This window comes from Carassius gibelio, chromosome A17, assembly GCF_023724105.1.
Source record: "Carassius gibelio isolate Cgi1373 ecotype wild population from Czech Republic chromosome A17, carGib1.2-hapl.c, whole genome shotgun sequence".
Lineage (NCBI taxonomy): Eukaryota > Metazoa > Chordata > Actinopteri > Cypriniformes > Cyprinidae > Carassius > Carassius gibelio.
Genome location: NC_068387.1, coordinates 14,793,969 through 14,905,830, shown reverse-complemented (window position 1 = coordinate 14,905,830; position 111,862 = coordinate 14,793,969). Strand labels below are relative to the sequence as shown.

The window sequence follows — 111,862 nt, the reverse complement described above, 5'->3', positions numbered from 1 at the left end:
GAGACCAATAATTTATTTTGAATATACATGTTTGCTATAATATAATTAAAGATGTATTCATATATAAATATCAGAATTTACTTCTACAATAACTCTATATTTATGAAGCTTGAAAATACTGATTATCTAAACTATAAATGGATTAACAAATATTATGAGAAAACTAAAAATATATTAATTTATGTTGTAAAGACAGACAAAAGTCTTATAGGTTTGGAATGACTTGAGGGCAAGTAAATGATTTTTTGTGTGAAGTTTACCTCTAAGAGCGCAGACCAAGAATAATGACTCCCCAAATCAGACAACTCCAAAGTTGGTTTGATTTCTGCAATAAAAAACACAGACATCAATGGTCTTAATGAAATGAGCACGTAATCACACTGTTGTTGCATCAAAATGTGAAGTAAACTGGCAGGAGACAACAGAAAAATTTATTTTCTAAAAATAACTTACATAAAATCTCAAGGGAATGATGATCTCCCATGTCTCTAGCTTTTAACATCTACAAAAACAAAAAACAAACATTATTTTACTCTTAGTAAAAAAACAACAACTGATAACATGAAATTATGAAGTTTACTTGCCTTAAACGATCTTTCCCTCTCTTCAGAAGAAGCTGAGAAAACCACCTCCTCACACAAGCAGACTTCTGTGTCCTTAACTCCAGTTAGTTTGAGTTCTGCAAAGAGGGACATCAATGGTTTCAATAAAATATTAACATATAAATACATACATATATAAAATCACACTGTTTTTGCATCAAAATGTGAAGTTAACAGGCAGGACACAACAGAAACATTAATTTTCTAAAAAAAAAAAAAAAAAAAAGTAATAATAATTTAACTTACATCAGTCTCAAAAGAATGAAGTTATCTTGTCTCTGGATTTCAACATCTAAAAAAAACACACACATTATTTTAGTCTTAGTAAAAATAAAGATAACTTGATGTTATTCTGAAGTTTACTCTCCTTAACCCGTCTGTCCCTCTCTTCAGAAGAACACCTCCTCCTCATCCTCACACAGGTCTGTGACTCCTCACACAAACAGCTTCTGTGTCTTTAACTCTCAGCGCGAGGACAATGAAGACAGGAGCTGGACAAGTCTGAAATATTACATGTAAAACATACTTTTAACAGTTACCACTTCAACAGCCTCAAAATAATTATGCTACTCTTTACTACACAATGCCGTTTCCTTTAGGAGACAAACATACATTCAGTTTAACCGCGAAAAAAAAAGACAAATTCACATGAGCGTAACCGTGACCATAACCGTCTGTTAACGCCTCAAAGAGAACAGATAATGTAAAATCTTATGTAAATATGACAAAATACATTCACAGACGTTATATTAAAAGTACATCCTCCGTTCAGTAACGTTACATGAGGCAGTTAAGACCTCCGTGTCCGAGGCGAAAACCGCGTCCGTTTTTTTATATAACGTTAGGTATAACGTTAAGCTCCTTTGTTTCCGCCTTTCATAAAACCTTCCGCCTTTCATACAACCGGGTAAACAATAAAAGATAACTTTACATTTTGAATATTTAACGTTACTTACCATAGTCTTTCACTCGCTTCTCGCTTCTATCACGCTGAGAAAATGGCGGCTGCTCGCACTGGAGAGACGTACGATTTTGACGTGACGTGCGTGCTCTCCTTCACGTCCGCGTCCTCAACCCACCCCCGCTGGGTTAAAAAAGATAGTTATTTTCAACCCAAACTTGGGTTAAAACATCCCAAAGTCCTATCAAACGGCCTCAACCCAGCAGTTGGGTTGAAAAAACAACCCAGCGTTTTTTAGAGTGTATATATATATATATATATATATATATATATAATGGTTTTTACATCTATTTCTGCATTTGAATTATATTGCTATTGACTTTTCTATAACCTAATACTTTTAATAAACATAAAAACAAGACAATACAATAAAAAAGTCTATAAGAATACATACTGTATAAGACAAAGATCTTGTGCATTAAATATATACCTAAACATTTCAATATAATGGTGTAAACTCTGTTTATGTATTTTATGTATGTATAGGCTTTGTATTCATATGAAAACATACTGAAAAAATGCACTGATGGAAGAAAAGAGAAGCAAAAACAATAGACTGTCAGTCAAACAGAGAAAGATGCCCTCTCTTTTTCTCTCTAACATTCTCACTTTCCTTCATAGACAGGTGTTATCACCTAAGACCCCCAACTCTGCCACTCAGAAACAAAGTCATTCATCACCACAGCAACAGCTCCTGTCATTGCATGGGAAGCGAGGGTCTGCCAGGGCAGATGGAAGAGAGGCAGCTCAACTGGTCTTCCAGCATCAGGTGGTCTGGGAATGAGACAACATCTTCCTTTGACACCAAGAAGTTTATAAAAGATTTTTTTTTTTTTTATAATAATACAAAATCTTTTTGACACACAGACAGTAATGACAGGTGGGTCTGTGACCGGAGCTCCCAGTTGGACACTCCAGAAAGAAATGTCCAAAGCCTCCTCAAAAATAATTTTCAAATCTTAGCTTTTCTGTGCAAAACCAAAGGTCCACAACATGGACATCCTGGAGATGAAGGGTCGGAGCTAGATGTGCTTCCCGAGAAAGATCCGACTGTGTGTCACTGGTGTTGACTGGAATGGAAATATTTCATCACAGGTCAATGCCATCTTTCCTATAAAGCAACTGACCTGAAGGGAAAATGTAAATTCCTTCAGAGTTTCCTTTGGCTTACTGGAGACACTTAAAGAGAGAACACTCATCAAACTGTGTTCAGTCAGAGAGAATACGTCCCACATCTTAACGGCACACTGATGAAACAAAAGAGCGCATTCAGTAAATGTCTGATTGCACTAAAAGGCCAGAAAGAGAGACAAGACATCCTTTGTTCAATCCTGTCAGCCATCAAATTACCCAATCCATCGCTTAACTAAATATATATAGAGGAGGATATTTATAATACTTTTTACTGCAGTTGATATTTCTAAGGGAAAGCTAAAAAGTGTTGAAAGTGTCTGTATTGGCACATACCTTAAAGTCTTGGCTACAAAAAGCTCATTGTTTTATATTTTTTCCCCTCTTTATTGGCTGTTATTTGTGAATAGAAAAAAAACACATTTTGAAAGGGATTAGTCTTCTAAATTATGGTTAGGCTACAGTCATAATTATAGGACATCTGTGATTTCATGTATGGACAAGATCAGGAATCGGGATCATGTGGTTGCATCAAGAAACATGAGATTTATAATGAATCATAATTACAAAATATAAATATAATTAGGAGTGAATTAAGGCCAATTCCCTGTAGTTTGTCATCAGACTCTGTCAGACTTGTTTCCTTGAAGGTCAAGCTAAACAAGGAGACGCATAGTGAAAAAAAAAGAAAAAGTAAACCACATCCTGTCTAGATGATATTAAATTTCTTAGAATGCAGAGTTTGTGAAAAACAGATATGTTTGATTTGGACGTGATTAAAAGTACAAACTCCTCTGAAACGTTTTCTATGAATATGCCTAAGTGATCATTAAAAACTTTTTGTAATTTATTTTTATTTTTTCAGTGTTTTTTAGAAGCTTAAAACCTTAAACATGCTTAACATGACTTAGTAAAAGAATGTTATATTTGTAGCCTTTTTATGTGTAGATCAAACCACATCAATAAAACACAGCTCTTCTGACTCATCTCGGGTTTACACATCAACAAAGCGCTAATTAGCAGACGACAATCACATCAGTCCTGTTGTCACCAGCTTAAATGACACTGGTAAACATTAGGGACCAGATTATATGGTTTAAACAAACACCACTTCTGTTATTATGATGACTTATGTTTATAATAATTACATGCTCCCAAAAGCTACAACAAATATCACTTTGCTAACAGGACTATCCCCTGAGGCAATTCTTGAGGATTATGGGTATATATACATACATATATATATATATATATATATATATATATATATATATATATATATATATATATATATATATATATATATATATATATATATACACACACACACACACACACACACACACACACACACACACACACACACACACACACAAACCCGATTCCAAAAAAGTTAGGACACTGTACAAATTGTGAATAAAAACAGAATGCAATGATGTGGAAGTTTAAATTTCAATATTTCCAACGTCTGGGGACTGAGGAGATAAGGTTGCTCAAGTTTAGGAATAGGAATGCAGTCCCATTCTTGTCTAATACAGGCTTCTAGTTGCTCAACTGTCTTAGGTCTTCTTTGTCCCATCTTCCTCTTTATGATGCGCTAAATGTTTTTTAGTACCCGGATTTCAGTACCCGGATCCTTCTTCTACGCAGCTATGATGTTGTAATTGATGCAGTATGTTGTCGGTCATTGTCATGTTGGAAAATGCAAGGTCTTCCCTGAAAGAGACGACGTCTGGATGGGAGCATATGTTGTTCTAGAACTTGGATATAACTTTCAGCATTGATGGTGCCTTTCCAGATGTGTGAGCTGCCCATGCCACACGCACTCATGCAACCCCATACCATCAGAGATGCAGGCTTCTGAACTGAGCGCTGATAACAACTTGGGCTGTTCCTTATATGTGCATTTAACTTTTCCGCCCTCTTATTGCTACCTGTCACAACTTTTTTGTAATGTGTAGCATGAAATCCAAAATGAGACAATATTTGGCATGACATTTCAAAATGTCTCACTTTCAACATTTGATATTTTATCTATATTCTATTGTGAATAAAATATAAGTTTATGAGTTTTATAAATTATTCCATTCCATTTCTTTACTCACAATTTGTACAGTGTCCCAACTTTTTTTGAATCTGGTTTGTAAATATATAAATTTAAGTATCTAAAATTTATAGAATAAATATAAATATGTATTCAAAATTTCAAAATATAGCAGAAAAGCTTTAAATATCAGTCAAGTAAAAATAAATATTGAGACGAATCAAGATTCAAGGCATCTTCAAGGTTTGTGATCCTAGGGCAACCCAGCTATTTTTTGTACATTTCTGTTGCATTGTCCTGCTACTCTTAGGAAAAGACAGTTTTGACAGAAAGAGACACATAATGGGTAAAAGGAAAATACGGATGTGGCTTAATTGGGGTAATTTAGGTGAGTGTGTGAGAGGATGTGTGTTGTCTGCTTCTCTCCTTTCTGGGCAGCCTCTTTTGATCGAACGGGCTGCTATTGATGCAGAAAGGGACCAAGTAACACTTGACTTCAGCCCCCTTTGAAGAAGAGATGGAGAGAGAGAGAAAAAAAGAATAATGGTCAAAAGAAAAAGGTGGAACCCAATTGCCCTCGCTCAGCACAGAAGTGCATGCTGGGAAAATATAAAGATTGAAATTTTCCCATTCCCTCTGTTTTCTGATTGTTTCTTTTAAATGCGAGGCTGTTTAAAACTACAGAAGATATTTCTTGCTTATCCAATTTAGGTGATGTATCCAATGACGTGATTTAGGCAATGTATCCAATGAACATTTATTAATAAGTTCAATAAATGAACATTTATTAATAATTAGAATAAATAATAATTAAATAATAAAACATTTTTAAATGCTTATTAATAAATGTTCACCTTTTGATTGTTGTTGATGGCTTTTGTAATTATGTGTTTGATTTGTGATTTATTGCCTATTTTGGGTTCATTTTAAGCCAGCCATAAAGTAATTTGTAAATAATAGTTTAGATGACTATTTTAACTCCACTGAACAGTTTGTAAGCTGTTTTGGATGTTTGGTCAGTTTTGTCGCAAAATACATCAAAACAGCTGTCCAATCCGGTTGTGACCAAATCCTTATGCCTTTTATTTATTTTTTTATGAGAAATCAGTCTAATGACCCATTCACTAAGTGGAATACCCCAGAGTGGGTATATATCAAAAAGATTGAAATGATCTGCTAACAAGCTGATATTAACTGTCTTGTGATGGCATGTTCTCTCGTGGCACAGTGCTCAATTCAAATATTTTATCCCTCAAGATTTGAAATGGTAATGTAGTGAATTATAGCCGTAATTTTGCTGAAATGTCAAATTTCAGCAGTTCTGTGTAGAGCTCAAATACTATGCAAAATTTTTGCTATTTTATAATGGAACAGTTTGGGTCATTAGCTGAATAATGAAGGCCTAATGGATGGATTTTTCTTTTCTTCTCCATCGAATGTGGGGGCAGCTACCACCTCCCTGCCTCTCTACTATTTCTCATCCTTGATTCTCTGTATTTTCCATCCTTTTCTTGTCTTGTTTTCTTGTTTTTCTCTTTGTGCTATAAAGTATGTGCTATAAAGGGAATTAATCTGCAAAATTAATGTCTCATAAAAGTGTCCTGCAGCACGCTTTGCCTGCAGCTGAAGCCATTTTGACAGACTGAGTCAATTCTGAATAAAATGGTTCATGGAATCACTGTAAGGCAGACAAGATCACAGGGGTAATAGAATAGCATTGTTTTTGTTTCAAGGTTAATATCATGCATAATTAAAATTCCAATTATCTGGCCGGAGGGTTATTTTGAGTCTCATGAATATCAAACCATACAGACAGCATACAGTGTTTGTACATTTAAAGAAAGAGCCCACATTTGGTTTAGTCTTTATTAAAATGGTCAAGGTGTTCTGAACTTAACTATAGCTCTGAGAAAAAGGCAGAGCACAGGTGTGGAATGTTTCATGTTGTGTGTTGGTTCTTAGACAGGTAACTGTAGTGAACTGACCTTTGCATTCAGTCTTTTAAGTTTATGAACTGATCAAACATGTGAGGACTAAATACAAACGGTTGTAATTTAGTCTGATTTTAATGCTGTCTCTGTCTGTCTCAGCCTCCCAGCTCCATCTGGATACTTTTAAATTTTTACGTTAGAGCTGGGTTTCAATACAGATTTCTTCTGTCACAAGCACTTGATTTGATTGCATTCTGAATTTGCATATGATTTGTAAGCAAAATAAAGATTTTCCTCACATATAGCAATTTTACAGGTCAGTGTTTCAGAAACAGTAACTCACCTGTTTGAACTGTTCAAAGCTCGTAAGGGACATTCATTTCAGGGCTTGGTCACACTGTATGTCTTTGACTCACTAAAATAATTGTCCTGTTCAAGTCATCTGTTTCTGGATTCGGGCTACAGCATTTGAGCTGTATGTGCTTTGATTCACTAACAAGAATTGTTCAATAAGAGTGATTTGTTTGGGATTTAAACTTCCCTATAACAAACATGAGTCAAACAAGTCAAACAAGCTAGTTGAGTTTCCGAGTAAGTTTAGGGCTGAAAAAACCTGTGTGCACCTGAAAGTCTGAGAGTCTCTGCTCACGATTAAGAGACTGATATGAAAAAGATCATGAATTTAATTACACAAGGAAGAAAATCACTCCTGCTTCCATGAATGTTTGAGAAGGCAGATGAATGAAAATATATGACTATCAATGCAAGTGAATCCATTTATTTTATTCACAATTTTGCTTTACAAAGAGTTAAATTAATTATTTTCAAGATATAATTACTTATATTTACTGCATTAAGGATCTAATATATAATTATATAATATATATTATATATATATAAAAATAAATGTTTTAATTAATTTAGCTGACTGTAAGATGCAAAATTTCTTTGAGATTTTACAAGAACAGCGCTGCTTAAACGGGGAATGAAACATTGATACAGGGAAACTTCTTAGTGCATTACATTACATTACGCAGCAACTGGTAATTGCTGTAAAGTTTCACAGTGGGATCTTAATAATCGATACGGATCCTTTAAATGTCTCACATTTATGGTGAACTCTTTATGGTGAAATGGTTTCCAGATGTGCAAGAGAGAGACAGATGGGAGAGAGACAGAAAGAGATGCAGGGAGTAATTGGGAACCACTTAAACACAGTAGAAGCTGATGATGAAAGCAAATCAAGACTGATAAGCCCATGCTTGGTACTCTGAGCACACAATAGAATCCTGATTGATACAGAGAGAAGGAGCGAGAAGCGAATGAAAAGATGGAAAGAACCAGAAAAAGAGTGTGTGACAAAAGAAAGCAGTGTGTTTAGGAGAGAGGGGGCACGTGAAGTGGCAGAGTGAAGCTGTAATTAAGTGAGCAGTTCCTGCAGCAGGAAAATGCTAATTCCTCTCTCACTGCTGCTGATTAGTCATCTAAAGCAGCTCCTGAAGAGAAGACATTTGTCTATATCTGCTTTAATGTGAAAGTGTGGGAGGAAAATTGTATGCGTGCGTACAGGTGTTTGTAAAAATAGTATTGCTCATTATAAAAAGTAATTATGTTTATGTATCTTAAATTGTAAGGAAAGTAAGAGTAAATGTATTGTTTTGCTTTGTCTCATCATAATTTTATTGAGATTTTTTGCTACACACAAATGCATCATATTATTTAATGCACAATGGGTGTATTAACATTAGATTTACAAACTTGAAAATTTTGTCTTTAACTAAAATCTAAAACTATGTACATTTTTATGCATGACACTCTCTAGAACAGTTGTTCTCAATCAGTATGGGGGTCGGGTGGCTTGAATACTGTGTAGGACAATGGGGGGGGGGGGGGGGGGGGGGTATTCGAGCCAAAAAGGTTGAGAAGCACTGGTTTAGAATAACAACCCCTCATCTTCAACTCTTACAGTGTGTGTGCATCTGAAGCTGCCATTAATTGCCATTTGCTATTTATTTTACTTCCTTAATGTAACACATTTTTTTAGTTAGATTTTGATTGCAAAGGCAATTTTCTGTTTGGAATAACACGCACCACTGAATCATTCGAATAGAACCAGGGAAAAACATTATGAAGGTAAATTGGGTCTATTTTGATTGCATGATTTTTTAACTCTTATTTTCCTGACATGAGGAAGAGAGAGGTCGTCAGTTGTGTTTGTCTGTAAAGAAATTAGACTACTTAATTGCTGAATATCCTTAAATAAAGGGGGTGATTTGGTTTGGCAGTGATTTTCAATGAAGAACACATTTTTAGTTAATATAAATTCACTATTTGACTCCTCCAGTATCATACACTATAATGTGTATTTGAATACTTTTGCATCATATGCTTTTATATAATTCTAAAGGCACATATGATATTATCTCAGTGCCATTTATTTTGTAGAAGACAGTGTTTACCTGATATTTTATATTCCTCTTTGGTGAATCTCTCTGTTGGCCTGGCAACCTATTTACATGGTGGCAGGGGTCTACCCTCCTCTCTGGTACCATCTGGCTCAGAACAGAGATAGAGCTGGCGTAACCCTGTTGACCCATGTGAACACACACGCATGAGAACACACATACACGTGTACACAAGTGTGTACACTGATCCACCCACACCAACCAGCAGGTAGGAACAGTGCTGGGCCATCTGCTTTTCCCTCCATCTAGCAAATCTCCAAAGATCCTTTCCTCTCTATCGCTCTACCTCCCTCTCATTCCATTTTAATTCTATTTTTTCATACTTGTTACACCAACAAATTCCCAGAGCTGCACTTATGAAATCTAAATTAGATGTATTTTAGTGTTTAGTGTATAAATCCATGTTTCCCACAGGTTCATGTACTGTATGCCACGTTGTACAACTGAAAATTTGATCATGATTGAGTTTGACCACTTTTTTGACCACATTTGTCAACACTTAATGAAAAAGCTAATAGGAACAGTATGTTATATAGATAAAGCATCTCCAGTTGAAGGAGATTTTACAAAGCATCCACAAAGATTTCCTGTTATGCATCCATTGGCAATTTAGCAAAAATTACTATAATAAGGTGGAAAATATGACAGTAGAACCCAAACATACCTTCATATAAAGTGTTTCCTCTTGTTATTGACATTTTAGTTCATGCATTCATCCATTGACCTATAAAATCTGAGGGCGGACATTATCGATGAAATTATCAATCAAAATGTCAGAAGTTTAATTGAGCTTTTGGATTGATCAACAAGAATTATAAATGACAGTGTAATGAGAAGTTAGTATCATGTTGAATAAAATAACCACTCAATGTGTTATTAAAATTGTTTAAATGATTTTGTGCATTTTATTTGTAAATATTATTGTTTATATTTCAAGTTTTAATTTATTGGCTTTTTTGTCTTTAATTTTTTGGACATCATGAGAACATACGTTATTCAAAAGACATATAAAATGAAATATATCATTTGAAATAAATTGAAATAACTTGAAATAAATGTACACTTGTAGTGTACTTCAAATGTAAATGTTTATTTCAAAAATCTGTCCTTTACAGATTCTATAAATATATTATAATATTAAAAAAAGGCCACTTAAGTGAACCTAAAGTTTACTTTCAATGTTTTTTTTTTTAAATACACTTTTTAAAATGTGTACTCCACCATCCAAGCACAGATATCCAAACTAGTTCTAGCTCCACTGTCCATAGCTCCTTAACCTTTTAATAACTAAGTTAAGCCTATGTTCTACACCTCCCTCCAGCAATGCAGTGCTTCTTTTCTTTCACTAGCTCTCCATCCATTCAGTTCTTCTGTCTGTGGCTTGAGCAATGCAGCTGAGGCCTGTACTTCAGTGGATTCTCCTAATTGAGTTTTTAAGTAATTATAGAGGAGCTAATGCATTTTAAACGCCTTTAAATAAGGAATGATGATTATTTACGCTTACTTTACATACGCTGGCAGCAAGAGCAGTTCAGATGCCTATGTATGTTAGCGGGTCTACTTGCTTAAGGATCAGCGGATTTGATTAATCTTTCTTATCAAGTAGGTTAGATAGTGTAAAGTTTCAAATCAGAATGAGGTGAGAAAAAGATGGTAAACTTTCTGTTGCCCTTTGTAAACAGCAGCGATCAGAAGGAAGACCCTCTGAGGAACAGCATGGGACACTTAAGAAAACTACAAAACTGTAAAAGGGAACAGCCTAGAGAAATGAAAGAGGATATTTGACATCATTCCAACTAAAACAAGCATTTGGAACCATTGAGTAATGTACAAATCTTGGACAAAGACTGCAAGCACCTCTTTAGTGTTATACCTCTGGAAATAGAAAACAGAACCCTTGAATCTCTAGATCCCCTGAACTCCATCCTAAAAGCTTCAATATCAAGCCTTTCACATTCAGAGGAATATTTCTTTCCTTACACCTTTTCCTTTTCCTTTTTTTTTCTTTTCTAAATTAAAGGAGTTTGTTCAGTGTTTCTTTACTTGCATAACTCTCCATGAACAAATACTTAGAAATCCTCCCAAAATCATTATTTTTACATTGACTTTCTACTGAAAAAATACTTTATTTTACTCCAAATGAACTGCTTTCTTAGAGGCCTAGTGTCCTGTGGTGCACAGCACTCAGCCGAATAGTTTTAAAAGGATTATATAGTATTAGAGACAGAAACTGGTTCAGATGGAATACACTTTCATTGAAAGTCAGCATGTTTTCTATCAGGCATTGTCAGCCTCTGCATGCTTACTGTCAGACAGCATTATCAAACATCTTTGTCCTCTGGTTCTTCTGTTTAGCTAATTTTGTGATGTAGATCTGGTTTATGACCTTTTAATCTTCAATACTGCCTTCTTTGTTTTATTAAACAGTTTGCACGTGCTCCTGTGTCAGTGTGTGCATCTTTATTCTTGTTAAGGTGATTCAGTGAGCTGCTAAGGGATCTCTGAGCCCTCGGATCCCTCTACAAAGCTTTTCAATTAGCCCTTAATTGCCTAATTACCTCTGGGCATCAATGAGCAATGGAGAGAAAGAGAAAATAGGGGAAGAGGAAAGATGAGTTATCTAAAAGAAAGTTCAGTTTTTAAGTAGAGAGGTCAAGATTTGCCTGGTTAGCATGGTCCCTGCTGGGAAAATGTTGTAACAGCATTTGAATGCAACATCATTCCTCTATTAACTGCCATTAAAATGCAGCAGTGCATTATTATTAGTAGTAATTGTAGTAGTGTTGATATTGCAAAATGAATAACAAATTATATTATAATGTATAGATTTGAAAAGCATTTTTCTTAACTTCCATTAAAGGTTAGCTGTGCATTCTGATCATTTATTATTATTATTATTATTATTATTATTATTATTATTATTATTATTATTATTATTATTATTATTATTATATTCTTTCTTACATCAGACAGATAAATAACATATTATATTATTATAGCAACTATACCGTCCAGGTGCAAAATAAATTCAAAAGTAGATGTTTATTTATTTATTTAATTTTTAATTTTTTAAGCAATATAGGAGCCCAGCAACACATTTTGGGATGAATGCTAATGCTATTTGTTTTCTCCAAATAGTGTAGACCACATTGGTTTTAGTTCCTTGAAAATACTTAATTTTCAAGAGTTCATTAGTTGACATTAGGTGGCAGCCACACAATAAATGCAGAGCTTTAAACTGAATCCATTTCCACCTCTCTCTCTTTCTCAGAGCCCTCTCATGATCCCCCAGTCTTTATCTTTCCCTCTTTCTCTCTGGAGGGCTCTGAGGGAAGCAGTGAAGCGCCACAACGAGCTCCTGTCTGTCACAATCACACATGTTTCCCATTAATGTGACAAACACAGTTGACATTCAATTTCCCCAATGCGCGCCAGCTTCCCACAAAATGGATGATGAGACTGCAAAACCCCCGTTCATGATAAACAGAGGCGCTCCTCTGCCTCAGGGGAGGAATCCACACAAGCAGTGCCATCAAACACATGAATGGCATCTCATCTCATACTAAGTGAACGACCAAGGCAGGTGCAAGGGGGGGGAAATGAATGGAGACATGCAGTGGCAATTGTTATTTGCGGGGAACGGACGTGTCTAGTGCCAGAGACAGAAAACGACAACGACACAGACAATACAGCATCCAGGGCTCTGACAGGCCGTTTAACTGTGCCATCATGACCTCTTGTTACGCCTGTAACAAACAATAGTCCTCAAACTCACTGAACGAATGTCGACTGTGTCAGAAGAACTACCAGTGGAACTCTTTTGGCATTCTGGGATGCCACCGTCAATCTGCACAGCCTCTCGTGTGTCGTCATGACCTCATGTCCCACACAGCTTCAGCGAAACCATGTGGCCTGACAGAAAGAGAGGCAGACCCGTGTGATTTACTGCCTGCTGCTGCCACTTAGTGGTGGATTCATCACAGTGGTTGTCATTTCATGATGAATGATCAATGACAGCAGAAATGCAGCACAGCTATGATTATTCATTAGAATGGCAGCTGGAAAAAGACAACAACAGGTCTTATGAGCGAACTGCTGAGCTGCGCACAAACTGAATGTGTGGAATACGATTACTATGTTATCTCTCCCAGTGGGAAATCAAACATTTACTTTGAACAGTAAAACTTGGGGTTTTCATTATTCTCTCTCTCTCTCTCGTTCTTTGGCGCACCCCAACACAACACAGCCATCTCCCAACCGTGCAGATTTTTGTATTAGCATCAGATCAATGGTCTTTAGTTTTCTCTATTCTACAAGTGAAACCGTAGTAAATCTGAGTTAAATTAAATTTGCTAATTGGTTTCCGAGGGACAAAGGAAACTAAACTAAATTGATTGCTGTATTAAGTCTTTTTATGTAAATGCACTTTCTGTTCAACTGTTTGGAGGGGGTTATAAAGCAAATTAATTTCCCTTGCTTTCTTTCCACGCTTTCCTTTTCCTTGCCTGTCTCGTTTCATATTTTCACTGCTCTCTGCTCGTTCTTCTCTCCACCTGCAGGAGGACGAGTTTCTTTAGATTTGACGGAGCTCAGTCTTGTGCTCAAGCTCACTGATGAACACAGACCTGGAGGCAGCAGCTGAGTAAAAGAGGAGGGGCTTCAGGTTATGTTTGCTGCTGAATGACCTACAGCATGTGAGTGCTTTAATTGGCTACTACAGTAGTGTACTGGCGATTAATGCGCTATTAAACTTATTTAATATGTTTTATTATTAATGTATTTTAATGTATTTTACTGGCTTGTTCAAAATAATTAAAAGTTTCATAATAACAATGATAATAATATATTTGTTATCCATACACATGTAAGTTTCATTCAGTGTTAATAATATTTATAAAAATAGAAACATTGCAGTTAGGGTCTTTTTGTTTTTAGAAATAATATTTAAATTCAGCAAGAACAACATTTTATTAAAAGTGACATTATAGTAATGTATTACTGTTTGAGTAAAAAATATTTAGATTCAACATAAAATATTAAAAAAATATTTTTGAAAGAAGTGTATACTTTACAATAATCCATAAAATCAAGTCAGGTAAGTCAACTGTCGGTGCATTTAGTTGTAATATAAATATATATTTTTTCATTTATATTAGAAATTATTATATATTATATTAGGCCTATATATATATATATATATATATATATATATATATATATATATGTATATATATATATATATATATATATATATATATATATATGTATATATATATATATATATATATGTATATATATATATATATATATATATATATGTATATATATATATATATATATCCAAGTGTGACAATTTATCAGAAAAAAAAGAAAGATAAAATGCTAAATCACTCATTTAATCATGTTGCGTATTTTGGAAACAGACATAACAGGCAATAACACTGATCCACTCTTTTGTCTACAAAGGTGCAGCATATGCTCTATGAGAAGAAATTAAGAAAAAAATATATAATAATTTGGGTTAGGGCTCCCTCTGCTGTTGGGAAGAGACTTTTAAAACCATGATACACAATTTAAGTAATTTTATTATTATTATTATTATTATTATTATTATTATTATTATTATTATTATTATTATTATTATTATTATTATTATTATTAAGAATTCCATTGCATGGTAAATATCTGTTGGTTGTAAATATGTTTATATGACTTGCTGTAATGTCATGTTTCTAAAAACTGTTTTAAACTAAACTTAAAGACTTTCTAAACATTATGCTGTGTTTCACATATATATTTAGTGAACTTTTTAAATTTAATTTAATTTTTTATTTTACAAAATAATAAACATTGGCTAAACTTCTGATGTAACAGAACATTATTTATATTTATTTGTGTCATCCACCTGATTGTTTTCTGCTTAACTAAGCACAACCCACACACACAAAAAAACCACATATTCCTCAGAATCAGCATTAACTCTAGATTTAAACTGTGAAAAAAAGAAAAAAAAAAACATATATATATATATATATATATATATAATATATATATATATATATATATATATATATATATATATATATATATATATAAATATATATATATATATATATATATATATATAATATATATATATATATATATATATATATATATATATATATATATATATATATATATATATATATATATATATATATATAAACAACAATTACAAATTTCCAAAATAAAATGTGTTTTTCAGAGTAGATTTAAAAATGTCAAATGAAGGAGCAGACCTCACATGATAAGGGACAGCATTCCAAAGCTTGGGCCCAGCCACAGAAAAGGCCCAATCACCCTTTAATTTGTAGCAACTTCATGAGACATTTAAGCAAGTGATTTGAAGATCTAAGTGACCTAGCAGGACAGTATGGCACAATAAGATCACAAATATACCTTGGTGCACAGCCAGACAACGCCTTGTAAACAAACATAAGGATCTTAATATCAACACAAAACTTAATGGGAAGCCAGTGAAGGGATGCCAAAAAAGGAGAAATATGATCCCTCTTTCTAGACCCAGTCAAAAGTCTTGCAGCTGCATTTTGAACAATTTGTAATCAAGATAGTGAAGACTGAGGAATACAGTCACAATAAAGAGAGTTGCAATGATCTAATCATGATGTTACAAAAGCATGAATTGCAACTTCTAAGTCTTTGCTTGAAAGAACATTCTTCAACTTTGCAATAGATCTTAAATGGAAAAAGCTTCCTCTAATAACCGCACTAATTTGTTTATCAAAGTGTAGTGAAGAGTCAAATATCACTCTTAAGGTGAGGGGAGAACATACAAACCATAATTCATTCTGGCACTCTCTCACACACATACATTCTCCATGCACATAGATACATTTCTACTCTCACACACTTACATTCTCCTTTCACATTCATACATTTCTACTCTCACACACATACATTCTCCATTCACATCTACTCTCACACACATTCTCCTTTTACATACATTTCTCTCGGACCAGGAAATACATGTGCAAGACCTGCTCAGCTCTTCCTCACAATTTTACAGTTATGCTATTCAAAGTCATCCAGTTTTCTTTTCAAGTACATATTTTAAGTTTTAATTTTTAACATATCATTATGCAACCTACATGTTCTACAGGTCTGTGTACAAGTTCTAAGACACTGATTTTGATCATATTAACAGGGCTTAACGCTAAAGACATTTTCTACTGGTCCGGTTCAGCCAATGTTTTATTTCTTTTACTTGCCCAGGCAAAATTTTCACGGAATTGCCACAATCAATCAATCAATAAGACTTATTGTTTTCATTGTTGACTGTAACATTGTATTGTAATAAATAATAACCATTATGCATACATAGGTACAATTGTTCAAAGATCTGAAAACTTAAATAAACCATGCTTTTTCAGGTCTTTCATGTAGGCCAAACTATTAGGGATACACTTGATTTTATTTATTTTAAAATCAAATGAGCTGATTCCCATTCTTGTTGCCAATTTATTTAATTCTTTTTTTTTTTTTTACATTTATTAAATGTTTATTTTGCTCTGTTACTGGCCAAACTAACCTTCAGCAAACAAACAAAAAATATGTGCAACATGAAGCAAGTACACAAAAAACATCAGATTGGCTGAATATTGTATTATTACTATTTATTATTAATAGTTCTATTTCCTTAATTATATGTGTGTCTGCACTATGTTTGTACTTTCTGTACTGGAAGCTCCTGACGAAATTTCTTCTGTGTGTAAACACTTGGCAATAAAGCTCTTTCTGATTCTGATGAAAATGCTAATTCAATCTCTGACAGCAGGTGGCGCTTATAGAACACTAATATAGCACTGAGTTATTGCTGCACGTAGAGCTGCAATTGAAAAAAAAAAAATTAAATAAGTAAATGAAAATCTAAAAATAAATAAACCGCAATGAGTCTTGAGTTATTTAAATAATATAAAGATATCGCTGTCCCTAACTTGCAACCTCCAACTTCAAAAAAACGCTTATAATACGTCTATCTGGCAACACGACTGAGGATGAGCTCGTGTCCTCAACATAGACAGTAAAAGAAATGGACACAGCGACCCAATTGGAACTCAATTGAGACAAATGAAGCCCAGTTTTAGCGTTTTTTAGCACTTCCTGTTTCTGACACGCAGACTCAAAAAGAAGCTTGACAACGTCAGCAACCTGTCTGACAGATGTAAATCTTCCAGTAGCTGTGCGTGCAAACTGCCATCGTTAATCTTGCAGAGACGGCGAGCTTGAGCGGGGAGTTCTTTGGCGTGAGTGAGCAGAAGTATTCTGATGAATTATTTTGTATAGTATTCTTAAAATGTAACGCCAGTACGCCATATTAAGTTAATTGCCTGCGAGCTTCTCCTCCTGTCTGTACGGTAATTTCTCTACTGTGCGACAGAGAGTCGAGTGGTTATGACGCAATCGTTAGCCTGTTTTTACAAAAACTGTTTCTATGGGGCCATAATGTAACATAGAAGGTAATGGAGCCCTTTATACATTGTCGTGTATCTTTAGAAATGAATAATGGACAAATGGAGTCTTTAAACGCCTCAGATTTGAAAAGTTATTCGCTGTCAAAGTGGCCCCAAAATGAATGGAAGGTCAATGGGATGCTAACGCAAGTAAAGTTCTGCTACAAGATGGCGGCACCCGGCCGATCACAACTCGCTTAAAGGACGAGGCCATGTAACCTTTTCACAATAATAACATTTAGATATTTATAAAAACCCAGATAACTTGCTGAAATACTTCTGTGGCTTCCTCATCTACCTCAACCATGCTGATCAAGACGTGTACAGGTGAGCCTGATCACGCACAGTAAAAAAAATTGACACAGCGACCCCATTGGATTCAACTGAGACAAGTGAAGTCAATTAGAAGCATTTACTTCCTGGGAGTCGGGCGTAATGCGCAGACTCAAACTGAGCTTGATGACGTAGATGTCATGTGAGCGACCTGTAAATCTTCTAATCGCTGTGCAAAGAGAAATCTGAATCACCCACCGAATCTTCCAGAGAAGGCGAGCGTGAACAGGAGCAAATTTTGGTGCGTATTCTGATTAATCATCTCCCTTGACTTCATGCCTCCACGTCCCCCCGATATTCTCATAGACAGTAAAAGATTGCCTGCGAGCTTCTCCTGTTCATACGGTAATTTATCTACTGTGCGACAGAGAGTCGCTGCGGTTATGATGCAATCGTTAACCTATTTTTTTTACAAAAACTGCTTCTACGGGACCATAAGGTAAGATACAAAGTAAGGGAGCCTTTTATACATTTTCATGTTTCTTTAGAAATAATTAATGGACAAATGGAGTCTTTAAATGCCTCAGATGTAAAGTTATTCACTGTCAAAGTGACGCCAAAATGAATGGGAGTCATTGGAATGCTAACAGCAGGTTAAAACAAGGATTAAAACTTCGAGAAAAATATTTGGGTTAAAATCAATCACATTAATATAACAGCCTTAGCTTCCCAAATATTATAAATTAATAAACCTAAGCATGTTTGCTTAGAACGACTTTCTTCTCGAAGCAATTTTATGTTAAAGATCGAATGTATAATGAATATCTAATATAAATACAACTTTATTTCTGTTAAAATTACACTCTTTTCTGTCAAGATCACAAGGAAACAAAAAAGAAATGTAATTCAAGCAGAAATCATGCATTTCCTCTCAGTTTTCCCCTACTTTTTGTAGCATCCAAGCAAACTGAACATTAATGTGTTGTACTTCACTTAAACACCAACTAAACAGATAAACAGAATTTATCAAACATAAAATAGGCTTTATTATGCAGAAATCATTATGCACTATTACCACTTTTTGGGAAATATCTAAATAAAAGTAACAACCTGTTACAAATACATCTACTGTAATGCAAACTTTACATTTCGTATAAGGCGACGTAAAATGAAATGATGTATATATCAGGCGTCTTTTGAGGCGGCGTATATTGAGACAACGTATATATCAGGCGTCATCTAAGGCGACATAGCTAGTTCAGAATTACTTCGTACACTTACTATTTTTGATACATTTCTTACGTACGCCGTCGTCACGTCGCCGCCTATGATTGGTTCCAACAGTGATGTTGCCGTGATGTCGCCGCAGGTCTGTCGTCTGCCCTCCCATTCAATCCCATTCAAAAATGGACACGGACTGACGGCAACGGAAGGGTCGACTGCTCCTTCTCCTGCTAAGCCTTAGATCTGTCAGAATCCACACTTCATACTGCACCATCCCCCCCCCCCCCCCCCCCCGATCACACCTAACCTCCCTTCCGTTTCAACTAAGCGCCTTCCGTTTCTACTTCACTGCTTCTGTTTCAACAAAACGCCTTCCGTTTCCACTATACTCTCTCTCACACATACATACATACTCTCTCTCGCACATACATACATTTTTTTCTTACATACATACATTCTATATATGTATGTGTGTATAAGTATGTGAAGGAGAGTGTATGTGTGTGTATGTGTCTGAGAGTAGAAATATATGTATGTGTAAGGAGAATGTATGTGTGCCTGAAAGCAAAAATATATGCAATATGAAAGGAGAATGTATGTGTGTGTAAGAGTAGAAATGTTTGCATGTGTAAGAAGAATGAAAGTGTGAAAGAAAGAATATATGTATGTGAAAGGAGACTGTAAGTGTGAGAAAGCAAAAATATATAGGAGAATGTAAGTGTGTGAGAGTGCCAGAATGAATTAAGTCTTGCACGGCCCCTCATACCAAGGTTTTTTATTTGTTTGCATACATTTGTTGAGAGAGGACCTAACTGTGCTTTCGGAGCATGAGAGCAATATATGTATTATAGCAAGATATATATATATATATATTGGTCACTCGGGGGAGTCAAAATAATGTTTATAGAATCATTTATTGTGACATTTTCATTAACTAGGGATTTGAGGAAAAAATCCAACAGTTTAAGCATTAAATGAGAAAGTCCCTCAGAGGTTAAGAATTATCATTAAATCTATTGTTGTACTGAATTATAGTACATGCTTCCTGATAAACATTTTTGACAAAGCACTTCTAACAGCACATTTTATATTTGGCAAACACTGGCAAACAAGAACATTGTTTCCCCCATTTTAATCTACAAAGCCAGTATTGAAAGATAAACTGAATTATGTTTAATGTATCTCTCCAGAAATGGAAATGGTGAGTTGGGGCATAATAGGGAATAAATATTCATAAATAACCATTGACAGACTCCATCTACAGGAAATACATAATTTCTCCATCTTTAAAAGTAGCCTCACTGAAATGGCAAACTAAAAATGAAATGTATGACAGAGTTTGTAAATAAACACATTTTCACATTTTTAATTCATGTCCTGCAGCTGTTTTGTCTGTATGCCGTTATTTACCCATTAGCATTCCTGTAAAAATTGCCTAAAAAGGCATACCCACAAACCAAACCTCTGAATCATTGAGTAATAGAACTTTGAACACACTGGGGGGAAAAAAGTCTCTGTCTACATTTTATTTTTTTTTATTTTTTTACCACAATCATGAATCACAAGACACGTGACATACAGTGACATATAATAAAAGTAGGTTAACTTTGATTTTATAGATAGTGGGAAAACACTGACACATTTTATTTTTCTCTCTTCACAGAGTAAAAAAAAAAAAAAAACACTCTGGATTTACATGAGTAAATCGTCATTTTGAGGTGAGCTGTACCATTAAAATTTTATGTAAATCATGTAATTTTGTTAATAGTACAGTAAATAACATATTTAGTACTAAATAATATAATTGTGTCATTGGAAACGTAATTGAGTAAAAGTTCAGGTATGTTGTTTTAATAGTACTTGAATTATAATGAATAAATCTGGCTACATAAGACTAACCCTAATCATTATTTGAATCAGTCATCATGTTAATATGAACCTGAATCCTAGCATGCATGATCTAAAGTTGCTTATTACTGCATACCTGTAAAACAGAATACCTATTTATATAATAAATATAATACCAATTTATATAATATCATAAATGTCTTTAAAGAAAAATACATACAGCTGAATGAACAGAAAAATAAATACAGTTCAATTTTTTTTATTATTATTATTGTTTTGCAATTTCAGTGCTGATTTAGCTTTACATGACATACAAAGCCTTATTTCTTGAGCAAATATCAATGATCATTTGAAATATATACATTGTTTTATATTCAAATGTAAACAGAGTTACTGTACTCGAATAGTATGTGCAGTTGACAGAATGTGAGTTTTTCCATCACAACTTCTTTTCATTAAAACATTAAAGGGATGAATTGGTCAACTTTCACTTTCACTAAATAGACAAAAACCCAAGTCCCTAACTTCCTGCATAACATCCCCTTTATGTTTCACAGAAGAAATTCAAACAGGTTTGCAACAACATGAGGGTGAGTAAATGAGAACATTCATAGCTTTAACAATATAGGAGCGTACATAACACCGTCTTGAAAACTTCCTACTTAATGCTAAAGTTTATTACTGAGAAAGACTCATTAGAAGCAGCTAACATACAAGCATCGTGCTATTTTAAAATGTATTAATGACACAATGAAATTAAAGGGAAAAACATCACTGAATAATTGTATAAAGAACCACCATAAAACACACTCACAGCTCATATAGACACCTTTTTAAATAATAAAAAATGGCAAGATATTACTGTGTATTTAGACATGTATTTTCTTAAAAGTGGGGTTTTACAAAGCATCAAATGTAAATCATATATATATTAAACAGTTTTTAACTAACAAATAAATAATATCACAACACTGTAAAATGTCATGGATAAAATTATCTTGAGCAGAAAGAAAAAAAGGGAGGAAAAAAAAAGACCAGAGCAGTTTAAGTAAACAATTCTAGGGCAGGTGTGCAGTATAAGTTCCCCATTCTGGAATACAAACCATTACAAAAAAATGCATAGGTTTCCTATGTGGCATAAGAATTAACTCAAAGGAATGCTCCTCATAGAGCTACTTCAAAACAAGCAAGGTAGCACAATAAATATTTGTTGTGATAGTAACATGAGACAGAAATCAGCTGACACCTTTTTATGAAGTGCAATTTATATCACAGATAATCCAGATTAAGACAAGGAAATAGGTATAAAGACAGGAAATAGGTATTAAGACAGGAAATAGGTAGCTTCTTTCATCTGCATTATGTCTAAATGAAAGAAATATAGAAAGAAAGAAAGAAAGAAAGAAAGAAAGAAAGAAAGAAAGAAAGAAAGAAAGTCTTCTGTTCTTATCACATCTTGCTTCATTCATTTGTCAGCCTTATTCTAGAGTAGATTGTCTCCAGATATGACATCATGTATTCATTATTCTAACACCACATCTTACCGAGAATAGAACACCACATCTTTACAGAAATAGGTTTGCGTAACCTATATAGATATTCCACCTACACAAGTGCAAACATTTAAAGGCATAGTTCACCCAAAATTAAACATTTAATTATCACTATAAAATCTTCTGTGTTCCACTGAAGAAGAAGAAAATGATGGATGTTTAGAATGACATGAGGGTGAATAAATGATGACAGAACAGTTCCTTTCTTTGGTGAATTATTTCTTTAAGAGAAAATATGATAATGCATTAATCAAATATGAGGCCGATAAAGCTTAATATTTCAGTATATGAAGCATTTCTTGCTGAATAATTTGAAGAGTTTAAAATTGTGACGTCTGCAAGGGGCAGCAATTGAAAATCATGTCAATCATTTGATAACATTTAAAGGGATAGTTCACCCAAAATGAAAGCTCTGTCATCATTTTTTAGGCATTTTTTAAATATATTTTAAAAGAAAGAGAAATTTCATACAGGTTTGGAATGACATGAGGTTGAGTAAATGATGACAGTATTGACATTTTTGGATGAACTAACCCTTTAAGAATCCAAACAGAACCTAATTTTGAATTGAAATTAAATTCCGCTAAAATCTGAAACTGTCTGTCTGAATAAGATCCTAATTAGAATAAGCAGACATCAACTATTTCTCAGCGTTTTTCTTTTTTTTTCTTGAAGTTCATAATTAATTCTCATGTCTGCTCTTCAGTGACACAGCCGTGCTCAATGTGTTGCGTGAGCAGTGTTTTTTATTCTTGACCTTTGTGAAATGATTCTGGATGTACTTGCGGAACTTTGTGGTGGCGAAGCAATACACCAGCGGGTCCAGAAGGCAGTTGAACCCCATAAGCACGAGGGTGATCTGGTGAGCATCGTTTAAGCTTTGCCGCGTTTCTTTACTCCAGTCTTCCTTCAGGTACAGCACCGACAACACCCAGGGACCCTGCACCACGTGATGGGGCAGGAAACACACCACAAAGACACCTATAACAGCACACAGCATCCTCAAAGCTCTCCGCTTGGTTCCACCGGGACGCTTTCCTGTGCTGGCTTGAGGCTGACTGATGGGTTGTGACAGAAGAGCTCGAGCAATCGAGATGTTGCAGATGATCACCATCAAGAAAACAAGAAAGAATAAGATAATAATGATGAAGTGTGTGACGGCCATTGCATATTTTGTTGAGTAATCCTCATTTTGATAACCCTCAAAACAGCGAGAAATGTTATTCTCCTTATTCTTCGGGATTCCATCGTCAGTGAGGGATTTAACTGATGCTGCAAGAGTAACGAACCAGATGAGCGCTGAGACGATTGCTCCACGTTTCCAGCAGTCAGAAGAAGCCGCCACCAGCGGCCTGGTAACAGCCCAGTAACGGTTAATGCTGATGACAGCAAGGAAGAGAATAGAGCAGTATGTATTGATGAAGAACAACGACCCTGTGATACGACAGAGGGCATCTGAGTTCTTCCAGTTGCCGTGATTCTTGTAGTAGTCAACCCAGAACGGTAGAGCGACCACAAACAGTAGGTCTGCAACGGTCAAGTTGGTCATGTAGATTCGAATCTCATTCATGGCTTTAGACTCTCGCAAACGGTGCAGCACATAAAGAGCGTAGCAGTTGGCCAGCAACCCAAAGATAAAGACCAGGCTGTAGAATATAGTAAACAGAATGTACCGAAACTCTGAGTCAACGAATTGGTTGAAAGTACTGCTGTTTCCAATGGTGGTAGGAGTCACCATCTTGCAAATCTGAGAACAAAACTGAAAAGACAATATACAATTAAATTTGGTTCCTTTCAATATACTTTAATGTAGGAATTAATATATTGGCCAAACTGGATATGAAGGTGGAGTTATTCCCATTTGTTTATAATACCGTATTTTCCGGACTATAAGTCGCACTTTTTTTTCATAGTTTGGCTGGTCCTGCGACTTATAGTCAGGTGCGACTTATTTATCAAAATTAATTTTACATGAACCGAGAGAAATGAACCAAGAGAAATGAACCAGTAGAAAACATTACCGTCTACAGCCGCGAGAGGGCACTCTATGCTTCTCACTGCTCCTGTAGTCTACACTGAAAACATAGAGCGCCCTCTCGCGGCTGTAGACGGTAATGTTTTCTCTTGGTTCTTGGTTCTAAATCAATGCGACTTATAGTCCAGTGCAACTTATATGTTTTTTTCCTCACCATGACATATTTTTGGACTGATGCGACTTATACTCAGGTGCGACTTATAGTCCGAAAAATATGGTAATTATAATTTATTAAACACACAATTTATTATTAGTTTTTATGGTTAGTGCTGTGTTAAAAGTGAAGTGTCAAATTGTTGAAACTGTTTTCAAAAAGTTTTCTCAAACAGCTAGACTTATACTGCTACTGGTTGGCCCAACGAACAGTCCTCTCCCAAACCCGGAATTGGCTGGACAATGTTTTGATGCTGTCACAAAACACATACATAGCTGTCAACATTGAACATTGAAAATAAGGGAGATTACCCGGAATCCATCCCCAAAATAAGGGATTTTTTTTTACACGATTCTTTAACCACAAACTAAAATAAAAAGCACTTATCATTAACAGTCTAAAGGGTTTATAACTACACAATATATATTAAAGAATGACAGACCAATTGATATGTTAAAAGTGATTTATTTATGAACAAGGTAATTTTAATAATAATTTAATATTAATAATAATTTCGTGCTGTGAAACGTTGTTTTTCCAGACAAAGATAAATTTTGCAGTAGGCATAATTTGGACCTACATGGCTGCTTGTCAGGTAGTGGAAGGTGTACTCCCATTTACTCAAATATCGGCATAATGTCCTCGGTTTTGGTTGGTGATTAATTCGTTGATTTTGGCATTCGGCGTACTCTTGAAGTTAACTTCCCGCTACTTTTTCCCTCTCCCTCCCACCCGCTGGCGCTGCTGCAACTGTCTTCTTCTTCGATGGTAGGCTAAGCTACTGTATACTGCCACCTGCCTTACTGGAGGTCTAGCAACCCAAGTGCAAGCCAATTCACAGACACAGATAGTTGCGTGTTCTGAGTTAACACAGAGTGTAAAAATACGGGATATTTTACGGGAAAATACTAAAACGGGAAGACAGCGGGAAAAGAGCTAAAATACGTGAGAAACCCGGAAAAAACGGGAGGGTTGACAGCTATGAACACATAACAATGCTGATTGACAATATTTCCATCACATGCACTGTAGAATACGTGTAAAAACCTTATGTATATACCTACTTGGGCTTCAGAGTTGTGTCTGCAGACTGCATTTTACTGCATTTTACGTCATTAGAAATAGCTAGAAATGTGGGAGGGCAGCATTGAGAGTGGTTACACAGATTTCTCACGATTACATGTTCTGGAAAGCATTTTTTTCTCATCATTGTACTTTTTTTTTCATCAACACATATTTATCTGCAATCTCTTGCAGAAAGCAGGAAATGAATACTGTATGTGATGGCTTTTTTTTTTTTTTAACAGACACCATTCTACATCAAAATGTTTTTCTTATCATTAGATTCACAGGACTTACAATGTTATATACTATCAAGTACTTTTCATTCAGCATTTTTTTAAATAGTAAAGTTATTCAGTTTATTATTCTTCAATATACAATGGAGAAATAATGGAGAAACTATCGATAAGAGACCTTAAAGTCTTGACCTCAAAACAGCTTGAGAACATCAGGAAACTTCACTGACCACGGACCCTTTGTGGCATGCAAAGGAGGCATGCTGCACTACATAGCACAATTGTCACGCAGTAGCCTATGTGTAAGCTGTCACAATGGAACCTGCCAGTAGACAGCGGCTTTTTAGCAACAGTAAAACATAAATAATGTATGTATTATACAATATGTCAAACAAAAGAACAGTGACGACATTATGTAGCAGACATTTAACCTGAATATATTCTTTTTAGTGCGGTTATTCGATGTACAAACCCATGTGACAATGTACAATAGCAATAAAAGCAATTCATAATTGTAACCATAACCACACACAATATAGCACTGCATATTTGCATTACATCGCAATGTTTGCCATACTCTTATAATAAATTGTACATTTGTACATTTAAGTTACATTTTATTTCTTGGCTTTTCCCGTATTACATGTGTCAATATTTCATCCTAACCAAACATCCTTAACGACATGTTTCGCAAGCTGAACAAACGACAATAAAATATCTACAGACTGTTGACTTTTACATGACAATGATGCTGCTGGTCTTGGTTCGTATCTGATCACAAGGTTTGTCTAAACAGAAGATAGCTATAAAGTTAACACGCGGGTTACTGCGCGCAACGCCAAACTGATCTGTCGAATAGTCTGTTGCACATGAAAAAACACACGTTTACATGTGCTTTCCATTGTTGCGTCACTCGCTTCCAGCATAGACACTGTGGGAATAGCTTTTAAATGAGCTCAAAACTACGTTTATGTTCCACCCTACCTTGTAATTCCGGTGAACGTGGTGCTCGAGTGCTGCGCTCTGATCGATTGCGTCTTCAGCGCTCAGCTTTTCACACATAAGTCACACCTCCTATTTATTATTTTTCCAGAGAACTTTGTCTTTGGATTCACTGATTAAAAATAAAGTTTTGCACTTATTTACAACCTCTTCATTAGATAGGTCATGGAAAACTGTTAAGGAAAGTTTGAACCAATATTAGGTCAATCTAGGGTCATTTAGTGACTTATTTTTTTTTAGGGATAACTCATTATGTAGAACTCTGACAGGAACCTTCAAAACCTTAAAAAACAAATACCAAAGCACATGCAGTGTGAGCCAGACAGTAGAGTCCTCTAAAATGGTAATTTGGCCCACAATCCTCGGCTTCTATTTATAGTCGTCTTATGTTTGCTTAATAAAATTCGAGAGAAATGGCCTGCTACTGTAGGAATTGAAATGACCTCGAAAAATGTGTGACCTAACTCCTAATTTGTTGCTTATTAATAGTTAGTTAGGTAGATTGTTAAGTTTAGGTGTAGGGTAGGATAAGGGATATAAAATATGAATTATACCAAAATTATACCAGAATATGGCATTAATATTTGCTTTGTAAGTGCTAATAAACAGCCAATCTGCTAGTAATACTGTATGTATGCTTATAATAGTGAGAACTGGTCCCTAAACTGAAGTGTTACCAAATTTATTTATGTTCTTAATTAAACATGCTAATCTACTAATTACTGATACACATTGTGTAAATGGAGTTTTTTTTATTTTTTTTACATAATATTATGCAACATTATGACAGGAAAATTGGTGATGCATTGTTCTTTTCACAATGCAGGAAACAATGACAATTATTATGTAATGGTACATTGACAGTTATACTTAAAGTAATTTACCTTTGTACTGTCCAAATTGTCTAGACATCGATACTTGAAGTTATTGCTGCTAAAATTGGATCTAAAGACAACTGAATCATATGGTGTCCTAACTTTGTCAAACATGGCTTTTCCAATTAAGCTTCATCTTTGTTAAATAAATAAAGACACGGTGTGATATGGCATGTATTATTTTTCATCTGAGGTATTATTTTCCAACACGTGTCACCCCCAAGTGTCATCCTGTTCCTGTGGAGAAGAGAGGAGATTGGGGGAGGGCGGGGAGTGGACCCTGACAGACCTGCCCATATCCTGGAGAGACTGACGGCATTCGCATTGGCAATCCCCGCCCGGTGTTACATGGTGAAGTTGAAGTCCTGGAGTTGAAGGAGTCATGTGATTCATGATTGTGGAGCTCCAGGACTGCACACTTGACAGCCAACGCCTCCCTTTCCAGTTGTATAGACATCGATACGCTGTAATTTTCATGTCCACAAAGCTATGTTTTTGAGGTTGTCTATCCTGATTTGTTTATTGCTGATTTGTCACATCTGTATGCCAGTATATTTCCAATCGTGTGATGTATTTTAAGTGCTTAGAAACCGTCGAGGCAATCTGTAGGAGTGTTCTCATGTCCTGTGATCAGGGGACCGTGAAACACATTTTAACACAGCTGAACCTACAGGCACGAGACCCACCCTTATTATTTCGAAATCAAGCATGGGCCTGGAAATGACTAAACAATTAGATATTCCCCGAATCACTGTTCGGTGGTTTCCTAATGGAGGATGGAGCACATCAGCATTAACCACAGCAAGAGATGACTGCAGATCTTGAGCTGGCTATGGTTTTCTCCTATGTGCTTTTGCCTCTTGGATCAAGAAACGATGGTGCTTAATTTCATTTGTGTGCTATCTGCTGATTGTTGACTTAGGCAAACTCTCATTTGAAACGCTGATGAGATCCTGTTATGAATATAAACAACCATTTTCTGAGTAGCCTATCTCTGAAGATTCTCTTAATTAGAAGCATTTCCAAAACAGTGAGAGTAATGATTCATTTGTCTTTTTATAGAGGCCCAAAGTTGAAATAAGTAAATAATCTCTAAATGAATATGTGCAATCTGCTGCTGACTCAAAAACAAGTTTTACTCATGTTCACAGTTATATGGGGTAGTCCAGTATGGCAAGAAAAGGCAAGCCTTGACACGTCATGCAGATTATCAAGTTGAACATTAAGTAATGGGTTCAGAAATTTCTGAAAAAACAAAAACTCAACTAAGTTTGTTTTCAATTAGAGTATAGTTTCAAACAGAGTTAGCTGATGGCAAAAACCTCCATAATGACTTGTATGAAGCGTCCTCTTTCAAATGAAGAGGATGAACATTGTGTGATAATTAGACCTCTAATGGGTCTTTAATGGCTGACACAGGGGACAGTGAAATTATTATCATCTATGTAATGCACCATTAGTGGTTGGATCAGTGGTTTCAGTTCTAAACATTATGCTTGAAATACAATTACTTCACCTTCTGATGGGCACACCCAGAAAAAAACAACAATTCTTATTAGTACATTTTTATAATTGTAAACTGTACTGTAATGCTGTATACTTATAATTGTAAACTGTACTGTAATGCTGTATACTTCCTGTAATGTTTCATATTATAGTAATCCACTTACATTATACAGTAAATATACTTTGAAAAGACATTCGCACACGACTGGTTTACTATACTATACTATACAACTAATTCTGTATGATTTATAAGCTTGTTTCCCCATGAGGATCTCAATATATACATACAGTCATGTGAAAACGAAAGGACACTCAATTTAATTCCATGGTTTTCTGTATAAGGACATAATAATAATAATAATAATAATAATAAAATATCTGGTCTTAGGCAAGTCTTAAATTTTCAATAATAAAACCTCAGATGATCTGCAACACATGACATATTGCACTGTGTCATTATTTATTTAACAAAAATAAAGCCAAGATGGAAAAGCCACGTGTGACAAAGTTAGAACACCTTTACTATTAACATAGGAATTAAGAGGATAAGTAACTGTCAGACACTGCTAATAAAATGCCTTTGATTATCCGATCATCAGCTAGTGTGAGCGCTTCCATAAAATCACAAGTTTTCGCAATGTGCTGGACTGGAGCCTTCAGGTGTGTGTTAACACAATGCCAAATAGGAAATACATCAGAGATTATCTTCGAGAAGCAATTGTTGCTGCTATCAATCTGGGAAGAGTAATATGGGCATTTCCGAAAAATTGTAAGTCCATCATTCCACAGTAAGTTTATTCACAAGTGGAAGACATTCAAAACAGACACCAATCCTCCCAGGAGTGGATGTCCCAGCAAATTCACCCTAACATCAGACTGTGTAACACTCAGACGAAATGGCAGACAACCCAAGAAGACTCAGGCCTCAGTAAACATGTTAAATTATAAAGTTCATAACAGTACAATTATGGGTCAAGTATGCTATGTTTGTAAGGGCTGCTAGTGAAAGCCTCTTCTCTTTCAAAAGAACATGGTGAAATAGCATTTGCAAAGTTGCATCTAAACAAAGCAATAGACTTCTGGAACAACACTCTAATCATGCACAGATGTAGTATGCATTCAAGTTTGGTTGATGTGGTTACGCAAACAATAGTTTAACTGTAAAATTTTGAAACATCTTGGCAATTACAGACATTTCTTGTTTTTGTTTTATAAGAGGCACTCAAGTTTTCTGTTCTTTTCTTTTTGTCTTACAGGTGATCAAAACTCACTTGGATCACCATTGATATCAGAGTCAAGGAATAAAAAGTATTCAAAACTTACACCTGATGGTAGGAGGAAAACATAGGGACCTGTCCTTTTTGATTTCATCTTAAGTTCCCAGAACCATTTAGAAAACACCACTAGACAAATGGCAAGGCAGAAAATGAAGAGATCCATGTGCGAAGCTTCAGACAGGAGAAACCTAAATTACTTAACAGGAGTCCTGCTGCTTCTGAACCAGTCACCTCAAAGTACAAAAGCAGAGAGGCATCTCCTCAGCAGAGGCGAAAAACTAAGCAGAGGAACAAAGACCTTTGTCACTCTACAGAAAGCTCCCCAAAGACTGTACGAAGGACTCTTAGTCCAGCACATAATGCATCTAAACAAACCAATAGACTTCTGGAACAACACTCTTTGAAAAGACAAAACCAAAGTGGAGGTGTTTGGCCATAATGCACAGTGTCATGTTTGGTGAAAACCCAAATAAGCATATCAGCACAAGCACCTCATATCAAAAGTCACAAGTGCTCTGTTGCCCACAACCTCAATAAACTGGAGCAACATTTTAAAGAAGAGTGGGCCAAAATTTCTTCAGAACAATGTGAGAGACTTATAAAGTCATACAGGAAAATGATTACTGATAATAAGTTATTGCTGCTAAAATTGGATCTACAGGCAACTGAATCATGTGGTGTCCTAACTTTGTCAAACATTGCTTTTCCATTTAGGCTTTATTTTTGTTAAATAAATAAAGACACTGTGTGATTTCTCATGTATTTTTTTTCATCTGAGGTTTTATTTTCCAATTTTTAAGACCTGCCAAGGAATAGATAATTTTTTTTTCTTTAGTACCTATGTTATGGGGTGAAGAAGCACACGACACGAGGATGCAGGTAAGATCCCCAAAGAGTAGATTTTTGTTGATGAGGTGTTGGGGAAAAAGGACTAATGTAAGGCGATTTGGTGCTCGGCTTATTGCTCTCTCTCTCTGTGCGCTGTGCTGTGTGTGTCCATGATCTCCCTTCGTGGTGGGGCTGGCGGTCACACACTGCTCTCTGCGGGAACAATAGAGGATATGGTTAGCAGAGTCTTTTGGAAGCATCTCTTACCTCTATGTTCGTCTTCCAGGCTTATAAAGCCGGTGCCTGATGGGACGCAGGTGTGGCCACTCTGCCTGTGAGGAGCAGGTGCAGGTGTGGCTGCTCAGTTTCCAGGGCGACGCTGATGAGGAGGTGGTAAATGAGGTAATACCGAAGCTCCAGGACTGCCCACTTGACTGCCAACGCCTCCCTTTTGACGGTCGAGCTGCCTTTGCCTCAGGGCTCCAAGGGATCTTCTCCGGCTGCCCCTTCCTGGTCAGGTCTGTCAGGGGAGAAGCTAAGGAGGAGAAGTTAGGGATAAGGCAGCGGTAGTAGCCCGCCAACCCCAAAAAGGCCCATACCTGAGTCTTGGAGGCGCCACCTGGCGCCTGGCCGGTAGAAGTCGGAATAGTCAAGATTACTTCGGTTGGCATGGGCTCACCTCGGGGGACAGGAACTGCCGGCCTGCTCACTGGTCACTGGGTACCTTCTGGCGTGCGTCGCTCTTGATTGGCGATAGCCCAACCTAGCCTAGGATCTCCTTCCTCAATTCTTCATAGGAAGCACTCCGCTCGGGGGTAAGTGCAAAGAACGCCTGTTGCGCCTCTCCCATCAAGAGCTGTGTATAAAGTACTAGAGACCCATACTTGAGTACAAGTACAAGTGCTCTATCAAAAAAGTGACTTGAGTAGAAGTTGAAGTGCTCTTTAAGCACCACACTTAAGTAGAAGTACTAAAGTATTCAACATTTTTTGTACTTAAGTATTGCAAGTAGTCTATTTTAAAATTTACTACTCAAGTACTGAAAGTAAAAGTAGAAGTATTGTGTTATGTAGCTATTAAAGAAAGTAGTCAAAACCCAGCAAACATTTGGACGTCTTTTGACCGTTGAAAAGACGTCCATCCGAGACGTCCCGTCATGGTTGAAAAATAGTTCCAAAATGAAAGTTGAACCGACGTCTTTGACGTCTTCTAGACGTGAACTGCACGTCTTTTCTGCACGTCCCTGGACGTGTAAATGTGTCTGTCTTCTGGACGTCTAAATGCGTCGATTTCTGGACGTCGTTGTCTTCTGGATTTTTAAATGCGTTGCTGCATAGTTTAAGTGTATGTATATATAAGCCTGCATATAAAATAATCTCACACCCACTGTGTAACATCGTGAAAGGCAATCAATTATGTCTTGAGGTTTAAAACATCTTGACAAAAGTTCAAGATCGGTCCAGTCAGACATGAAAGTCCATAAAACATCTTAATCACGTGTACATCAATAACAATAACACATTATTTGTGGACATATGCAAAAAAAGGAAGCATGTTCTGATTTAGCACATTTTATTGTTTTTGAACAGTTTACCATCTGTTAACCAAACTAAAATACTAATTACAAAATACTGAATTATTACATAAAGGGAGAATTCTTTCATTTACTCACCCTCATGTTTCAAACCTGTATACCTTTCTGTGTTCTGACCATATTGTTTTCATGTTTGCTTTACCTGGACAATGACAAATAAGAATCTTCAAGATGATGATAATATATTTAAAAATTTGTTTTTTAATGTTATCTTTGTATCCATTTTGGATTTCTGAAATAAGTTTACAGGCCTACCAAATATGATTTAATGAGGGGCGCATCACTGAATAAAAAGTGCTGAAATACTCAATCTTAAAGTCCATTATTATTGTTAAAAATTTCTATTTGCAGTGTTTGTTTATTAATGTTTTTAATATATAATATAAATCAATATTAATTGCATTTATTTTAAAATACTTTAATCATATAATTAAAGAATATTATTAATATTTGAACATGTGGCATAAACACCTTGCAGGAGCCATTGTTGTCATGTGACAAGAAAATCATAAAACATAAGACCCTCCTCATTAAATAAGTTTGAAATCATTGCTATTTATGAAATCAAAGTGGTGTAAACGATTTTAAACTGTATAGAACTGACATTAATTAAAATATTACATTTCTGAGAATGTTTTCTACTAGAATGTTAAAAGATGGTTTCTTTTTATCAATTCTTTATTAATCTTGTCATTGACTTACACATTTGTCTTATAAAAACAAAGATATTTGGAAGAATGTTTGTAACCAAGCAGATCTCACAATCCATTAACTGCCACTGTAGGAAAAATTATTATGATCGTAACATGAGGGTGAGAAATTTTTTTTCTATTTTCATTTTTGGATGAACTATCCCTTAAACAAACTACAGTTGTTTGGCTCATTTCTTTGTAACCTCCACCCCCATCTCTTCCTGGAGCGAGCTTCAGGTGTTCTGCCATTGCTACATCCCATTCAGAGTCTCCACCTCTTCACAGCATCTGAGGGAAGAGAATACATTTCTTTTTAAAATAAATAAAATAAAACATTTGAGATAAATGACATGCACTTATTTTCAAAATATCTTTGTCTACAGCTTAAAAAAAAAAAAAAAAAACAACCCACAACAACCTTGGACCAAGATGAATGAAACATTAGGAAAAAAAGGTAATCAAGCATTAGATTTTATTTGTAATGTACAAAAGGTGTTATGCTTTAATGTGATGCCCTTGAGAAACACTCACAGTGTAACTGTTAGAAAGTGAACAGGACATTTCTGATAAGACAGGAGAGCTGTGATGTCCCCTGATTAATAATTAAAGCGTACCAATAAAAAAAATACATCAATAGAAGTAACTTTAAGCCTTCTAACGTTAGCTAATTTAAGCCACACTCAGTGAATTTCAGTTGACAACGTGGGCATCATTTCTCTCGGTTCCTTCGTGCCAAACAAGTAAAACTCAAGCATGTTAATCAAATAATACAAAATGTACTTACCCCACAGTAGATTTTATGTAATTTATATAGACAAATCTCCCTCCAAGAGTCCTCTTCAAGTCCTCTCCTCTTCGTGGTGGTTGCCTGCTTGATGTACCGGAACTTCTGGAAGAAAGCGAGATCTCGCGAGATAATCTATCCTATTGCGGGATTTTGTAATATCACGAAATATATCAGTATGTTTTGTGTCTACATCTTCGCAGCACCGTTTTGGCAATTACATCCAACTCAGACCGAAATTGTGAACGGGTATATATCGGTTTTACATGTATATGCATAGATTCAATAAAAATAACAACAACAAATACATAAAACAGGTTGAAATTACTAAATTGCAGCATTGCTTTGCAATCACTTAACCACACTGGGCTTTTTGTGATTATAATTTTTTTAAACACGATAAAGTGAATATATTTACTTTGTATATAATTTTTTTTTTCCTGCTAGTCTTGCTTGGACATCTTTTCACAAACCATGACGAGACGTGTAAAAGACGTCAGTGGACGTCTATTCACAACCTCTTTAAAAAATTTTATCTAAAAGTCAAAGAAACAATTATACATGAAACCCCATAGAATTATAAGCGTGTACAAACATATCTGAATGCATTTTTAGGTAATGTTCTGTGTTACATATTTCTACCGATTTATGCCGTCCTACCACGACTATTTTTGGCCGGCCACACAAACGTCGCTGTCGGACCAATGTTTGCTGGGAAGTTTGAACATATTGTTTTTACTATTTCAAATGATTAACCTAAAGGACAAATCACAATTCCTTTCACTGTAACTTCTTGTAAACAAAAAACGGTTACTAGGGTTAGTTAGCCCAATTTGCAAAATGATGTCATTAATAACTTACCCTCGTGTTGTTTCAAACCCCTAAGACATCAGAGGGTCATTTAGAATTTTTTGAAGCATCGAAAATACATTTTGGTCCAAAAATAGCAAAAACTACGACTTTATTCAGCATTGTCTTGTCTTCCGTGTCTGTTGTAAGACAGTTAAAAACAAAGCAGTTTGTGATATCTGGTTCGCGAAGGAATCATTCGATGTAACCGGATCTTTTTGAAACAGTCCACCAAATCGAATTGAATGGTTTTAAACGGTTCGCGTCTCAAATACGCATTAATCCACAGATGAATTAAGCTGTTAACTTGTTTAATGTGTCTGACACTCCCTCGGAGTTAAAACAAACCAATATCCCGGAGTAATTCATGGACTCAAACAGTACTGACTGAACTGCTGTGAAGAGAGAACTGAAGATGAACACCGAGCCGAGCCAGATAATGACTCGTTCACGAGTCAAGAACCGTTTCTGTCAGACGCGTCCGATTCGTGAACCGAGGAGCTAATGATACTGCGCATGTGTGATTTAGCGTGAAGCAAACCGACACACAGAGCGTCTGAAACGAACTGATTCTTTTGGTGATTGATTCTGAACTGATTCTGTGTTAATGTTATGAGCCCAGGTGCAGTCAACGCCAATGACGCCATTGCATCGAGCGCAAAAGAATTGGTGAACTGTTTTCTTCAACTGGTTTATTGAATCGAACTGTCAGAAAGAACTAACGTTACTGCTCATCCGAGAACCGATGCAACCGGTTCTTGACTCGTTAAACTCAGCGAAAATATGTAACGTTACCGAAGTAAAAGTGGAAGTAGGAGAAAAAAATAATACTCTAGTAAAGTACAGATACTGACTTTTAGTACTTCCGTGAACAAAAATGGTTCTATACAAAACCACAGTAGTGAAGTAGTTCTACTTCGTTACTATACATCTCTGCACCTGGACACGGGGGTCATGCGGACTTTGCTGGGCAGCGGTGGTGCAGACCGCGGCGAGCTCGCGTTCGGTTTCCCCTTGTCGGAAGGCCATTTGCTCTGATTTGCTGCTGGCGGATGCTCACTTCGGTGAGGTGCTTCAGCAGTTCTTTTCCTCTTGGGGGAGGAGCGCCACCTGTGGAAACAGAGAGGGTACGTGAGCCAAAAGGAGAGAAAAAAAGTCCTGATTAATCCAGGAAGGGTGAAACTCAATGTGGAGTGGGTCGCTGTCGATGACTTCTTTACTGCAATTCCTGCATTCTGTAATGGGAGGAGCCAACGAACGGACACAGTGGGTGTGGCGTCAGGCCTTGGAGAGGCTTTTATTATAACAGAAAATAAAACAAAAGAGGGGATAAACGTAGCCAAAGGGGGAGAGTGTCCAAAACAAATAGGGATCTGGTTTCCTCATCGTGCTGCAGGGTTTGTGTGGGTCGGGCAGTGTTCATGGAGGAAGGGTCCAGGTAAGGGGTGGTGTCCGGCAGCCTCCCCTCTCTGGTCCGGGGCGTGAGGGGCAGCAGCTTCTTCTAGCAATCACATCCTTCTCATCGGCCGCGGTGCTTGCAGGGGATGGACGGCCTGGCATCCTGGCCCGTCGGCCATGTAAACGGGTGCGGTTCTTGTCCAGATCATGGGTCCAGTGGCTCACGTCTATGGTGGCGCAGGTTTCCCTCAACACACCCTTACTGGACCCATGAGGACACCAACGTGCATGCATGCGAAAGAGACCAGTCTCTCAAGGAGAGGCGCGTTAGGGTTTTAAACATCAGCGGTGATGAGGCTCTGTTTCCATCAGGTGTGCCCCATCACACGCCGCCAGCCCTGGCTCATCCAGCGCCCCCCCTCTCACACACCCACTCCTGTCAGGAGCCTGGTGAAGGTCAGCGATTTAGGATGGGATGCCGATGAAAATCAGGCAGGAGGCAACTGACTCGTCACACCTGGTACTGAAAAACATTAAATTCAATAGGGTGTTCAAACTTTTTTACATGACTGTGTGTGTATGTATATTGAATATATTGTAGCCATAGTTTACATCAGGAAATACTTGCAGAGTACACCGTTACATTAACAACATGAAACACTGACACTAGGAATGAAGGATTTTGATCACGTTACTGGCTTTGGAAGGTAATCCACTGTGTTGTGCTGTTTTTACATATTGTTTTGAGAAATGCACATACTGCTTCGCAGATGATAAGGATGATTTAAGAAAAGTACAAAGGGTGCGTTTCAAGGAAGTTCTGTCGTTATCAACTGAGGCTGCATCCGAAAACTTATGGCTGATTTATACTTCTGCGTCGAACCTACGCCATAGCCTATGCATAGATGCACATCCTAATTGTGACTTGCTGCCTCACTGCCATATATGAGACAATGACTTTGCAGGCAGCTTTTGCACAAAGGCACCTTATGAAACTGATTTCGGACATGCTTCTGTGGCAGCGTAACGGTTTATTGATCTACAACAAAATAGAATGAGTTTTAGTGATGACTAAACAAATATTTAATTACTATAATATTGATTTCTCGCTAGAAATAACATCAAATCTGCAAAATGTTAGTCAGATATATACATTTACACCAGAGGTGGACAGTAGTGAAGTATTTTTACTTTATTCAAGTAAACTTTGTAGTTTATTAGAGTGTTTTTCTTTGGAAAACTTTTAAAAATACTTAACTTTACTTCACTAAATTCCAAAGCTTAATGTCATACTTTTTAAGTAATAAGTATTTTTTTTTAAGTAATAAGTAATTCAGGCAAAATGAGACCCAACTAAGTATTGAGTTCTGTACATGCTCATACTTTTCATTTCAATACTTTTTAGTTGGCCAAGTTTTCTAAAAATCCTTTCTTTGTATTGGTCTTAAGTTATATTCTAATTTTCTGAGATACTGAATTTGAATAAACATTTGAAATGTATCAGTCTGTGTGTAATGAATGAATATAATGTACAAGTTTCATGAATTAGTGAAATAAATCAACTTTTTGATGATATTCTAATTATATGACCAGCATCTGTATTACTGTATTATGCTTTAAATGAAAGGTTTTAAAAAATAGAAATACTGTACTTCACTATTGTCAGCCTCTGATTTACATACAAACTGACCACCAAATGCAACTTTCAAACGCCATCTTTATTGTTTTGCTCAATTGTCACAGAATGGAACACACAGGATTGTGGGTTTTTAAAGGCAGCGAAGAATACATATATGCTGCATTCAGAATTCGATCAGAAGAAGGTACCTCCAGAGAGAGGAAGTAAAGCATAATTTGGATTCGGATGTGCCTTTATGCCATCCTGCCATGGAATGCTGACTCCGAAGGCAGCATTTTAGAGCTTTCGTACGCAGCCAGAGTTTAACGGAAATTGTGACCACTGAGCTGGCTGATAATGCTTTTGGGAAAGAGACTGAGAAAAACTATATGAAAAACACACACACACACACAAAAAAAACTATAATGCATTTGACAAAGGTAATTTGTTAAATGTTAGAATATTAAAGATAAATAGGTTTACTGAACTAAATAAATTATAATATATACATATTATATGCATAAAAGCACAATATATTTCCACAAATGTGAGTGAAACCATCAATCTTACATCAAACAAACTTGCTATCAATACACAAGTGTTTAAAAAAATACTTTTGGCATGTGGCTGACACCATCTGTTTTTATAAAATTTTCTAAAGCTATTTTAAATTTAGGAAGTATGTCTGATTTTGACTGTCATGATTTATTTCACAAAACCCTGAATGATGATTGTGTCTGTTCCAATTTATAGATCTCATAGTGGCCACATGGAGGCACCATGGAATCAAGAATATTGTCTCATGCATTTATTTCTGCACTGATTTTCTTCTTTCCCCTTAGAACTGTAGAAGGCCATTAGTAGCCTATAAGTTGTTATAATTTTTCAATTAGTATGATCAATATATTTTTAAGAGCCTCAAAAATTATAAAACCCCAAAAGCTAAATCTTTCCAATTATAGGACTCTATCTAGGGTGAGACCACAACATCAGTTAAAAATATTCGACTTTTTAAAAAATGATTTCATACTACAAGTGGAGAGCAATTAAACCAAGCAAGAACACACCACGACTACGTCACACTATGGAAAATATTAGAATAAAAAGTTTAGCTATGGCTATACAGCAGAAAATCAGATACAGCAGCTACTCCCCCTTCAGGCACAACAATCCCTCTCACAGTGCTCGTCTGTCATGGGACAGAGATCAGTCCAGAATAAACAACATGTGGAAGATGAAGAGACATACAAAAGACTAAGAAAACAAAACAATTCGCAAAAACTTTCCTTTGTTAAAGAAGCTCATAAATAAAATGAAAAAGAGGGGTGGAAAAAGTTTATGGTTAAAGTGAGTTGCCTCATGCAATGCTACTTACGTTTTAATATATATTAACTTTAGCAACAAACACACAGCTGATGGAGCCGAAGGCTAAATCCTGGATTAAGGTTAACGATAGTCTTCAACCAAACTGCTGTTATAATGGGTAGCACTGCCTGCAACAGAGATGAGAAACATACTGATGGAGCGGAACAAACCACAGGGCACAGTAAAAACACACTCCAAACTCCACGTTCTGACTGTGGTTTTGAGAGTCTCTGATATATATATATTTTTTTTAATGTTAAGAACTTTACACTTGGGTGGCACAGAATCAGAATAACGAAAGGGTGTCTTAGGTGTAGTTTTATGGCATTCCAAACAAATGAAAGATTTGTGTTCTATTTAATAAATGTAGGCCTGCATGCATGCAAAGTTCTCTAAATGACATTGTTTCCTATGAAGTTCATAATCATAACACACATCTGTCTGCCACCGTTTCAACTCTGCTGATATGGTCCAATTGAAGGTTACACTGTTATACCAGAAGCTGGTGACTGTCTTTACGAGTGAGTCACTGAATCATTCACTGAGCCGATTGACTCAAAAACACTGATTCATTCTGGAATGAAACCAGTGCTGCGTGTTGCTCTGAAGTACATAAACTTTATTACTGTGGTTTTGTATAGAACCATTTTTGTCCACAGAAGTAACAAGCAATAGTTTGTCTAAAATGGCAAGTCACATTTATTTATGTCAAACTAACAGTTTAGTTCAATGTTAATGTTGCAAAGTTGACCAATTATGAAACAAGTTCATTTCAGCTATGAGCAGCTTCACAGAAGGCATTAGTGTTTTTTTTGTTGTTGTTGTTGTTGTTGTTGCTCAAATTCAAATTCTGCAGCCCAAAGGATAGACTGAGCCACATACCAAAAGAAGCTGAAACACCTTTTACTGCATACTGTACAACCCCACACAGTTAGATGACATAACAACATGTTTTGCTTATGTCTTGGAACTGCGCCTTTGACAATAAAGAAAGACATGACGAGGCATCTTATGTATGTTCTAACTCTAAATTCTAATTGGCTGAGAGTGTTAATACGCCTAGAGGCATCTTAGAGTTTTCAGGTATTTTGGATTATTCACAACCCTGCACTAAAGATAAGACAATTTGGATAAGTTCCTAAGTAAAGAGACAGAGAGAGAGGGAGAGAGAGAGAGAATACTCAAAACTTCTCTGTCGTGTTGTGACACACTGATACCTGGGCATGTCCCAGCATGCCATGCTTTTGTAGCATGTACTTCACATGGCTGAGGCTGTTCTTTTAAATGATTTAACAACAGAATGATTGAACAGATTTTTTTTGGATACAAATGAATGCACTGAAAAAAGAAACCTGAATAAAAAGATATTTTGTTTGTGATCTCCATACATCTCTAATTTTATTTATATAGTAATTCCACCTTGCAAGCGAAGCATAAAATATACTAACTGTGTATATTCTTCTGTGCAAGGCAATAATCTAAATAACTGGGTTGGTCATATGAATAAGTGTCTAGAATGTTATATAAGAGCATATTTTCCCATATATTTAGCTTACTATTTCACTAAACAGTGTGAGCTTGTGATGTTCTCCCCACCTACAGCTTTTCCTGCTGTGACATGCAGTGGCCTTGCACAAAAGTAATTAAAGAGTGAAGGACTTTGTTTTGATTTAACCGATGACAGTTTGTGTAGGAGTGAGAGATCTGAAAGCCACTTGTGCTTTATTCCTTGACATTCAAACTTAAAATAAAGGTGTTCAGATGTGCAGATGAAAAAAACAATAGAAAATACTGCTATATTATCTTCATAATTACATATTTTGCTAGTCATTTATTTCAAACTTAGTTCAAACCATTCTGAAATAGTCACCACTGAGTATTGTTGTATCCTATATGCTTAACTTGCAATATGAGGTAAAGACAGTTAGAGATATAATTAAATACAATATAGATATAAAAAGGCTGTTATTTGACATATACGTAGAGGCTAATAAAATACAGCATAATATTCCTAAAACAGTCGAATCAAATTCGGTGTAACTATAGTTACACTTCAGCCACTCTGAGGCCACTGGCTGTTTTTAGAGTTTTATTCCTGCCATGTGCTTATTCAGGATTACTGACACTGGAGAAAGAGTAATTTTAACTGCCCTGAACAGAGTATTTATATGACGCTTGAACTGTAATTAAGTGAGCCATGGTTCATTGATGATTTCTGACTTGATACATAAACATTTTACATAACTGGAGTGACTCTCATCTTATTTCAATGAAACAAAAATAAAGAAACAAAACCTATTATTCTGTTTGTCAATCCATATATGCTACAGTACATAGACTTATAAGTTCCAACAATGACAGCTTACAGTCTGGTTGTGGATGGACTACATGCTGAAGTTGTGTGCCTTACCATGGTGGGCAGCTTTTACTTTTTTATATATACTTTTAATGTTATAATAATACTAAATGTGCCTGGTTCATGGAGTACTTAATTGGTAAATTGCAGAACTCAGATTAAACTTGGCCACCACACTAACATGTTGCTCTCAGAATTGTTGAAAATGTTTTCCGTTCTTTTTGGAGCAAAAAAGGACTGTTTGCATTTGGAGAGGATATAAATGTTACCGTTGAAAATAACACTGTCAGTCCTCTCATCTCAACATCTGCCAAAAAAGTTTATTTTCTAATGAGAAACTGCAATGCATTGCTTTGAAATTACTCTAATGAAGAGTAAAAAGAATGCAACCTAAAACAGCGTTGGTGTTAAAATTATAAGGGTTATCTTGATTTGGTTGTAGCTTGCGGGCTGAGGCTGTAAACCAGCAATCAGATCCTGGTTCATATCCTGCTTTTGACACCCAAAGAAAGTAATCTGTAGTTTGTTTTTTTCAGCAGCAATTGAACTATTTCTGACCACTACTTTCGCAAAGTGAGACATCTACAGTAATATCATGTCATTCTATTGTTAATGGAAATATTTTAATTTTAGCCCTTTAATGTTTCCTTACAAATACATTTTCTTTGCTTAGCAAGCACAACAAATAATACATAAATACATATACATACAAAATCTACATATACGTTTTCATACAATACAAAACAGATCATATAGAATATATGAAGAAAAGTTACAGATACTCCTCCCCAAAATGAAAATGTTGTCATTAATCACTTACCCCCGTGTCCTTCCAAACCTTTGTTCATCTTCGGAACACAATTTAAGATATTTTGGATGAAAACCGGGAGGCTTCTGACTGTTCCATTGACTGACAAGTAAAATACACTGTCAAGGTCCCGAAAAAATATTAAAGACATCGTTAGAATAGTCCATCTGCCATCAGCAGTTCAACCGTAATGTAATGAAGCAATGAGAATATTTTTCGTATGTAAAGAAAACAAAAATAATGACTTTATTCAACAATTTTTCTCCTCTGTGTCTCTCTGCATCACCATAGCGCCATTTTTGAGAGCATCCGCTGAACGCAAACTGCGTACACTATTCTGAGTCAGCCGTACAAGGATACATTTTCTATGTGTATTTCAATTTGATTTGAACAAAAACAGTGCATCCGTGCAGCGTGGCTGACACAGAAGAGCGTGTGCCGCAGCAGATATTCTCCAAAATGGCGCTATAGTGATTGAAAATGAAATGGGAACCCAGGTCATGTTGGGAGGCCAATAAATCGAAGCCATTCTGGATTGCAATATTGTCCTGCTACTATCTATGTCCTGATACGGTTGAGCTCAATAGCAAGTCATAATAGAAAGACTCCTTATCTGCATTGGAGGCATCTTCTGTTGGTGCATAGACCTGAACAAAGGTCAGCTTCACATGCATTTCTTGCAGCCGTACAGAAATGATCCTGTCTGAGACAGGTCTCCAACAGAGAAGACACAATGCCACCTGGCGGGACAGGACAATCCCCACACATGGTCACGGTTGTAGCTGGAGTAGGAAGGTCTTATCATCACTTATCAACTTCCCACTGGCCATCCAACAGGCCTCACCAATCAGGGTTTGGACCTTTACTTAGTTGGAATTACTTTGTTCCTACACCGTCATCCATAGACGGCAGTCATCTCTGCCATCAAAAGCACAAAAGAGGTCACTTCTTGTCGTTTCTGTACTAACATAGGTATTTACAGAGTGGGGTCACTGGCCCCATGCTCCAGCTCTCCTCCTTTATCTGAGGAGATTATTTTTATGTAATCATAATTTATCATTTTTAGTGATTTTTTTTTTAAAATAATTTAGAATCATATGAACTAATAAAGAAACTTTTTTAAAATTATTATTATTATTGTTGTTGTTATTAATGCCTATGTTATTGCCTGACAGGGGATTATTGATCACCTTTGCAGTGACGTCACATAAATTCTACATAATTTTGTTATACTCATTTTTACTACCAATATAAATTGTATTCGATTTCTTTACGTTTTTATTTTTTATGTTTTAACACCTTTACTAATTGTTGAGCTAAAAAAAAAGAGTCTTGCTATAGGCTACTTGTGAATTGGGTTTCCCGTTATTCTTCAAGCTTCCTCTAGAGCTCAGCGCACGTCTGTCCCGTCGTTCTTTCGCTCATCGGGGCGGGACCGTGTTGCCGTGCAGGGCGTTCTTTCTGCGGTCACAGGCGGAGAAATCGTTCTAGGGGTGGGTCTTTCTTGGCAAAGGAAAACCCACCTTTTTCATTGTTTGTTTCTCGAGGAAGGAATGTGATGGTTTGATCTTGCGGCGCAAGGGACGGGGTGAGAGAAGGAACTAGCGAGGAGGAAGCTGAGAGCTGCTCTGTTCATCCTCAAAAAGTCAAACACGTTTGCCCTTCCAGAGCGCTACCAACGAAAAATCGTCACCGTTCTTCTTCCGTTGTTCAAGGTAAGAGAAAACCGAAGCGGGATTAGTTTAGTGAGAGGGGAGCTGAATGGTGGTTTCTTGCCCCTAGACACAACTCCAAACTGCGGCAACTTTGGCACCCTCCTCCCCCTCCTGTTCGCTGCAGAGGAGCAGCTCGATAAACAGGACTGCGGGGATTTCAGTCAAGCTATATTTTGTGGCAGATGTAAGAATGATAGCGTTCGTAGGGATGTGGAAGAAAACTTCAACGGGACTTTCCAAACGGCTGAGAGAGGTAACTTGACTCAAACATGGTCGGGTATGTTCTAATTTTTTAGGGGGCTGAGCCAGAGATTGCCCCTGTATTCGGATTGAGACGTTTTACGTCAGCATCATCACACTATGTTGCGAAATACGTTTACAGCATTTAAACTCGAGTTGCACTTTATTTGTTGCGCGCGAGCATCGACATGTCAAACCGATTGGCCACGTACACCAGACGTAACGTAACCCAAGAATATTGTGTTTTCAAACAGGAAAAGTCGCTTTCTCTGAGAACAATACAGCAGACTTTGAGGGAATTTGGCTTGGTTACAAGCCAGTATAAGTAGTTTCATTCTTACAGAAAGCAGTTTTTTGTGCTTAACCTTGAAAATGTCCCCCTCCCCTGCACGTTTCTGCCGAATAAGCAATCAAGCAAGAAAACAAGCAAGTGTTAAGGGCTTCTGTTACGAAGCTCATGTTCGCCTTTCAGATATCCCGTGTTAGATTTTGATTTCTGTATCGTAACGTGTAGCTTTTTTTGACGCAGTGTGTGTCCCGACCTGCACTACTGTCGGCCCCCACGCGAATAGAATATGTATTTCCAGCCGTGGCTATTAATGTTGACAGCTGCTATTAGAGGAGTGAGGTGCTTTCACACACGGCGACAGACACAATTAAACGCGTTTGATGTCTTTAAACCTTGCATGGCTCATATTTATGTTAATATTAGAAATGGAAAGTCCTGTTTTTGCCTTGGCTTAAAAATCTGGTGTTTATTTTTGACCTGCGTGCTGTAAGAGAACACTGCATGGGATGTCGAGTCGAGGTCAGGAAGACTGATGCATTCCTCATGTGTTTTGGCAGTCTGTGCATAATTGTGTATGTTCATGTCCCAATCGAGAATACACACACACACATACAAGCACATTTGTTCAATCTCAGTGATTCAAATGTTTTGAATTTTTCACCTAAGGTTTGTTCTGATTTGTTCAGTGACTCTTTGTGCAGGTTGCATCATTCCGCCAGTAGGTGGCGAGAAGTGAGTCCCTGCTTCTCAGCTAGGCCAGCATAATAGGCAGAAAGTAGTAGAATGACTGGATAATATGTGAAACAAAAATACTTTACTTGGCAAAAAAAAAAAGACCTTACTGCTTAAAGGGGCAATTATATTTAGTAGTAATTATATAGTATGGGTTAGGGTTAAAAAGGGGTGTGTTCATAGCCCATACTCAGATGCTATTTGTTTGCACTATAGTTTGTATTACCATTAGGCAGGAAAGGAGTTGTAAGCTTAAAAAAGAAAAAGGGAGACTTCAGCAAATGAAATAAATCAATAAAACCCCTGATTCATTCATGGAAAAGAACATTGCTACCATAAAAACATATCAGTTTTCATTTGTCAGGTTAGCAGCAGTGGTGATGGTTGGGGAGCTGACAGGAATATGAAACACTATGAACAGAGAGAACAGCAACCCCCATACAAGCTCCATTACATTAGGCAGGTGGGGCCCATAAAGCAAGAGAGAGAGGGAAGATGAGTACAGAGAGGACCTGTCATGACCTGTTCCAGACTCAAATGCAGAGCATTGACAGATTTCCAGTAAGACTCCAGAACACTTTCTGTGTGTGTTTTAATATGAACCGTAAACTAACCCACTCTGCTTAACAGTTTACTGTCACGTGATGGTTTATTATATTCCTTGCATCTTGCTCTAGCCCTGTCTTTGTGTTGATGCAGGAATTTCATGGAGTCAGTATTAAATATTTGCACTTTCGTGTGAGTTGCTTTGATAAAGCAGTTTCTGTGCGTCAGTGCATTAATTTGAGTTGCATCCAGTGACTGATTAGATAAGACAGAGAGACAGAATTGGTGTTGGTTTTGAATAGTAGTCAACGAGATTGTTTTAAACCAAGGGGAGAATCTGTGATGTCTGGAGTTAAAGCTCATGAAAATGCAATTTAGTCAACGATGTAGTCAAAAACTGAAAAGTTTTCCCTTGCGTTTTAAAAAAGTTTTCAAAATGATTCACGTATACACATTCGCGAAAATGGCCAAAAGCAAAAAAAAAATAAGAATTCCAGGCCAGTAGTTGGCGCTATCACCTTGTTAGTAAACAGTTCCTGTATTTTTGAAGTAAATCCACACTTTGCTGAAGAAGCGTTAGCAAACTCTTGAGCAGCAACAACAGAACCATGTACTAACTCCACTATTGTTGAGTATTTTTGTTTTCACGATTGCTTTTAAAATCGACAAGTACTGCGCATGTCTAAATACTAACACTTAATATGCACGTGCATGATGTCATCATTTTCAAAGATTCCCGTATTGGGTGTTTACATGGGAATGATAACAGTGCCGTTTTCAAAAACCTGCATTTTAAAAAAAAAAAACGTGTTTTCAGTCCCCAATATGCTGTTGTAGTGTAAATGAACAGTCCAAACGCATAAAATATTTTCCCATTTTTGGCTGAAAACTTTGTTGTGTAAACTTACCTTAAAGTAGTTGTATTACATATATATATATATATATATATATATATAGTTGCATGTGTATATATATATATATATATATATGATTATTATATAGATGATTTCCCATCATCCTCAAAAACATCAACAAAACTTCATAGGGTCAAAGAAAATATGACCGTCCCTGTATAGCTAGTTTGGTTGTCACTTGTAAAATCTAGTTCCTGATGCAAAACTAGCAGAGAGAGAGGGACACTTTTCAAGAATATATTCAGCTGGAGATCTGGACTGCATTCTAAAGCCGGATGTATTTGCTTTCTGCCAAAAACCAGCAGACACTCTTGTGTTGTTCTTTGTCTGTTTTTTTTATTATTGTAGCTTATCTCTCTCTCTGTCTCTCATGTGTTTTATGACCTGCTATACCTTTTCATTTCTCTCACCCTAGACGGGCAAAGGTGGATTTCTGATGAGCTTTTATTGTAGGTTACAACAGTACATGTGAACTTTGTCAGCTGAAACAGGATGGGTGGGAATGAAAGCAGGGGCAGTTCCCATTCAAGAGAATGTTAGAAGACAGTTTGCACAACGATCAAGCGATGACTGGCGGTGCACTGTAATTCCTGCCCTCGCTCTCTCCACTTTTCTTTATGAGCAGGCCCTGCTTCTGGTTTTGCCAGTCTGCTGATTACTTTTCCACTTGGAGGAAGCATGCAGCAAAACGCTTGTGATAGTTATCGGTGTCCAATAAGAGTAATTACCAGACTTAGCACCAGACCCGAGGATTATGGAGAGGCTAAATGACTAGTTTGAGGTCTAAATGGAATATTGCGGTTCACTCCTGGTGTTCGCTCTCTTAATCTTCTCTCTTTTTCTTTCTTTCTCACTCAAATGAACCGACAGATTCTGAAACCACATTTTCAGTAAGTCTTCATTCTGTTGCAAAATTTGAGTTTTACAGTAACATCATGGGACAGTTTGGTACTTTACATGACATCATTGTTCTTCTTTCTCTGTGAGAAATAAGCTGAGATTTGACACTTCTCCTTAAATGCAAAAGGAAGTGAAATTTGTAGTGGGTTTTGCCACATAGATGTATTTCTTGCATGTCAAGTGGTAAGGTCGTTGTAAACGTCATTGGCAGATAAGCTTTTGGCACTCAGCAAACTTATTCCCAGCACTGATCTTGACATTAACAACCAGTTGTTTTAACACAATTTTGAAAAAAATTATTAAAATCTTACAGTAATTCTTTGTGTTCCTGTGAACTCAGACATATAGTGCTGTGTTCATATGTAAAGATGCCCAGATCTGGTGCACAGCTGAGTGTCTCTTCAGTTTTACGATGTCAGAAAGTGTGAGAGCTTGCTGACAGACATATAGTTTGAGGAGGAGTTGTTAAAGTGTGAACACAAGAAGAAGATTACAGCAGCTCCTCCCACACATGTTGAATCGGGTTAAACCGCCGCCGATGTGAGCCCGATGAAAGCCGACGAGTGGAACACACCAAACAGACTAGCCAACCATCAGCTTGGTGTGTCCCTGCTTTATGACTGTTTACTCCTGTTTTAATGGGATTATAAAAAATCTGTCATTTGTTCTTCCTTATATAATTTCAGACCTGTATAATGCAAAGAAAGGTATTTTGAAGGTACTGTTCTTGTCCATACAAAACAACTCCACTGGACTCCATGGATAGACATTTTACAAAATATGTTCTTAAAATTTCCAGATTCTGACCTGGAAAGCCATCTGATCATAAGTGTGCTAAATTCAGAAAAAAATGGGCCAAGAATATTTTGTGATCTATTTGAAAATATATGTGATCAAATCAAATACATTTTTGCAGGCATCATCTACTCATTTCAAAGGGATCCAAGCAATCTGGAATTTAGTGTGGGAGCTGAAATATTTGTCCACTCAGATTTTGAGATTCAGGTTGGTCACACTGGACTTCTGCTGTTCTTCATAAATCACTTTACTATTGACAATTGACACTAGACCTGAACATTTTAGCCAAAAGTTCACTAATGTGACCACACCTTATCTGTCCATTTGATAGAGGTGTATTAATACCAGCTGTAAACTTCATTTGGATCACCCAAACAGGGTCTGTAGGATTTGTTTAAACAAGTACAAAGTCGACTAAGATGAACCCTTCAAAGAGTGCCTGTATCGACCGCCTACATGTTATGCATGTTATCAAATGGAGTATACTTATACGTATCAAAGACTATAAAATACCCAAGACATTTTACTCGTATAGTTTTGAATGGGGAAAAATGCAATGCTCAATATTGTTCCTACATGTCTAGTTGATATACAATAGTTGATGTCTAGTTGGAGTTGTTATTTGTGTAGCGTATTGTGATTCAGACAAACATTGGCCATATATATATATATATATATATATATATATATATATATTTGTTTTAAATGGATGTTCATTGACCTGATGCACTTTTGTGTATATTTTATTTGCTGTTATTAGGGATGTAATGATTCACTCAACTCACAATTCGATTAAATTGTTTTTTTTTTTTTTTTTTTTTTTACAAAATGTGATTTAAGACAAATTATAAATTAAATGCTCTTTCCATTTCAAATAAGAGGCAACTACTGCATTTTAATCATGATTCAAACAAAGATGATGCATACATGCAAGATGATAAGTTTTTAATCTAAATTAGATGGTATAATTTCAAAATTTAAAGTAAAAACAGAATAGTTTGACCTTAGTTTTGTGAAACCAACATAACAAAAACAGAAACAGCAGGCGATCTGAATGAGATGCAGATTCACTCTCTGCCAGCAGGTGGCACTTAAAGTGTTTCCTTGGTTTCCGGTGTCAACAAAGCAGCGCTGCACTTATGAACTTTAATATGCATTATACGGAGGCAAGATGAGAAGAAATAATACCATCTAAACTTTTCTAAAGACAGTAAGTTCCCCTCAGACATACATTTACATAAACTCCTAGCCAGCCTCACTGCAGTTAAGTAATAAAGTGGCACAAAGCCAGAACTGATATCTCAAGTACTTCACTGCATCTGGGATTGCTGATGTGCTGGGATCTGCTCAGACCTGCTCCTTCTGTGATGTTTTGCATCATGAAAAATACTTGTGTGAAGAACTCATCAGATTCTCCTGTTCTAAGCACTCAAAGTCATCTATTTAACGCCCCACCCTTTTGCTCTCTCGCCTGTGAACAAACACGCCCGTGTTTACATTTGAGCATGTGTACAGAACACAGAAGATTTAGTGTGTGTTAAGGAGCAGGTGTGTATTTATATGGTATTTTTGCACCTGGTATTAGGATCCGTGTCGGTCACCAGATTGCAAGGGGTCAACCGAGACAGATCGCTGTTCACACCTGGTATCAACGTGCATCTCAAATGCTTGTCAGTCAGCAAATGATTCCTTACTGATCTTTGACCCTGTTTTTTTTCTCCCTCTCATGTGTGACAGTATCCACGCTGCTGTTGAGGAGTATAGGCGCGAGGGTGAGAGGGAGTTTGAAATATCTCTAAGGTCTCCTGAAATAGCTCAGTGGAACCGGAGTGATGCACGCACAGCATCCCACATGTTCTCTCTGTATCCGGAAATGGCATGCCGGACACAGCTGCAGCACTCTGCCGCTGCTGAACCAAATTGTTATATCTGAGTTCATTAGCTTCTGTGCGTGTTTGTGTTGGGTGGAGACGGGGAATTCCATTAGGGATCTGTCTGATGACTCTCAAGCACTCTCCTGATTTCCTTCTCCTGTGTTGTAAAGTCTAGTGTACTACAGAGGCTAATAGGCCTCTTACAGAGTTTTTTCCACCTCAAGTGTATGAATCACTAGAACTGGATGAGATACAGGGTATTCACAATGTACTGCATGGATTTGTGTTACAATATACTTTAAATTAGTGATTAAAATATATTTTTTTTTATGGACATTAAAAAAGAAACCTAATGGGTTTGAATTAAGGAAGGTAATGTCAAACAATTTGTAATTCGTGTCGTCACTCAAAAATATTAACTTCTCTGAATATTAAAGTAGTATTAAATAGTTCTTTATCACCATGTATTCTTATATTGATGTATACAATTAAAATTATATAATACATTTTTTCCTCAATTTAGTGAAAACAAATTTCTTAACTATTTTAAGTAATAATAATTATAATTATTATTATTATTAACTAAATAATGTTTGATCTAATTGATTATAGCTGTTTGGTCAAGATGATGACTCATCTGATTTAAGATAAAATCACTTTTTTGAATAATTGCATAGCAAATGCTTGAATAAATGCATGAAAGGCAGAACAAAACTGAGAAATATTTAGATAATATATTTTTATGTATTATATTAATTACTTTTATAGAAACATCACCTAGCCCCATAAATCACCTGGTTTTAGGTCTAATTTACATGGCTGTTGGTTTTTTAATTCTGCACTACGCTGCCTGTTTTTACCCTCCACATGGAAACACAACCAGAGATTCTCGGGTCCATCACTGACCTGATTTCCAGTCTAGATGAGAGGTTCAGGCATGGGCAGGGAAATAGGATGTGCCCTTCTTCCCTCCGCGCTCTTTCTCACAGATGCACAAACTCTAGTTTTAACTGACGTTTTAGCCACGCAGTACTAGAAAGTTCAGAGTCGGTGTTATTGAATAAATACTGAATGGACCCATCTGTCAGACATCTGACAGTTTAAAGATTTTTTGGAGAGTGAGCTGTTGCTTTCGTAATACTTTTGTTTACTGCAATCGGTGAGTAATGCAGCAAGGATAATTTAGGAGAATCAGATTTTGCTTTATCTTGGGCATCTGCCATCATCATTATGTGTTCATGCTCTATAGAGGATAGCAACATGTGCCTCCAAAGTCCACACTGTTAGTCGTCTAGGTTAGTATTGGTTCTTGGCCATTTTGACCTCAGACCTCAAGTTCACTCCAAGTTCACCATTTGGGATATAGTTTGAGGTGTTATAAGTGAGATGGAGCAATGTTATTAAACCAGGGTCAATTAACACGAATGTTGCTTTTTTGTCAGTATCCGATCAGATAGAAAAACTTTCTATTGGTTAAAAATGTCCACCTTTTTCTGTTTTAGTGGCTGAAATTTCAGTACACCAGTGGCACACTCTTGGTAACCATTTATATTTTATGGCAGTTATTAAAATAAATGTGTTTTTCTCTATAGGACTACAGTAATGGCAGAAAAGACTGATTTTAAAGTTATTCTGCTACTTCGCTTTTGCACTGCATGTGCGATCTAAGTGTTTTCCATCCTACACACATTCTCAACAGCCGCAAGCTTATTTCTGTAATCAACTACTTGCAAACCAATAATCTGTTTAAAAATGAAAGGGCCTAAAACGTTGCCCAGAGGGACACCACATATCAAGCTAATGGGAACATGTTAGCATTTAATTGGCATTTTACTGCTTAGGGGTAAAAGATAGAGAACTATTTCAGCTGCATCCATTTCCTAGTCATGATTCAGCGTCATACTGTGAAACCATAGTTTGAACGATTTATTTTGAGGAACCACGGCCTTTTCTCATTTTTGACTTTCGCACATACATATGCACCAGAGCTAAATGCAAGGTGCCTCTAGTGTGGTTTATCCAGGGACAGTGGAACCGCATTATCTTTTATTAGAGACAGGATAGCTGTGACCTGTGAACTGTGCAAACATGTTGAGAAAGTTAAACTAAGGCTGTTTGGTCTGCTCTGGTTCGTGGCCTATTTTCCCTTATCTCTGATAGAAAACATGTTTCTGCTGTGACACTTGATTGTAAACATTTTCCTGAGTTCTGTAATGGCTTACATATGGTTAGGAATTTTTGCTGTTTAAAAGGGGATTTCAAGCCTAAAGCCTGAAAACTCTGTATTGCATGTCCCTTCTTGTCCTTCATACATGGTATAACATACCCCGCTTTTATTTTTATACCTGTAAAGTGTTGGGGGAAAAAATACAGTTAGAGTTATTAGTTCTGTAGATCTTTTTCTGTCAAAAAAGTATTATGTATATGAAACCTCACAAAAAGCAGTGTAATATCTCAAAATCAACTTATTTTTTTTTATGTAGACAAAACCAAACATATTGAGGACGTTTTCCAAGAAAATCCTACAAAAGTTATTTCGTGGCTTTACTAAATAGAAATGAGCTCTAGGAATGGCACACATTGTGTGCTGATGTTCAGACTATTGTTTTCCCTTTCCTGAAAAACATTTATGAGAAATGGATGGAATTTGAACATGAGGAATAATGTGTGACTGGATAGAACAAAACTTCTTTCGTTCACAGTCAAAATAAATGATTTTCTCTGGATTGGTTTATTTATGATTGATTGAATACTAAGTCTAACTAGTACATCTCTAAGATGTTTGCTCTTAAAACCAGCTTAAAGAAGATTCTTCAGCATAAAGTGGACAGGATGGCAAAACGTGGGAATTCAAAGCATTATAAAAAGTTCAACAGTGTCACTCCCGGGCAGTTATCATTATGTTTGAGCTTTACGTACTTTTATGTAAATGAAAAAGTATTGAAAAGTATGTATTAGCTGTTCTCTTTCACTCTCTCTCTCTCTCTCTCTCTCTCTCTCTTTACAGTCATCAAAGCCATGAGATGTCAGCTCAAACTGGGCAGTGCAATGATTTCTCTACCCTTCTCTTGTTCTCTGTGTTCTTGAGGTATTTTTGGAACTTAATGAAAAGAGAAATCTGAACTGCTTGGCCTTAAAAGGGATGTCTGGGTCAGATGAGTGGAAAGTTGTGTTATTAATGCGTTTGACATCTCTCTCTCTCTCTTTTTTAAAGGGGCTAGAGAACACAGGAATGCTCTGGGTTGGATGGTTAAGTTGGGCTGGACTCAGTCTTTAGGGAGGGAGAGGGGAAAAGGGGCATATTTAGCATTTTTTAGAAGCCTTTCCAGCTCGCTTCAAGGTCCACTTTTTTTTTTGCCCACTGGGACATGCTATGGAAGAGGCTTGTGTAACACTCAGAATCCTGTTCTGTACTGAGGACTTGAAAGTTATTTAAAAGACCTTTTACTAGAGAAAAACAGCATGAGTTTTGCCCATTAAATGAATCCCTCTGTCTCAGCAGAAACTTTGGGTTTTAACAGCTCATCATGTGGATACTGCTCTCTTTCTTGTGTCTATCCCATGTATGATCCCCTAGAGATTATTCTGGAAACTGTACTCAGTTCATAAAGAAGTATTTTGACTTCATGGGTGACTGGGTTACAGTCCATTTACATGCTTATTAAAGAATGGATGAAGAAAAGATTGTTGTTGAGATGGGAGCATATTGGTGGTTTTCCATGATTATTATCTATAATTGTGATGAATTTACAGTATGGGAGCTGCAGAAAAGAGTCTGTTTATTTGAGGTTGATTTTGTGTGCTGCCTTTGTAGTAGAGAGAGAGACAAGTGCAATACTCAAGGTTGATTTGTAAGGGTCTGTTTGCACTTCAATGGCATTTCAGAGTGTTCATGATAAAGAAAAGGGGTAAAATATTGTAAAAAAAAAAAAAAAAAACCATGTACATTGACATATACTCTTTGTATTCATGTTGTTTTGTTTTCATATAGTTAAAATAAATCTTTGACCTTTTTCAAGACAAGTTTAAATTGAATGATGCCAAAAAAATGTGGTGTAACATCAAATAAAATAATATTTGCATTACATATTTTTTCTTACACCTTAACTGTACACAACCATTGCTTTATTTAAAATTTTCAAAGGAAAAAGTATAAAATACCATGCATTATTAATTCATAAATATCAGTTGTTTTTAGGAGTCGCAACACATGATATTTTAAAATCAGAACTAAACTTGCCTTGGTCAAATTTTAAGAGACTTCTTGACACCAAATAGGGGTGTGATGGTTAGTATATAACCGTGAGACCGGCCAAAACCGTGTCATTAAAATATTTTTTACAAACATTTTTTATCAAAAATTATTTTCCTTTTTTAGATAGGATCATAAGATGCACAATATATCGGGAGACATGGTTTTTACCACTTAATGAAGTTTTGTAAATCGTCAGACATGATATTTACCACTTTTGTACAAATTTTATCTTAATTTTAATAAATGTTTCATCAACCAATTGCATGTATTTTAATAAATAAAAAGCAAATATAGCAGACAATGATAACCGTGACATGGAAGCACCTGCGCGCCGCGTTCACTTGCACTGCACTGTAAACTAGAGCGCATCTCATCGTAAATGAAACTCAGCGTAGGCCTATGCCTCGTACATTAGCATTGCATGGCTTTTTTTTTTTGAGGCTTGCATCAGCAAAGCATTGCGTCGTCCATAGACCGCAAAACAATCAGCGGATGGCGGGCGGGTGCGGCTTTGAAATTTGCTCCAAAAACTTTGGCGCGGATGATGAGTTTTGTGACAGATCTCCTTAAAAAACGGAGGTCTGAAATCTCTGCCCCTTTACCGATCAGAGCGCGTTAACCCGCTATCTCCAAGAACAAACAATTGTGACTACGGCAGATCCACTAGCATGGTGGCGAGACAATGAAACACGCTATCTAACCCCCCCCCCCCCCCACCCCACCCCTAACTGCAAATGAATCTGATCCGGCAGTCAATATCTTTCAAATATTGATAAGCAGTGAAGCAGTTTGGTAATTTCCTTCAGAAGTTAAAAACTTCAGGTGTTTTCAAGACATTGTATGAATTGTTTTAATTATTCTTTTTAATTTTTTATTAATTAAAACATCTGGACAAATTGACCCTCATGCCATTGACTGACTATTTTAGTGTTAGTCATTTAGTGTATGTTCTTCTGTGTAGTTCAGCCGCTGTGTTCTTTAGTTAATGTCTGGCCATCGCCATGCGTCACTCACTGCAGCTGCTGCAGTTCTAATCTCACTGAAACGCGAGCAGCCGCTAATGCTACCACTGAATAAAATGATGAAAAAAGTGATCACTGATGTCATGCTCACCCTGACAACACACAGGATCAGAACAAGCTCTCAGAGCCCTTGGCCATGTCTGGTGACCTGAATTTCCACAGGAATGGTTGGTGCACTTATTCTGACCATCCCACTTCCTGTCAATTGGTGACAAGGTGATTTGATTTTAAAGCTGTCAGACAATCCGAGTATCTACAGGACCAAAAGCCTGAATATAGACATTAGACTTTACTTCTTTCTGCCTTGTTTACTCTGATTTACAGTTTTAGGCAGCTGAGAATGTTTCTTTGTAAAATAATTGTATTATTTATTATTTTGTTATTCTAAACAGTTGTTCTGCTTAATATTTTTGAGGAAACTGGGATAATTTGTAATAAATATTTTGGGGGAATACAAAGTGTTTTTACTGCCACTTTTGATTAATTTAATGTATTCTTACATTCTTATTAAAAAAAAAACATTGGAAGGTTTTGCCTTTCATTGTCTTATTTCTGGTTTGCAAAGGCTCGTCTCTCTACAGCAAAGACATGTCAGACAAAACTAGATGAAATGGTAGAAATCAAATGGGTAGAAAGAGGTTAAAAAGTGTTTGGATGTATGTGACAGAGGGAGAAATAAGGGCGGCGCAGGCACATCCTGAAGCTGACTTTCATAAATCCTGTGCTGAGGTTGGTGGGATAGATTGAGGGGGAAGGGGGTACAGTACAGACACACTGAGACAGGAAGCAGCGTGTAAGCGGAACAGATGGGAACATTCAATGAAACATGCTTTAGTAGCTATGTGTCTAACAACAAAGAGACCGAGCGAGAAAGAATGTGAATATACATGTTAAGAGGAAAATTAAAGCAATGGGTGAATAAAAAAGAAATCAGAGCTGAAACTTGGCCGGTGTTTTACTCAGCGTTTGGATTCCAGCACCGCTGTCAGGCCTTGTTATGTCATCATCTATCATCAACTCTCAGTCCAAGAGTGGGACAATAACTCCATGCCTGTTTCTCACGTCCAACTTTCCATCTGCCAACAGTTGCTCTTTGATTAAAAACCTCATTAGACACACAATGTTAAGCCGATTTGTTTTGATTCGCCTGATTGAGTGTCAGCAGCACTTTTGTCAAGTATTTCAGCATTTGTTAACATGTATAGAGAAACATGTTCACATTGATTTAAGAGCTTATTAACTTCATGATTAATTGTAAGCAGAGCTGGAGGCACCTATGCTTGTATTCGCCACCAAAATAAGAGCTTGTTGTCCCTCTCATACTCCAGTTTCACCAACACAGAAGAAGAAAAGTGGTCCTTGGCTTTAGAATGAATCGGCTTGGTTCTGACCCCTTATTCATGCTCAAACCAAAAATGGTGGAAAAACTATCATCATATTCATAATCCAACCCTCTCAAATATTTCCAGTCTTTTGGATATCAGGTTTTACCAATAATTCTTGATTTCGAAAGATAAACCGAATACTAAACATTCTAAAATGTATGTTAATCTTTATATTTTATTTAAAAGAATCACTTATTGTTAATATATATGCATTTTATTTTATTTAAAAAATATGCAAAATAAATAGTCTCTCATGCTCAGAGATGTACTGTATATTATTACCATCTTCATATTTCTTTGTATAGTAGAAAAGCTCTAACTTGGTTTGCTTTGAGGTTCTTGGTGGTGAGGTGACTTATGCTTATGTACGCCTCAAAGCCCATAATTTGTCTTTTTCTTCTTCTGTTTCTCTCCTTCCATACATGCAATCTCCTGGCCCTTCTGTGCTGGATTTTTTTTTTTCTGTGATCAGTGAAAATATACATATTCTAAAATAGTGGAATGTACAGGCTGACATGTTGCAGGTCTTCGGCCTCTTTTCTTTTTTTTCCCTCCGATTCTCTCTGAAAGTATAAAGCAGCATGGAGTTAGCGGACCTTCTCCCGTCTGATAATGTGGTGGTTTAGGCCCTTATGACGAGGCATTTGGTTTGTGAATAGTTTGAGGGGCTTTTTTGGCCCCGCTGATGACTAAAAAAGAGGGATGTTGTTGATTTTGGCTTGTGTTAAGTGAGGTTTGCTGTGTCTGCATACACACCGACTCATAAACACGTGTATCTTCATGGTCTGACCATCTGGATGACGATGCGTCTCATTTTCAACATTCTTCTTCCTCTGTTATGCACTCATTCTTTATCAGTCTCCTTCTCTCCCCCATACACACTCATCATTTTCTCTTCATCCCTTTTTATGACTGTTCTCTCGATCCATTTAAAGTAGTTCATTAATTTCCTTTATGCCTGACGTCACTGTGGCTAAATCAAAGTCTGTCTTGTCTAGCTGATTAAAAGTGTTCTACGTCCTCTTCCCTGTCATTAGTTTTGGTTCTTGATATTTATAACCAAAAAATACCTGTGTTCAGTTGGTTGAATTCCTTACCGCATTATGTCATTTAGAACTGTGGAACGTCATTAATCTGTCGGAATAACGGCTTGTAATGCTTTTGCGAAAAGGCATATAATTATCTTGTGTGATTCATATCTTTTAGATTTTTTATATATTTCATATCTCTTAATTAGAGAGAAACCTGTAGGCAATTATGTGTTATTTAAAAAAAGGAAGTATGGAAGCTTGAAATCTAAATTTATTGAAATGGAATTTTAATAATTTCCTATTGCTTATTTACTTACCCTGTTCCAAACACGTATGACTTGAATTCTTCCGTGGAAACCAAATGGAGATTTTTCAGACCAGTCTTTTCCATATAATGAATGTGAATGAGGACAGCGGCTGTCAAACTCCAATATGATAATAATAATAATAAAAAAAACACTAAACAAAATACGAACGAATAATCAAATATTCTGGTCCAGCCCTACAGATTTCCCTAAAAACCATCCCTTCCTGTGAGCTGTTGGATCATTGAGCAGAACTTGAAAACTTGGATCAGTCCAATTTTTGGATGATACAGACTGAATTATTTCTGAATATGTGTCAGCTGATGTATTAAAGATCTGAATATTGATTTAAATGTAAATCTGTTCCTCATAAAAAGATGTTGTATGACTATAAGAATTGGAATATAGCACACGTTTTGTTTGGAGCACTTTTATGACACATTTAGCATGCGTTTGACAGTCCTTGTTCTCTAATGGAGAGAGTAAAGAATGAAAAGAATGTGTGCTTCTTTAGAATGTTTGTTGTATTTTGTACAGACACAAGACTCGCTCTGTCTCATCATGTCAAACTCTGGTCATATGACAAATAGAGCAGTCATCAGTCTCCCATAAACGGTGCAATCAGTCAGTTAACGATTATTATTTCAGTTTCTACCCGCGGCCCCAAAGCTGTCAGTCTGTCAGCCGTGCCTCCTGGAACTATGTCAACATGACTTTGACCTGACTCATTCCCACCTATAATAGGATATGGACATGGCCTCCTGCTGAGGCATCAGTGCCTTATGCAGAAGTCTCTGGCTTTTGTCCTGCAAAGCACACACACACACACACATTGATAAACAGAATCAGGAATTCTTTAGGAGAGAGAAACAGCCCAAGTCCTGATGCATATCAGAATTCACAGACCATTTCCAAATGTCCAGTAACTTCACAAGATGATGAGGCAGTTTTCTGAATCCCCTTCATCTGCAGGCTGTAGTTTTTGGGCAGTGTTACCATGTCAATATAGTTGTCAAACTTTTGTTTTGAAAGCGGTTTTGCTAATTTTTATTTTATTTTACTCTATTTCACATATTCCTGTCACTGAATATGCTCTCCTAATCAGTGTTGGGGTAACGCATTACATGTAACACAAGTTGCACATAATCAGATTACTTTTACTTTTTCAAACAAGTAATGCAAGTTAATTTGTTTTCCAATTTATTCACTAACACTTCTCCTATTCTGCATTGAGAGAAATTGGGAGCGAGGTGCAGAGGCACTTCCTTCAGGCTGAGGCTTATTCATTTCATTTTTCTTGTGAAAGGGACTTCACAGTTGTCAAAAATAAAACTTTTGAGGTTTTTTGTTATTTGTTAAAGGGGGGGTGAAATTCTCATTTTCACTCAATATCCTGTCTGTGCAGGTTTGTCTTGCACTCGCAACCAAAAACACACTTCTTTTGTGACATTTCGCGACGCTCTCGCTCTGATCAGTGATTGTCTGTGCACAGCCTCTCTCTGCTCTGCTATACGGGAGCGCGCGCTCTTCCGGCAGACGTGCCCTTCGGACCCATATAAGGAAATTCCGCTCCATTTAACGTCACACAGACCCATACTTGAAAAAAACTTTCCGAAACTTGTGACAAACTGGAAGGAGTATTTTTGGAACAAAAATTCTCCTTCAAACATTCAAATTAATTTTTGAAAATTTGTCCATGTTTAGCATGGGAATCCAACTCTTTAACAGTGTAAAAAACTCAGTATGCATGAAATAGCATTTCACCCCCCCTTTAAGCAAGCCCAGCCCAGGGGCTTGTTCTTCGTATGTGGATTACTCTGTTAGCTGGATTTTATTGTTGGTGATTTGACATGATCCAGGATGGTTAGGTTCTTCGAAGCTCAGCCCAGAGCTGCTGTCATAGCAACAAGTCCGTTAACTCAAACCTGCTCGGAGCAGGCTTATTTCACATAAACAGGATTAGATTGTATCATTTTAAATGAAGATGTTACTGAAAGTATGTCCCAACCGCTAATGAAAAAAATATTTTAAAACGAATAATTAAAACGTTGCATATCTATAATAATAGACACAAGCAGTATTACTTGAGATATTTATTTAAGAGATTTATTTAAGAAGGAATAATTATCTCATGCTTTTATTGCAGTCATGCACACATTCTTGTTTGAAGCACCAAATTAGCCCGAGTTATAAGAATTAAAAGATCTGGGATCTGTCAGATTAACTCTGATGTATTAAGTGAGGTACGAAGAATGGACTCCAGGTAACAACAAATTACATAATGCATTACTTTCCCTGAAAAGTAACTACAATTAGTTGCTTTTTTTTATAGAGTAACACAATATTGCGTTACTTTTAAAAGTAACTTTCCCCAACCCTACTCCTTAAATGTGTGCGTGTGTGTGTGTGTGTGTGTGTGTGTGCATGTTTTCAGTGTGTGTGTCCACCCAGTTATTGAGTGCAGTTCGGAGAGGTTTGCACAAGCATACCACACATACAAGCTATTATTTTATTTTATTTTTTTTGTTTTCTTTCCGTCTGTTTTGTACCCCAAAGTCAAGACAGAAAACAGTGCTATAGGTCAAGCATATTAAACACCCACCCACTTTGATACAATCACACCACTCTCTTGCTCTCTCTCTCTCTCTCTCTTTCTATCTTTCTTTTTTTTACTCTGGAGAATGCTCTGTAAATGATGCTGTTTTTATCATTTTGGGCTTCTGGTATTGTGTTTGTAGGTCATGCCAAGCAGATGGATTTAGAGGGAACAGGCTTTTGATTCAGGCCTTATAAGGACATGAAGTCAAATCTCACATTTACCATTTGCACTTGGCATCTCTCTTTCTCTCTCATTTTATCCACTCTCCCACCACAGCCAGGCACTTCACATGGATTATATAAGCCTCTCTGACACTTGTGCAAAAACTATTCCTGGTTTTATTTGGAGAAAAAATAAATAAAAAATAAAGCATTTGCCAAATTCTTAGCAATGTACTCCCGGAATTCTTGTTGGTTTTATATGCTTTAAAAAAAAGTTTTTGCTTACGACTTGAATATTTGGGAGTGCACATCTTATTAATCAAAATACTTTTTAAAAAATAATTCTGATTAGGCTTTTTATTATTATTATTATTATGATAACAGGAGAGTTGTATTACCCTGACATTTTTGTCCTTATGCCCCAGTCGTCATGTCATTGACCCAAGCGTTTCTTCACTTTCATCAGTCTTCTGTAATTGCTCATCCAGTTGTGAATGCGGCCTGTCATTTGAAATCACACTCAGGTTAATTCCTCGGGAGGTGGGTGTGAGTGTTTTGCATGCTGCACTGTGTGTGTAATAGCTCACTGGAGAACACGTTGTTCAGGTCGGACTCAGGCGTTTTATTCAACATTCCTGTTAGAAAATACGAACATGAATAGAAAACATTCAGCTGCCAGTCTAATGTGCCAGTAGACAACAAAAAATAGATTCCAAAGATGTTACAAGTTTTTTCTTTTCTTCTCTTCTCTTTTCTCACCCCTCCACTCACTCTTCCCTCCCCCCTTAATTCTCTTGCACTCTTTCTTTCTCTCTACTTCGTTCTCTCACGCACACACTCTGTTTGTTCATGCCATCTTTTGAACCTCGTACCTCTTTGGGCGTCCCGAATTCCATGTGTTTAATTCGGGCATTCCTTCCCTTCACTCGCAGACAAAACAACAACAACAAAGAGAGAAAATTCTTTAGAGCGTGAGCTCCCTCCTTCTAATCACTCCCAGGAAATGGGCTTCTGTAAAGCAAGAGAGAAAGAAGGCAAAACAAGCTTTGGATGTATCGTGTGGTGCTTCTGAGTATGTGGAAGTGATGGTTGTTTGTGCTCCAGTAGGTTTCGTGAGTTATAACTTTGCTTTAAAGTTTCGGTTAGTGTGTATTTTAGCTTGTGTATTTTTTAAAACTGGTTTCAGAATGTGATTCTTAGTATTGTTTCTGATAGGTTGGTTTATGTTTCAGCTCACATGTTGCTGGCACACTAAGCTGGGTTTGCTCATATCTGCATGTCCACATAATCTGCTTTTAGGCTTCTAGTTACTATCCAGATGGACACATTAGTGTACAGATAGTAATGAAAGTATTTGGTTAAATTATTTTTCTGGTTCAATTATGCGTGGTTTTTGCAATGCTTATGGAAATGAAAACATGAAACAGCAAGAGGAAAAATAGACTTGTCTTTATCTTGTCGGTTAACGGTTGTTGGTTAGGAAAAATAACCGAAATGAACATCCCTAGTCAGTAACATCACAGTGCAAAGAATATAGAATAATAGTTACTGTATAATAAGTAACGTTGTATTTGCGTCCGAAAGTCGGACTCCAAATTTCATTCTAAGAATTATTTCGAGGTTAATGCAATAGCAAATGAAAATTGTTCTGCTTACGGTAAATTTGGGAAGCTCCGCTAGTCTATTTTAGTTCTCTTCACTCCACAACAAAACATTTCAATTAACAGTATTTAGAAAAGAACAGGAATTAAAAATATAAGAAGCTATAGCCATATTAACGTCAAACCAAAACTAATTAATTTATGCTAAAATGAAACTCAAACCAACGTTGGGTCTCATTCAACACAAAATCAAATGTTTCAATTTTCGCGATGTATTTGAATGCCAAATGATTATAAAAAAAAAAGCTGTTTCGAAATGTCGAAATTGGGTTGCGCATCTATCTGTGCATGATGATGATGTCCAATGCCATCGGCGAGCAGAGCTTCGAAGTTAGGAATAATCAAAGTAAAGCCGCGGTCCTCCTCAGTTGGGCAGGAAAGGCTAAGCATGCTGGCGCTTGAGTGTCTAATACACATGCACCAACGGCGAGAAAAAATAGGCTTCTTTTGCGCTGCGTCACCGGGCCTATTTGGTCTTAATCCAGCCATTGAGACTTGCCTATGATGAGTTCACAGATGAGTGGACATTTCACTCGCTGGCTTCAGCGTCATATTTGTGGGGTTCGTGCTGGGTGGGGTTGAGCATTGTGAGCTGGAATGTGTGTGTTGTTGTGTTTTGTTGTGCTGTTATTGACCGTGATATTTGCTCTGCTGATTTGGTTAATTTTGCTTTGATGTACTGGAGGACCCCCTCGAAAACTAGATGTTTCATCTTAAGGGGTTAATCCTTGCAATAAAGATATGTTAATAAATAAAATAAAAATATTTGCATATGCTGTACTGCAGGAATCCATGATTGGTTGACAACAAATTTCATATATTAAACGGAACGATAAAATAACGTTATTAACCGGTTAATGGCCATTTTAAATTTTTTGATTCTGTTCGGAACTATACATTTTTATTTCGTTTTTGTTTCTGGTTCTGTTCCTATCAACATTTTGTTCGTTTCCGGTTTTCGTTTTCATTCCTTGAACCAGTTCAGAGCCCTTATTAATACTTTTATTTATGGACATTGAGTCAGTTGACATTTGTGCCACAGCAGATTGAGATGACTGATGATCGTAAGGTGATCAACTGATTTTTTTGGTGTGTCCGAAAGGAAGAGAAGAGGAAATATTGAAATGTGTGTAACAATGAAAATGAGTGAGACACACCAAAGCTTGAACTCAATACTTCATAGCTTCATGTAAAGGGAAGGAACAGTGGCGCCGGGTTTAAAGGAAGTCCCTCACAAAGGCTTTAGATGGACTCTGGGACCGTATACAAACGAATAAACAGTTTCCTCCTTGCAAACTTACACACATTGTGAGCATTGTTACAGATTACATTAGCCATGAACCTGTGGTTATCTGGATATCTAAGTAAAAGAATGAAATGCACAAACAATTTACTAGATGCATCCTTTTCCGAGTGTGTCAGTAAGGATGATTCAGTTATTAGTACTGTAGATCCATAAACACACACATAACAAACAAACACATCACCATCTACAGTCTATTTCTCTGTTTCTCTGTGGACAGTAACCTTTGACCTTTGGCTCAGGAATGCTCAGGATTGTTTTGTTTTGCATTGTTGGCATTACATTTTCTTGTATCTTGTTCAAAACAATCTCATACTTCCCAAGTGCTTGTATGCGTGGCACAAAACTTTTGTTGCTAGGTTGTGTTCTTTGAGTCTGTACTTTGTCCATGTGCTTCTCCGTGGCATTTGAGGCAGCGATAACTGACATGAGTCTTTAGTCTTTTGGGGTTAATAATAAATATAAGTGAAGCTCATAGATTAAAACTCAGAACCCGGATGACATCTAGATTTTTAAGGTAATAGCTGGGGTTTTATTTAGGCAGTTCTGCTGTATTATATCCCGCTGTGCTGTAGGATAATCCAAAGGCAGCAAAAGCAGGTCACCTAAACAGAGCAGACGTCTGAGTTATGTGTCATCCAGAGTGGAATCAGGAAATGTGAAGTGGACACGGCTTCACATTTACTATACTTTTCAGAAGTCTCTTATGCTCACCTAACCTGCATTTATTTGATTAAAAATACAGTAAAAACCATAATATTGTGGAGTTATATATATATTAGGGATGTCAAATTTCGATTATTTCCATGATCGATCGTCGTTTAAATTAACGATCAATTAATCGATTAATCGTTAACCATAATAGCCTACTGCAAAATGCGTCTATTGCAGGCACGCAGTCAGCGGTATGACAGGATGTGCAAAAGCCACACACACACACAAAACGCTTTCTCACTTGAATTAAAGAGGTTTTAGTCTGAATAAAATGCTAGTAGCAGGATTATAAAATGAATAGATGCGATTATGATCATTTGATAAAATGAAGAGAGCGCGCCATACTTTTGAGGTCATTTTACTTTGTTGACAGTTTCCAATCCCGCACGGAGAACGCTGAACGCGCCTCTTTAAATGGTTTTGTGGTGCTCGTTGTTGTATTTTAAAGCACAATTGCAATGTTTTCAACTGACATTATTGTATAAAATTATCCGAAATGGGGAGCGCGTGTGACTGCGCTGCACATTAAGTGAACTACATCGGCGCTGCTGCACCAAAACACAGTTGCTCACATTAATTTGATCCTGCTGGATTCTGTCCTAGAAAATGTCAGATTTTTAAAAATCCGGCATACAGCACATTAGATCGTGACAGTGCATGCGTGCAGACGAGGATGAGCGAGCGGGGCTTTGGCTAGATTTATTTGGAGGTTATTGCTCATGTCTCATTCGGCACAAATCGAAATGTTTCCATATTCGCAATGTATTTGAATGTTAAACTATTATTTATAATGTAAACTAGGCTTGTACTTAACACGCATTCGCATATAGACGGAAAAGATGATCCTCTTCATATGAGCAAAAACGTCCTTGGCATAACAGCAGAGTGGACCGGTATACTACGGTCTATTTAAACTGACCAGTGTAACCTTTTAATGTTTAGTTGACATTTTATTTTGATAATGAACAGACTGCGATGTAAGTTTGAATCGCTAGAATATACGTGTGCAGCAGGCTCCGGGGCGATCGAAACAGCTGAGACATTAAAAAAATATATATATTTTCCGCAAAACTGTTTACTTTCATTTGTGCACACTCATAATAAAAACAGAAGATTTGTGCTCTTGTAAAATAAAGCAAACAAACAGAATGCGTTGTCATCCTTTTTTTTTTTTTTTTTTTTTGTGAACTTATGGAGCGCCCACACTTCTGTTTTAAATCCGTTAATCTTAATTAGCCTATTTAAGTCGGATATATTTCGCATAGCCTATAAAAAAAAAAAAAAAAAAAAAAACATGAAAACAAATTGTTATTTTTATGTTGGGCCTATTACTTAGTAGGCTATAAATTTTCCTTAAAGCATCCCATTTTGTCCCAGGGCTTAGAACCTGTGCCCTAGTCAGGTCCATGCAGAAACTTGTGAACGATGCTCGGCGTCACCGTTTAGTGACAGCAGTGAATGCTCCAGGAATGTGTCGGTCACAGCGCCTATTAATCGCTGTTTTGAATCCAGCAATTATTTATTTAGAAATGATAAGAACTGATTATGACAAGTGTGGTATAAAAGCTTTGTTTATTAGAGGAATAATAGGTTAACTGGAAAATGTTAGATCGCGACCATGCTTTTGGACCCCATAGTCTTCATTTACGCGGCTTTGTTCTGGTTTGCCGGTTGGTCACGAATTTCCACAAATTCAGTATATTTAGGCATCGTTTCTTTTCCTAAATCTTCATAGTCTAACCCTCTAATTTCCCAGGTTTATTTTATTATCTTTCGCTTTTAATAACTGTTTTCGCATCTCTTACTGTGGTAAACATGGGAAGGGAAATTAAAGATTTCATGAATTAAGAATTCGTTCGATTTATTAATTTGTTCCCTTATTTCACTTAAATCATGGGTTATTTAGGGAACAAAATTAATGAAACATGGACAATTGCCACATTAATAATTCGTAGGAATGAATTAACAAGTTGTAGGAATGAATAGACTACCTGTCCTGTCACTGTGTCCCGCAGCCCTGCAAAGCGCACGATATAAAACAGTTATCTGATGAAATGATTAGTAACTACATTTCTATTGCATTTAATGTTGAAGAACTTTTATGTTGTTTCTATTTTAATGTACTTTAAAGTTTAAATCACATTAAAAGCTTAATTTGTACATTGTGAATGAATGATGATGCTTTTATATATCGTCACCGTCACTCACAGCCGCTCGCACGTGTTGAGTGCGCATGAGCCGCACGCAGCCCAACACTGAATCGGTTAACCGACCATCGATAGCCTTAATCGATTGCATCTCTTATCGACAATTAATCGATCATCGATTAATCGTTGACATCCCTAATATATATATAATTTTTTTGTGACTTTAGTGATAAGATTAGCATGGAAACTTTATATAACTCCCTGCTTTATCACAGCCCAACCTTTAAACCTTACGTCATTGTTACACTTGTGAGCTAAGCACAATGAAATGCACGCATATCCATTTCCTTGAATGATTTGATCATCACTGTACCGCCTCATGTTTTTTATTAATGTTGTAAAAACAGAAGGTGTCTGCATGTATTTGTGAAAAAGGGATTCAGTTGGTATCATACTACAGTTGTTCGATTTTCAGGTGAGTGATTCATGATAGTGATTATCGACAGGATTTTCTTCAGGGCCCAGATTCTATATTTGATGCTTATTGTACAAAGAGTGTAAAAGAACATCCATTCAGTGAAGCACTGAAGTCACATCAGTTGTTAAATATTTATTAAAGAACTAAAATATATATATATATATATATATATATATATATATATATATATATAGAGAGAGAGAGAGAGATAGATAGAGAGATAGATATTAGTTTTTAAATTTTAAGAAGTTTTCTTAATGTTTCATGGGAAGCACAGCTTTTGATATCAACAACAAAAGCCTGTTATTTTACTATTTAAAAACTATGCATGTGGTTAGTTGCTTTTAATTATTAATTTTCCCCAGAATTGGCCCATTTTTAGGTCATGACATACTAGCTGAAAACCACTAGTTAATGATATAACAGACATTGTTTCATGCAGTTCCTTTCCTTTCCTTTCCTGTTCACACTGCCAAAACTAATAATGAGAAAGAATTAATCTATCTGATGTGATAATGTTTTTTTTTTTGAAACAGGCAGACCTTCTCTTACAGCTGTAGTACGTGATATATAGACAGTTTTGTAGCCCTCTGGATTATTGTAAACTGCAATTATGCATGGTTTTCAGTAATGTGTCTGCTGTGCTCAATCTGCTGATCCCAAGGACAAATGCTTTAGAGGTTAGCTTAGCATCTTGAAATACACTGACACAGCATGCAGCGTTTCAGAAACGCCAGTGAGATTTTGTATCCCTGCTTTATAGGGACCTAAACGGGTTTTCTCAGAAATGCACACTTAATCAAAAGACAATTGCAAACATGCACACAGTGAGTGTGTGAGTCTAGACTTCACTCGAAATCTCCACAGAAACTCAAATAACAGCATAAATTCTGCTCAAGTACCTGAGTTTATAACAAACATATGTAGCTGATCACTCTCGCTCTCTCTCTCTCTCGCTTGCTCGAGTCTTTCCTGTTTAAGTGTCTTTGTTGTGCTGAAATCGGCTCTGGGATTGTGCGTTGTTTGTATCTCCGGGGGGTCAGAGACTGCTGGGATAGATTTGTCTCTTTTCTAAATCAAAATTGACTAATGTGTTTGCTTGCTGTGACTCAGGAGGTATAAACCTCAAAATACTGATGTAAATAAAAATGTTTGTTGTTCAGTCTATCTGGCCTGTTGTCCAGGAGATGGAGGTAGGGATGAACCAGTGAGGCCTGTTCTAGCGCCTCACACACTCATTATTTCACTCCTTCATCTGCAGTCACACAGTCTGAGACGTCGTTGTCATAAAGAGTTGCTGTGGGTTGCATCTTGCTTTGGCTTTGACTGATAGACTGGCATTCTGACACCCCGAGCTTTCTAACCATATCCGCACTTTTTTCCCTTTATGTTGCAATTATTCAACATGAAGACGTGCATATCATTAGTCACTAGTCACATATTCATGACTGTGAACACATTCTGTTTACAATGTCTACCATTGTAACATGTTTACATCTACACTGTCTTTATACAGTGTGTGCATACATATATGAGTAGAGAGCATATCTTGCACACACACACCCACACACAAATATCTTACTTTTACTGCACACTTTTGTATACATTGGTTTTGATTTTAATAACTTTAGTGTACCATACAAGTATCAGATTGGGAATCTGTATGTTCAGTCAATTGGATTGGATCGTGCGCACAAAAAAAACACATAAGGATATCAATAGATGGAGAAGAGTGTGTCCGTGATGTTCTAGTAGCTTGTTGGATATAAAATGGTAAAATACAGAACAGTTAGTTCTGAGAAAAGCTGTAGGATCACTTGTTTGCAGATGCCACTCATTTTTATAAGTATTATCTAAAGCAATAACATTCAGATCATTTTAAGTGTGTCTTAAATGTCCTGATACTTTTTGAACCGACTGTATTTATATTCAGTAAAATTGGGCAATCTTTTTCTTATTTAGACTGAAGATGAACACCACATATTGGTATTTTGGCGTCATTCTTATGGTACTTAAAGGAGTCTTGTTTTTTTTTTTTTTTTTTTACATTTATTTCACTTTTGTGAAAGACCAAACAAATCTGAATTTAACATGCATTTATGTTAAACACACTAGACTGTCTTTTCTCACCAGTGTCTTTTTCTAGCCCTGCTGTTGGCTTGGCAGTTCAGAAGTACAGCTCCACCAAAGCAGCAGGCTTCCTCTCCTTACTTTTCCATTTCTCCAAATGCGGTGAAGAGAGGGAGAAGAAAATGACATGACTGCACAGGAAACAACAAACTGAACATTATAGGCTGGTTTTTGCTTTCATGGAAAAATGTAAAAAATTGCTGCTTCAAGATTCAGGTTGCCACTATTTTGTGGTTTGTCAGTTTCTGCCAGAACTGCACAAGTTCAGAGGAGGCCAAACACACACTCATCATCATCTCTCTTCCTTGCTCTCTGTCTCTCTCTCTTTCTCTTTTCAATTCAGGATACGGACTTGGCATTACTTTTAACTGTACAATATTGACAAAGCATTCAGTCAGTACAGGATCGCCATTGTTAATGCTTAACACTGATGTGTAGCAGAGAAATTAGCCATTTAATGTGTCAAGAGCGGAAAAGATGGTTAGCGATCTGATGTTTAGAAAAGTTGATGTGATGCACTGACTTTCAGTAAAAGTGAAGATACACACGGTCCACATATGATGATATGTGGTCACATATGATCTCCTTTTATATAATGTAGTCAATTTGTGAAGAAATTCATGTGATCTAAATCATTTCACTATTGTGAGTGGTTTCCGTCCACATACAGAATGCAAATGAATTTATTCCTTTTGAAAGTAGAATTAAGGTTTTTTTTTTTTTTTTTTTTTTTTATTACAATAGACCAACATTTTATATTTACGTTATGTATTCACAATTAAGTTTTTTTTTTTTTTGTTTTTTGTATCTTGATATTTGTCTCAGTTGGGGCAGTGTGGCTTTAAACCTCACCTTGTAGTGATCACAAATAATTTTTCATCTGCAAGCCTTGTTTATAAAAGGTGCACTCCCTCTTGTCTTGTTGTTTGTGATTGCCATTATTTCTGGCATTGATGGATCATTAAGGGATGTTTATAAAGAATAAAAAGCTTCAGGCTGGCCAACCAAACTGATGTCAAGTGCAGGGGAAAGTCTTTTCCCCCCTTTCCTCCGGGGGAACAGAATGTTTAGGAGGCCAACAGATCGCTTTGCGTGGCTAGGACTAATGATATGGTGCATGATTGCATGTGTGGTGATCTTGAGGAAGAAAGAGAAAGTATGTGCATGAGACTAGAAGCTAAGAAGTAAGAGAAAGAAGTATTTCCTTTGCATTCAGGTACTTTACCATGCCTTTAGTTTCTGTGCTGTTTTTTCTTAAGGGTCTTTTTCATTTCTTTCTCACAACTATAGTTGCCTTGAGAAATTTGAGAACTTTTACTTGTCATGCAAAATGTCTTCTCATGTATTCTAGATTGAGGTCTGAAGACATTACATGATGAGACATTTCATTTTATGCTCATTGTTTGCACCTTAATCTGCGGTGCAAGGCAAAATTTATATATAGCAAAATTTTAGCCCAGATGCATGGGAGCGAGTGTGTTAACACATTACACATTCTCATAAATTCTTTATAAGAAACTTTATAAACTTTGTTTGGTCTTACAATTTATATTTCACAATTCATCGTACTTTTATTCTGACTTATGTTAATCACAAGTTTTGCTAGGATTCTGTGATAGCCGCCTCTCACTCGCACGTCACCACTATTGATTTTTTTTTATTTTCATTAGTAATCATTACATGATTTTAGATTAAATTTTCATTACATAGTTAAAAATGGGGTCAAAGGTTAAGTCATAAACTTAACCCATACTATGCATGCCTAAAAGTGTTAACCCTCGCTGCATGCGTCCTTGTGTAGACCACTGCGTTTATTTATAATTAGAATGAATTACTGTTGTGGCACACTCGTAATAACTGTATTAAAAATTGTAACAATAAATTTCTAATTTGTTATGGACTGGATAGGGATTTAAACCTTGATGGGGAGGTTGGAAACCAGTCCATGCGCCTGTAGTTTGCTTGTGTGTGCTTAAGAATCATTGTGTGTGTAATCCTGACCTTAGAAGCCCCTTCACTGAGGGATCTTGCCAAAGTGATTATGAATGTCATGTGTCATGGAAATCTGTCTTAGATGTGCTGGATCTCCTTCCTGCTTGGCTGGTACATTTACTGGATGACTCGTTTCCTGTCCAAACCCCGGGATACTGCTGCCTGTGCCTCGCACACCATAAAATTATGGGATTATAACAGAATTATTGCAATCCACACACATCAGCTCATTCATTTGGGCCCGTCTCCATCTTGGTGGGCCTGCCAGTCGAACGGTCATACTAAAACGCATTTAGATAAAGTTGTATAAAATGTTATTACCTCTTGACTTGCTGTTACTGTGAAGGTTTGGGGTTTTACCAAACAACTGACAACTAACAGACAACTGCTATTAAGACATTTTGCATTAGAATTAATGAGTCATTTTGAATATACATGAGATTTTAATTGGTAAAGCAGTAAATTAGTAAGAGGTAGTAGCTCACAGCATCAAATTTATAATTATGGGGTGGCTGTCTCTATGAATATTGCAATAGAGACAGGCACATGGATAGAGGGCAATATCAGAGAGTCATGCTGCTGTCAGCAAAAGTTCAGTAAGAAATCGATGCCGCAGTTATCATATGTTTTGATGAGGGCCAGAAAAGCAATGCATGTCCCTTCTCCTTTGTCATCTTCTTCCCCCTTCCAGGGTCTTCCTTATCTTAGTGGCCTAATCTTTCCATTGGCTTATTAATGTGTGTTTTGACATTTTTAATAATCACAAAAATTGGTTAAGTTGAAGGTTAAAACTGATGGTTTATAAATGTAAAATCATGCACAGATGTAGTATGCATTCAAGTTTGTTTGATGTGGTTACGCAAACCAAGTTTAAACCAGTTTAACTGTAAAATTTAGAAACATCTTGGCAATTACAGACATTTCATGTTTTTGTTTTATAAGAGGCACTCAAGTTTTCTGTTCTTTTCTTTTTTCTTACAGGTGATCAAAACTCACTTGGATCACCATTGATATCAGAGTCAAGGAATAAAAAAGTATTCAAAACTTTCACCTGATGGTAGGAGGAAAAGATAGGGACCTGTCCTTTTTTATTTCATCTTAAGTTCCCAGAACCATTTAGAAAACACCACCAGACAAATGTGTACCCCTCCATCAAACAATCATAAAGACCTAACAGTGGATTAACATCAGAAAGAAAAAATGACAGACACAACAAATCGCCATCTGAGACACAAGTTGCAGAGTTTAGCAAGACGTCTGGATGAGCTTGAAGAGGCCAGAGGCAAACTACAGAAAGCTGAGGATGAACTTCTTGACATTCAGGACAAAATCATTCAGGCTGAAGGGAGTAATTCCTCACTGCTCACCGATGTGGAGGCATTGCGGAAAAGATTGCTCAAAATTGAAGGCAAAGATGAAGAGGTCAGGAAAGCGGAGGATCTTTGTCGTGAGGTTAGGGAGAAATTAGATCAGGAAGAGACAATGACCAGGGATCTTAAAGTAGAGATTGAGCGTCTTCAGCGCAGAATGACTGAACTTGAGAAGCTTGAAGAGGCATTTGGTAAAAGCAAGTCAGACTGTACGCAGTTGTGCCTTAGTCTTAATGAGGAAAAAAACCTGACCAAAAAGCTTGCATCAGAGCTTGATGCCTTGAAGGCCCGTGTCAAGGAAGTGGATACCTCTGAAGCTCGACTAGACAGGGCAGAAAAATCCCTTACTGGAGAGATGGAGAAGCTAAAGAGTCTCACTCAGATGTTTGTGACTGAACGCAATAGATTTCTGGAAAGGCAGAGAGAGGATGAGAAAATCATTCACAAGCTGACTGAGAAACTTGAACGTCAGGAAAACAAACTAGGCCAATCAGACCACAGTCGGATTGATTCTAGAGATCTTCGAATTGAGGATGAGTTCTCAGCTGGCCTTACATCCAAACTGGCCAGGAAGAAGAGTTTTGACTACTTGAAGCATCCAGATGACCTACATTTAAGAAATAAGTCAGAGAACGAGAAAAATAGCTTTGAGGGGCAAGAAGATAATAAGGTTAAAGACCTCAGCCAGGAAGTGGAAAGATTGAAGAATCGTTTGAAGCAGATGGAGTTAGTGGAGGAGGACTTGAAGAACATGGAATCCAAGAATGCTGAACTGATGGAAAAGTACCAGCAGGAGAGGAACCACAGTCAAGCCCTTCACAACCAGGTTGAACAGATGAAAATGCAGCTCAATGGTTGCAACAGTAGTAATGGAAACTCTGCAGTTACCAGCACTACAGCGGTCGTGGAGAATGGCAAGGCAGAAAACGAAGAGATCCCTGTGCGAAGCTTCAGACAGGAGAAACCTAAATTACTTAACAGGAGTCCTGCTGCTTCTGAACCAGTCACCTCAAAGTACAAAAGCAGAGAGGCATCTCCTCAGCAGAGGCGAGAAACTAAGCAGAGGAACAAAGACCTTTGTCACTCTACAGAAAGCTCCCCAAAGACTGTACGAAGGACTCTTAGTCCAGCACATAATGTTAGGAAAGGTATAAAGACTAATTCTGATAATGGGACAAAAGATGGAAAGAAAGATGAAAAAATTGGAAGTGCCTTATCAAGTGCTCTCAATGAAAGCAAGAAAGTTTCAGTCCTTAGTCGCTATCCTCCAGCTGCTAATGATCAAAAGTCTTGTAAGCCACCGGTCAAGCAAAATGACAGTGATCGCAATAAGAGTCGAACAGAGAAGTTGTTCAAGTACCCTGGAAGCGATAGTGAATCAAACACATGTGATGGGTCACTCATGAATTCAGCCAGTGCTGCTATCATTGCTTCACCTGAGAAAGGACTAACCGAACCTGAGAGTTTAGATCAGGATGCTTCTGCAATGTTGAGTCTCTCCAAGGCCAATGGATCCTATACTGCTTACAGATCCCATGTATCTCAATCTGTTCAGAGTGATCATGGTTCTGATGGTCACTCCTCAGCCTCGGAAACGGAATATATTGGTTCCATGCAATTGCCTGGTGAGCAAAATGACCCCCTGATGTCAAGTACAAGTGGTAGAAAATCGTCAAAGTACACTAGATACTCACAGCTGCAAGAATCTTACTCCGATAGTTCCTCAAAGGGCCGTTTCAGTGAGGAGCAACACAGGCCTCTTACAGTGGAAGGGGATACCCCGGAAACTAAGCATACTACCTCAGGTATTGAAGTCCGCAGGGTATGCAGCCCTCGTGAAGCCCTCCAGTCAAAAGCTGTCATCAAGCAAGCCATTGTTGAGATTGACAGAAAGGAAGTGATGTCAGGGGGAATCCCTGAGCATTTGACCACTAGCGGGAAACCCAAGATATCCACAAAGCCAGTATTGACTAGTAAGATGACCAGCAGTATCACCTTCTATCCCAATGACCCCTGCTCCTCTCGAACAAGCAGTCGGAGCAGTAGTTTATCAAGCGAGCCCCCTTTTAAGGAAAGACACACTTCCACAAGTAATATTGTGATCAGTCCCAGTAGTGAGCACAGAGGTAGCATCTCTATACCTTATGAAATATCCATCCCTAAGAGTGAGATCACTCTACGTCAAGGTGAGAATGATACTGACTTTTCTGAACCTCACGGTTACCTTGAGACTGCTCCCGTGGAGCCAGCCCTCCTATCTCAAAGCAGTTTCAGCCTCCAATCTTCAGAAACTTCAGACTTGAACAATGACATTGAGTCTGGGTTTGAGAGCAGCAGTAGCAGCACCACCCTAACCAATTGGAAAGTCCACCACAACCACCACTCATATGATGACATTTTGCAAGAAAAGAGAAACGTCACTGTCAGGAGCACTTGGAGGAGCCGTGGGACAGCTTCTGGGGATGAATCTGCTCAAGCACCAAGACAAGATGGCTCAGAGGATGAGGGTGAGTCTGCAACCACCTGGAGAGCATACAGGGCAACTGCAGTGTTGGACACTCCCTCAAACTCCAGCACTGTTGCTAAATGTGGTAATAAACCCAGCCCAGTTGAAGTATACATGCGTAGAATCAACAATGCAGCACCAGCGGTCCATGATCTGGGACGACGGAATAAGAAGACTCCTTCACCAGAGAGGGCTATTGCACATGAGCCTGTTAGTGCTCAGCAACTTCAACCAAGAGGCCGTAAACACCCCATGGTGAGTACTTACTTTTTACTTTTTGACAATATAAAGATGAAGATTCCATTCACAGACTGGACAAGCATAGCCATGCTAACTTTATTTGAAAAAAAAAAAAGATAAATTAATAAACGTATTTAACCTCTAAATGTTTTTTTATACATTCGTTTAACCTTTGGCACCTCATTGTATCTATCTCTTTACTACTATAGTACAAAATAAAGATGAATGGGCACCAAAAGGTATATTAAAAGATAGCCTACAGTACAACTTACTGAAATGCCTCATGTAATTGCGCATTCAGTATTCAGTAGGATTGAGTACTGAAACTCGGTGCCATGGTACCTATGGAACCGGTATGCACCAAACCGAATCAGAACGCAGATTTCGGTGCCTGTTAAATGTCTGAGAGATTGATTTAAATATTTGTCCTGGTTCTCTGAAATGTATACAAGAAGCATGGGAGTAGCTAGTCTTTTTTTAGCAGGGCTATAGCATCTAGCTCCATACACAAAATTGTACACAAAATTGCTCTCATTTTAACTAAATTATCAGAGTATTAAACAATGACCCAGATAAGGAAATACATTTATAAGGGAAGTTTGGGAAATGAGAGCATCCAAGGAGTGTGTGAAAGCTACAGATTTATTTTAAATATTTTTAATGTTATCCATAGTTTGTTAATGGCCTTTTTTTTTTTTTTTTTTTGAAGTATCGGTTTAGGCACCGTTTTAAAGGAATCGAAATGGCACCGGTATCAGATAAAACCCAAACGATATCCCTAGTATTCAGTAAACAATGCCACCTCGGGCTCAGAATAACCATGTGGTGTCCGTAAACTTGTCAGCTTGAAAAGCATTTTGCTGAATATATGTGAAACATTTACATCATATATGAAAACATTCATAGGATGCATTGAGGAGTAGTCCAAGCTACAAGCTTTTTTTTTTTTTTTTTTTTTGGTTGTTTTTGTCTGGACTCTGTAGCATTGATTTAATTTTCAGGTTTATTTTGTATTCTCATCATGATATTTGCCATTTTGTTAGTATGAATGCACTTCTTTCAAATTGTAACTTTTTTACTGTAAGAGATTTGCTCAGTCCACTGATGGTCGGTTTTCACCATATGGTCTGTTTTGATCACTGAAGATAAAGGTAATCAGGAGTATAAAATATCCTGCTACAACTGAGGTTAGGTCAGCATTGTGCTTCTGCAATTCATCTGATTGTCCAAATCTTGTTGGTTTATTCTTTTGGTATTCCTCCCAATGTCTATGCACATATTTTGTGAGACCCTTGAGGTATCTCTTCTCTTGTTTTTTTGATATGGAATCCTTACCAGAAAATTGTTTTCCAGTTGTTATAGCCAGTCTATATTGTCATTTGAATACATCATAGGTACGTGCAATAGTAAGCTGAAGTGTGAATAAATAAACAAAACTCTTACTCTTTATATTAGTATTTTAAACCTGCTTTTTACTTGACTTCACTATCTGCAGAGAATGGAAGTCTTCAAGTTAATATTTTTTCTTTCTCTTTAGAGTGGTGTAAAACCACATGAATGGCAAAAATTATGTGGATAGTGGACACCCCAAAATTAATGTCTACAGCCTATTACTACCAAGATTATAAAAATCAAGCATCAAGTGTGCGTGTGGTTTTTGGTTATCAAAAGATTTGGTCATGCAGTATACACAAATTTATGGTAATCACTTAAAAAAATTAAAGCTTTAAATGGAATATGACATAAATAATGACATATTAAAAAAAAGATATATATATATATATATATATATATATATATATATATATATATATATATATATATATATATATATATATATATATATATATATATATATATATATATATATATATATATATGTCTGTGTAAGATATCGATAGATGTAAAGGGTGTTGAAAGGAGGACAGGTCAGAGGTCATGCCTTTGTTTTTAGCAAAACTGTTAGTCAGGTCAACTGGCAGTTTTTGTCTCAGCAGTTAAACCAAATTGAGTCTGGCGTCATCCCAGCAGTCAAAACAAAACTGGGAAAGCAGGCCCTTTTCACTAGCTTTTTCATTTACTGAGAGTACAAATAAAAGAATAGAGCTGTATCCTATCAGCGCAGCAATGACCATCATCCTTTCATTTAACAACTCAAACAGCCCAACCCACAAATTTACCCACAAAGACCTAATTAAATCACTGAGATGGCCTTCAAACATGGCCCCTTCCTGGCACACGACTTCAAAAACAAAAACTGCCCCTTTTTCTTCAATCTCTCTGTCTCACGTTCTATTTCATGCCATGTTTGTTTTCTTTGTCTGTTGCTCTGATGGATTGCAAATGCCTGTTCATTTATCTGAGAAGGCTGAAAGATTTATGCTCAAGTGAATTCTAGCACTTGCATAACCAGAGGTCAGATCATTTGTCTTACTCTCTTCTCCCTATCACTCTGTGAAAGTTCGCTTTCTGTGTACTACAGATGGTTCTTCATGCTGTCATTGCGGCTGTAAGTTAATATACTGCTATTGTGATCCCACAATCATTCATTCGCTCTTATTTCTCTCTGTCGGGGATTCTCTGTCATTAATCTTTTATCTCTTTCAGCTTTAAAGCGTCATTCCATCTGTATAAGTAAATATGATTTGTTCCATAAACCTTTAAAATTGAAAGTGAAAAAAAAAAAAAAACTTTTGAGTGAAGATATGTATGAACATATATATATATATATAAAGATTCAGTTTGAAAGTCTGAGTCTGCGAAAAGAGTAAAACAATAAAATCTTTACATTAAATTAATGAGAATAGTAGCATAAATAGGCAATGGTTATAGTGAAAGAAGCAGCTACATGTTCTCAGTCTAGCAGGCTTCAACAACTGATTGAAAACAGGGGCGTGTCTAGAGCATTTTCAGTGGGGGGGCCATGCTGGGGCACTGCCTCCTAATGGGGTGGCCGCCAGTGGCCAAAAAAAAAAAAAGCGAAATTCTACAGTGTATTACGTATATCCTATTGATTTTATTATTATTATTAACTTGAATAAGTTACTTGTAAACAAATGCAGTAATAAAGCACATTTTTGATTAATTTAGTTTTTGTCATCCCATATATTTATTTATTTATTTTTTTCATTGAAAGAAACTCCCTATATCTTTACTTCTTTTCATGGCTTGCCACTGCTCTCTTCCCTGCCTTCAAAAGAAACACTTATGTGTGTCTGTTTTTCTCAATCTCAAAAAAAAAAAAAAAAAAAAAAATCAAATTGTAAATGAAATGCACAGAATGCATCCACAACATTTCATGTGTAAATGGTTAAGTTAGGCCTGACAATTTAACTGACTCTCTAACTGACTTACTCTCATGCATTAACAAGTAACGTGTCACCAGACAATTATTATTATGGAACATTCTGTGCATATTGTCATTTGGTGCAATCTTGCTATATGTGGTCACTGTCACAAAATAAACTGATACAAAATATGCAAATCAACATGACTGTTTATTGTTTGATAGCCCCCCAGCGTATTTTACTTTTATTGTGTTTTATTAAACGTTGACTGAACGTTCGATTGAAATCAACCACGACCAACGCGAGCAGAGCCTGACTGGGTAAAAACATTGATCTGAGAAAACCATACAAACATTTTAAACCATACATAAAGGTTACCTACCAGCTCTTTTGCTTTGTTTGGTGCCTTGTGATGTGTCGTTCTTGAACGACGAATCTTTAATGTTACTAGGGAAGAACGAGTCGTCTCTATGACGGCGACATCACTTTGATTGTTTTTTGTTTTTTTTGTTTTTTACAGTGGATTCTAATCTTCAAAAATGACCGTGTTGTATGATTTATGTCTTTTGAGTTCACCCTTCAGATTAGACTATAGAACTGTAGTGTTACTTGTTTAGGATTCAAAATGTTGTTTGCTTTTAATTTATGTCATTATGTCCTTTTTGAGCAAGCATGTTATACATATATTATTAAAAATGGATTAAAAATTAAACTAGGCTATAAATACTTGGATTATTATATTATTATATAGCCTAGTGTTTATTTACTGATAGACAGTCAAAAAGACAAATTAATCAATATTTTATTTATAAAAAGGTTTTATTTAGTTATAAAATAATAACACCACAGATCCTCAAGAAACAGTAACAAAAACACAGTGACAGAAATGTCAGAAATAGCGCATGGGTCTGTCACGTGATTAAGGAATAGTTTGAACCTGAAGACTTGTCAGACAGGAGGTGAGTTAATCACAGACTGAAGACCCAGGTCAAGAATTAATTAATTAAGTCCAATATCGCGACGAGCGTTGTTTCTCTGAAGACGCTGCACTTCTTTGAATCGCGAACTTCACCAATCACAAGACATCTTATAGGGGGGGCACCTGGGGTGGCCAATCGAATTTCAGGGGGGGCCGGTGCCCCCCCTGGCCACCACGTAGACCCGCCCCTGATTGAAAACAATCTCCATCCATTCCCACTCAATCTGGAGTCCATTAGGAATGATTTATCTAATCAGTCATGGTCAGGCATGCATTCAACTTTATCTCCAACTCACTTTATTATTATTTAATTTTTACAAGTTATTACGAGTTGCAGTTTTAAAACTCCTCAGACTTCAGCTAGTAAAGAAGAAGATCTTTACAAGTGAATTGCGGTCAGCTGTGGATGCTGTATTGAATTGGTAATTCCATTATTTCTTTTAATTTCTCTGTATCACATCACACTATTTTATCCGTGTATCTACAGTGGAATAGCTTGACCATGGATGTCTTTATTTAAACCTTTAGATGGATTTCCAGACTGTCTTATATAAGATCAATACCACAGTGATTAGAGGGCGCTTTGATCCATCCATCAATGATGTGGTGTCATTGTGCTGACAGGGGCAGAGGTTCTTTCTCCTTCATTATTAATGAAGGTACACATCCAGGAGTGTCCCCACAGATCACGGTCATCTGTTTCATGTCTGTGACACAAAGCCTGTGTAAGTCAAATATATGTGCTAAAGTCATTAATACTCCTGCTGCGAGTAATAAGTAATCCTGGTTGACCAGATGTCATGTTATGTTTAGAGCTAGTATGACTTTTCTTCCCTGCGTATAAAAATACTCAAATCTGGAGCGATTTTGATCACAGGTTTATGTTGTTTTTTATTTTTATTATTAATTCTGGACGTTAATATGGGACAGTTGTGCTTAGAAAGGCAACCATTAGCTGCTTGCTAATATAACACTTTGCTTATATGTTAGCACTTTGGTTAATGACATCGTATAGTGTGATTATATTGATTTTTTTTTTATTTTTTTTTTTTGGGTGTCCTTTACTTTGGGTGTGCTTCTGTCTTGTTTAATGTTTCTTAATGAAGAAACTTCTAACTAAGTGAAGAAAAAAGGAACATTAAAAAGAGTTGGTTATTTATTTTTTATAATTTGCAGTGTTCATAAAATTATCACTTTCAGAAATTGAATGTGGGAATACTGTACATTTAAGAATATCAAAAGGTAGTACTCTAGTACTTTTTTTATATGCAGCATGTCATGGTTTTGAATAATAATGTTACTCTCATAAGCACAGAGTACACATACTTGAATCACACTGGATATACAATTATGGAATTTATTTAATTAGCTTTTTTTTTTAAAGCTAGCATTTCAAAATGTTTTTTAATAGGCCACATGTTCTACTCTTGGGACTTAGCACACTTGATCTGTGTTAGTCAATTTTTTTTTCCCTAGTAATAATAATAATAAAGATATCTAGACCTTTTCCATTTCAGAACAATCACTACTTATATTCAGATATTGGGCTTTGTACTTCCATTAACGTGGATTTACATGGAACCCATTCTGTCATGACACTTTCTGTAAGATTGTGCTTGGGTCATTTCCACCCATTGCCCCTTCCTGTGTGACACAGGAAGTTACAAGTTTGTGCCTCCCCATTTGGCAGCCAATGCATCGTAACTGGTTTCCTGTACACCCACCTCTTGTATCCCAGCAGGACTCAAGCCCTATTATGGACAATTAGCATCTGTCTGCTGTGTACGAAATTCCACAGCAGTGTGTGGCATATCCTGCTGCCTCATTTGAGAACTTTTTATAACTGACGTCATAAACCATTTGGTTGGCTGTGTAAAGTCTCCACCTTCATGGTAAAGATCCGAGACAATAGTCTTTCTATATTAGGACTTTTTCTGCGTTCTGAGCAATTTCTCTCCTCTGACATGTCTGATAAGTGTTTGGTCTGTAAAAAAAACGTATTCTATCCGACTTTGGAATTGATAATAAAGATTTTAGTTAAACATCTAATGTTTAAAATAGTTATCCTAAGGTCCTTGCTGTGTGTTCTTGATATCAGGGAATTAAAGAAAGTCATACAAAAAGTCTGGGAAATTTCTTATGGAAATGCTTTTATTTTGTACACATGAAAATGCTCTTTGTTAGTCCTTGAGTCTCCATAAAATGAATCTTGCAATAATCACAATTGAGTAGAAAAGTTATTAGTTATTACTGTAACTAATTCATGGCATTTCTATATCTGCTTAAAATGCCAGTTACATCTTGCCATTCAGATAAAGGAATGTTATGTCCACTGTATTCCCCAATCAGAATCAGAATCAGCTTTATTCACCAGGTGTGTGCAAACACACAAGGAATTTGTTGTGGGTTTGTTAAGGTGCTCCTGGTACATACAAACAAACATCTGACATGAGAACAAAAATAAAAATTCATTTAGCAAGACTTAGTAATAAATAATGTGTATGAATCTGGAACAGTAGATTGATTTATGTACAGATTTGTTAGGCATTTTTACTCTATATAGAATTGTATAAATAATAAAGATATATTGCATATAATAGAACAATGTTCAGGCAATTGTGTGATTGTGACAGGCCTATGACTTTTCCGAACATTACAGAATTTGGTGAATAAATAAATCATTTGAAATCATAAGTATACTTTATCACATTTGTATGTTTGTTCTCCTCCCAGTCTACAGATGATCAAGAAAGCGCTCTGTCTTCATTGCGAAGGCAGCCCGCGGGTGATGTGGACCCGTACGATAGGTCTGGAAGCCGTGGAGTGTGGCTTAGGAGGAACCCCAGAGCTGATGCAAGCCGGTCGTGGTCAAATCGCCATCTGGACAACTGACACAGATTTTCCTAATAAGAGGTACATGTTTTCTTACAACCTTATTCAGCTAAACGTTTCTAAAGCTACACCCCATAGAGGATTCTGGGTTATGCTTAATTAAAGCATGCTAGAAGCTAATTACTCAAATGTAAATGAGTCCTAACCTAAAGTATCCTCATGTGTTTTATTGCCTTAGTTCTTACATCTCAATGTGGCTCTTGTGCACAGGGAATGAAGCTCATCTCCTCTCTTCAGTTGCATCATATTTTTAAAGACCCATCAGATGATCAGATTACCAGGCAGTGACCCCCTGGAACCTCCTTGTACTTTTACATCAACCACACCTGTATGATCCCACCAGCTTCCAGCGGTCTCTTTGGGAACAGAAGTCAACATATTCCTACAGCGATGAATCCTCTTCTGCTCCTTGTAGTTTATTAAAGTCATCAGATGTGACAAGGGAGAGGTTCAGACATGTGACCATCTTGCTGTTGGGAGGATGTGAAGGGGGCTTTGGGTCATTTATCACCATTTTGAGAACCCCACACTAACCTCTCTAGGGCCACAGATCCTGGTAGATGTCCAAATTTGAGTTTCATGCATTATTCTCACAAGGAGCAAGTTATAGCGTGTGGATTTTCAAGTAGTTTAACAATCTCACTTTTTTTTTTTTTTTTTTGGATGGTGTTTAATTTAGGAATTCATTGGGATTATTTCACACAGCTAAATTTAATTGATTGTCCAGGTGTTCACAGGTAGAGCCAGTAGTCAACCACATGCTAAGAGTATATGCCAAGTCTTCAGTATGCATTCATGTAACTAAGCCCAGGTTTTTACCCTTAAAGCTCCAGGTGTCCAAGTTTATTTGGACTCATTTCTAATTTGATCTTGTTCATTGAACCGTATTCTGTTACTAGTTTGTTTAATTCCTTCATCTTCTCTTTAACTGGATTTGATGGTTGCACAACCAGCATATGGAATGCACAGGACCACCAACACTAAAATCTGCATTTGCATGGTGACCCTTTCCCGTCTCAGTAGCTCTGAAGGGATTTTGGCTTTGGATTCCAAACCAGCAGGAGAAGAATCCAATCATCTAGAGCTCATCTCGATGTGACCTCGTCCATCTGGGAAGCTAGCTGGGATTAACCCAAATGCTGGACATTTATGGAGGATTTTAAGAGCGGATTCCTCACAGCCGCTTTGTAACTCTATTCGCAAACTTTGCACAGAAAGACACTGATCCGAACTCTCAATGTGTCACAGGAAACCAGTGTTAGAGATTCTGCTGGTCCGAGTCAGTCCCTAGATGGGTTGTGTTTTCAGTTATTTCAGCCATTGAGCTTGTTGAGCCTTGAGGGTGGCTAGCATGACACCACAGAGGATCCAGAATGCTTAAGTTAGGAATGCTTGTGCCTGGATAAACGACCTCACCATCGAAAGCATTGGAATGCCCATCACACCTCATGCGGTTAGTGCTTGTTGAAATATTTTTGAATAGAGCTGCTGCAGTTGAAATGTCTTGTACTGTTTCTATTAGGTTTTTAAACTCCAGTGCCGCAAATGATTCATTTTGTCATTCAGGCTCAGATTCCTCTTGTCCTTAAAACCTATGCTGAAGTGTCTGTGTGTATTAATATCTCTCTTATTCAATTCCCTGTGTCGATTGAACCCGACGATGACGGCGAAGGGTCCACTGTCCCTCGGCCCGCCAGATGATCTCATTCTCAGATGTCACTGGAATGTGGGATGTTTTATTTGTCTGTTTTAATCTAATGCTGTACGTATAATGTTCTGGGAGTTGATGTTCAGGTGGGCAGTTTGCTTTCTTTGCAGCAGCTTACTTGGTTATTACAGCTTTAAAAAGATCCATGCCTCACCATCATGGTCAGTTTCTGTGTCCTGTATAGTCATTCATCCCTCTGCTTGGGTTGGATGGAGTATTTGAAACACAAGTCAAAATTTCTTTGTGTCTATTGATTTATCCATTTAAAGTCATTCTAATGAATTTGTAATTGCACTTAAATCATCATTAAAACAGACTTGTGTAAGTAAAAAAAAAACACACACGCAAAAAAAGATTAGATACTTCCGAAAATGTCTTCTTTTTTTTTAATATATGGAAGTTTCTCAATAACTCATTTGACTTTGGCCAGTGGTTTGGCTTTGTACTTCAGAAAGTTTTGGTTTCTGCTTTGTTCTGCACAGTATAACCAAACGTGTTTTTCCAAATGCCTTCCCCAGACTTCACCTCCACTTCCTGTTCAGGGGTCTTGGGCTGAAGCGAACATGCTGGTTCCTCTAGCTCATGCCTTTGCTTTCCCAGAATACCTAAGTGCTCTGGGCTGCTGTAATAGAAGCTGCCAATTCCTAAAGCCATTTTACTAGCTGGCTTAAGCAGTGGCAGCAGGCCTGATATACGGCCCCAGGGTTGCTTGCAGGTCGGAGGCTAGTGCTGCATTTGATGGGCTAACTTCTGAGGGAGGAAGTGAGACAGGCTGGCAGTGAGTGGTACCAAGGAGGTTCGCCCTGGATTCTGTAGAGTTTTAGCCATTTCTCAATTTTCCACAAATAGTTATAAATTGTAAATCATTCTTTAATAAATTTGGGCCTGCTCAAAGCTTGAAAACATGATTCTAAAACAGCATGACTCAAATTGATGTGATGATATAGTGCGAGTCTGTACCAGCAGAAAATACCAGCAGACTCTTTCTTCCCGACCCCTCCGGCCAGGCAAAGGTCTCTCGGCTGCCCTGTGACTTCAACTCTCAACCCGCATCTGTCGGAAACCATATTTTTTTTATGTGTTCCCAAGACAGTCCAAAGTTTCTGAAAGCGGTCTTTTTAAACTGCAAATCTCAAGGAATTCTTCCTAATTTCTCCACCCCATTTACTAATGTGTCAGTGTGCCGTTCGCCCTCAGAAGACATCGAACACATCTCTGATTTTCATTTCTCCACTTCTGTCTTTAGCTCTCTGTGGAAATAATGGCTGCGAGAGTCGATTACATGTCTCAGAGCAGATCCGTGGTTATAGTTTCACATCCTGTTCGTTTGAAAGAACTTACATATATAAATACTAAAAGACATCTTCCTTCATCAAGGTTTCCCAATCTACATCTCTTTTGTGTACATTTAGGAAGTCAAACTTAACCTAGCTGTGACACAAGTCAGTAAGCATTACCGTGTTTAACTTCTGACAGTTGGTGATGACTCCGAATGGTTTTTAATGGTTTAACGGTTTTCATTTTTAGTGACAATTTTCTAAGCCTTATTGAGGAAAGTAGTTGTAATTATTTTCTAAATGTCATTTATAAGCAATAAAGTAATATTGAATGTACAGAAGAGAAATTTTGAAGGCTGTGTTATACCCACATTGTGAGCCAGCATTGGCCCTGAAAGGTCAAAAATAGGTCACTGTGTCATGAAAAACCAATTCAGAATTGCACTTAACCAGCACTTAACTTAAATGACTCTTTTGACCTTCTCCTTAACATTTATTGATTTCATTTTCTAATGTAAATCAGATTTTTTCTCTTCCCCTTTTTGTTTTGTATCACTTTCCCCTAATTAAGTGAATGTACAGTCATCAAAGATGTGTATATATTTACGTGTGTTTGTGCACCGGCCAGAATGACTAACGAATAATGAATAATTCACCTGCAGAAACTGTGAGACAGATCTTGTATTTTTGGGGGGTTGAGAAACAGACTGTCCACATTATTTTTATAGACTGCAAAGTGTTTGATTTTGTGTCATTATACGTTTTTCTGTAAGGCCAAGTGCTCTGAATTGTCTGTTGCAGTTGACACGTAATGTGCCAAAAATCATTCCAAGATATTTTTGTAGTTTACAAGGAAACGAAAAGCTTCTTAAGCGTGAAATTGAAAGGGTAAATATTTCTGTTGTCAAGCTTTTCCTTTATCTGTCTTTTTTTTTTTTTCTCCAAACTTCAGTCGGATAGGTTTTATTTAAAAGTATTTTGTAAAGTGGGCCATGTTTTTTTTTTGTTCATTGTGTAGATGTGTACCTTATTGGGCTCCTGGAGAGTGTTTTTTGGATGATTAATTTTCAGTGTTCTATTTTATTCAGAATCTGTATGAACTATTAAAGTAGAAAGACTCATTTAAGTGTGTTAATTCACCAGCCTTTCAAACTTTGCTTCCCCCTCACCCCCGTTTCATTCTAAGGGAAGTGTTTGTGTAAGATGGACCTGTCGAGCCAGGGGCTCAGAATGGTTCTGTTCTGTACTGTTCTCTTTTATTAACCGCTCAGACTGTGGGTTTCCCTTCTGTTCATTCATCTCCTGTGCCGTATTAAAAGCGCTGCCAAAGACAGATTTCAGGCCTTAAACACACATACATAAACATGCTGTTACACACAGTCACTGAATTAAAGTTCACTGATATATAACTACAGAAGGGAGACCGATGTTGAGAACATCTATGTGGTGTTTCTCTCTCTGATCAAGTGAATGTTAGTGTAGAGGGAACATGCTAATTGTATTCAGCCTCTCAGTGTCACCAATAACACACTCCGTGTCAGTCTTACACCTTTGTACTGTAATATTTGTGCACGTTTCAGCTCAACATGTTTCACCATTGTGCATGGAGCTAGACCTCTCTTTAGGCTGAACTGCAGACTATATGTATTCCAGCTAATATAATAAAAGCAACTTGTTTGTAACAGGTTTGGGTTGGTGTTTTTTTGTTTCGTTTAATCTGCTGGTAGATGGTTATTAGACACGACTGATGGACTGAATGTAAGCACTGCTGTCATTTAATAGATTTATTGGTGATAACAGTAATAAGAACACAAACCAGGAATTTAATATTCAGTATTTTTGACTGAAACCCCTTTGGTTTCCATTGGTGGAACACATTCTTTGTGTAATGCCAGATAGATCAATCTAAATACAACTCTTCAGTTGGAATAAACAACACTCGGAAAAAACAACACTCATGGCAGTAAATTTTAGGCATAGCCTATGGGTTTCCCCAATGTATTTAATTTTTTTATTTTCTTGTATGGTAGCACAAAGAGAATACAGTAGTTAAGTCCATACCACATACTGATAATGACACAGCAGCAATGTTGATGGAATCACTTTCAGGACTTACAGTTTTTTGAAAGACTTTCCAAATGGATAATTTGGAAAAGTCTAGACAGTGAAGTTTCTTCCAGTGTAGAACATTTATCAGCATTACAGAAGAACACAGAGTTTTAAAAGCATTTTAATGGAGCGATAACATGAAACTGACTAGGTGATTTAAAACTGAAACGTTAGACGGCCTATCTGTGTGTGGAGGTGCTGTATGAGTGTCTGTGTGTACATATGAGCATTTAGTAGATTGTAGAGAAGTATATTTCTGCACTCCGAGCTGCAGGGTGTGTGTGTGTGGGGTGGGGGGGGGGGGGGGGGGGGGTTCTGTGTTGAAGGGCACATTGTGAAATTGTAGTGTGTGGGTGATTAAGAGTAACATCTGTCTGTGAACAGGATGAGTCAGGTTTGAGTTCTGACACGCTCATGTACCCGTTACTGCAAAGCCCACGCTTCAAAAACCAGTCAAGAAGAGACACAGTCAAAGAAGGCATCCAGCTGTCTTTGAGAATATTACAGCACGTCAAAGGTGTAAAAATACAAGTTGGATTGTGGAGGAGATCAAATCAATTTTAATATTATGCAATCAGACTACAGAGTCTGTCCTGAGGAGGTGTAGCTCGTGTATCATTTCCTGCTACCGGCTAATGTTGTGGCTCTAGGAAAGTCAATAAATCTAGAGGAACTGGTCTTGAAGTTGTCTGCAGTTAACAGTTCAACATTAAAGCATCCACAAAATACCATAATATCTAATAAACGTGATTTGATGGCGATTTGGCTCTGCGGTCAGTGAACCGAATGTACTCACATTATCAAAACCACTGGACAACTGCAGGATTATGAATTAAAGTATGGTTGTGGCATCGTGGTGCAGGCTGCTCAGGGCTCTAATCATGTACCAAACTGCTGGGGCCAATATCAGCGAAGGTCCCTCAGACTCCCACAATGCAGTGCAGCTGCCAGGGCCCACACCACACAAACTGGGGCTGTGGCCAGAGGCCTGGAGGGGTTATAGCAAGAACAGAGAGCGGGAGAGAGTGGCCAAGAAAGCCTCTGGACAGCATGACACGGGAAGAGACTGGCTAAACTAAGAATAAAAAAGCGAAGCAGACAAAAATGGGAAGGAAATGGCCACAACCAAAAGAAGAGAAAAAAATGAGACCATGAAAAGAGGCTTAAGAAACTTAAAAGTGCCTGACCAACATATTAAGTAAAAAATAAAAAATAATTAAATAAAAACGGCAGTTCACTCCAAACACAATTGCATATAAAAACATCAAGACGTAAATAAAGTTGTGACCCATTACAAAATCTGATTCCTACAGAAATTACCGTACTCTATTTCACCTGCAAAATAAATTCAGAATGCACCTGAAGAAAAAAAAAAAAAAAGTAATGCGTGGTCGGGATATATATTTTTTATTACTTAATGTTATGATGCAATGGAAGTAGCAATAGGTCATTTGTTGCATATTTTGACACACCACCTAGAGAATGGATTATCAAAAATAATAAAAAAATGTGGGCTGGGACCTTGCTTCTATTCATTGTTGATTGGATGGGGGCAGATCTGAATGCATGCTTGAGGAAGAGCATGTGATCGTGGTTTAAGCAGACTAAATGATTGGAGTTGTCCAGCGTATGACCGCAGAGAGAAAGCTATCATTTCACTGGAAGATCGAGTTATGACTTTTTGATTAAAAATTGTAAAACCTGAAGCATGCATAGATGAATGGTTCACAATAAGATTAGGAACATCTATTATATGACAACTTTAACTTGACTTACGGCTGCAACAGTGAGAGAGCGTGATGTCTGAAACAGACCTAAGCAGGCAAACTTGATGTGATAAATAGCACTGATGAATGGAAAAGAACAGGAAGTTCTCAAAAGGTTTTAAAGGAGAATGTGAAAATGTACATAAAATGATCCATAAACTACCAGAAGGCAGGGGGTATGAAGCAGATTTCATATTTATTTTTACTACAAAAAGGAAAAGAAAAAACAAATATAAAAAAAGATTGCAATGATAATTAAACAAATAATAAAACTTAAGAAAACCATGAGCTGCTCAAAAAAGATACAAAGCTAGAACTGATATTCTATTTTAACAGGAACAGACCTATTAGCAACACAAAGTGAATTTCAGCTAAGCTGCAATTTTTCCTAACAAAAACCTTCAAGCTACATAGAAAAGTCATGACATTTGATTTTCTTTTTTTTATTCTGAAAAAATAAAAAGGAATGGATTTGGGTAGGCAGTTGGCTTTCAACTAATGCATCCATAACCATATCCTATCCGTTTTTTAGAATTGAAATTTTAATGCTCTGCCATGAAACATCTGATACTTTGTGATCGAAGATTTTGCATGAGTTGCGTTGTGTGTGAATAACAGTCCTTGTCCTTATATGTGCCTCTGCGGGGAACAAACCATTCCAGGTAAATTCCGACATAACCTGGGAATTCTTCTGGAACCATCCACCTGTCCTTTTAGATGACTTGAACGTTAGCCAATAAAGCTGCTGCAGCAGAAAGCAAATGAGTGAAGGGTTGTTTTAAATCTCCAGATCCCAGATTAGTGAATTATTTCCCTAAAGGCATGTTCTTACATGCAGACATACTCTCCCATGAACACACACATTCCCAGTCTAAGGAGTCACCCGGTGTCCTTACTTTACCCGCCTGCTCTTTATCTAACAAGGCATTCTTTCACTGAATATCCCCAACTCACATTCTCTCTATTTGCACATCATGTGTGGGTTTAGACGTTTATTGGTTGCTGGGGGAAGGCTGTGGGTTTGGATTGGCAGTGGCTTGGCGTGGCATAGTGTACATGGCTCCCAGAAACTGATCAGCGATCCTTCCTGCCTCCCTCAGCCCGCTCAGCAAAGCGCCATGGACCGTTGCAGGATAGTTTCTGATTGTGTGTTCACCCGCGAAGAACAGACGTGGAACAGGCTGCAAAATGCACACAATCAGCATAACGTCTGCTTCTGGTGACACAAGCATCTTAAAGGAAATGAGCAATAAGGTGTGACGCTCACCTGTGAGGCTCCGGGGATGGCAGGACCAGGTGTGATGGGCTGGGCCATGAGATCGTAGTCATTACCAGATGAACCGGCCGCTACATACGAGTAAGACCCACGAGCCCAAGGGTCGGCACGCCAGCGACTCACCACCGTCTCCTTTGGCTGCCAAGTCGACAGAAACAGAACACACAGTCAGTTCGTTGTTGTTGGAACAGACCCAGATGCTTCATACTACAGGAATGAGCCCCAGAGTCTCAGTGTGTGATTTAGTAGAGAATTAAACTCTTTTCATTACATTTAAGTTTGACGTTTCCTCTCGGTTCACAAAAGCTTTTTGGTTGCACAGTGCGGAACCACAACTTAAATAAGTTTCTCTAGCACATCCGAGCTCACCTGAGGTACTGCACTGCTTCCAAAGATGCCCTTGAGGATTGCTAAACAACGGCCCACGATGACATCATCGCTGATATTCTCCATAATGCCTGCAGCCTCTCCCGCCATCAGAGCCAGCAATATGGGAGCTGAGAAGACACAAAAGATCAGATTCAAAGGCTCATTTCTGCCTATTTTTTTTAAACCACCATCACTTTGCGCTTAAGTACACAAATAGTTGAATAGAAGGGTAAGATGTAGTCTTCAGCAGATCTCATAATGATTATTGAATGGATGTTTTTTTTATTATTTATTTTTTATTATCCTCCATAACATCAAAATAATTAACTTAATAGCCATATGTTTAATACTGAAACATCCCTAAACTGAAGGATGCTTACCTTTGTAGAGATTCCAGAAGAGAAACAGTTCCCCTCGACTGGCTGTAGTACTTCCCACATGTCCGAAGAGGTTAACACTGGGGTCCCAGAATACTCGATCAAAACACAACACAACCTAGAACAAGGACAACAAAGATTAGGACAGAATGGGCCTTTTTAAGAGCAGCTGGTGAGTTTATTCTGTGGAACAGTGGATTTTTGGAAAAAAAGTCACTTTTTTGCCCATCCTGTAGTGTATTCAGACAGCTGTATCTGATACAACAGCACTGTGCATGAATCCGGTACCACACTGTGCCCTCTTGTGACAAAAACTGAGAAATGGTGCAGGACAATTGCATAATACTGCAGTATTTTTCTGCTGCAGCTGAGGAAGTGAGGAGAGAGAGAGAGAGCAGAGGAGGAGGATGATGCATCCTGGACACTCACTATGTGTAGGGGTAAATTCGTTAAAGACTCATTGCACACACGCCTGTATCTATCATATTAAATATGATCTGACCTAACCAGCCCATCCTAAGCTTCACTCTTTATTAGCCAAAGTGGATTTGTTTGATATACACATATAAAATGTCCCATGCTGATAAAGACCAGCATTGTCATTACATCAACACCCTCCCGTCTGCGAAGGAATAAACTGAAATTATCCACACCTTGTTGAGGTTCCCAAAGCCCATTCTCTGGACGGCAGCCGTCTTCCATTCTGGCAGGGGAGGCACAAACTGCACGGCTGGCGGCTGCTGCTTCAGCACTCCCAAAGGAAGAGTACATAACACGGCATCACACTTATAAATGAACGTCTGGGTAGTGGAGCGGGTATTCACCGCAATCACCTCACAACCTGAGACGGGGAGGAAATGATGGTCATAAATGTAGATACACAAACACACCAAAACAGCAGGAGCTGGACTGACTGACGGACTCACCAGATGATGTGTATCGGACTTGTCTCACTGCAGTGTTGAGTTTGATATCCAAACCCTCTGCGAGTGCCACTGGAACGCATGAGTATCCGTTCCGCACCGTTAGGTGACTGCCCGTGAACTCAAAATCATCGTCCTGCTCACACACAGAAAGAAAGGGACTGACTGCAGAAGCAAGCTTTGTTTTCTTTCTTTGTGTATTTGACTGGGAATGACATTTGCATAGTGAGCACCATTCTCTACAAGTAGAGTTACACAAACACAATTCAGACGTGAAAGGTGCAGTACCTGATCCCAGTGTTTGAGTGAGAGTGTTGAAAGAGGTGTAGCGTTGGCAAACTCAAGGTTTGCAAAGTGCCAGTCAAGAATCTGTCGGTCTCTCGAAGACAGATAAACATCACTGAAAAAGAGATCCAGGATGACATTATTTGGACTCCGTTTGGAAGGACGGACAGGTGTGTTAATGTGACCTCAGTGGGACTGTTTACTTGCATGGGTTGTGTGTGATTACCTGGGTGGGTTGGCCTCCAGCTCTTGCAGTCTCTCCTCTAATTTGACCTGCATCTCCACCAGCTCATCATACTCCTGCGGCCCAAAGACACGATCACAGTCAGCACACGTGGGTTTTTAAATGAAAGATGGGGATACCAGTATCTAGAGAGCACGGTGGCCAATGTCTGACACAATGCAGATAATAATAGTGAATTTAAAGCCTATGTGACAATTAAATGCAGTTTTTACTCAGTTAAAAAATAAAGAAATGTACATTTGTCACAAAATAGGTTTGACCAGAAGTTTATTCTTAACAGTGAACACGGAAGAGTTCAAAATAAGACCGTCCTCTCTCCTCAGCACCTGAGTGTGAGGTTTTCGGATGTGGAAGCTCACTGCCGAGTGGCTGAGATCAGCAGTGGTTTCATCCCAGAGGGCAGAGTCATCCCCCTTCAAGCGGGCCAGCCGTGTACCCATCTAACCAGCACAGGACTATTTAAAGAAAACCCTCCCCCCTAAACCGCATCACACAACTCTGAAATATCCTGCTATAGTTTGTCTGTGTGTCAATCTGTTACAGTCTGCAAGAAATCACCCCAAACTTTTGACCAGTAGTGTCTAAACATATTGATTTGTAAAAGCTAACATTTCCATCAGAATTATTTTTGTGTATATGAAATAGAGTATATGAAGTTTTAATTTTTGCATATCAGAAAGCTAAGGCTTAAGGCTACATCTAGACGAGAGTCGTGCACTAAAAGTATGCATTTTAAAAGGAAGCAAGCAGGCGTCGAAATTCATGTTTCAACCGTAAAAGGTTTGAACAGCTCTAATGGGCTACAATTGAGAGTGATTATGTGAATTAACATGCTAAAAACTCACCAGTGTAGACTGTTTAAGTTAGGAATTTAACTTTTGGCTCTGTTGGTGCTAAAGAGAGGACGACCGTCTTAGACTGTGGTTTGGGAAAAAGTACTAAAACAAGCCAACTAAAACAGCAGGCTGAAATGGTATTATGCTCCATTACCAAGCGCAGAGGTGTTTGGCATGGCTGGAAAACACGGCTGTGCAGTAAAAAGATATTAAGATTGAGCATGATGGATCCAGAGCTGTCGGCAGTCGCTAGCAGAGGAGATGCTTGGCTGCTGAACGTGCGATTAGCATTTTTTGGTGAGTCAGTCGGCTTCTAGGACAGTTTGATTAGACTTCAGGTTTAATTTGAAAAAAGGGATAGGCTTTAAGGGACAGAAATACAATGTTCACAACCCATGTTTAACATTTTTTGGCCACTGGAATGGGATTGGGAAAATTAACCAAGCCAGAATCTTTTGCAACAAACTGAATTTGTCAGTAACATGTTTAGTTTTTTTTTTATTTGTGTAAGCGTGCACAATGTTTATATGGTCAGTGTGGGGTGAGGTCATGAGGATTTGGTTAATGTGGGGAGTTCAGTCTCCTACCTTGCAGAGTGCTGTGAGGTCTCGGTGTTTGCTCTTCACCAGGAACTCAGCTGTGATGTCTCTGGGTGGCTTTACCTCACTGGCCTCTTTATACTGCTGATGCAGCTCCTTAACTTTCTCCTTAGTAGCCACCAACTGAACAAGAGCAGGCACAATCAAATTCATTTTGTGTGAGGAGCATGCTGCAACTAAGGGAATTGTACAGGCATGTATTACCTTGTTCAGAAGGTCCTTAAGCTCCTCTTGAGTCTTCACAATCTTCTTCCAGTGTTCAATCTGCTCATCTTTCACATGTTTCTCCTGCAGCCTGAACACAGATGAGCGACATGTCAAAGCCATGCTATCATCTTACTACTTTTCTTCTGATGCTTCATCTCATAATATGAAGCAAATAAACGGCGCTCACTCACTGTATCACTACTTCCAGTGCTTGTCCCAGAGACACAGGTTTGTTGTTGAGAAAGTTGAAGTCGAGCTGGTGGCTGAGGTATGATGTTGCCTCTAACAGACGATTGAACTCTTGCTCTACCATCTCATCCTTCTCTTTAGGGACCTTTAGCAGAGTAACAACCATGTAACTTCATATTATGGATGATAATTTATCCACATATACATTGTTACAGTATTAATATGCAATGCGTACATATGCCAGATGTTCATTTTCATCAAGTTTTTGGGTAGCAAACTATACTGAACAAGAAGGTGTTCATAACTCATAAACGTGTGCTGAATATGCAGTTATCATTGGGTGTTGCTGAGTGTGTAAATAAGTCCTATATAATTCCTCTATTTAAATATGTTGATTATAAACAGAAATACTTACACTCGTGCAGCGTTCTCCCTGTATATCCAGGGCAATCCATCCGTTTAAGAAATGAAAAATGGAGTGAAAGATGGGATGTAGCAAAGAGAAAATGTTTGGAGGTTGAGTGGGGGCAGAGAGAGAGAGAGAGAGAGAGAGAGAGAGAGAAAAATACCATTAGATTGTTCTTTTCTCTAATTAGAGTCTGAGTGCTTGACTTTAAACAATGCCAATCAGAAGTCACATTAATTCAACATTAAGTTAACTGGTCTGAGAAACGGCTGATCATTGTAAGGTCTTAGGAATGCTGTACAATATCATGAAGATACAATTGTGACAGCTTTTACATTTTATCCGTATTTTAAAATATTACTTCATACTTATATTTCTATATATGATCAGAATTTTAGGATCTATGTATATTAACGTATAAAACCTAAAATGATGTGCATCTGTTTATGTTTCAAGATCACTCACAGCTTGTCCGTTGGCCTCATAGAGTGGACACTTCTGTTTGATTTTCGCCAGCTCCATGTTGACCTGTTTGCTGACTACAGCCATAGGGTTTCCGCCTTAAAGACATACACATTCATTTCAAACTGTTGCACAAGCTTTGAGATCGCTGCCTGAACATGTGACTCTCTTCCATGGTCAATAGTGCCACCTCCTGGAGAGATGAGTATTTGCTAGGTCTTACCCAGTCCAGTCACCACCATAGCACCCAGGTCAGCTACATAGTTCCCTTTCCTGAAAGTGGCCACTCGCCCTCCCACACGGTCCTACAAAGAACAATCAAGGTTTGTAAAATAAAAAAAAAACTTGTTTCAGGCTCATCAGCTCTACTGAATAGAGTTATCAGATTTCAGATACTTACTCTTGATTCCAGAACAGTCACATCCATCCCAAAACTCTGCAGCTGTCTGGCTGCTGCCAGCCCTGACACCCCACCTCCAATCACTATAACTTTTCCAGTTTTCTTTGCTACAAGAACATAAGAGAATACAATTTGAACAACAATGGAGACCAGAGTGTTACTGCTTTGCATTTGTCTTTGCATTCGTAGCATTTATCTGTTTAAATGCCAGCTGCAAACAAGCTGTCATATATTAATGAAAATGCTATACAATAGAATACATTCTACACCAGACAGATGAAATGCAAGTGTGGTAAAAGCCTTGTACTGCTGTCATCCTGTTTGCTTTGACACTGATAACTCTAGATCTGCTCTGTGGTAACATCGAGTCTCAATTACTTGGCAGAGGCTTTACTCTCTTGTAGACACCAAAGTTGATGAACCCATGTCTCTCCAGGTAGCTGTGTATCCGGTGCACTAGGACAGCATCACCTGCAAAGAAGAACCACCACAGACCCATTAGAAATATACACATGAATATTTAAACAAATACAGCCAAGTCTATACATTTGGTAAAGTGTATACATTTCTTAAGATTCAATACAATTTTGGAATCAGAGCATTGTCAGGTGACATAGACTCACTGTTGTATGGAGCTTCTAGCTGCTGCACAGTTGCCTCAAAGGTCAGCTGAACTTTGGGGTTGTCCAACCACAGTTGAAGCTGAACATTCGAGAAAAGACATTTTTCACAGCTGACTGTAATTTTGAAACATTTTTGTTGGACCAACTTTGAATACAATCTAGCGTTTTATTAAAACGTTTGGGGTCAGTAAGTAATGTTTCTGAAAGAAGTCTCTTATGCTCACAGAGGCTACTTGGCTTCTTGTAATAATATTTCCTCTGAAATATTACAAATTAAAAGAACTGTTTTCTATTTTAATATTTTAAAATGTAATTCAGTTCTTTGATGTCGAAGCTGAATTTTCTCTCTACTCTGATGCTCAAGAAACTGTTATTATTCTCAGGGTTTAAAAAAAGAGCTGTGCTTGATATTTTGAGAAAACCACATTATACACTTTTTCACCATCTTTAATGATTTGAAAGGTCAAAAGAACAACATTTATTTGAAATAGAAAACTTTTGTAACATTATAAATCCCTAAAGTGTCACTTTTAATCAATTTAATGCATGCTTTCTGAATAAAAGTTTTAATCAAAAACATACAGACCTCAAACAGTATATTATTAGCCAATAAGACTTCTAATAAGAGTTTCTACCATAATAACAATGTCTATTTAGCTCCTGTTTATCAGCTTCAAAAAACTAAATTCAAATGCTTTAAATATCACAAAATGTATCGCAAACTCACCGTTCGGTTCCGGATGTACAAGAACACTTTCTGAGTATGCTGTGGTCCACCGATAATGTCAGGGAAGCATGCAGCTTCCTGTGATGTCATACGGTCATGTGGGAGGCGGCTCTGGAAGGCGGCTCCCTCAACACCTAAATCGTCACAACATTCATTAACCCACAATTACCACCATTTTCTCCACTTCCATAAACAGTATAAAGTAATAAAGTATTTCAAAATATTTTTAAATTCTGTAAAAGGTGCAAATATTTAGATTAGTCCAACCTCTGACTATACCTGACGGTTCCTCAGGTTCGCTGTCATTCTCCTCCTCTATTGGTGGGGGTGGTGGAGGAATTACCTGTTTCCTTTCTTTCTCAGCTTTAGCGTTCCTCTCTTCCTCTGAATAATACTCATCCTCCGACAGATTGGCGAGACTCTCATCCATCTCCCTGTACTCCACCTGCAGCAGGAGGCACAATAAAAGCTTCATTAAAACCTAGCTCTGCTTCAGCTGGGGTGAAACATGAAATTATTCCCTACTTAGACAAAACATCAACTGTTTACTATATAGTATGTATTAGGGCTGGTTAAAAAATATAGATTTCTCGTTTTTACTCTATTCTCTTTTTCATGAATCCCAAGAATCATTTAGTCTAGCCTGTCAGATAATGAACAGAACATTTTAGTGTGCCTCCCTTCCAATAAATTGCAATAAATTAGTGATTTGTTACTTTTGACATGAAACGAAGTCTTAGATTTCAAATTCTGTCCATTTATAACAATATTCAAATATTAAATGCTGTTTTGGTGCTGTTTAATGCAGAGTGACAGATCGCTGTAGCGCCTCGCGTAGAAATGGCAGCAGGAACTGATCGTCTCCTCCACTTTAACATCAGCTACAGAACAAAATAAACATGAATGAACATCTGTCGGTATGTTAAAAGAAAGAGTACAACTTACCGAAATCCGTTTCCTGTCTCATGTAATCATTCAATTGGTATTTCAACTGAGGGATGACGTCAATAGCTTGTAAACAATATTGTCACGTAACATCACATTTACCACAGAAGAACACATTCGACAATTAACTCATTAGTCAACTAGACAAATGAACTCTAGAGGAGCATTTTGCTAAATATATGCACCATAAAACATATTCATTATGTTTTTTACTGTTCATTTTGTGAGGTCACAAGTTTTTGTGACAGCCACCATTTAAATGTATATGGAGTAGATATATAATTCTGTAATTTAAAGTTAAAGTTAGTAATTTTATTATTGGAAAAACTTTGAGTATATTTTAAGTGTTTGTTTACAAATCAACAAATTTCAACCTTCCATATTACTGACTCTCAGGTATATTTTACAGTATTAGCATTAGAAAATTTGCCAATTCCTGTACCTGATATACATCTAAAATAATCAATATTGGATTGAATCAAAAGCTTGAAGTATAATCCAATTGAATTGTGAAATTTGTGTCAAAACCCAGCCTAAGTATGTATTCAGATTAGTATTTAGAGCAGTTTAACATTTCAGAGCAATAAAAAAATTGTGTATTATTTAGTGCCAATAAATAATTTCGCTTCACTCAGTTTTTCTGTTTCAGTTGACTCAGCTAGTACAAAGGAATGGCTCAATCAGTGCTGTGCAATTAATAATAAAAAAAAAAACAAAAAAAAACTTTCAATTTCGATTTTGGCCTCCAACAATTATGAAAATAAAGTAATCAAAATAAAATGATTATTGCTCCCCGTTCTGCTCCCTTTAGCAGTGCTCCACTTTCGTTCCTCGATAAAAGCCCAATTTTCCAGTAAAATCATGTAACGTGACATTTGCAAAATGAGACATGCTTGATTTATCAAAGTATATATTTTTTGTTTTTAAAAGCGTGAAAGAGAACTTGCTCTGCTCCTCGGGAAGATATATGTGCTCAAAGATAGAACAGAACATGGACATTAGAGCTGCACGATTAATCGTTAAAAGATCGCGATCTCGATTCAGACACCCTCTCGATCTCATTTCTAAAAGACAACGATTCCCCGAGTCTGTTAAACCTTTGACAAAGTCTTACCGGATCATTCAAATCCGTGCGCGCACTGCCGCTGACACAGAGAGAGCTCTTACCATGTTTGGTTAAGAAACATCTTCACAAACAGTCTTTTCAACTACACAGTATTATATCTGTCTTACAGTCATTTATATTATCACAGAAATACTGGGATAAAGTTTATAGTTTAAATATAAACATTGATGTCTATATGGCAGCGATCAAAATATAACAAATCCCCTTTTGAAAGTACTGCGCTTTAAATAACGTTTGTGTCGATTGCATTGTTTCACCAATAGGTGGCGACAAGTGTCTTAATTTATTTGTCAATGAATTAATTTTTAATTCAAGAGAATCGTTCAAAAACGCTGATTCATCCAGAAATGAAACAAGTGTAGTAGGTTTATGAGTGAGTCGTTCTAATATTAAAAAAACTGGGGTTTTAAATATATTATATATACACTACCAGTCAAAAGTTTTTGAACCATAAGATGTGTAATGTTTTTTTAAAGTCTCTTCTGCTCACCAAACTATATTTATCTGATCCAAAGTACAGCAAAAACAGTAAAGTTTTGAAATATTTTTTTTTACCATTTAAAATAACTGCTTTCACTTGAATGTATTTTAAAATGTAATTTATTTATGTGGTGTGCAGCTGTATTTTCAGCATCATTACTCCAGTCTTCAGTGTCACATGATCTTCAGAAATCATTCTAATATGCTGTTTTGCCGTTCAAAAAAAACATTATTATTATTATTATTATTATTATTATGTTGAAAACAGATGAGTAGATTTTTTTCAGGTTTCTTTGATAGAAAGTTCAGAAGAACAATAATTGTGTGTAATAGAAATATTTTGTTATAAATGTCTTTGTCACACTTGATCAATTTAAAGAATCCTTGCAAAATAAAATAATTAATTTATATACTTGTGATAATGATAATGTTAATAGTAATAATAATAATAAAGAATCGTAGGAGAATCGTGATCTCTATATGAGATCAAAAAAATCGTGATTCTCAATTTATCCAGAATCGTGCAGCCCTAATGGACATGTAAAGTAATCTTTTAGATCAAGGGGTGCGCCTAAATGGTCAAATACACGCAAAAATTTGTCAAAATTCTGCGCTTGGTGATTATTCATATACATCTTAATTTGTCATGTAATAAATGAATGTAAGGAATTGAGAATAAAAATACTTGTGTAACAGTAATTTGGATCTGTGCGGGTCTTAAAGTGACCGGGCTATGTTGTATTTTACGTTTGATTATTCATTTATGTAGTAGGCTGCACCACGCTATATGAACCTTTTCATATAAACTGCAATAAATACAAAACTAGAACCAAACTAAAACGAGACATTAATAATAAATAGCTTAGTGAATAAATGAATCATACTAGACACTTAATTAAAACATTAAAGCACCGTGACTCATTTGTATCTTTTTATTTTATTGTATTTGTCCTTTGCTTTTTTATTACTGACAATTTTATTATTTTCAATCATTTTGAGAACGTTTTGTTGTTTGTTTGAAATTCTGCTGGTCTCTACAATGTAGATGTCATAGCAACCTTATTTACTGGAAATGCTTATTTGATATTTATCACTATCTTTAAAATAATTACTCTTATAAAGGATTGGTCATATGACCCCGTCACAACCCTGATAACAATATTTATATAATAATCGTGATCCCTAGGCTCAATTATCCCTGTTCACAAAATAGGAAAAGTTCATAGAGATGTTTACCTTTGCTCTTTTACGGCGACTGGTCCTGCGTCCCTCTGCAGAATCTTGATCAACCCCTCCTGGTCCAGGAGGATGCAAAAGAGGAGGTCCACCTGGTTCTCCACTTGGAGAAGACCTCTCTTTCTTTTTCACATCTGCAGAACCTGGGCCAGAGGGACCGGCCGGACCAGCTTGAGGAGCAGAGAGGGTTTCAAGAGCACGGTCTCCACCGTTACCCCCCGAGGAAGAGGAGGAACCTGGGTCTAACTTCTTATTGGACAGCATTACAGATGAAAGAAGCCTTTCCTGAAATGAGGAAACAACTGCTGAAGGTAGGTGTGTACAGATAAAAGGTGATGAGAATGAACAGAGACAGTCCAAAAATAATCTCCATTTATACATCTGTGGGTCCCTGTCATAATTCATAAATGTTTAAAGATTAGTAATGATCAACTTAGATTCATTCCACACAGATTGGTCCTATAACGAACATAACAAATGTACAGTTTTCTATCACAGAGCACATGTTCCAATTGCTTTGAATGCTCAAAACAACATGAGGTTAGACGTTTGCAGAATCTCACTTGTGCACCTGCTCTGAACCAACAGGCATTGTTGGAGAGACACAAGCTGTTAAGGTTTGAGAGGAGATTAGAGATGAGGGTAAATGTTGTTTATTAATTTTCACTGTACGTTTAAGCTTGTTAAATTTAGGAAATTTAGGCATAATTTCTCTGCTCAATAGTCCGTGAGCCTACCGTTTTCAAAACATGATCACAAACTCGCCAGTTCCAATCCTAATTCAAGTTGAATTTGAAGCAAACTGATTCTTTTTATCAGAAACCAAAGCAACAAATAACCGGCCCCAATATAATTTATAAATTTACAAGTTTTGCGGTGTTAATAGCGCTAGCAGATAACGTTAAACCGCTATAACGTTAACGTTACCTTACATATTTAGGATCGGAGCTCCTGTTAATAATACATATATATTATCAAACGATCACTTTTTTTTTTTTTTACTATGAAGAAATCGGGCAATTATTGTTGCGCTCGTGCAATGGTTAGCTAATATGCTACTGCTAGCGACACGAGCTGTTCTCTCTGATTATCAAACTCCAAAAAAAAGAAATTCTTAATTACCATTCATTACAATTATGACATGAAATATTAAAAATGTATACATCTTATGTGTTAGTCTCATTTACCGTCTTGCGATCTATTTAAAAATAAATATTATTCATATTTACCTCCTCGCGGCTATGGGGAGTCTAGTACAAAGAAAGAAACAGATGTATGTCTCTACCGGAAGCGCACAACCAATCCGGCTAGGCGACGAGGGTACAGAAGGCGGGATCTAAATTGCCCAGTGTTTTTAATAGGGTAGAAGAGCGATCGATCAAACGTTTCAGAAAGTCAGGTTCATTTTATGCAAATTTGGAATGCAACGTTCACCTGTATGCAAACTTAAAAGGTTTCATTCATTAAATTGATTCAAGTGAATCAGGGGCCCTCAGGGCTCACTAGAGGACCTCTGTAAATTTGCAAGGGAGACACAGATTGTCTTAAATTTATTTAAAATAAAGCTCATTATATTTATATAATTCGAAAATTAAAATGCTAAACCTGCTAAAGAATTTAAAAGTGCAACATGGATATCATTTATCATATCGCTCTGTAGAAAACTGTTGTTGAAAAATGTTTTCAAACAAGTTGTTGCCTAAATAGTATTTTTATTTTTATTTTGTTATTTTTTTTTTACAACAAAGTCATATTAATTAATATTAGATTTAGTGAATAAATAACAATGATTAAGACTTACAAACAATATATTTATATGTTTTAATCTTTGATAAACCACCATAATCCACTGGACAGAAGTGATACTAGGAATTCAGGCTATTGAAAATTAAATCATATTTTTTTTGCACCATCAAGATTATGTGGAGCATATCCAAACATGAATAAATAAATACTGGACACAGGCAAATTTTTAGAAAGGAATATGGCACAGTTTAGGAATTACTAAAGTTTGAAATAAGAAAATTTTGCATTCAATTTGAAAAAAAAAACAAATGGCCATGAAAAAAAGGACACATATTCAAGAAATAATCAAAGAGAGAATTGTGATGATTTAATGTACAGAAAGAATTACTTCAAAGAATACTCCTCACTTAAAGCCCCAAAGGTTATATGCTCACAAATGGATAAAATAATCATTCATTTAATCTGGAAAAACAAGCCTCATAAAATAAAATAAAAAATAAAATAAAAATCTGTTGGTGGGTTAAATGTTCTTAATTTTACAATTTTCAAACAAATTAGTAAAATTAATTGGCTTAAAAAACATAAAAAAGTCAATATTGTCCCATATAAATTATTTGATTTTTTTTTTCTGCAGTGTCCTTATATAACTGTCAAACTTCCCATTGCTTTTTCCATGGCTTTTTTTTTTTTTTTTTTTTTTTTTTTTTTTTTTTTTTTTATCACAAACAAGCATTACTTTACTGGTCACTTTTGTACAAACACAATTTTTCTCCTAGCAGGTGTTTTATATGGAATAATGGTGATATCACTCATAATAACAAGTCACTGTATATGGAGAATTGGGTTCTTATTGGGTGATTATTGACAAGAATGGGAAATTAGAGACTTACCCTTTAATTGTATTACAAAATATGGCTTTTTTTTTTTTTTTTTGTAAACGAAAAATAATTTAACAAAGTAATCAAGGCTATTCCTAATGGCAAGCTATAGTAATTTTAACCAAATTCTCAAATATAAAGCGTTTTTCTAACAGTTTTATAAGAAACTCCCTTAAAGTCGGATCCAATCCTCCTTGTAAATCAAAATGGCTTAAACCTCACTGTATATCTTGGTGCAGCATTTGGTACCATATAAATATGTAATTTTTAATCAAGGAAAAAGAAGTACTTGACAAAATTTTTCACAGATGTTTTCCTGCGAATGCAGTTGTTAGCAGATATATTCATAGTGTTTGTGATAAATGTACCTTTTCGTAATCCATCTATTGAATATATTGAACATATATATTGAATATATTTTTCTATTGCCCTTTTGCTATTTCTATTTCTAAACAAAAATCTATTGTTTAAAGATAGTTTGTGATATTTTACTTTGTAATCAAAACCCATATTTTTCTGATAAACATATTTATATTATTAATCTGTTAATTAGCTTAGCAAAGTTTTATATTCATAAGTCAAAAGTAATTCAAAAGAAACCATAATATATTACATTTTGTAACACTGATCTTACTTCATAACTCTTTCTAATATGAGATCACAAAATAAGAAGCTTATAAAAACAATTACAAATTCTAAAGCTTTTCAAATTCATGTAACTGCCCTAATGTAGCCTATGTATTATTTTATCCTGTTATTTTTTTTATTTTATGTATATATGTAGGATATATGTTTGTATTATTTTGCATTTTTGTTCTTGCTGTTGCTCTGTTTTGCATGCTTTGAGGCGTGTAACGTTTCCCTGTTTGCATCGTGCCTTTGTACGATGGAAACGAATCAAGAAAAAAAAAAAAAAAAGAAGTGGAAATGGGAGGAGTCGTGGTTATCCCATATTAGTGAATGAAAAATTCCGTAGAATCCCACCTGTCGCGAAAAGTCAGCGGCTATTCTTATAAAACAGCATATTTTTTTCGTGGTAAACTCTAAAATTAGTTCAATCCAAAAGTATAATTTAGTGTAAACCATGTTGAAGATTAGCAGTTTCCTCTAAAAAACAGTTTATTCAGAGTAGCGAAGCATCGTCTCCTCCATTGATATCCAATCAAAAAAAAAAAAAAAAAAAAAAAAAAAAAAAAAAAAAAACCCGCCTCTGGTCTCCTTTCGCTTGTAATGCCAGAACAGAAAGTGTTAGCCGTTACGCTCTTTTGGCTAATGGTTGCAGGCTTGTCTTCTAGTGGCTTTGGTCCGTATTACGCAAAGTGGAAAAGCTGGTCCAGGTGTGGGACGGACAGGTAAATCAGGTACGGGACTGTGTGAAACTGACTCTCCGGTCGATGTACAATTCTTCCCGGTTTTATAAAGAAAGCACCTATAATAAGCCAAACTGACTGTGCTGATATTTGTCTAAAGGTGAGTTTTGTTCTGTTTATAAAGCTTTTAAGTCTCTACTCTCGGAGTGAGTGATAATGATCGAGATTCACCTGTTTCCTGCGACGTCACCTGTTGTTTTTGTAGTGCGTTAAGTTTCATTAATGTTTTTCATCTTTCATGTTTTTTCTTTTTACACTGAATATTTCTCATTGTTTTTATGATGATAATGATGATGATGATGATGATGATAATAATAATAATAAAATCTGACAAACATCCTTTTTTATGTTTATCTTGTTTTGAGATGTTTTATATGCATGGACGAAAACGGAGAGTTAATGGATTTATGATGGTCCATAGTAATTTCGTTTGAGTCAAACACTTTCTAATATCTTTAGACTATTTATTTGTCTTCATTGTACAGTTAATATACATTGTCAGTAGACATGCTTCAAAGAGTTATTGTAATTTTTAAGTCACCTTCACCACATCACAAATCATGGGTCAGTTGTGCATTTCATGACATTCTGTGATGGAAATTATGGGAATGTATCAATATTAAATCTTGATTTTTTTTTCTTTTCTTTATTAGACATGTATGTTTTATTATTAATTAATTAATTAATTAATTAATTTATATTTTGTCTTTTCGTCAGGTGGTATATTTGATCTCAAGCATGCTGTTAACTGTTATTGTCTTTTGAGGTATAAAAATGTGTATGAATGATTTTCAAACAATAAATCTTAAAGGGTTTACAGTAGTAGATAGTTAGCATGAATTAATCTTTTTATATTGAATTTTCATATTTATAAATTTGGGGACAAGGCTAAAATAATACAATACAATACAATGATACATAAAAGGTCACCAAGGCAAAAAAAAAAAAAAAAAGTTTACCAATAGAGCTTTAAAGGTATACCTTCATATAACAAAAAGATAAAGGGTAAAATCTCATCTTTTTAATAAAATATAAGCTCCTGGGTTATAAAAGTTCCCAAAGCTGAAGAAACATCCTGTGTTTTATGTATTAGTAGTTGTATTGCACTTGATCTCCTTTCCATTGGGCTTTTAAAATAGTATCATTATTTTATCTATGAAATATAGGTGCACACAGTAAGCTTGTCTTTGCTTTCAGAGGACATCAGGATGAAGAACGAGGGAAACACGGATAAACGGCCTGACAACACGGCATTCACGCAGCAACGGCTCCCAGCATGGCAGCCCGTCCTCTCCGCTGGCATCGTCATTCCCGGCTTTCTCCTCATTGGTTTGGCTTTCATAGGCATCGGAATTGGCCTCTTTCTGACCTCACAGACCATCCAAGTGCAAGAGGTAAGCATTTACTGCGGGACACCAACAGAAAACAGTTCACTGGGTGGATGACATGGCATTGTATGGTAGAGTTTGTTCATCGTCTGATCAAGTAGCACATCTATTAGTTCAAACAAATGTACTGAGGTCTGTCATTGGTTGTTTGTTAAAGGATAGACAACACTGTTTAAACATTCAAGTCTTTTTTTAGAGTTAATGAACCCCAGCTCTACATTAGCGCCTCGTCGCTGAGTTAGTTTGGAGGTGTTGTCATGCCGTGGCCTTTTGTGCAAGGTGGGAGACATTAATTAAAGATTAATGCTCTCTTTTCTCACCATGTCACAGATGGATTACACAGGCGTTGAAAAAGATTCACCCTGTTTCAGGTGTACGAGACTAAGTAACCAAAACTGCACCTGTGATGTCCCATTCTCCCTCAGCACATTATTTAAGGTAAAGTCTGTTTTGACGCCTGGTTTTCTTCCTCTCTCAGTTAGAACGTGACTGATAATGTCTGTGGTGCTTTCAGGGCCCTGTCTTCTTTTACTATGGCCTGTCTAATTACTACCAGAACTTCAGAAGATATGGTGTGTCAAAAGACTATAATCAGCTCACTGGCGATACACGATATTTCAAGGTTTGCATTTGGCATGAACACTCTTTTAAATGTTGTTTAAACTTTTGGGTCTTACTTTTTTATGTAAAGAGTCTTACTTTCCTTGTTTTTATTGTCATCTGACTTTCTAGAGTCCAGAAAGTGATTGCGATCCATATTCGAAAGACTCAAAACAGAACTACATTGTCCCGTGTGGCGCTTTAGCGAATAGCCTTTTCAATGGTATCTCATTCAGATTTGTAGATTAACTTTATGAATGAATTTAGCTCTGAAACTAATAATTTGTTTATGTGTTTCTGCAAAGACACATTTGAGCTCTACCAAATAATCAATGGTACGAAGAAGCAGGTGCCATTAGATGGAAGAGGAATCTCCTGGTGGACTGATTACAACATAAAGTACAGGAACCCTTCGCTTGTGAATGGTTCCTTAGCAAAAGCTTTTGATGGTACTTTAGATTTTAGTTATGTGAAAGTAGCTTCAAGATTTGATTTGAGACTTTGAATAGAACTGAATTATGTTCATCTTTATTAATGCTGATTGACAGGTACAGTGAAGCCCATTAACTGGCCCAGGCCAGCATATGAGCTGGACCTCACAGACCCAAACAACAATGGTTTCCTGAACCAGGACTTTCTTGTGTGGATGAGGAGAGCTGCACTTCCTCAGTTCAGGAAGCTGTACCGGCGAATCACAGAGGGGGATTATGCCGCAGGGCTCCCTGCTGGAGACTACTCTCTGACAGTGAATTACAGTATCCTTCTCATTAAAAAAAGTTCAAACTCACTCAAGACATAGGGATTAATAATAGGATTTTCATATTTTATTCATATTACCAAGTTGTTAAGTTTGTAGGATTTAAAGCCTCATCATGCCTACAATCAGGAAGTCTCAGGATCGCATATGGCGTCAGTCCTTTTCACAGATGTCCTTTAACCATGTTTGCCTGTGATGCAGGCAAACAGGTTTTGCAGGTTGGGTGTGGTTTTTAGCTGGTCCAGTGTAGAATGTAGAAGAAGCAAACAAGGGTTTTAAATATGTAGATAGTCAAAAGGGCAGATGAAGTTTGTCTTAAAGGTACACGTTTGTACATTTTTTTGTACATATTTTTTTTTCTCCTTATAGACAAGTTTTCCACAAAAGGAAATTCATTTTAATTTAGAAAAAATGTTTAACATCATTTAAACTGCACCAAAAAAACATGTTTTTAAAAGTAGTTATGCTTACCAAGGCATTTATTTGATTCAAAATACAATAAAAGCAGTAATACTGTTAAATTCTATTACAATATAAAGTAATTATTTTCTATTTTAATACATTTTAAAATGTGATGGCAAAGCTGAATTTTCAGCAGTCATTACTCCAGTCTTCAGTGTCACAGGATCCTTCAGAAATCATTCTAATATGCCGATTTGGTGCAACATTTCTTCTTATTATCAAAGAAGAAAACAGTTGCGCTGCTCAATATTTTCATGAAAACCATGATCCATTTTTCCAGGATTCTTTGATGTATAATAATAAAATAAGTTAAAAAGAACAGATTATTATTATTTATTTTTTTTTATGATTTTTGTAACATTATTAACATTATTTTATAACATAAAGTTGTTACTGCCACTTTTGATCAATTGTAATGAAGTATTAATTTCTTTAAAAATGTGACCAAATTACAAAATATCCTTTATCTCTTTAACCCTCCTGTTATTGTAATTTTTGCTTGTTTAATAAATTATTTATGGCTGATAGTGAATGGAGGATTTCAACAAAGGTATCAGTGACTGAAAACTAGCTTTTTCTTTAGGTGTCAAAATGTGTCCAAAATGACTGCCTGTGCAACATAAACACCTTTAAGGCAAAGTTTCAGAAGCGCCTGTTGCCTGGGGAAACGTCAGGTTTTATTTTTTATTTTTTTTATATATATAAATGCAGTAGAAATGTTCATGTGCATCATAAATGAAGCATGTTTGTTTCTTAACCGCATCATTTCCAGACTACCCAGTACTGGATTTTGATGGACGTAAGACGGTGGTCCTCAGCAATGTGTCTTGGATGGGAGGGAAGAACAACTTCTTGGGCATTGCTTATTTAGTAGTTGGCTCTTTGTGTGTGGTCATGTCAGTGGTTATGCTAGTTGTTTATGCCAAATTCAAATTCTCAGATGATGAGGCATGATGATGCAAGGTAGCTTTGCTCATAAAGACCATCTCGTACATGCATCAAAAAACAAGAAAGCAAAGAAATTAGGCATTCGTTAGGATGGAGCCAAATGTTATTTTGAGACATAAACATCATGTTTTTATAATCATAATCATTTTGCATTCACATGTTAGAAAGTTTTAGCTTCCGGGTATTAGTTTATTTTTTAACTAAAAGAACATTAATGTTCCAAGAGTGACATCTTCAAATGAGTTCAAGAATCTGAAGATTAAAATTGTTATCCGAGGTCATCTTTCAGGGAATGTTGCAGGTTTTTTAAATATACTTTGACTCTCTCTCAGGTATAAAAGATGAATTAGCAGTTTGATTAGCTATTTTGTTTAGTTTCTGGACAATACAGATCCAAGATTTTAATGATTTTTACAGTTGTTTAAAACATAGACTTCTTGACACCTCAAGAAATGTTTAACAGATATATGGACAGAGACAGCCTCAGGTGCCATGTCTACCTGCCAAATTCATAGCTTGGTTAAATCTTTGTGAATGTTTCATATATTGAGAATTAAAATGTGTTGCTGCTTGTATATTTTCTGTGTTAAACTTAAAATGCTGTTTTATTATATTAAAACATTTACGCAAGCATTTTATTGATGTCTTATAATATTTAGACATAACAGCAGAATTAAATTTTTGTATTTATTTATTGTGAGCTTTTAACAATTTCAAGCATGAAAGATTTTATTTCTAAGCAAGGGAAATGGTGTGCTTTTACAGTGCCATTAGTACTGGACAAGTTAAATGAAAGTGAAGGGTGAATCCTGATTTCATTTGCACGCATCTGTGATACTGATCCCTGTTAGTGAAGGAGCTCTTATTTGGGAGCAGTATTCAGAGTTCAGCTCTATTCTGCACTCTGCTTCAGTGTCTTTTGAAATACAATGTTTGAACTATGAGGATAGAACAGTTTTCAGATTGAATCTGCTCATAATTATCACTTTGATCTTATTTGAATAACTTTTGATTGTCTGGAGCTTATTTTTATTATTATTATTATTATTATTTTATTATTTTTAATATCACTTAAAATAAAAAAGGCTATTGTCTGCAAATGGGTTGGGCAAGTAAAGATGACATAATTAAGATTTGTGATGAATTCAAATGCAAAATTAGTGAATTACTGAAACCCTCCATCACATTTGTGCCTTTGTATTCATCATTTAACATTAGACTGATTTGGGGAGAACCTACACTACTGAAAATTCAGCTATTACTAAGTTTTCACTGTCACACTTAAGAAATCATGCTAATATGCTGGTCCTTCAGAAACATTTCTTACTATTGACGATGTTGAAAACAGATGTGCCACGTAATATTTTTGTGGAAAACCATGATTCATTTTTTTCAGGATTGTTTGATGAGTAGAGTGGAATGTTCAAAAGAACTGTATTTTATTTGAAATAGAAATGTTTTACAACTTTCTACATTTCTTTACTGTCACACGAATAATACAAATATGAGATGCGCAATGAAATGTGTAACACTGCTGTGTGAGCACTAGGTGGCACGGTTGGATCAAGGTAGTAGTAGGCCTACACCTGCTGCATAGATAATGCTACTTCTGTAAACTTGTAACTATTGTTTAAATAGCTTAACTATGTAATGAAGCCGAGAGGCTATATGTTGGAATCCCTTTATTTCGGTTT

General features: G+C 36.8%; 4 protein-coding genes and 2 long non-coding RNA genes across 15 annotated transcripts in view; 2 read left to right on the top strand and 4 right to left on the bottom strand.

Annotated features, from left to right (window-relative positions):
- Positions 1–504, bottom strand: part of LOC128031522 (uncharacterized) — a 1,611-nt gene extending 1,107 nt beyond the window's left edge. Inside the window, exons 1-2 of the long non-coding RNA XR_008188111.1 lie at positions 454–504; positions 261–325 (exon numbers count right to left, since the gene is read on the bottom strand). This is a non-coding gene — a long non-coding RNA (uncharacterized LOC128031522). The remainder of the gene's footprint in view (positions 1–260; positions 326–453) is intronic.
- Positions 505–583: 79 nt separating this feature from the next.
- LOC128031521 (uncharacterized) lies at positions 584–1,755 on the bottom strand. Its single transcript, XR_008188110.1, has 3 exons — positions 1,559–1,755; positions 849–1,103; positions 584–679 (listed from the first exon to the last, which is right to left on the bottom strand). It is a non-coding gene; the product is annotated as an uncharacterized LOC128031521 (long non-coding RNA).
- Positions 1,756–21,235: 19,480 nt separating this feature from the next.
- LOC128031466 (platelet-activating factor receptor-like) lies at positions 21,236–27,082 on the bottom strand. The gene is made up of 2 exons (XM_052619741.1): positions 27,017–27,082; positions 21,236–24,304 (listed from the first exon to the last, which is right to left on the bottom strand). Exon 2 carries the CDS (start codon positions 24,281–24,283, stop codon positions 23,228–23,230), a length of 1,056 nt encoding a protein of 351 aa, XP_052475701.1. The 5' UTR covers positions 24,284–24,304; positions 27,017–27,082; the 3' UTR covers positions 21,236–23,227.
- A 17,329-nt stretch (positions 27,083–44,411) lies between these two features.
- LOC128031765 (leucine zipper protein 1) lies at positions 44,412–88,116 on the top strand. Of its 2 annotated transcripts, none has more exons than XM_052620155.1 (4): positions 44,412–44,699; positions 73,157–76,306; positions 83,291–83,470; positions 83,660–88,116. In XM_052620155.1, exons 2-3 carry the CDS (start codon positions 73,376–73,378, stop codon positions 83,447–83,449), a joined length of 3,090 nt encoding a protein of 1,029 aa, XP_052476115.1. In that variant the 5' UTR covers positions 44,412–44,699; positions 73,157–73,375; the 3' UTR covers positions 83,450–83,470; positions 83,660–88,116. The 2 variants fall into 2 exon arrangements, with proteins under 2 accessions (XP_052476115.1, XP_052476116.1); XM_052620156.1 differs by lacking the exon at positions 44,412–44,699 and adding an exon at positions 44,774–44,952.
- Positions 88,117–90,486: 2,370 nt separating this feature from the next.
- LOC127933332 (lysine-specific histone demethylase 1A-like) lies at positions 90,487–103,375 on the bottom strand. 5 transcript variants are annotated; one of them, XM_052530248.1, is made up of 22 exons: positions 103,249–103,375; positions 102,021–102,304; positions 98,500–98,681; positions 98,233–98,366; positions 97,506–97,584; positions 97,261–97,353; positions 96,883–96,989; positions 96,706–96,787; positions 96,486–96,580; positions 96,030–96,047; positions 95,617–95,759; positions 95,423–95,513; positions 95,207–95,341; positions 93,766–93,839; positions 93,543–93,654; positions 93,258–93,390; positions 92,985–93,172; positions 92,335–92,449; positions 91,955–92,082; positions 91,577–91,723; positions 91,264–91,490; positions 90,487–91,054 (listed from the first exon to the last, which is right to left on the bottom strand). In XM_052530248.1, exons 2-21 carry the CDS (start codon positions 102,281–102,283, stop codon positions 91,302–91,304), a joined length of 2,508 nt encoding a protein of 835 aa, XP_052386208.1. In that variant the 5' UTR covers positions 102,284–102,304; positions 103,249–103,375; the 3' UTR covers positions 90,487–91,054; positions 91,264–91,301. The 5 variants fall into 5 exon arrangements, with proteins under 5 accessions (XP_052386208.1, XP_052386209.1, XP_052386211.1 ...); XM_052530249.1 differs by having other exon boundaries at positions 90,487–91,490; positions 98,500–98,677; positions 102,020–102,304; XM_052530251.1 differs by having other exon boundaries at positions 90,487–91,490; positions 98,512–98,677; positions 102,020–102,304.
- Positions 103,376–105,618: 2,243 nt separating this feature from the next.
- LOC128031462 (cell cycle control protein 50B) lies at positions 105,619–110,801 on the top strand. 5 transcript variants are annotated; one of them, XM_052619735.1, is made up of 8 exons: positions 105,619–106,004; positions 107,211–107,407; positions 107,732–107,839; positions 107,916–108,023; positions 108,134–108,224; positions 108,307–108,450; positions 108,550–108,756; positions 109,993–110,801. In XM_052619735.1, the coding sequence occupies exons 2-8, from the start codon at positions 107,222–107,224 to the stop codon at positions 110,172–110,174; spliced, it is 1,026 nt and encodes a 341-aa protein (XP_052475695.1). In that variant the 5' UTR covers positions 105,619–106,004; positions 107,211–107,221; the 3' UTR covers positions 110,175–110,801. The 5 variants fall into 5 exon arrangements, with proteins under 5 accessions (XP_052475695.1, XP_052475697.1, XP_052475694.1 ...); XM_052619737.1 differs by having other exon boundaries at positions 105,629–105,995; XM_052619734.1 differs by having other exon boundaries at positions 105,631–106,113.
- The last annotated feature ends 1,061 nt before the right edge of the window (positions 110,802–111,862 follow it).

Coding starts and splice junctions, on each gene's coding strand:
- LOC128031466 (XM_052619741.1), bottom strand. CDS start 24,283: ATGGTGACTCCTACCACCATTGGAAACAGCAGTACTTTCAACCAATTC.
- LOC128031765 (XM_052620155.1), top strand. CDS start 73,376: ATGACAGACACAACAAATCGCCATCTGAGACACAAGTTGCAGAGTTTA. Junction 76,307..83,290: donor GAGGCCGTAAACACCCCATG/GTGAGTACTTAC, acceptor TTCTCCTCCCAG/TCTACAGATGATCAAGAAAG.
- LOC127933332 (XM_052530247.1), bottom strand. CDS start 102,283: ATGCTGTCCAATAAGAAGTTAGACCCAGGTTCCTCCTCTTCCTCGGGG. Junction 98,367..98,499: donor ACCGTCAGGTATAGTCAGAG/GTTGGACTAATC, acceptor GTGACGATTTAG/GTGTTGAGGGAGCCGCCTTC. Junction 91,724..91,954: donor GAAGCAGTGCAGTACCTCAG/GTGAGCTCGGAT, acceptor TCGACTTGGCAG/CCAAAGGAGACGGTGGTGAG.
- LOC128031462 (XM_052619735.1), top strand. CDS start 107,222: ATGAAGAACGAGGGAAACACGGATAAACGGCCTGACAACACGGCATTC. Junction 107,408..107,731: donor AGACCATCCAAGTGCAAGAG/GTAAGCATTTAC, acceptor ACCATGTCACAG/ATGGATTACACAGGCGTTGA. Junction 107,840..107,915: donor CCCTCAGCACATTATTTAAG/GTAAAGTCTGTT, acceptor TGGTGCTTTCAG/GGCCCTGTCTTCTTTTACTA.